This window comes from Cinclus cinclus, chromosome 12 (genome assembly GCF_963662255.1).
Source record: "Cinclus cinclus chromosome 12, bCinCin1.1, whole genome shotgun sequence".
In the NCBI taxonomy this organism is placed as follows: Eukaryota; Metazoa; Chordata; class Aves; order Passeriformes; family Cinclidae; genus Cinclus; species Cinclus cinclus.
The window spans coordinates 4,609,711-4,753,889 of NC_085057.1; the positions used below are offsets into that span (position 1 = coordinate 4,609,711).

At 43.0% G+C, this 144,179-nt stretch overlaps 1 protein-coding gene across 10 annotated transcripts; it reads right to left on the minus strand.

Moving 5' to 3' along the window:
* Nucleotides 1-2,609: 2,609 nt before the first annotated feature.
* On the minus strand, nucleotides 2,610-102,358 carry MITF (melanocyte inducing transcription factor). Of its 10 annotated transcripts, none has more exons than XM_062501070.1 (10): nucleotides 102,055-102,358; nucleotides 46,758-47,004; nucleotides 21,742-21,969; nucleotides 20,551-20,634; nucleotides 19,163-19,258; nucleotides 13,556-13,673; nucleotides 10,972-11,028; nucleotides 9,893-9,968; nucleotides 8,686-8,833; nucleotides 2,610-6,605 (listed from the first exon to the last, which is right to left on the minus strand). In XM_062501070.1, the coding sequence occupies exons 1-10, from the start codon at nucleotides 102,156-102,158 to the stop codon at nucleotides 6,204-6,206; spliced, it is 1,560 nt and encodes a 519-aa protein (XP_062357054.1). In that variant the 5' UTR covers nucleotides 102,159-102,358; the 3' UTR covers nucleotides 2,610-6,203. The 10 variants fall into 10 exon arrangements, with proteins under 10 accessions (XP_062357054.1, XP_062357053.1, XP_062357059.1 ...); XM_062501069.1 differs by having other exon boundaries at nucleotides 10,972-11,046; XM_062501075.1 differs by lacking the exon at nucleotides 102,055-102,358 and adding an exon at nucleotides 94,447-94,549 and having other exon boundaries at nucleotides 10,972-11,046.
* Between the last annotated feature and the right edge of the window lie 41,821 nt (nucleotides 102,359-144,179).

Consider the following 144,179-nt stretch of genomic DNA (forward strand, 5'->3'; position numbering starts at 1 on the left):
TTGACTAAATGTATTTGAAGTGGCTAAAGAAGCAGTGCTGAACACAAGAGCAATGCCTACTGAACACAACACAGCATCTGCTCCCCTGCTCTGTGCCTGCCTAGAGCCAATACCTCTGCTGTGAATTACACTCTGCAATCAGAGAAAATAATCTGCAAATGATTAAATGAGTAAATCCCAGCTCACCTTGCAAGAGCAGGGGGGGTTTGCTGGGCTGTGCTGGGATGGAGAGCAGGAACCCAAGTCCGGTGGGTCTGTGCTGAGAAGGACACAGCCCCACAAGAGTGTGCTGTTCCCCACTCTTTTTTAATTCAAGTCTAACTCCTGCTGCTGTCACAGGCACAGGAGGAAAGCCAGAGGGAGCAGGGAGCTCTGGAGAGGCACTGCTGAACAGCAAGAGAGCAGGCAAAGTGTTTGAGCAGGACCAGAGCCCCCAGAGCTGTGTGCCCCATCCACCAAACCCTGCTTTGGGGCAGCATCCTCAGTATGCACATCAACAACCCCATGGTGACATATATCTATATCTATATATCTATATAGATATAGATATATATGAACAATTGATATTTACATGCTTTGCACATAAATATTGCATATAAATATTTTTATGCCCTAAATACTTTTTATGCCCTTCCTGCTGACCATAGCAGCCTTCTCCTTTCCTTGTGCAGCTCTTGGACAGTGTTAACACAAAGGGTCTGGCACAGGAATCACCACTTCCCTCTGTGATGCCAAAGCACAACTCCTATTAAGAGCATCACTCCCAAAAACTGAGCTGGGAAAGGAGCAGTTTCAAGGAAGGGTGAACCTCAGGCCACAGTCAAAGACAACAGTATTGCTCAGTGCACACACATTTGACCTGTGAGGCAGCATCCTGTCAAGCCTCATTGATTTTAATAACTCAGGAATACTTTTACAAGCCATTCCCCAGCAATTTTGAACAAGTGCATTTCAAAGTAGCTGGAGCAACAGTGTAGGACACCAGTCAGTGCTAGGACCACCCCAGACTGAGAGCAAAAGGAGCAGCACTGCTGAACCCACCGAGGCAGAGCCATCACCACCTCACTCACCTGCTGGGCTCCCAGGTCTCCTGGGAAGGAAAGTACAACAAGGTGACACGGTGGCAGTGTCCTGCTGTGTCACCACACCACACAGCCAAGCCCTGCAGCATCCTCCAGCCTGGCCACAGGGATTCCCAGAGAAACAGACCACACCAGGCACAGCTGGACTTACTGTTGAAATCCACTTTCTTACCTGCACTGAATTTTTCAGGCTTGTCCAGTGCAACTGAAAAGGCTCCTAAACAGAGCTGCCAAACCTTCACTGACACAGAGCTACTGCCTACAGCCAGTACCCCCATGATGGGTGTTCTTCCTGCTCCTCCTGGGTTCTCCAACCCAGCCAAAACCTTGAGGTGCTGCTGCCCACAGCAAGAAATTCAATCCAAGCTGTCCACAAAAACACCTAATGACCACCAGAAGCAGTCAAAATACACCTAAGAGCTCAAACTTAGCAATTATGTCCTAGGCTTCTAATAAGTACATTTTCAAATGCAGTTCTACTAGATTCTAATACTATGCTTAATTTCTAAAGAAATTACATTACAAAACCTGCTGGAAACACAAGCTTTTACTCAAGTATCTTCTACAAAGAGGGATTGGGGCTGTTCAGCTATAGTCCTAGTAGAGTCAGGCCTTTGTTGTTGGGTTGGTTTTTAAATTGAGAGAGTAATTTTTAATCCCATTGAATTAGGTATTTTCTACTCTGTTAGGCACCAGCCTTTCAAGACACTGGTCAAATTCAATACTCCGGTTTATACTCAGGGCTCAAGCCACCCCCTGAGACAACACTCAGTACCCCCAATGCTGCTGCAGAAAGGTCCACAGAGAGCAGGAACTCAATGTCGTGAGCACAGGAAGCAGAAGGCTGTCAAACAAGACCAGAAGGGATGAGAGCAAGAGAGACAGGGAAAAATAATGAAGACACAACACCACCACCACAGCTGGTTCCTCACCAGCAGAAGCCAGGAGCAGCTGTTTGCATGTTGGCTGAGAGGAGGTTTGGGAGGAGTGAACAGAGGGGACAGGGATCCTACCATGCACAGGTGCACTGGAGAAGGGGGTGAGGTGCTCCTGCATAGGACTGCTGGGGCCAGGTGACCGTGCAGGAGTGACAACAGGGCAGGAGGGGCAGGTAGCCCGAGGCCTCACGGAGCCCATGACCTCACAGGGAACATGAGGAGCTGCAAAGGGCAGGGAGGGAGGGAGGCAGATGACAAGAGCCCATGGGAGGGAAGGGCAATGACATTTTCCCACACCCACCTGTTTTATTCCTTACTCTAGACCACAAGCTCTGGGTCTTTCCACTTCGGCATGAGTTTGCAAAGCCCAGGTGGGGTCTGGTCTGCAGCTTCATTCCCCTGTGTGACTGCCACACAAACACAGCTGGACAGCTCTGGTGGAAACCAAGGATGCTAACCAACACCAGGTCAGGGACATGGACACGGACACATCCATGGCCAAGTCACAGACACAGAGGCACTGCAGGGACTTCAAATGCACAGGAAAACAAGGTCCACTCACATGGAAAACGAGTGATTTACACAGATGTATGTGAAAAACCAAATGCTTTAATCCATCTATCAAGAACAACAGTTCAAATTATTTCATTGGATACATTAATATTGATCCATAATTTACAGTGCTATGGACCATACACAAATTATTGCTGCAGTCAACAGCAGATGAATATCAACATTACAGTACCAAGCATCATAGCAAGAGGCAGTAATTAATGTCACTTTTTCAAGAAATATAGGTATTTATACTATTATCAACATCAGCTTCCCCCCCAGTGCATTTTATGTCAAACAACATAAATGTAAGTGCATTATTTTGTGCTTTGTGCTTTCCTTATGTACCTTCTTTTTTGCTTTTACAAGTTTTAAGAGTTAAATATTGCTTTATAGGCCAAAAGCAGAAAGGAAGAACTTCACGGTACTTCTGCACGTCCCTGCCTGTTGCATGGCTTCGGCAAAGTGAGAATTGGTCGGTTCCCCATCCACCTGCTCAGGGAAGCCACAGCTGCCCAGCGTCACACACATCACTGTCACAAGACCAGGCAACAACTTGTGTCCATCTCACTCCACCTAGTCCATGCCAAACCCTACCTGTGACTGCTGCCTCTGTCCTCTGCCACCGATCCTGCAAAATGTCACAGCCACGCCCTCCACCATGCTCAAATGGGCAAAGGCACCTCCCATTAGCACCCACTGGGGGTCTGTGTCTCCTACAGGTGTCCCCCGGGCAGTGTCACCCTTCCAAGGGTGGGCAGGCTCAGAGGAGGGCTGTAACCTAAGGAAGCATGGGGGGAAGAGTGAGCAGGGCATGGCCAAGTTATGTGTTACCCCAGAAAACACAAGGTATAGGAGCACACAACACAGCTGCTGCAGCCACAGAATCCAGCTCTTGATGGAATGGTTGGCCTTGAATCCTAACTCACCTTCACACAGCACGTAGCCAAAAATCAGAAGTCAGGGCTGTCACCGAGTACCAGTGGTTTCACATAAGCTTGAAAACTATTCATATACCACAGTCTAGACTTGAATTTCTGAATGTCCAGGGCAGGCACCAAACCAAAAGCCTCAATTCAATACATTCAGTGGTTCTCAGTTACTACACTCCAGCATGCACACCCTGATTTCTTGTACCAATGCTCAGAGCTGTCCCATTTTCTGGGGAAGGGCAACACAGCCCTGTGTTATAACTACAAGCATTTTCTACAGCCCTGATTTTCTTACCTGTCACCCCAGCCAAACAGCAGCACCAGAAGCCTGTACCCCGTAGCTGACTCGGAGCTATGGCACAGCTGCCTTGCTGTGGGGACTGGGGGCATTTCCTGCCCCAGGATCATGGTGACCACAGCACATCCTGCAGCCTCCTGGGTCCTGCCTGGGCCAGAGATTCTCTACCCTAAGAAAGACACATTCCCAAAAACTGTCTGGGGTGAGGGGGAGAGGCATCATTACAACCCAACTCTAGCTCCTCCTTCAAAAACTATAGAACAAAGAAAAGAAGCCACAACCCTGTGGTTGCATCAATGCTAACACATTGCTGGCGGCTCAAGCGGGAAGGGAGGGCTGGACACAGCCACGGGCAGAGTGACAGGAACACAGACCCCGAGCTCCACAGCCCTGCAGAGCCTGAGCCCCCTGTGCTGGGAGCACAGCTGCCAGGCAGGGGACACCGGGAGCCCTCCCCTGGGGAAATTTCTGGGAGAGGGCTCAGTGAGCTGTGCTGTGGGAACCCCCACCACTATCCCCAGCCACCCCCGTCCTACCCAGTTCACATTTGGTTTCTGAACACCACCTGCTGAGCCCAAGGTTTCCTTGGAAAGCTGGCCAAACTGGCACTCAAGTTACTCACCGTTGCACTCATCCTATGTAATTTCCAGTGTAGCACAAAGGAGAAAGGGAAGCTCTGGTTTTCTACCTGTAGGCACCATGCTACACCTCAACGCCCTGTACACCACCACCCTAAAGCTCTGCCTATGCCACACTTCAGTCAGTGCTAGTCAAGGAAGACTACAACTAGAGTTTAAGGCACTTCATTCTGAACGAGCTACGCCTGCCAGTCAGCTGTAGGCTGCCGTGGAGAATTCCATTCCCTCCGTCTAGCTCGGAACACCACCTGTCACCTCCGTGGAACACCCAGGCTGGATATAATACAAGGAAAACTACCGTTATTGCATAGGACTACACTGGAGTAGATAATGCACCGAACTACTTTTACAACATGGTTGCATGTTAAAAATTAATAACATTGTTATCAAGTAACAGTTATTTGAAGATACAGTAATTTACTCTTTTTTTGTTTTTTTGTTGTTTTTTTTTTTTTTTTCTCTTATGTCAGCTCCAATGCTGAAATAGAACACGAATTGCTCTAACGGGTATATTAACTACAGAGTTATGTTTCCAAGCATATTACTACTTTTTTTTCTGTATCACTAAAAATAAATATGTAAGTTCAGTTTCTCTACAGAGTTGTTTTATTACCTAATCTAGATTTTTACTCTACCTTAAATGCATTTAAAAACATTTTCAAAGTGAGACTGTAATATACAAAATATTCTCAAAATCTCTCTTAAAACACAGAACCCTGCATAAAAGCTTCCTTTCAAGTGTTTACAAAGAATGCAGAAAACTTCCAATGAGTTTTAAAAATGTCAAAAAATCGCTGCAATATTAAGAGGCAAAAATCTTACAAATGAAATACAAATAAATTTAAAACAAAAAGTTGAGGATAACTAAGGAATCCATGCAAATCAAAAGAAACTGTACAATGCAATTAAAAAAAAAATAAAGCCAATTGGATATGTACAACATAATGTGCCCAGCTGATATTATGCTTTTTTTTTTTTTTTTTTTGTCCAAAGGGTGTATCCCAACTTACAGTGCTCCTGCTTGGTTTGCCATTGGCAAAGCCATCCATGTGTGTCACGAAACAAAATAAAAATTTAAGAGGAAAAACTTGAACCATGATCAAAAGGAAAACCCAAATCAGCTCAGAGTAAAATTAAACAACACTCTGAGACACTCACATCTCCCTGCAGTTTCAGCAACAGCATTTTATATCACAATCAACACAATCAGGATGTCTTAACACTTGGGTTCAGTTTCTTTTCTAAGTGAAGTCGGGTGGTTACTTTCCCTAAACACTTGTCATGTAAGAACAACATTTGAAGGACACTGTATCTTTAAGGCAGCACTATTCAATTAATACAATTACAAATTGGACTTTTTGTTGTTGTTTACATTCTTATACTTTACATTTTGTTTCCAAGTAAATAGGTTGCATTTACAATCCTACAATTGCCCCCTCCCCCCCTGCAGAAACAGACTCTTCATCTGTAATTCTATTGCTTTGAGTAGATTTGACCAGTTCAAAATTCTTGGCGAATCCAGTTCACAGATTCTGTACATATGCTGTACAATATTTTGGAGGCATTGGTAGTTTTAAAATAGAATATACAAGTTTCTTCACAAAAAATTCTAAAAAAAATCCTCTATATATAATATATACACACACGCACACACACTGATGAAGCACAAGGGGAAAAAAAATCAAAAAAATTCTACAAAAGGTAAATTATTTCATCTACTGATCAAGAACCAAAGCAGTTTATGAAAGGTGTGCCAACAGATGCTAACAAGCATGGTCAGTGTCCTCCATGCTCACACTGCTCCGCCTGCTACTTGTCTTTGATGCCCCAGGAGACACAGAGGAGAGCAGTGGGTCAGTCACTCCCACTGGGGAGAGGGTATCGTCCATCAGGATATCTTCCAGTTTGGATCCCATTTTGGCAGGAACCCCGTAAGTGCCAGCTGGTTCAGTCACGTTTCCCAGGTTGTCACTGAAGCTGATGGTGCCATCAGTGAGGTCCAGGGTGGTGGTGCAGGACAGGTCTGTGTGGTGTGGCATCATGTCCTGGCTGCAGTTGTCCAGCACAGGCTCCTGTTTGATGACCCTGTTGACCATGTCAGGGGAGCAAAGGCCTGTAGATGGGACAAGGGACAGTCCATGTGCCCGAGCTTGCATCTCGAGTTCCTGGGAAGGAGAATAAGGGGCAAATTAAAACAAAATCTGGAAGTAAAATCTGTCATCTTATGCTTGTCTTGCAGCTTCCAGTTTCCTTCTCCTGTACACATTTCCTTCCTTGCCCACAGTGACAAGTGCTTGTACCTTGCACACTCCTGCCCTGCAGATTTTCACCTGAACAGCAGAGTCTTGAAGAGGTGTGTGAACAACATCCCACACAGGTCCTTCACACTCCTCCTCAGCACCTACATCAGAGCCAAAACCCAGTACCCTGCAGCACAGACATGTTCCCCTCAGGCTTTCTTCTCAAACCAGTGCCAGGACAGGGAGGTTTGGCATCAGGTAGGGTGAGGAAAACATTTAAAAATAGGGGAAAAAAATAAAGTAGCAGCAGAAGCATGTGTTTAGTAATTTTTAAAAAGTCATATGTGAAGGCACAGCACGTCTATGTGATCATTATCAATCCCTGCTGAGACTCTGGAGGGGACATTTCTCACTCTGCAAGTCTGGCAGAACTGGAAGAGGTCAATCAAAACTGAGCAACAACACTATTCCTGTGCAGAATAATCACAAGGAAGTCACAGGAAGGTTTCAGACTTCACACAGAGCCAGGATTCTTCAAATTTCCACGGAAAATTTAGATCCCACCTTCACATTTCATCATACAGAAATGTCCTCTCACAAATATATCAGTAAAAGAGATGTTTTGCTTCTACTTCTGCATCATATTAGGCAATCACAATCTCTGTTGTGATTGTGCTGTTTGTGGATATTCCTGTCACTGAGGCTCATTATTACTCTTTTCCATTATTTCCAGGCTAAAACAAGCTTGCCATGCAACATCAGAGGAGAAGGTGGAATGAGCAAGCACTTCTTCCATCAGCTAATGTGCCAGAATCAGGAGTTCCTTACTCCATGCTCAATCAGAATCAACACAAAAAGGGAAAATACACTCTTGAGGTTATTTGCTGCCAGATGTATTGCCTGTTATTCAAGGATCTGGGTTTTATGGTATTTTGATTGAAGGAGCCAGAGCAGATGGGTAATACAAAGCAAGATGAAAGATGTTTAAAAAGTGATCTCATTTAGCTTTGAAACACCACAGCTTGATGCCGCTCTGCAAGAGCCTTGTGTGTTTTTATCATCTCATTCTAGCAGCAGATTGCTCAACCAAGTACAAAACTGCGCTGGGGTTCAACTCGGCCTGTTCTATTTTAAAGCTGTTTATTTCCACACTTGACTCTCAGGTATTTGCAGCTTCATTATCTCCCTGGTGGATTAGCTGGGCTGTTGAGGGGTCTCCTGGCAGGCCACAGCTGCATGCAGAGCTCAGCTGCTCATGCTGCAGGGGAGCAGCAACATGAGGATATCTGTGATATTGCTGTCTCCATGTTAGGTGTTCTTGCACCCAATTCTGGTACACTTCTTTAATTACCCTTCTTTTTAATCACCCCACGGAGAGGGGTGGCTGTACAGAAGAAAACCCTCTGTTGGCTTCAAGGTTAAGGCTTCCTATCCACTTGAGGTGAAGACAAAGGAATTAGTTAAGAGAAATTGAGTTCTCACCCTTAAATTTCTGCGTAGCTCAGAACACTGGGAACCTGGGTGAATCTAACAAGGCAACAACCCACAGAGAAAACATATTCATGCCACCTACTGCTTTTCAGTGCTGAGGAGAACTGTTGTACAGTCCTACAGAATTCAAGCAGCAGGGAAGACTCCCAAACAGCTGAACTTAATTTTGTGACTATCAACAACTACATGATACATGAAGTCCCAGTGCCTTAGGCCTGGCAAACAGAAGAATGTATTACCAAGTAAACCTTTTTGATGGTATGGTTTGAAACTAGCGTTGGCTGTGGCAGAACAAAAACAGACCACTCATAAGTGCTTCTACTAGAGTGCCAGGGTTCTTTTTTTTTAACTAAGATATCTTTGGCTTTTTCTGGAAAAATCTCTGCAGGCATCTGAGCACGGCCCGCTGTTAATTTAAAGGCTGGTTCCTCGTAACCCGCACCCCACAAGTCACCACTATTTGCAATCACACGCTGCAACGCCAAGAGCATTTGCAGCTCATTTCTCAGCAAACCTGTATTCTGAGCAGCAGGTGCCTGTTGGCATGTTCCAGCTTCTTCTGCCTGTTCTCCAGCTCCTTGGTGCGCTGCTGTTCCCTCTGCAGCTTGCGGATGTAATCCACCGACGCCTTCAGGATCGTCCCCTTGTTCCAGCGCATGTCACTGGGCAACAGCACAAAAGGACAAGGTAAGGCTCTGTTTCACAGCTGCTCCCCTCATACCCGTACCTGGGACTGCACCTTACCCAGACATAACACCCAGCTCCTATCTATTTCCAAGTTTGTGAATTCAGAGGGCGTTTGCGGTGCACTAGAGGGGGCTGGAGCACAGCCCTTGGGAAGCATGTTTGCTTCAGAGAGGGAGAGAGAGGGGCTGCTGCATCACCATCTCCTCACTTTCTATAAATAGGCAAAAAACATCTTACTGCAGACCGTCAGTGCCAAGATTCACCTGTCCTGCAGGTTGGTACTGTCTTGCTGGCCTTGGAAGAGGCTGCAGAGCCTCTCTGCAGAGTAGCTGAGCATCAAAATACTGGAAAATCTCCCCAAAATCATCATGGGGCACTGACTCAGATTTCAGTGGACTTTCAAGCTCCAGAGCAAGGAAGGCTCCTTGCTACTGAATCAGCATTGGGAAAGTATAAATGCAAGCCAAAAGCAGTAAAATCATTGGAGAATTATCATAAAGAACACCTGGGAAATTACAACAAACACTGACAAATTATCAGTGAACAAGCACAGAGTTACATTTTTTATTTTCCTTTTTTTTTATTGGAGGGAAGGGGAATGTGATAGCTTCCCAGATAAACTGCCCTCCATTTTCACAGAGACCAGTTCTGTCTTGTCAAGCTGTAACATCTAATTAATTAAGAGAATCGTTTAGCAAGACATGCAGCCATCTAAGCAGCCAGACCAGCATAAGGTTTCCCATCCTCTGCCTCTGGTAAGGCAGTCACTCCCAGCACCAAGCCCAGCTTTGAGACAAACATCATCAAATTAACAAAAACACAAGCAGGTTCCAACAGGGGAAAAATGAACCCTCAAAAAAATCTTCCAAAAATACAATAAAACCTTTCAAGCATTTCTGCCATCAGAGAGTGCTAAGAGCAAGTAGAAAACAGGAACCTGGGGGGAAGGGGGGGGTGGAATTTAAGTTCTTGTTCTCCCCTGGGATTATTTTACCTCCTCCCACCCACAGTCTCCCTAGGCATGTTGTACTTACGGGTCATTTGACTTGGGTATCAAGGTGCCCAGTTCTTTTATACGATCATTAATATTAAATCTTCTTCTTCGTTCAACTTTAGGAAAAACAGCATGAGTGTTACAAGTAATATTCACACCTAATTACAACTTACAGAGTGTTTTATCAAAGATTTCTTTAAGCACCACTGAAATGTTTGCCTGAAGCTTAAAATCCAGTGATGATTTATTTTTCTCTCCTACACATGGACACACTAGGACAGAAGTTCTGTCTATACCGTAAATTTTGGGACTGCTGAAGTTGCAGAGTTTAACTGAGACTAAAAAAATCAGAATGACTGACAAGCAAACATTTTTCTAGGGATAAGCATCACGGACAAATTAAGAAATGAATATTTAGATGCTCAAGGAAATCCCAAGAGAGAAAAAGGGACAAAAGACACAGTCTCTTTTTTAAAGTAGTCTTCCATGTATAACGCTTTGAGCATCCCAAAGTTCAACTTAAATATCAATTTTCCTGCATTACCTTTTCATGCTATGGAAAAGGCTTCTGAGTGGCTCAAAGCATGAAACAGTTCCTTTTTTCTACAACTATAAAGTATAAAAAGATAAATTATGGATCCTTTAAATCATAAGATGCTCATTATTTTCCAGTATTTTTTTAATCCATTCTGGAAAGATGAGTTCCTTTTGAAAATTATATTTTTAAAATTGCAATTCTGAGGACCCACACTGTTATTTAAACACACAAACTGACCACATATCTAATATTAAAAAAAAATAAAATTAAAAAAGCAAAATTGTGCAAGGCGGATTTGTTAAAAGCAGTTGGGCCACATGTTGAACCCAGCAATTCCATTGGTAACAACCACCAATTCACTTGGTTTATTGAAAATAAATAAAAGTAGATTTAAATTCAATAGTAGATTGAAGGACACATTTCACAAGAATCTGAGATATTTGATCTACGGGCATAGCACAACTATCTAGTGGTTTATACTATGTGCAGTACCTCATCCAGATTTAAAACATCAGTATTTGAACACTCAATGCCCAAAATCACCCAAGAATTGGTGCAAAATATGAGGAACCAAAACTTACTCAAGTTGTGATTGTCTTTCTTTTGCCTCTCCTTAGCCAACGCTCTCGCTTCTGACTCTGTAGGAAAAATACATGCTGTGCATGTGAATGAGGTAATTAGAATTAAAATAATTCAATCACAGCGTTTCAGCCTGTGAAATATCTGCACAGGAAGCCTGATGGCTATTTGTCACACCAATCATTACCCCATTCCAAGGAGCAAGAAGGGTTTGTGGATGCCAAAACACAATGCTGGGACTGAGCTTCACCTCTGCACCTCTGGAGCATCTCTTGCCACACTTCCCAGAGTGACTCCCATGATGGGAATGTTTCCCACGGAGGCCCTGACTCAGCAAGGTATTTGAGGACAACAAAGTGCTGAAATCCAGCACACCTTCTCCTACGTCTGCACATGTATCCCAGGGGAGCTGAACCAGAGGAACAGCATGCTTATGGCATTGCTGCCTGCTCAGGATGTGACACAGGCAGGACTCAGAGGCTCTGCTCACCCAAATTAAGGCTACATCCTTCTGTGGCACGTGCACACACATCACCAAAACACTCAAGGAACAAGTGACCTGTTAAAAACAGTGTATTTTCCAGCTATACTAACTGTTCCTATTATATTTAAAAAAAAAAAAGGTGAAAAATTTAACACCTTTCTTAGCAATGAAGATGGGAACAATGGTTCTTGCTTCAAGAAAGGCAAAAAGGAAAGTCATGGCAGCCATGCTGCACAGAACTTGTCTCCTGAACTCAGAACTGCCCTTCACCTTGCTCCACACACTTATTATCTATTTGTATTATTCTATTATTATTGCTATTACATTCTAGAATTATATCATTATTAATTTCAGCATGCAATAGTTCAGGCAACAGCATAATTAAATTTCTTCTTTTCAGTTCTCATTTGGTCCTAAGATTCTCAAGCAATTTTAAGTATTTTATCTTCACTCTATCCCTTTTCATTTTTTTGAAAGGTGAGGTCATTAATCCTTGCCCCATTGCATTCAAATCCCCAAACCAGCAAGGGCTTTGCAGTTCCACAGTAAGTCAGTGAGGTGCAATGAATGTATCATCTTGTATCACAAGCTCCATTGCAAAAACAATCCCTCACTGTAGTCAGTAAGTTTCTTTCCTGTATTACTTTATTTTGATCAAAAAATGGCTCACCTAAATTAATTCTGTTTACAGGTAAGTGTAGCATATAGGCATTAAATTTATTTCAGTTCTGTTTTGTTGTATTTGATGTACTGAGAACTTCCACAAGACCACTTCATTCACTATTTCCCCTCTCCTTCTGCCTTCTTGGCCCAAAGTCTGACACAACCACCTGCAGCAAATCCACTATTCTGCAAATCCAAGTTGGGCTGAGTTTGCAGCCTACACCCCCTGGAACTTTCTATACTTGGGGCAACAAAACTGCCTGCAACGCAGGACTGAGTAGCTCTTCTCCTTCCCACCCTCCCCTTACAAAGTTCCATCTCTGTACAAGCTTTGCTTTTTTTCTAGCAGACACAAATCATTGTATGCTCTGTGTGTCTTTTTTTGGTGCCAAGTTCAAATTCTGTGTTGTCTTATAAATGCAAATATCCGCCAGCTCAGAGAGGTGGCATTTCCTCCTGGTCTATTGAAACTGCTCTGCTTAAACTAATTCCTGCCCAGAACCTGCTTTGCAACTGAGTCAGCCTCTGAGTTTTCACAACAGAAGCCCAAAAAGACGACAGGCAAGAAAGAAACCAGGCCCCTACCCTACTGCATGGTCAGTGACTTTCTGTTGGGCTTAAGAACAGGCATTTCTGCACATTAATATGATTTTTGCCATCAGTTCTAGAGTGGATCTCCATTTGTTCAGCCTACAGACACCCATATTTTGTATATGTACCCTATGTGTGGTTATATCCATCCAAGTGAGCAAAAATAAAACATGCCTGTGAATACGAAACTTATTATTTGCTTCAATCTTGCTCCTGTACACATGTGCTTGAGAAAAAGAGGGTTTTAGTATTTCACTCTCCTGCCCCTGCCTCCCACAGCTTGCTCAGAGCATTGCTGCAGGAACTGGCATTAAAAAAAAATTAAGGAACACTTAATTTCCATCTTAATTTAGTGATGCATATTCATAGAATCATAGAATGGCTTGGGTAGGAAGGGACCTTAAAGATCATCAAATTCCAATCCCCCGAGTGCCTAATTTTACATTTTAAAGGATCTACACGTCCATACTACACATTATAAGAGGTTATTTGTTCATTACTGCCCTCCCCTACTGAAGTTAAGCCCCAGTGCGTATTATTCTTTGACATGAATCCCACAGAGACTCCAGATGTGAAGTTGTTAAAGTTTGGTGTTGAAAGAACAAACAGTAAGCCCAAACTAGAAAATAGCTCTGGGAAAGATGCAGGGAAGCTCCCTGGAACACAACAGAGTACAGGTGTGACTGTAACAATTAAGGACTTTATGAACTTGTGACAATGAACACACACGCACCCACACATGAACACAGGCTGAAAGAAACTGTTCTGTTAACAGAAATTATGTCCAGTATCACCTGAATTCAAAACAGTGATACATTACCCCAAGGTGGTATTTTAGATGTATTTACCTGTGAGCTCCCTTTTTATATTAGGAAGATTAGCTGGACACGAGTTGCTGATGTTTAGTCCTGGAGGAGGCATGCTTTGGTTGCCATAAAGGTCAATCAAATTGCCAGACACAGGCAACTGGAAAAGATAAATCAGGAAAGGGATCATTTGGTTTGCCTTTATGAATGCCTTTGTACAGAATAACAGTCAGAATGTGCTAAGTAATCCGTGCTCTTTTCCGTGTGCAAACAGAGCCTGCAAGAAGGTTAGCAAAATCCACAGATATACACGGGCATGAGGGATAAAACATCTACACTGGAAAATTCTGTTCTCTCTCCTCAAAAGTATGCAGACTTAAAATATTAAGAGCTAACAGAAGAGGTAAAATGCTGATGATATTGCTGCACTGTTTCTCCTTATTTTTCACTAAAACTAATACATCTATATCCCTTAAACTTTTCTCATATCTGAAAGAGCCTACAGAACTCTCCCAGAGAAACCCCCCCCTTTTCCCAGAGATACGTGAGTGGAAGTACTTTGCAAGTTGTCACATGCTGGAGGAAGAACACTGTATTAATTAATCACATTTTTCATGTGATTTGAAAGCTACCTACACAGAAAACATTTCAGTTTACTTTGTTTTTTGCCTTACATAACAAGAATGCACACCAGTAGGAGGGAGATTATTTTTACAGTAAGTTCCCTCAATTACTTGTTCACTCTGCTGTGTTTATTTAGGTATTTAAACAAGTAGATTTATACAGAAATAGGACAGCATTTCAGCAATATCTATCAAATCTATCCCTTTATACTGAAACATATTTAAAGAAGCTTGCAATTATCCTGAGTGGATTATTTTACCCATCTCTTATTTGGTTTTGAAAAGACAGGTATAAAACACTCTGGTATCTTATCTGAGTGGCAACACTTCTTATCATCACTGCTGCAAAGAAAACCAATCCCTCCAAGACACTGATCCTGCAGAGATTACAGCAGGTATTAACTTTACACCCATGTAAATAATGCTGGTGAATACAATGCAGTGAGTCACAGCCAGGACTATTAAACTCCTACTGATGGGCCTTGCCAGACTGGGACCTATGAAAATTTCTCTGCCATATGGAAGCAGATGAAACAGGAGTTGATATGTAAAGTATCACCAGCTAGAAGCCATGCTGACAAGTTGTTGAGAACAGATAATGGCCAAGAACAAAACCAAAGTCTCCTGACTCAAACTTTAAGAGACAGAGGAATAAATGTAACTGAATTCTCACTATGAGTCAGCCTTATTTTAAAAAAAAAAAAAAAAAATGCTGCTTGGGTCACAGCTGTGCTGGTTGTGACCTGCCCACAGTAGTGCCAGGGTGACCACTCAAACTCACTGCTCTGCAAGGCTGACCCTTGTGTCTTTGGGTCCCCCAAACACATCCCTGACACTGACACGGTGAGAGCGTCACACACCCTTCTGACTTGGATGTGCTCGTCCTATTCATGCTCCTAAACATGGGGAGAGCACAAAGACCTTGTTTGTAGCCCAGTGACTTGAAGTTCATGACCAGACATGTGAAATCTAATTAGGAACTTGAGGGAATTTTAAAAAAGAAGATTTTTTTTGTTAGAAAACTTCCAATTGGCATCTCAAAGCCTGAACAAAGCAGATTGCAAGGAAACATGGAGAACATCAAGCTGCTTTCCTTACTGCAACATGGACCCTGATTGTTACAACAGTTTGTGAATGATTTTTCTTCCCCAAAGGTGTGAAACACTGAGCCAGACTTCCAGGTCAATAAACAGCACTGGTGTGAGCAATTATCACAAAAGGGGACAGAGCAGACAGGCAGCAACTGCTGAACATGCACATGTGCATGGCTGCTAAAGGCTGCCCACAAGAATGCTTATCAGGGAAATTCACATTAGGGGCAGGAAAATGCCAACAGTCTCCACTTATATCAGTGATTCATGAGCAAAGAGACTGATCAGCTTCTTTCTTTGACCACTCTCCCCAGCATCCAAACTCCACAGGTCAAAGCTTCAGCTCTAACATTTTCTTACACATGATCCACACTCAGTATGTGAGGCCTCTTCTCCAGGATGGCTGCAGGTCACATCTTTGGGACTAACTTCCACTAATTCCTTTCAAATGAAAACAAAGTGCATGCAACACTCTGGGCTATCTCACATAAAATAACTGCAGCTAAAGAGTAGTTAAAACTGAGGCACATCCGCAGCTCACCATTTTATAACAGTTCCTGAAGGAATAAAATCAGTTGACTAACGTAAACCAAATAATCATTAGTGCAGGGCTTAGGGAACTGGGAAAGGGCAGAGGACCCCTGTGCTGAGGGCATTAGTTTGAGATGCACAAGATACCAGTGTGGTAAGCACACAAAAGCAGCCACTGGACTTAAATGGGGCAAAAAAACCAAAACCAACAAAACAACAAAAAACAAACCCAAAAGGGGTTTATTATGTGCTCATTGCAGTGACACCTGAGCATTTATTTCAAATGCTTCTCATCTGAAGAAAGTGGGGGAAAAAATACACATTGTTGGCAAACATTTCAGCTTTGAGATAGTCAAGCCTTTCACCACCATCCTCAAGTACAAGATGGGAAAATGTCAAAACTTCCACAGCCATTTCATAGGGAAGATGGAGTCTCAAACTTTGAGAAAGACATGGAATTTTCTGGAGCTAAGGAAGCTCCTTCCCTGTCTTCTCCAAATTCTAGCATGTTTCCAACCTAAAGATGGTATTCCTTACAGCTTTCTTAGCTATTTCTGGCTGAGAAGGAATTTAAATACAGCATCAGCCAGATCATCCACCTTTACTCTTCCAAAAAGTAAATGAAGGAAGAGTGGCTTATGCCAGGTTTAGCATGTCATCTTCATTAAAACAGCATGGTTGAAAATGCTTTCACTTGGAAGATTTCATCTTTCAGGGTCTTGGCATCACAAATCACACAAAAACACCAAGTAAAACAAATTTCAATCTTCCTATCACTTTGCATCTGCTTCTTCTTTCTTCTAATAATGGTTTTTATGTAACAGAAATTTGAAATATGGTAATTATGACTGCAGATTCATCATAGTGCACATTCATGGGAGTCTGAGGCTTTCATTTCTCCTCCACTACTCCAACAAAACAAGCACCCACATTCTGTCTAAAATCACTGAGCCATCAGCTGTGTGATAAACAAGGCTGTTTCTAAGGTACCAGTACACACTGGAATGGGTTCTGCACCCCATCTTGTGCAGCCCACAATGTATTGTGATGTTCCCTGACCCACAAGCACACGCTCAGCAGCAGCCCCTGTAACAAAACTCCTCTTCTGTGGATTTAAATTTCAGAAGAAAGCCACATTTAGAAGCGGAGCTGTACCTATTCACAGAGCTTTCCATGCCAGACTCTGGCTGGAGTTGATTAGCTGGACGAATTAATTGTCACCTCCACAAGAGCACTTTACACAGTACTCGGTAATTCAATTACCAGATGACACCTAGGCAGAAAACCTCTATAAACTAGTGACCATTTTGTGATACTTTTCACCACAGATATTATTCCACCAAATACCAAAGTTGACAATCACTCTCACAAGCAGTTGACTGCAATGGGCCATTTTCAATTCAAGGTACTTGGAAACTCCCTTAGCTTGCTCTACACAGAAATCTCTGATTTTGCTTATCAATTAAGTACTGTTACCAACTGTAACAAACTGGTCCTTTTATTCTTTGTTGGTTATGGAACAACAACTGCCTTTGTCACAGACTCAGCACAGCTATTTATAGGTTGTGTCTCTTTAGAGACCATTTCCTCTCTTGATTTCTCCCACCTCAACTTAGCTCAGTCTGTAGGCATTAATTTCTTATTAATAAAATGTTACAGGCTTTAAGAGCTAAGTCCTGTCCCCAGAGAAAAGTGTCTGGCTTGTTTTTTTCCCTAAACCAATTGTTGACAAACATGGTTCAATTTCCATCTCTTCAGGACTGGTACTAGACTGATTCAGAGACCGAAATACGCTTTTTTCCTCCAGTTATTTAAAAGAAGTCTTAAATTTGCCTATTTCGTATCCTTATTTTTCTGACTTCACCACAGAGAGTGGGAAAGTTCTGAAAATCCTCAGTAAATGTGGATCAGGCAGTCTTTAAAAGGTTTCTTGCCATGCAGCAAGCACAGCAAAGCACAGGAGGGATGCAGACAGTGGCTACAGGGGCTCCTTGCACCAAAAGAGTGCAGAATATCCTTCTATCCCTGTCTGGAAGCAAAGAATCACTCTGGGGTCCCTGTGAAACAAGAAAAGAAGAACAGCATAAAGATATCCAAGCCCCTTCTGAATTAATGGGTCACAATCCAATGGAACTTTAGAGAAGGGACTCCAGAAGAACCTCATCCCTCAATGAGAAAAAAATATTGAAAAACAGATTAACTTTTTGAAAGCTATCTTTTGACAGTTTCTTGAGGTTTTCTCTCAAATTCCAGGGCAGCTGCACTTTGAGAGTCAGATTAAAAAAAAATGTATTCTCTCTAGCAGGGCCGTGCAGCTATTTCCCTGAGCACTCAAAGGACACTATTTAGAAAGGGAAGCTGGTGGGCAGCTTCCTGCGTCATCCACCACGTCTCTGAGGGCTGTGGGAATCTGTGGGAGCACAGGACCAGGTTAACATGACATCAGACAACTACTGTCAGCAAATGCAAACCTATGCCACAAAATCAATGCTCTGTGGTAAGCTGTAAATCCTGGCACTAGATGAAACAGAAACAGACGCCAGCACTGGCAGACATCTACTCAGGCAGATCTAACAGCACTTAAGCCTAAGGCAAAAAATTCACTGGAGCTACCCTCCACAGAAGATCAAAATCAGATTATGCCAGAAGTATGATTATATTAATTCTCAAAGCAATGTGAACCAACCCAAAAGAGCCACTTGGAGGACACCTGCACCTTCCCTCAGTGCTTTCTGCACCTCTGTGTTCTTGGCTTTTATCACAGGCTTCCTAAGTCCTCTGCCTCGTTCAGTTTTCAACCTTCTTTATTCCTTCCCTTTTGTTTGGTTGGAAGATTGCTTTTTAAATTTTTTTTTCCACCTGCTAAATCCTGTAAGATCTCTTCTGCTGTCTAGCTGGGGACTTCACCCCCCTTGAAATCAGGCAGAGATAAAGCTGTGATGTTAGAGATAACAGAAAGTGTCTCTGGATAGGGATGCTAACACATGGCATACAATTTGTTACTTTAATATGATAACATTCAGGAACCTGGGATGCCAGAGGTTCCTTCCTTTCTGAAGCCAAATATGAAGTCCATGACAATCTTCAGTATCAGTGGGAATGAGCTACTCCCGGTAGCACAGTTTACTCCTCTGTCGCAATCCTCTCACCACTAACTTGCAAATAAGAAAAGCAAAATTGTCCTTTGTATTCTCTCAACCTGACTCCAGCATGTATTTTTAAATTCATGTTTTTTACTGCAACTGTATCACCTTAAGCTTTTCAAAGGAAAACTAATTACTCTCTGTGGAACGATGCAATAACTACTTAATTGCAGGGGAGAAAAGTCTTGCTGCAGTTTTGCTTCCTCTCAAGGAAAACCAGTTCAACTTAACAGGGAAAGCAGAAGGAAAGGACCATTGTACCGTGTTTGCCATTTGCAGGGCTGGGTCCACCAAGCCGAGGATTTCTTCACTGTAACTGGACTCCAAACTAATGATGTCATCGATCACATCATCCATCTGCAGCAGAAAGGCGGACAGAGAGAAGCAGAACAGTTATCAGAATCACTGGGACACACAGCAGAGGTGTCTGTGCAGCTGTGCAATCCCTCAGCTGTGACTCCTGCTATCCAGGCAGGACACTCGGGTCATGGCAGAGCTGAGGTTTCATGGTCCAGCCCCCTCCTCCCAGCAGCAGATACCCTGCACTACCTGCCCATGGAAACACTGCTCCTCCAGCAACAGTGGAGGAGGAAGCTGCCTCTGGAATAAGTCACTCTAAGGATACCACTCCCTCTTTCCCCACTGCAGCTCTGCTGCCTCCCCTCCATAAAATGGGACCAAAACCTGGGCACAGGCAGGAACACTGAGTCCTGGACCTGCAGGGCAGGAGAGGGAGCAAAGATTTGCTGCTGGCCCTCGAGAGAATCCATTGGATTCATGTCCCTCCCAGGAAGCACCACCCAGAAGCAGCTCAGAGCTGATCTGAGGTGGTACAAAACACCTTCTTTCAGGGGCTGGGCTGGAAGGTGCCTCCATCAGCTCCTTCACAGGCAGGAGGAAAGAGTCCTTCACAGCACCCACGCAGGTGGCTCCAAATTGTCCTGCAGGATTGACTATTTCAGGACAGGACTGACTATTTCCCTTCTGCTCATTATAAAAAAGGAGCTTAAATGACAGAGATCTACAAAATCAATGCATAACAGTGATGGTAAAAGTAGCAGTACATGGGATTTTATCAGCTCCAGAAAGTGTGATCACAACAAATTACATTGACTGGAAGTGAGGGCAAGAAAGGAACTAACAGTTACAGCCCATACCCGAAGTCTTGTTGCTGATTCTGGCAAGAAATAAAAACCCCTTGGTTTTAAGAAAAAGAATCAAAATATAAAAGGGTGATTACTGAGGATGAATTACCACTGATGGATTAAAGCCTTCTCATATAATTTTTTAAAACACAAATGTGATCTGCATAGAAATGTGGACTTGAAGATTATCAGTGCACAGCCACATCCATGCAGTCTTGGAAAACTGAGTTAGAAAAGATTTCCTGATGCAAGACCTTAAAGCATGGCTGATGTGCTCTTCTGCCATAGCATTACAGTTCTAGAACAGCATAAGCCTTTTCCAGGTATCTTCATGCACTTTTGACACTGATGCTAACAAACAACATTGCTGTATTGTACCTTAAATACATCTTATATTCAACTTCTTAAAGATACTGTGGGGTAAGTTTATTTTTCAACATATCATGAAACAAACATGCTCATTAGAAAGGGGACCTGTGCTCCACCTCCTGTGTCATCCAGTACCTGCATGCATGATGCTCGTGAGTGTGTATTCAGAGCCGGGCAATCACTCTCAACCCTGCTTTGCTCTTCAAATTTATAAAATCCCTGCAGAAATAAAAAGGAAAAAAAAAAAGAAAAGGAAAAAAAAAAAAAAAGGAGAAGAAGAAAAAGCAAAGCATGGATCTGAGTTCATGGCACACAGTCTCAGTCCCAAAAAGAGCACGAATGAAATAGTGTCATGCACACATGTTCCCGATGACACAGCAAAGTGAAGCTGTAAATATCCCCAAGGAAAAGAAAAAATGTTTGGGACAATAGGATGGAAGTATTTGATTTCTTTTGAAACTATGGAGCACAAGTATTTCCCTTGCATGTGCAAAATATACCCTGTAATAACTGCTTCTCCAAGCTGTGTAACATTTTGCTCATGGAATGCATCTGTACTAAAAATCTGGGACAAAAGCTTGAAGGGGGGAATGAGGCGACAAGAGGAACTCTACAATTGCACCCTGCTTTTCACGTTACAAAAATTCTGACATGTTTCTTATACCTGTTAATATCTTCCCAACCATTTTCCTTTAGAGCCTGAGCACACATTTAACTTCTAACTCAATTTTTGCCATTAAAGATTAAGACAAAGTTGCAAAGGACTTCTAGACACAGGCTACTGAAGTCTTATATTTGCAGCACTGGAATACCAATCAGTAACATTTTAGGGCATATTAGCTGGAATAATGTGGCCTTCCAGCTATGCAGAAGACTTGCTCAAATTTTACCATAAAAATACCTAAAATATCTCAAAATAGATTTGTGTTTTTTCAGTTATTTTTGCTATGCTCTTTGCACTCTCCAGACGAACAAGCCATAAATAACATTATTCCAGAAAGCTACAGCTTACAAAGCTGCTTTGTGTTCTCCAAAGGTCAATTATTCTCTGTGTGCATCAAGCAATAGGGTGGGGAACAAGAAAAGTAGTTTTAATAATTATAAACTAGCTAAAATAGTTCAAACAAGAGGAAGCCGGAGGGACATGGGTTTTTTGCCAAAAATATCTATTAATCAGACAGACACAGAGGCAGCAGTTACATTTTCACAATGAACAGAAAAGATAAACAGAACATCTTAACAGTGAGCAAATATGGTTTAAAACAACTTAATTAAAGCAGATTACAGCTCTGTTTTCACTGAAAACACGTACAGGAGAGTTCTTACCTCTTTCTCACAGTTGGAGTTGAGTGTGAGCATAGCCATGGGGCTATTGGGTGCGCTGCTCCCAGTTCCAGGTGGCATGACATGATCCCCAGGCTGGTTTGGACATGGCAAGCTCAGGGCTTGGTTGGCATGTTTATTTGCTAGAGTAGTAGAGAGGTACTGCTTTACCTGCTGCCTCTGGGCCTGCTGAATGTGGTACTTGGTTGGATTCTCAAGGTGAGTCTGCACCTGTACGACACAATTTAAAAAGGATAAAAGGATTTTATTGTGTTACAACATCACTGCTGGTGCTATGGATCTGAGCTATGTATTTGTGACATAAGGACCAACTATTTGAAAAACCACAAACCTGTACAGCTCCATGGAAGTCCAAAAGTGCTTCACTAACTCGCATTTGGTGGCAAGAAATCAGTTTACAATTTGGTCTTTCAACAACTGACTTACTATTAGTACACCAAGAAGCTCCAGCTATTTTTCTACAACATGAGATTCCTCACTTAAGACCAACGCTCAGGTTTTAAATTGATACAGACACTCCAGAACAGTCAGTTCTGAGTTCAGACCTTCAGCTACGTGACATTTAGTTTTCACTAAAATATGGAGAAATTACTTGTACTGCAGGACTCATTTTACTTGTTAGTAGCTAACAAAATCAAGAAGTATGGATTGCTATTCTTAATCCAGTGTCAAATAACAGAGCGATAAAAGGTCTGTTATTGGTGGTTAAGGTTTTCAATGTTTGGGGTTTTTTAACACATTGGTTAAAATAAAAGAAGAAACAAAGACACCTTTTTCTGCCTACAGATTATTTATATCTCAGATATACAGCCTAATTCATATACAAATAAGACAGCCTGTTTATAAACACATCATGCAAATAAGATGCAAGAAAAGAAGTGTTTCAGTTCAGATCAATCACTGTCGTCAGCAACAGCTATTTTTGTATTTAAGATAAGCTTCTCAGCACTTAGGAATTTTTTACATACAAAATATGAAAATCCTCATACCAAACAACTGTTGCACACTCTAAACAAGGGAGAAAAGAAAGGCCATTTATTTTTCCTTAAAAATTTTCCATCGTATTCTGGAAATTCTTTGCTACCTTTCATTGATCATTAACAAAATGATTTCTGTTGCTATCAGAAGCTAGAAATCAACCCAAAATACGGCAATACGCTGAGATGTTATTTTGCTTTAAAACAGTTCTAATAAACTGATTTTTGCTGTCACAAGCGACCACGCATGGCCCCCACTTACTGGTGTGAAAAAAAAAAAATGAAATAAAGCATCCAAGACACCAGTGAAAAAGGGTTTCCTGTATACTGTACACCTTAGCAACAGGTTTTAAAATAAGTCTCCAATAACAACTCACCTGATAATGGTTATACTCAAGCATTTCCAGCATGCTACCTAGAGGCTGCAAGAGAAGCGACTGCAATAGCCTTTGTCTATGCTACTCCAGTTTGAGGGATCCACATATGGAAGCACAACAAACCCCAGAAGAGCAGAAGAAACTTGATGGCCACTGCTCAAGACTTTTAGTAACCTATGCTAATTAGCCATGCAAGTGGACAAACAAACTGTTCACACAAGGCCTCTTCTTGGAAGTTATGCAAGTTTAAGTTAAGCTCTAAGTATTGGTATTTTTTTTTCCCCTGGCTTTGATGTCATGCTTTTTCATAAACATAAAAGGACCTTTTAAGTGATGGGCTATCAAAGTCAGATTGACAGTTCGCTCAAGGCTAATTCGCTATTCAGCTTTCGTTCCAGTCCTACTAACACACAATGGTAGTTTTCTTTAGCAGTAAGGTTAAAAGTTTTAAGTACAGAGTAAGAAATAACTGAATAAATGTCCTATGAGCCTAACACATATTCCCTGGCAGTGGGTGCTCTGGATAAACCCACAGGGCTCTGCATTTCTGTCCTCAGCTTCCCAGCACAATCCAGGACCTGCAGTGGAACGTGAAGCACTTGAAACAGCTCTACCCCATCCTCAGTTTCCCTGGTGCTTTAAAGCCATTCATTCTGTCTCAATCCAGAGTTGCAATAAGTTTTCCAATTCAGGAATGGCTGACAAAGGGGCTAATGCATGTTCCAAATGCACTTATCTGCACTTGGGCACAGTCCCTACGCCTTCCAGAACTTACCTTTTCTTTCTATCCAAGCCCTTGAAGAGGTCTGTACTCACAAACATAAAAACTGCCCAACAGGCATTATTTTCTGAAGTCTCAGCTCACAGGGAAGCACATTAAGACAGCATTTCTAGAAAGTCTCATCTGCTCTGTTGCACTGTATCAATAGACAACACTGATAAGTACAGCACTTACTCAGTCAGTCCCAAACTGCAGGATCAATTTTCATATCATCAGTGCTAAGAGCTACACTATCCAGGTAAGTCTATTTTTCGCTAAATTTTCATCTTCCAAGTAGATGAAGTTGTCAGTAAACAAGTGTTTTTTGTAACACTTATCTTTGAATATCTTATTTTAAAACCAAGTCCTACCTGCCTGACAGAATCTGCACATTCCTTTTTGTCCACAGGCATCAGGTACCTCTGCTGTTCTCCATCCCAGGATGGAGCAAAGTCTCTCCTCTTTGCACCCATCACCTGTCCACCCTCCACGCTCCCAGGAGAGAGATCAGCAAAGTTCCAAGTTCCACACTTCAACCCTGTATCATCAAATACTGTATTATTTATAATACATACCAACACATTTAACTGAATCCATTACGTGTCAACTTTTGAAACACACACTGCCTGACAGGATTTTTGTTGGCAAAATACAAACTTTTGACAAGAACATACTCTCCCTGTGATTTTGTTGTGCGGTTCTACATTAAGATATTTTATTTTGCTATTAAATTATTAATTTAATTTTTTTTAATTGCCTGCACTGCCCTCAGCTGTACCAGTCTGAACTGCTCCTGCTCTGGCTGTGTGAGGTCTGACTGGCTACACAGAAGAAACTTGAGTTTGATTCTCTGTTTTGTCACTGGCTGCTCTTCTGAGCTGCCTTACAAGTTCCATCATGGAAATATGGTGGGGACTGCCCCAATGAACTCCATGCTGTTTGTTGAGAATCTGTCTTTGGCCTAGAGCATCCTGTTCTGCAGACTCTACATCAAAGACAAGCAAAAGGTGCCTTCTTGGGCAAATGTTCCATGGTGCCCCAGAGTCACTCTGTAGATAAGCCATAAAGCATTTTTCCTTTTTGACAAAATATCTCATGAGCAAAGAGCTGCAAAAAAAAAAAAAAAAAAAAACCAAACAAAAAACCTACAATGAAATTCCACTACCCTGAACTTGAAACTGTGAATAAAAGCTTTCACTTAAGATCTAATTTTGGTTCTCAGCCCCTTCTAGCATTTTGGGTGAAGAATAGTTCTTGTTGTTCGTCCAAATTCATGAGACGCAAAGTGCAAGATGACAAATTACAAATTACTGGTTTGGATACACTTCCTGAGAAATGTGACTGAATGAGGACATGAAAGGAAAAATAAACCAACTTGAAACCAAGTCCTCTGGATCTCCAGCCCTCTATCTCCAGAAATCTCAACCAAAGTTTTGCTGCACTGTTACTCAATTGAGTAGAACATTGTTCTGGGGGCATTTTGGTATTGACAAACAAGAAGCAATGTAAGAATTATTATTATCGTCCACAGAACTTCAGAAATGAGCTAAGACAAAACAGCAAAAAAAATTTATCACAGCATAGTAACACAAGAATTTGGCTACAAGAGTAAAACGCTGCCTTAGAAGCAGAGCCCCAAAACTGGTTCAGTTCCAGAAGAGCCTTCAGTGCCAGCTCAGCAGCATCTCCACTGCCTCCATGGGCCAGCCCCAGCATCAGGCACTCCTGCACTCAGTCTCTCTGCCACCACTCAAGCTCCATCCGCTCTTGTCATGCTGACACTGAGCAGGATCTCTTTCCTTCAGATGAAGCACAGAGAAAGGTAACAGAAAAATTCCACCTGACATGTGTAACCCATCTTAGGCCTAAAAGGCTGAGTTAGGAAAGTGTTGGATGGAGCCACCCTGATTACTCAGCATTCATCCCTCACACTTTGGAATACCCTGGAGAACAAGATCATCTGAAGCAGGGGAAAGGCATTCTCATACCTTCAGTCACCCTGAAATCTGACTGCTGATTCCAGTGTGTACATCCAGTTCAAGTATCTGAGTAGCTGCCTGTTTTCTTCCACATCACAAAAGAACAGTAATAACCCATATAAATAGAGCAGATTTCCCAGCCCTTGGGTCTGGTATAAATCAAGCAAACATTTAATCAATGGCCTTCGCTAGCTGTAAGAGCACACACACCATATCAGTGGGAATTTCAGGTGTACTTCAGACGACATTCTTCAAAATCTGCATTATATCACACATCAGTGAGTAGACCCATTCACTTCCTTCAGTTTCCAAAAGTAAAAATATTTCCTGTTAAGTGGTCGGGGGCTCAGGAGTTTAAACACAAAGCATAGCTGTGTACTTAAGCACAAAGCACATGGCTAAAGTAGTTCCTCTGCATGAAGCCAACACAAACAACTGAAACAATACTGCTGATACTTGCTCCTTCTGTCGAGTCTTGCTGGGAATCACTCAGACTTAATTTACTAACGACTTGCTAATGATGGCAAGAACTTGGAACAGTGCTGGACCGAACAAATTCCTTCTGGAGAGGCACCCAGGAGAGCTCACTCTTGGGCAGGCACAGGCCAGAGCAGCCTAATGACTTGGCAAATGTGTTTTGCACAGTGTAATCCAGAAACCAAATGGCTAACAATAAAAACTAACAGGGGACTTACACCAGAATAAAAATATTTAATGAACTGTGGCATTACTACCAGTCAACTTCTAGGAAAGCTTCAAGGTCATAGAATCATAAAAATATTTAGGTTGGAAAAGATCTTTAAGATCATCAAGTTCAACCATAGTTGGAAGTCAATTAATTGCTGTAGGCTCAAGCTTTGAGTCACTGGTACATCTGGATGAAGGTAAGCAGGCTCAGTTAGTTGGTCTGGGTTACTTATACACTCCTGAATTTGTCCTTGCACAGGTTTGATTTCTCTGCAATGGGTAACCTCTGCAAGCAAGCACAAACCCAGCAGGTCTTGTGCTGAGAGTATTTCTTGAAGGTGGAACACCAAGTATTGCTTTTCCCATCACAATTACCACTTCAAACCACATCGCCTTGCTTGTCACACATCTCCAAGTACTGCTGCCTTCAAAGCAAAGCTGAAGATGCCCCAAAATCCTCTGTTGGTGCCATGCAAGTGACTGAAGGCCATTACAATGCCAGCAGCTCCACGCTGCCCCACTGTTCTGTCCCCCACAAGCTGGGAAGGAGCATATTCCTGTTCCCAAAACCACATAAAAGGTTTTTCTCACCAAAAAAATCCCTGAAGCTTCCTGTGATAGTAAAACTGAATCACTCAATGCTTTATTTAAGCAGGGACATACCAGAGATGTTCAGAGGACAGTGAACGAAGGGGGAGAAAGACTCTTCTCCCCACCCCACTCCCCCTTTTTTTTTCCTTTTTTAAATTAAAAAGACCATTTGTTTCAAGTAAATTGCCTTAGGACTTACAGTTTACAATTACAAGTAAAATACTTTTGGGTCAGTTTTCTCAGTTCAATAGAACTTTTTGTTGCCTAGACAGCTAAATGTCATGGGATTTTTAAGAAAGGTTAAAATTCTGTGTCATTTAACAATTATGGTACCCAAAGAAAAATTATATAAAACCACATCCACTGATGTGTTCTGTAAGGGCTTCAGCTGTGTCCAGTGCACAACCATGCCTGTTAACCATGCTAGTCCTGGCCTTTAAAGTTACTTCAACCCATCACTTCCAAGTACAAAAGCCCAACAACAGCAGGAACAAGTTATTTTCAAGGACTTCGAATAAAAATAGGGAGCTGTATGAATAAGTGTCTGTTCTTTGTCGCTAGGGAAAAAAAAATTAGGAGAATGACATCTGAGAAAGATAATCAATTAGTGCCACTTACAGTAAAAGTGATTTATTCCCCGGAAGTTTTCCAGTACAGGTTCAAGATTCTGTTAATCATATTCACCACAGGCTGCTCACTAAGTCTGAAAAATCCTACAGACCATAAAACCCCTTCAATTAACTTCATTAAATATTGATCATGGATTTCACTGCAACACCAGGAAGTATCCTCCTACCATGAAACTTGGAGCAATCCAAATAGCCAGCCAGACAATGGTTTAACTCATCCTCAAAGACATCTTCTCACATGCTGCACTCAAACATTAAACAACAGCATCACATTTTCCCCCCTACGAATATAGGTGGCCTGAAGTAGCTTCACATGAGAAGTTCTCTCCTCTTGCTTGCTGAGACCTTCCCAGTCCTCCCAGATGGAACAGCCACCACATTTACAATGACATCAAAATTAAGTTGATTGGGTTGTGATTCCCCATAGGGCCACTGTGAATTTAGTAATAGATAAACCTTTCCAGTAACTTCTCCAGCTGCCATTCTCCCCTTAATGCCAAATTTTCTAGAATTAATTTGCTCTCCTTTCTTTTAGCTCATTACCCAGGAAAAATGGCCAGAACAACAATGATCAGAAAGCCCAAGAGCAAGAAAAAGATGACAAGTAACTTGTACTGACTGGTGAATGACAACCATGGTGAGCTGATTGCATCATTTTACATTAGGACAGAGCAAACACAAGGAAACTACATCAGTTAGCAAACAAAGCTCTCTGGTTACCTAATTCACCCCAAACCCCTCTGTGAACTTGAAAACCAAAGCAGATAGGAGAAAGTAATTTAAGATCTGGCATCATGATTGCAGTCTAAGTAAGTGGATCCAACACTCATCTTCAAGCACAAAGTTATGAAAAAGAAAAGGCACATTGTACATAATTATCATCATTTACACAACCAGGGATTGTTTAGTCCACCACCAAAAATTCCTCTGCGCAATGTGACTTTTCATTCAAGGGAAAGCCATGAAGCAAACAAGAACAAAATCTTTCTAGATTAGTATTTTAAAACTGTGCTTTAGCTAGAGAAGCACATGACAATGATATCTAAGGAAATTAAAGAGAGTTTAGCCAAATGTACTCATGGAGACAGGAATTGATGTAATTTGCAAGTTAGTGGCCCGCTGGTTGCCATTCTACAAAGTGTGGCTTTTAGTCAGGTCCTTTGAAGTCCTGCTACTTTTCTGTTAGGAAACCAACATTTCAGCTGTTTACTTCCCAACACACATGCCATAAATTTTTATTATATACAGTTTCTGAAAAGATACCAAAAAACACCACAACATTTTAGGACAGACAAGCAGCTGACTCTGTAAAATGTCAGGCACAAATATTTTGCAATGATTTTTACCTACCCCAGGTGCTGCAGAGCGTAAATATTTTGACTTCATAGGCAACCACAGCAGTCACACAACTACATCTGACAAACAAGTTTGAGTTATGGTACTACCACAGTGAAAAGCTTAATTCAGGCACCACATATTTAGGTCCACTTCTGCCACCTTTCTCTCTCAAAAGGAAGCTGAGCAGAACTTGCATCAGCACTCGAGAGTTTGAGACTACTCACAGTAGGACACTGATGACTCCTCCTCACAGGAATAGTCAAAGATAGACATAAAGTTGCTTCCAAAATCTCTTGCAAGACTTGGCATAGAGATGTGAATTCAAGAGGGAGCATAGTCACAGGACTACAGATACTTCAGCTGCCTGAAAGCCCAAAACCAGTTCAGGCAGATGGTCTGAAGACACCTCTTCTCCCAGCTTCCCCTTGCAAAGCCTTCCACAACCCAGGCACAATCCCCCACCCTTGCTATGGCCCAAGCAGAACCAACACAAGATTTACCATTCCACTCTAACACAGATCACTGCTGGCTTGAAATAGTCACATTAGAAGGGTAAAAGAATTTGTCCAACCTTATCTTCCTTCAGGGGCTGCCAAGCACGGCGTTGGCCAGGCCAGCTCGGAGTGGCAGTCACGTACTGGCAGCCTGGGCAGGACTGTCAGTGACATTTCCCAGGGGTGACTGACCCTGGCACTGCTCCAGCCTGCAGTAACCCCTGCTAGACCTGAGGGACAGAACTGCAGCTCCCAGGTCTCCAGTGCAACGTAAGGCAGCAGCAAAAATGGGTGTTTTAATGACTTCACTGCATTTCTCATGGCAGGGAAGAGGTGCACAACGCCCATCCTCTGCCCAGAAGGCCCTTGATAGGTCAGACTGCTGCTTAAATCATATCAACCTTCACATGTGTACAGGATTTGGAGACTCTGGGTGCATTTCTGGAGCTCAAACCTGAGAGAACATGCACTCTGCTATACAAGAGGAGGAACATGAGTTTTCCCTCAGCTCCTGAGAAGCCCTGGGGATGCAGTTTCCACAAGGGAGAAGAGGCATCCTCCACACCTGGTTTTGCTCAGGTTGCTCATCCATCACTCATTTGTCAAATGAGAAGAACGCAAATGGGACAGGGTAAAAATAATGACACCTTTCATACAAAATGAATAATGGAGAAAATTGAAACCAGTTTTATAGATGATGTTGGGTAAAAAGCAACCAGAGCTAAGCTTAAAACAGTAGGAGAAACAGCACATGCTGACTTTTAAATAAAATTCCTTATTATCAACTTCATAGAGATGTAGTTATCCACATGCAGAATGGCACAGGATGTTTGCTTGTCCAGACTTTAAGAAATAGATTTCAAGTAGCTTCAAAATTTTAATGCAGTAAATTGACTTTGGCCCTGCATGACCATCTCTTATTGTGTCATGCAGTACTGATTCTCCCAGGTGAAAATTAACCTAAAATTGGCTATTTTGCCCAAATCACAAATAAAAAGTGTTACAGTGGGAAAAACACTCAGTCTGTCACTTTCATAAATCTTTAAACCTGATACCCTCAATCCTGGTTCATCTGTCAATATAAGGTTTGTGAAGGGTTGCTCAAATACATAGCACATGGACACACACCTGTGCCAAGATAACTTCCAGTGCTGAGGAGTGTAATTGTTGGCATTTTGGGGCTAAGCAAGAAAGACATCTGATTTACAAGCCTTTCATATCCACAGCATCAGCCTGTGAGAATGAATTGATGTTCAGAATATTGCCTGTGGGCTACTGAAGTATTTATTTACAAAACTTCAACATTCAGCACTGAAACACAAGAGATGTAAAGATGGCACCAGATCAAAATCTATCAAACACTCAAATGCCATACACAGAAACAGTCGTATCCTTCTCTTTCTTAAATAAAAGCCATTTGTAAACTCATATGCAACTCTTGGGTTATCACAGAAAAGAAATCTCCTCTTTTTGGGGGCACACTGTACATCAGCAGGACGTCATAGAATAGTTTGGGTTGAAGGGACCTTTAAAGGTCATCAAGCCCAACCTCTACATCTTGTTGCTTACTCATCCAAAGACATCTACACTTCTGACCTACTTGTCTGGAAAAGATCAAGTGAAAGACTGCTCCATTCACTGCTCACATAATTCCACAGGACATGCTGGGTTGCTCTCAAGGTCACTTACACAGCACATACCAGGAACATGCCACCAATCACAGCCCCAGTGTGAAAATACAAACCAAAAATACACCAAACCCAACCAGTGCTTGCTGGAACAGCTTTCAACACCAACTGGAAAGTCCTCCTACCAAAACTTCCAACGAAGCAGCCAAAAATATGAGTGAAAATAATTCTGACAGGACAATTTATTTTAACAAAGCACTTGGCAACACATTGCCTACAAGCACAAAGGACACTAGTCCTGGAACACACCTGGTTGGAAGGGATCTGCTTTACAGCAAACATACAGAGCCACCAGAAGAAGCAAGAGAATGAAGATGGTGTTGGGACCAGTTTTACACTGCTAACATGCCCTGAGCTTCTACATGTTACAGCTAATATGGAATTAAGAGGACTTAGCTGGGCTCTAAAGCACTCTGCCTACAGCTGATGATGTCTCATGTCAGCCCCAAAATGGAAGGACTGAATAAGCAGAAGAATAAAGCACTCCAGATACATCCGTTTTATTCACACCACTAATATGATCATTAGACACAGTCTAAAATAATAATAAATCGCTGACTTCACTCACATGAAGGAAATGCAAGCTGGCTTACCACTGAACTCCTTGATTTTTATCCTTCTGCTCAACGAGCTGTGCTGTTATTTATGACTGTATTAAAACCTACTGAGTTATAATAAAAAAGTTTTAGTCCCTCAGAGTGCTTGATCATCACGTTCACTAAGGTAAGATAATCCAAGTCACCTTCATGCAAACCCAACGGGCTCTGATCTGAAGCATTCTGCTAAATACCACAACAAGGATTTTTTTGAGGACTTTGGCCAAACTGCTGCCACACAGAGGATTCAGACTGCAAGTCAACACTGTCAGGGTTACTTTTGAATGATGGTGGCTCTTCCTTGGGAGTGGAGTGCTGAAGTCCAACACTTCCACTAAGGAACATCACATCTCCTCTTTCCTGATGTGCCACTCACACATCAGAGTGTGTCTGCCAGAGCAGACATTACAGCAGCCTCAAGAGATTAAAAGTAACAAGAGTAAGAAATTAAATGTGTTTATTTCACTGTTAAGTTTTAAACCCAGAAACCAGCATGGAATTTAGTGGTTTAGTTATTTCTTAGCTAAAGGCATGTCACCATAATAATTCTGTGACAGAAAGACATATTTAGGACAGCCATCAGGCTGCCTGACCTCACCTCTGCACCCCATGATCTTACTCCCACAACAGTCAGACAGTAGATATCATCTGGCTGCCAGAAAAAACAAGAGTAACATGGGCTCATTTATTAAATAAGGTTGCCAACAATTCAGCCCTTTAAGATCTCAAGCTTACATGCATGGAGTAATGGCATCACAATCTATTTTATACCTACAAAAATAAGATACATCCCCTTGGCTGATTTTGTAACCTTCCCCACACCTGCCCCTTCACGTCTTCCCGAGATGAGCTGTTGAAAACCCTCCTCCCCATGTTATTTCACATAAGGCAGGCAAATAATTATTTACCCTGTGAAATGAGAAGCTCCTGTCCATATAAATGACCCTTGATGAGGCCAGAGGACGGGGAACTGGCAGGACCATCAACTGAACAAATGAAATCCTTGACAAAACCCCAGTCAGCTGTCAGGAGCCCTGTTTATATTGCAGTTGTAATAAACAACTGCACTCAGAGGTTTATTACTTCAACACATGTTGCACAATCGTGTTCCTTATCACAAAAATTTTAGGACTGAAAAATACGTTATATAAAGAGCCTGAAATTCTGCCATGGTGTTTTTCCAACATATGCACAAACCCATCAGAGCAGCATTTGCAGCATGTGAGCAAATACAAAACGTCCAGCTCACATGGGAATACAAGCTCCTGATTCTCTACTGTGTGAAGTCCTGTAAAGGTAAGGGTTAGGGCTCTATCTGCAGGACTGGAAACACATTTTATTACATGACACTAGAAAAATTCCATCCTTTCCAAACATCTTACAGAAAACTCTTTTTAATGATTTCATCTGAACTTCAAAAAAGCACAAGCCACCGACTCACCAGGGGAGGCACATTCACAAAACACAAAGAAGAGTGTGTGTTATCATTCCAATTCTCCAAAGGTTAGCTGCAAATATGAAGCACCAAGAAATTCAGAAGTAACAGTTTGTCAGAAGATCAAAATGTCTTTTGAGAAAGAAATTCAGGGCCTCCAGGCTTGGTCTCAGAAGAATCCTATTTTAAACCGCACTTGACCCGCACTAACGTAACCCTTGAAGTGCTATTGCAGGAACAGCTTGATGCTCACAAGGGGGAACAGGCAAAGTATCTTTCACTTAAGTTGCATTTATGCAAAAAATCATGCATCTGCTTTTAACACTGAAAAATACAAACATCATGGCATGCATTTTACAACACACCTCACATCACTGATTTGACAACACACACAAAGTTATAGCTGCTCAAGAAATTGTATGGGAACATTACACTATTCAAGGCAACCAGATGCTGGAGCTAGGGATATGATTAGAGACTACATGGGGATTAAATAAATCTTAACTCAGACTTCGCCACCTCCCTTGCCCTTTTATAAACTTCAAGTATAAACCCATTTTAGTATATCACTACTTTACAGGATGGAACAAATTTTTTTAGCAATCTAATTGCTTAAAAAATACAAATAAGCTCACACTGCAGAGTTTATTTTAAATAAAGTTTGAACAGATGAAAAGAGAAAGTTTGGAATATTTAACATCTGCTGGAGCCGAGGATATGCCAGTACATCCACCACAGCCAACAATGTGGTCTGAGATGTGGGACCCACAGGTGAATGGCTCAGAATGTTATGATGCATCTCAAGCCACTGGTGTCAGACCAGCTCTAGTTTGCTCTCACAGACTGAATTCCCAGGAGTGGCTGGATAACATGAGGTCTCCTCATTTAATTTCCTCTGACAGGAATTTAATTAATACTCATCAACAGCACTGGGCAAAAACAAGCTAATATGTAATACGTGGGGGCAACTGGGAATTGACTTTAAAATCATGTTGCTGCTCCACACTAAAGGCAGTCAGCCCCAGAAGGTGCCAGGGCTGATATCCAGCTGCTTGTTCTTGCCCTGCCACAGCAGCTCCCTGGGATGCCAGTACAGATGTTTGCAGGACTACACCAACCCAGGCAATCAAAACCACTAAACTGATTTTTAAAAAGTCACTTTTCTATGGCAGTGGGGTTAGACTAGATGATGCAAATGCAAAATTCCAATGCAAATCATTCTAGGATTCCATGACTGAGTAACAGCCAAAGCTGCTTCTGATTTACCCCATCAAGTTGCCTATTGATTATGTACAGCTGGCAGCAATAGCTATCTGGGCACGTTTTCTGGAATTGCAGCTACCAGAGAAGAAAACACCAGGTTGAACTGTGTTCCTCTGACAGCTGTCACTGTTCCCTGGGCCCAGTAGCAGTCAGCACATTTCATTCTCTGCACCCAAGGAGGAGCATCCAGATTCTGTGCTCAGATCATGCAGAACCATCGAGACCCAACTCAGTTCTTGCAGCCTTCAACCAAAGCAGATAATCAGAATTAATACATATCCTTGAGGAAGGTGCAAGTTCAGAGAGAAGGGGTTTTGAAGGATAATCCTGCAGAAGCCCTGGCTGGAAGTTTTCTCCTTATGTCTTAGATCAAACACTGCAGGGAAAGGCAGAAAGCAATTTGGAACAGTGACCCATGGAGGAAGTGGCACTTTGCACAGAGTGACCACTGATTGCATAAGCAGCACTCCAGAGCAGAAGGAATCACTTTTCTTCCCTCAAAAAGGCAGTGTACAAAAAGGATAAATTCTTTTGAAAAGCCAAAGTAGTATGATTAAATACTATTTTTCCTTTTACACAGCAAACCATCCAGGGCTAAACCCTTAAGGAATATATGAACTTTCATGTGAATGGAGCCCATTAAGTGCCTTGCAATGAATGGTGCCTGTGGTCCAGAATTCATTTCCTTTTAGAAAGCAAAGAGCACGGAAGGTTTACGATTGCTACACACAAATGCTGACTCATTCAAGGTCATTTTATTCCCTCCCTAAACAAACTGTTTCTTTGACACACAGGTATTTCAGCAAAGTATGGTTTTGGTGGCAGTCAGGAAGCAGAATTGTGTAATAGACAAATTAATACTACAGAAAAAAATGCTTTCAGACAGCTCAATGCACAAGTTTTCAATCAGTAACTTTTGATAATATAGATGATTGCCACTTTTTTTAAACAGAAGTCTCACTTTTCAGAATTTTCTGTTTAACAAGACAAAAATTAACTTTAAAGCACTACTGTAATTAATTTTAAAGCAGTTTCTGAAACGTTAACATTGCTTAACAGAGAAGCCCTACTTCACATGAGGCTGTAGCAGAACTAAGAGCAGGTCTTCCCCCCAGTAAAAACAAGCTGTCTCCCCAAAAGCAGGTTTATCACTTAGGTACTGTTAGGACAGAGATGCTGGTTAAGGGCAACGGCACTTGGATCACTGATATTGGTAAAATGGAATCAGTTTTTGCTGACAATATGACTCCCAGGGGTGCCCAAATCCAGACAAAAAAAAAAAAAAAAGAAAAAAAACAAAAACAAACAAACAAAAAAACCCACCTATAGAAAAAAACAAGCAGAGGAGTCACAGACTATGGAAGCTAGAATAGTCTTAAAGACAAAGTTTAGTGTGATGCCTGCAGGGCACGAGCTTTATGAAGACCTGAGAGAGGCAGACAGGCTGCTACACCTCAGCCTTCAAATGTCTTCAAGGAAGGGAGTACTTTCCAAGAAGAGAATTTCTATTAGCTGCTTGTTGATATTTTCCTCTGACAGAACAGAAAGATTTAATTCACAGCCAACCATTACAGCCAACAAACTAAACTTTGATGGTTTCAACTAGGAACTTCTGGGTGACTTTCAGGAAGGGAGTCTGAAATACAAACTTTGATTCACCTTGCTTAACATACAAGCTTCCTGTCATATTAATGGTTTTGATTTCAGGGTGACTTCAGGAGCCTGATTGCTGCTGGAATTCTGGATCCATGGCACTGGAATGGCTCGTGATGCTCCCTGGTGAGCAGATCTGCCCCTCTCTGCACTCAGAAGGAGAGGATGGACACACAGATAAGACACAAGGAGCACATTGTTCCAAGACACAAAACCAGCTGTTTGAAACTTTGGTTTCTTTACACACACAAGACACGTTCCTGCTGATGTCAGTGTGTCTGCTGGGACACAGGACACGGATTCCAGCCAGCTCAGTAACAAAAACAGCATCAGAAGCCAGGGATCCACAGAAGTGGGGTGCCCAAAAACAGCTGATGCCTTCTGTGCTCTGCAAGCCACATACATTTGGAAACACACTATTTGTTACTGTTTCCACAATGGCATCAAATACTCCTCCAAGTGATTTTTTTCTTTCACTAGCTGACATTTTCTACAAAATCCAGGATTTGTAGCACAAAGCAGGAAGGGGGTAGAATTTAATGCAGAACAGTTGTGTCTTACATAGCTTTGAGGATTGGGAATATTCAATGGAAAACATTGTCTTTTAACCTTTTTCAATGTTCTAGTCTTACCTGCTGAAAAAGTTTATTACTTCTGCTGGACACCAGTAGCAGTTTCATTTAAAACAGGCAGTCTACTTTAGTTTTTGAATGCAGTAACTATCACATTTTACCTGGTTAATGGCTTAAAGGCACCTCTGGGAAAATAAAATACAATAACACAACCAAACAACACGATTACAATAACATGTCAAAACAGGATTAACACCTGAGTATTAGCCTTCCTCAGTGAAGGGAATAGTCTAGAATGATGAATTCCCTGGCAGCTGAGAGCTTTCCCAAGGAATACAGTCTTGGAAACCGTAATGCCATCTGCTGAGAAATTACAGAAGTGCAGCACCACGAATTACTGTTTAATTATTGTAACACTGATGTGGAAGTGCCTGCTGTTGGGGGATCAACTCAAAAACAATCTGTTTGCACTGTATAACTTACACAAGAATTTTCAAACAACTCGCTGGAACTTCCACTACTGATACTCAGTAAATCTAGGACACAAAGTCACAGAGGTCCATAATAAATAGTGTTCCAGTATGTTATAACCGTATGATGTGTAAAACCCAAACTATTAATTCAGAATGGACATTCTAACTTTACAAAAACTGCTATTAGAGCTTTGTTTGTTGGGGGTTATTTTGATGTTTCTTTAAAAGGTACTTGATTTTATGTTCCACATCTTTACAAACTGGAAAAAATAAACAAACCTAGTTTAAAATCAATTCAAATTATCACAGTTTATTAACAGGTCTCAAAATAATAAACAAGTAGGTAATTGGCAACCAGTGGCAGAACTTCCATAACAACCTGCAGGGTTGAGGTGTTAAACCAACACACCAGAGGCCTCTCTGCAGCTATTTGCAGGAGCAAGTTATTTTCATCACTGGTGACAAAACAATCACTGGCAAAGTTGTATTTCCACAGAGGCCATCACATTTCAATTTCTTTTTTAATTTACTAATCTGCCAAGCCTATAAAAGCAGACGTATTTTTGCTGGGTCACAAAAGCACCAGTGGAACACAAGATCCCCCAGAATAAGCACCACCCCAGGAGATGAAAAAGAGATGGATGGAAGATGAGCAGAAGGATGTTTTCTTATTTGCACTGAAACACTATATCCAATTCTGCTCCAAATGATACTGAGAGGTTCCCTGTTCAGAAAGTCTTACAGAGGATTCCATCAGCAGAAGCCCAGCACTGCCTGCTTTCCTCTAGCCCGCAGCACTTTCAGAAGTGTTGCAACCTAAGACTGACATTAATTATTAAACTTACTTAAAGTAAGTTCATTCTTTAATTCAGGCAGACTGACCCAACCAGACCTACTGGGCAGCAAGTGTTGCTGTAACAAACTCAAAGTGGACACTGAGATACTCTCCCAGACAGTGCAAAGGCAGCAATGTTCATCCAGTGCTAGCCTGACCCTCATTTAATTTCCAGGTAATGCTATTCCCATCTATAAAGAGAAAGAGAGCCTGGTGCATGGTTTCCTAAGCAAATACAAACTAGAGGAGTTCTGTCCTCAACTTAGGGAAAATTTTCAAGCACTAAAGAGTTTAGTTAATAAAATGGATCATTTTGCTCAAAGAACAAGGCACTCGCTGGCTGGCACTCACTTCTGAGAGATAAAGGGTTAAAACAGTTGCCCATTTCCTCAACTGGACAACTACTACTATTGTAAAGGCCTTATTCAGCTGAATTCCATCAGGCCATGCTTTCTTAACACAATCTGACATGTACCTCTTCAAGATCTCAGATTTTTTTCCCTCTTCTCTGCCTCTCAGCAGTAGACACCAGCAATAAATACACCCAAAAAGCCAAATGGTAATCCAAACAAAGTAATATTTAATTATCAAGTTGGGGAGACGGATGACCAGACAGAGCAATTTCTTTTTATAAAATACAAAACAAAATGCACTTGCCAGATCCTTTGCAGACAACACAATACTGGGTTTTGTTTCAAGTTCATAACTTGGCTCTTAAAGTAGTTGATAATGAACCAGCAGGCATTATTTTAAATCAACCAGTTTTATTAAATGAGCCAGAAAGGAAAGAGGCAGGGCTAATTACCAACATTCCTTGATGAATTACCTAGCGGTGTGTGGTAAATCTCCAGGCGTCTTTGTCTTTATCCCCAAATTTATCCCTTACTTATTTCTCAAGAGGTTAAAGGACATGGGGCTAATTAAGGAACCAATCCAATGACAGACAGAATCATTCAAGGTAAGGCTGGTTTTCACTCTTTCAAGCTTTTGCATCTCTGCCTGGTACTTCTTAATCTAATTTTTAAAAAAAAAAAAATTACTGCTGGGGAGGGGGAGGAAAAGTGCTAATCTTGTCACGGTCAGGCAGGTTGAAATTGCCATGCAGTGCTGGGCAAAATGCTACATATTTGTAATTTAGCCAATAAGAAATTCCTTAAGCCTCTCTTGAATGGCAGGAATGCCTCCAGCTTGTCACTTTGAATTCATTCACTACATAGGTTCAGCATCTCAGAGAATAATGCTGCCAAACCAGCTGAAGAACTGAAATATTTGTGAGTATACCTAATACCCAAAGATTACTTTAAGCAGATCTGAGTTTTCACATTTAAAATGTAACACCTATCAAAGGTGTCAGCAGAGGCCCCCCTGCATCTGCCCCCAGTCCCTGCATTTTCCAGCACTGTGTGTGGCTCTGGGCATTATTTTCTGCTAAATTAAGCCATGGCTTCAGCAAACACAACTACAGTGACCAGCACTCACCCTCTTCTTACAGCCTTGGCTCCAGAGTAAGGTAGTTATTAAATTCATGTTGCCTGACAAAGGGCTTGGTACAAGCTGCTAAAACCTGTTAGCTGGGGGCTGTGGAGCCTCATCAGTGCTCTTAATACCCACAACTATGGGCACCTACAAATCTTAATCTGCACAAGATTAACTCATCTTCTGTGGGTCCAAAACAGCCACTGACACGTGGTGAACCACCATTTTCTCAAGGTCTGGTAACTCAGCCAGCAGATAATATGTCTGGACCATAAAAAAAGGGGAGTGCTTTGAAGCTGTAACAGACCAAACTTAGCAAGCTCCTCTTAATTTTGTGGATGTTACCTTGCCAATGGGAAGACAGCAAATCCTCAAGACCACCAACAAGGATATATAAACTAGCAAGGATTTCCAAGGAACAATCAGAGCTTGGACCTACAGGTATCTGTACCATTTCGTCTGAGTGTATCTTGATTTCTTCTGTGCCAAGTATGTTATTTCGTACTTGCAGGTAACTACTGTAAACTTGCAATGGCAAGAGCTCTGTGACAGGTTTCTCAGCTATTTTCCCACTCTGCTCACATCATTTTCCCAATAAATCCTATCACCCCCAGCAGCACAATCCAGCAGCAGCACAGTTTATCTCACAACTTTGGGGGCTGCATTTTTGTGTCACAGTGACCACAGCTGAAGAAACAAGATGGAAAGATCAGACATCTTCATCAGCAACAACCATTTCTCTCAAGAGCCAAGCAACACACGTTTGCATGCATAGGAAAAGGACATTTGGGACCAAGGGGGAGAGCAGCGTTTTGCACTAGCAGTCAACCATCAGATACCTGTACACAGAAGTATGCTGCCCCCTCGAATTCCATGCATTTTAAACGTCTAATACCCTAGGTTAAGCAAGAGTTTATATTTTACCTCTATTACTGATGCAGACCTCAAGCACCAGTGCTCGTTTTAAAATGGCTTTCAACCCACTGAGGAAGCAAAAGATTTAAGGCATGAGAGACATTTTTACTTACATGAAGGCTGAAGAGACAAGGCAGACTTTAGTGCTTCTGTAGTTAAATGCAAGTTCTTCTTTATGAAGAATTTGCTGATGGCTTAAGGTATGTCACCAAGTGTTAAGTAACCTTAGTTTAAATGTTTTATCTGCAGCTCACCAAGACTCAGTCTGGCAAATCACTTGTCTAAGTTCTTGACTGCAAATACACACGACACTTACCTAAAACACCAGCACACACTACTATCTACCATTGTCAGGTGAGATTAAATTAACTTTCAGATAAGCATGTCCACAAACACACATTTGCTGGGGCAGGCACTACCACACATTTATCTTGCCATCCCATTGTTCCTGTTCTTCAGAACTGTGAGATAAGTCCTCTACACAATGAAGTCTTACGGTAATTATTACACTATAAAAGAACACTACTGCCAGCTGCCAAGCCTTCCCTGCCAGGCAGAGCTCCCACAGGTCACTCTCTGGAATAAGCACGCTGGAAAAAGAATAGGAGGTATTTTTTTGATATATGTCCAACCGTCATTAATATGAAATGGAAGAAATCCTTGGCATTTCAAAAATGAAGAAATACAGGTTTGTGGTGGCACATTTGAAGTCTGAATGAATAAGGACATGAGGGTGAAGGAGAGAGGCAAGCCTGGTGCCTACACTCCTGTCCACTCACAAAAAGTGGGAATGGGGAAAGATGAGCACAAACTAAAGCAATAGGATGGCACTGAGTAAAAGACAACCACACCTACTCTGGTATCAGCAGTGATCAGCCCACAGCACTGCCATGAGGTGGGCAAGGATGCTGGAATAAAAAAGCAATAATGGGAATCCAGTACACAGTATCTGGCTCTAGGCTGTGAAAAGGTTTCACCTTGCTTAGCAGAATAAAGAAAGGCCATGATGAAATTCTGGCAACAAAAGAGCAATTAACATCTACCATGAAGACACAAACCCAGGCAGTGTAGCAGGGGGAATCCAAAGCGAGGGCTTTAGTGGCAGACAAATTTTTAAATATTTAGCATATAATAAGCATTGTTGTATGAAAATAGACCATTAAAATGCCATAATAACAAACATTAAAAATGGGCTTGTGGCCTATGCTTCCATACATATGTTTTATTTACATATATATGAAACATACATGTATATATTTTGGGGTGAACTGCCCTAGCAAAGGCTGGCAGTATATGCACAAGCAGAGATTTCTGTCCAGAAAGCAGAGACCTCAACATGTAGATCCCCAAAGCAGGACCACCTTCTCCAGATCCCCCAGAGCAAGGAACTGTCTTCTTATTCTCCAAAAAACAAGCTAAAAGGGGATTGAAATGAACCTGCTACATTATCTGCTGGTGAGGAGACCTGCTTTTACCTTATTACATGCAAAACATTTATGCAGTGTTCCAAAGCTATCTGTACCACTGCAGGTTCCCACTGCAGCCCTCCAGGCTGCTCTTGGCAGTAGTATCAAAGCATCTCCCATCTATGCCAAAGAAAAGTTACATTCTTCCAACCCAAATGGAAGACAAAGGAGGAGGAAAAGGTACAAGAAGCCCAGCAGATTTCTGTCTTGGCTGTGCATTTGGTGTGACAACACTCAGAGGGAAGGGGATGTGCAGCAACCTCACCCCTGGGAGCATTTTCATCCACAGGGATGAAGCAGGGAGCCACAGCTTAGGTTCCATCAACCCGTGACCTGGTGCAGCACATCAGAAACATGACAGCAAGTGTCACATCCACACACCAAGTGAGAAATGCCAACAAGTAACACGGAGGGACAGAGGGAGGAAATGTTCACCCTTAATTTTCCACCTTCCATCTGCTTAGTGAGACATGCAGAGGGCTGGGTGTCAGCTGCCCACCAGTGATGTTTTCAATCCTGTAAGAACTGGTAATATTTTCAGTGGAACTGATTTGCAATTCTGTGGGCCGGTGCTGGCCCTGAGCCTCCTCTGCTGCCTCCTGAGGATGCTCCTGTGGTGCTTCTCCCATGGAGGACACACGCCAGGCACAGTTCCTGCAATGCCACATTGTCTTTTGGGCAGGCAGGTTCAAAGGATTTAGAGGATTGTGTCATACTTATTCTATACAGTAAGTCTGATCCAGAAATCAGGCAAAGAAATACAAGTTACACAGCACAGCTACAATTCAGTTTTGGTATGTCTCTACACAAGCAGACAGATGAGTCCTTACTCCTCTGGATTTCTGCAGTTCACCTTCAGGATTGCTGTCAATTCTGTACATGAGACAAGTGGACTTATCATAAAGAAACAAAAGAGAGAAATCCTCAAAGGAAAGCCTTAATCAACATGTTGGTTCTACTTCTTGGAGCAGAACTTCTCAAAGACTAACCCAAAAAACAAGCAGAGGATCCTGCAGTCTTTCTTGTGGGAATAAAGCCTGATGACTGGTCATTTCAGCCTGTAGAATTATTCCTTGGTTTTTTACTCCTGGATCTTTTAGATATTTTAGACAAAGGAAACCCCTTTTCCTGTTTTGTATCTTAAAAGCAAGTAGATGGTGGTGAGCTCCAAACCCAGACTGCTACAGTGCAGCTTTGGTGAAGATGCCAGAGGGATATCATGTAAAACTCTGGCCATTAAGTCAGTGTTTCTGTCTGCTGAACAATGAAATTCTAAAACCAGCTACCTGGATTGACACAGAGGACTAGAAACTATCCTATGGATGAGGCCAGGGTATCTCAAGGCATCATAAAGGCAGGGAGTTACCCTGCTGCTGCCAGAATTCTGGAGACCACTCACTCAGTAAGAGTCCCGATAATTGCTTGGTAGTAAAGGAGCAGTCACCACAAGCTGTAACAACTCTTCCATTTGCTGTTAGAGCTGAAGAGATACAGTTCCAAAAGCATCAAACCTACTCCCAGTCCATCTCTTAATTAGGCAGCGCAAAGCAAAATTTGAATTCCAGCAGGTCATCTCCTACCTTGCCAGGCTACATTACTTGGCAGAGGAGTGATGCAATGAAAAGTCATTACTCAAGAAAATGAAATCCCATTTATTCACATGGCCTTGAGCATACTATGTTATGCAATTTGGAGATGCCTATGCAACGTGACATAGATTAGTACATATTTCTCTTTCTGTATTGTTTCTAAGTGGACATCTTGAAAACAAATATAAAATCCAAGCTCATTAATACCTCTGGCTTCTTTTTAAACCAGTCACTCCGAATAACCATCCTCAGATATGCAAGTATTATTCTCCTTCTCACACTGTGAGATATGGGTGAAAGGGCAAGTCACACAACATAATTAAAACCACTAAACACTGACAAATTCAACAGGCTTAGAGTGGGATTTTTTGTTGCAAAGTACCAAAACAAACAAACAAATACAAACAAAAACAAAACCAGCTGCTAGTTTTGGTCTTGTTTGTGAGTAACACTGAAAAAGATCACTTTTAAACAAAGTTACCTTGCAGGTTAACATTTATGAAAGTGCAAAAATCCCCTTTTTGTCTATTTCATTCTTTAAGGTCACTAAATCCAGACCATCTGGATAATAAAGTTAGCAGCTTAGTTCCCTATTTATCTATTAAAACTTCTGTACAGCTCATACGGAAAATTTGTCTACAGCTAAAAAACAACTGAAGTGTAAAAAGCAGCTGCAGGAAAATGATGTCACTGCAGCCAGAGCTGGCTGTCAGCACACTGGCACCAGGAAGATCCTGAGTTATTGTTAATCTCAGCTTTTGAGCCAAATGTCCTATTTGGAAAAAGAAGAAACAAAACAAGAAAAAACTCCCAAAACACCCACCCCCCCCCCCCCCAAAAAAAAAATCACAAAGAAAATTACATTAATCTTTTGCCAAATCGTACTCTCACTGAAGCCTCAGAGGTAATTTTCAGGAAGATCATGACTTCAAACCTGGCATTTTGTACATTTTTTTTTTTTTTGACAGGACTGATCCACTAAGTTGTAAGTAAGGTTGTAAGTAAGGATAAAAGGGTGAATCTTCCACTGCTTTCCTCCACCAAAAACAAGCAGCAGAACTATGCAAAGCAGTTCTGCTGTTCATCAGTTTTTCTGTCCTCTCACAGGCAGAGACCAAACAACTGGCTGGTTTTGCTAATTTTGACTGTTACTTATGGAAATGTAGGTGATGAGAAAACAGGCATCGTTTTGGTCCAGCAGGCTGCTCCTATTTCCACAATTATCACCTTCAAAATGGAATTCCATTGTCAAAAGATACCTGCTGCCAATAAGTGCTTTTATTTTACAAGCTGCCTAAGGACATAGACTATTAATTTTTTATTCTACAGGGTCATGCACTCTTATTTGGGCTAAAAGCAAGTGGAGGAGAGGTGTCCTACCTCTTTGCAGGAGATCCTTCTCCACCAGAGGGAAATGGGGGACAAATAGCACTTTTGGAATCCTAAGGAACAAGGGTTTAGGTTCAAGTCCTTTGGGTGAAGTTTCCTAGCAAAGCTCCAGCAGGTTACAGCTTTGCACACAGATCCTGTGACAAGGTCCCAGGAACCCCACATGTAATAACTGAACATCACCTTTGGCTGCAGAGATTTCTGAAGTTCGTTTATGCTCAGAAACCAAGGGCTGCCTTCCCTCCTCTCCCATAGAAAGAGGCATTTGCAAAATGAACAATAATGACAACCTCTAATGCTTCTTCAAGATGCTGCACACCTTCCTTATCAGTAAAACATCATCAAAAAGTAAACACTTCCCTACAGGTTTTCACAGTACTTTAAAATTAAAAATACCCTAAAACTCATGTTGCAACAGATCAGGATGAAAGGACACAAAAAATGTAATATATGCTTATTTAGCTAGGTGCATTACAAAATAAAAACCTATTTCATAGCACCTACACATCTGCTGGATCTGAATTATAACTACAGCCATAACCTGGAAGCAAGTTGAAGAAATTGTTATACACAAACATTGTGAGTAATACACAAACATTAGACAAAACAATTCTTCTCAGACAATTTCAGACTCCTTACTGCAGACATATGCTCACGTGCTCAAAGAGTATTATATTTAATTTGTAATGGAAATGTGTGCGTATAGAGAGAGAGAATGCAAAATTCAACTGCTGCCTTTTTGCTCTTGGATCACATACAGGACTACGACTCTACTATCCCTTATCAGTGTTAGCTTTAGCGTTGATAACACAACACCATAATGAAGATTCAATAAATAAAATTACCCTTTATTCTCCCCATAAACCTGTCACACAGACCACCTCGAAATCCTGAGCTGGCAAGTCTATTTTAAAACTGAATTTCTGACTGCTTATCATTGCCATACAACAGCAACAAGCAAAACATGAGCACTTTGTCACCAAGCTCAACTAACTTATGTGGTAAGAATATGCTCACTGACTAAACAACAAACTGTAATAAAGAGATCCAGCAATAATGCAGAGGAAACTCTGCAGAACTGGTGAAAATCTTATTTTCATTAAATATGTCAGCAAACGTCTCCAAAACATTTGACACTGTTTTACTCACACATTTCTCCGTGCTTCAGCCTATTTGAATTTAAGCAGTGTGTGAAATTATCTCTTTTCTTATAGCTGTTCACATTTTTCCCTGAGTAATTAGCAAGCTACATCCCCTTTGACAGAGGGACACTAACAAGCTCCCACAGTTTCCAGTGGGACAAGGAATCCAGAGCTACTAATAGCAAACAAGTCATTTAAACAAAAAAAGGATTACAAAGACTCATTGCAAGTAGCTGGAAACTCACCCATATTTCAGATTAAGGCTTTCTGAGAAGCCCTTTTGTAAAGAATTTTGACTCCATCTTACGAAACTACTTCACTGTTTTCCTTTAAAAACCAAAACATTGATTTGTTTTCTACTAATAATATCTTCGCATTCAAAGTAATTAAGTACAAGAAAAATGGAGAAGCGTTTTCCAAAGGGAAACCGACGGGAAACTTACTTTTGTCACAAAACCTCCCTCTGGAGATCTCAAAGGTGAAAGAAAACAAAAGTAACACAAACTTTTTTTAAAAAAAGTTCTTCCATTCTCCGCTACCAGGCCAACGAAACAAGCTGCAAACTAAGCCAGAGCACAGCTTATTTGCAAAACCTGGCCGCCGAACATGCCTAGAACCAGGTCCCTGTTAAATAAAGCGAGTTTTGAGGCGTTCCTGAGCAGAAAGGTGCGTACCTTGAGGACCTCCATGGGCACCTGGGTGGCGGGGGGCAGGCTGGTGGGGACGCTGACGTTGATGGCAGGTGTCTGGCTCACGGGCACTCGCTGCTGCATGAACTGGGCTGCCTGCTGCTTCTGCTGCTGCTCCCGACGCTCCTGCTCCTGCATCTGCTCACGCATGAGCTGCTGTCGGAGCAGGATTCGTGAGGTCATGCTGGAGGAGCTTAAGGGAGGCTTGGAAGCGCCAGGATGCTCGGAATTGCTGTGGGAAGACCAGAGAAAAGACAGCTCAGCTTCCACGAAGCGGGATGGGGGCTCCGGTGGCCAGAGCTGGTGGAGTTACAGGGGGACGTGGGGTGCCGAGGGGAATTCGGAGCCGACCTACTTCAGGTACTTGGCGGCCACGTTAGGCTGCCTTAACTTGACTGCAGCCAAACCATGCCCCAAACGCCAACATCCAGCTGTAAAGAGCCATTTGCTCTTTCAAATTTTACAGCTACCACCCACGAGAAAAACAAACGCTTTTATAGACAGTAGTAGGCACGTATATTATTTTTTTTTTTCCAGAAAAAAAAATAATAGAGAGATGAAGCAAGTCTAAGGATTGGTATGGATAATACTCCAGTCCAGTGATCTAGCTCAAAGTAAAGTAAATCTACCTCTCCCATGAAAACACACTTCACTTATTTCCTACCTTAGTCCTTAGGGTTGGATATGCTGGCAGTGACTTTCCAGAGTTAGAAAACAGAACTCTACAAAAAACCCAACTCCCACCCCAGGCCTACCAGCATCTTCTGAGCACCATCAGACAAAACCAGGTAAAATAAACAACAGTAACAGCTTTATTCCTGTCATACCTCACAAAGAGCAACAGGTTGGCCCATGGTAGCACACAGCACAGCTTTACACCTAAGAGATATTTCTAAGCCACTGGCAAGCATAGCATGAGATAGACCACGGGATTTTGTCATGGGCTACAAGTTTTGTCATGGGCTACACTTTCTGGAGCAACTCATCATTTTCTTAGCCCACAGAACCAAAATCCATGGGCTATGCTTTGTTAAGCCAGCAGTAACCCTCCTGGCTCTAGGAGGAAGCTGCTCTTGAAACCCCCACCTCTGGCTCCAGTGTCGATACCTGTGGGATGCTGGCAGGACACTTGAGTCTGGGAGCCAGCATCCCTTCCAGGTCTTGCTCAGAAGCTGCAGGCACCAAGCACTGCCTGTGCTCAGACAGCCAGAGCCAGCACTGCTGGAAGTTTTCTGGCTTTGTTTAGGACAGATGTTGAGCACGGTTCAGGGCAGAAACAAACAAACAAAAAAAAAAAAAAAAAAAAAAAAAAAAAACCAACAAGGAGAACCCACACTTACTGCCCCAAGAGATCAAACTCTGCTCTTCCAGAGCACACATTCTGGGGGCAGGGAGGCAGGGGACCATCTTGCTATTTAAGACCTGTCAGGTTGAAACATTCACAAAGACACTGATCCTTTTAATAAAACAAGAGAAAACCTTTGTGGTGAAACTAATGCAGCTGCAGAATAATCGTACTAATTAGCTGCTCAAGACAAGTCATTGACTGTGATACTTGTAAAAAACACTCCCTTTTCAATTAAGGGTGAAGCGTTCTCACATCTAAATCCAGCAGCTTGTTTTCTGGCTGCACATCTGAACCACTTTCACATTTCCAAACTGAAGAGATGTTTTATTTCCATGACCAGGACAGCTATAGATCAGTGGTCTCCCAATTGTTTTGACTATACATTCCTACCAGGAATGTCTGAACATGCACTCCCAAAATGTTTACTTATTTACTTATGAACTATATAGTACTTCATGTATTACTGAAGTACTCATATTTTCCTTCTGCTCATCAATAACACTGTGCATCCCACCTTGGAGACCACTGGAACACATTAGGAAAAAAAAAGGCACCCAAATGCTGCTTTCAGGGAAGGATTCATTCTCCTCATGCTGGAAAAAGGCCAATTTTGTACCACACTTGTCAGCATTCTCATTTGTGTGCCACGGGCAATTTTTACAGATAACCAATATTGCAAAACTGGTAACCCAGCAGTTCCTCCCACCTTCTTTCATTTTGAATTGTTTCTCCGCCTACCAAAACCAAGTGTGCTGGAAACCATCTCAGAAGAAGCTTCCCATATACAAAAATGTCGGGGGAAGAGAGGGAGCAGGAAGGAGAAATTATTACCACAGCGTTTCAAACGGCTCCTGCCAGGAACCTCATCTCGCTCACAATTATTTTGCCTACTTGCTCCAAGTGTCCTTCCAGCTTCCTGCAGGTGATTCATGTCTCTACTGTTGATCAAAAATTGTAAACAAAAGCTTGTGTCTTTTAATGAGAGGACAGTCCCAGAAAATGCTGTTCTGCCAAATTCTTCCCCAAAGGGCAAAGATGCTCCCAGGCTTTATTTCTTCTGCAATTCTGCTCAGTATTTTACATGGCAAAGAAGCAGATGAGCCCTGAATGCAGAGAACATGGACAGCCACGTGCTGCCAGACTGCAGCTACTGCCACAGAAGCACAGAATTGTTCAGGTTGGAAGAGATCTCCAGGATCATCAGGTAACCCAGCACTGCCAAGCCCACCACTAGACCATGTCCCCATGTGCCACATCTACGTGTCTTTTAAATGCCTCCAGCAATGGTGACTCAGCCATCTCCCTGACAGGCTGTTCCAGTGCTTGACAGCTCTTTCAGTGAAGAAATCCTTCCTCATGTTCAATCTAAACTTCCTCTGGCACAACTTGAGGCCATCTCCTCTTATCCTACCCATTGTTAACTGGGAAATGGAGATGGGCACCCAACCATCACACCATCAGTGAAGGTGAGTTCAAATAAAGCTTATTCTGGTATAAAAGCTACTGCACAACACCTGCCTGCCTACCCAGATGCTTCTGTCACAAGCACTGGGAGGGAACATGGACAGATTTCCTGTTATTTATTCCCAGCTGAGATAAAGCTCCTCCTGTGTGCATGATGGTCTCCCCACGCCAGCATTCCTTCCACCTGCCATGAGTGGCACTGATCAAACATGGAAAATACTTTGAAACTTTGGTGTCTTGTCCTCTAAGTCCCATGCATCACACAGGTCATTCTCCCATCCAGCTTCCCTTCTACATCATGTCTGCTCATCTCCTCAAGCACAGGATAGAAGAAACAGAAGATGGTTTGGGTTTCATGACCATGTACCTCCGCAGAGCAAACAGGAGGGTTGCCAGAAACTCATTTTTCCAACTAAAGAAGCAATTAAAAACTTGTTATTTCAAAAGCTTAATCCAGAGAGTTTTGAAAAATCGTTATTTTTAAAGCTTCTTGACCTTTACATGCTGGTGCACAGGCAGATCTCCTGTGATCAAGCGTGGTGCCATGTACCACAGAACAATCCAGAGTGGACACGTGGATCCAAAACTCCCCTACACGCACTGATTCACCCCCAGATTATGTGGAGCCAGGAGCAGAGCCCACACACAGCTAATACACAATGCAATTCAGATACTTCCTGCAAACAGTTTATGGAAACCATCTAATTGCAATAAATGAAACCGACTCATCCTTTTAATTGACACATGATTAAACCAGTTATCCATTAGCACTCTAATAAGCACAGTGTAATATAGATTGAGAGTTATTAGTTATGTGTCATGTGTCAATCCAATTAATCACGGAGTGATAAAGCTTTATTAAATAAGTTTAAATTACATATCCTTTGCACAGATGCCTGGGAAATGTTAGTTACTGCACACATGAGTTATTATGCAGGTGGCCATTGCATAATAAAAGGCAACTGATCACATTAAAATCAAGTTCAATTTTGTTGCCATCAACCCACGGAGACCACAACCTTCCAGATATTTACTGATTATTTTATCTGTCTCCTTAGGCAAAAAGACAAACTCATCTTTTGTTGCACAGTTTTGTTTTCAGATTCTATAAATTGATCACACAAATGCTCTGGTTCACATGCATTAGTTATGAGTTATCTGATGTACAAGCATTATTTTGCACTACCTGTGCATTAATTAAGAAACTTCTCTGGTGACTTTGAACTGAAAAAAAAATAACTAACTGAACTTGGCTTTTTAACTACTTTAGCAACTTCAACTATTTTTTAATATTTTTTTTTAAAGTCTCCAATGTAATGTTTCTTAGACAAATTAAACAAAAAGCCTTCAAAGCCACTTGTTCTGGCCAGGATGGACTACCCAGCTCTCAACTGAGAAATGGCACATATGAGGGAGGCTGCTGCTCTCCTCCCTCCATTCATGCCAACTGTTTCTTAAGGGGGTTAGTCCACAGAGAAATCAGCCAAGAAAAGCAGATTTAGCACCTCAAGAAATCCACTGAGCTGCACCAGATCTCAGAGGTAAGAAATAACATCAGATTTAAAAGCTTCTGTTTGTCTTATCCTTATCCTATTCATAATTATTCACAGAGAAAATAAAGGCATCCACATTTGAGTTGTAATATTGGCAATCTCTCACCTCCTTGCTTTCAAGATTAAGATTGTTCTACGCTATAAGGGTGGATACTTAAATACTTGACCTCCAGAAGACATTTTCAGAGGAGACCACCACTCAGCTCCCAACACCACTTGTGGAAAATCACTGGACTTTCTTCAAAATTAAAGTTGATTTGTACAAATTCTGTTTTCAATCTCTCTACCAAGCAGAAAATCCTCGAGAAACATTTTGTTCCCTGTACTGTATATGTGGCTGAAGGAACAATGTCCGTTGTAGCTTCTGACCTGCCAGCCAGCAACGCTGCTTGCCTCAGAAAGGTGTGACAGAAAAGCAAAGAACAGCAAAAGGAAAAAGTAAATGCAAGGAGAAGCCAGATTGCACAGACCACCACCACCCCCAAAAAACGTCTAATACAAAATGCAAAAAGTCCACAAAAAAAAAAAAAAAACCAAAAAAAAAAAAACAAAACAAAACAAAAAAAACCTACACAATCCCTCTTCCCCTTCAGCCAAGGTAAGAGATTCCAACTACTACAGCATTTTCCCTGGAGCACTTTGTACTTCATTCCTAACATTTAATAATTGATTGTGGGTTACAGCGACGCTCTGCTCACTGCGCCAACTGCCTGGTGCTGCTTGAAGTATCAATGCAAAAAAAAAACAAACCCAGGATTTGGCACCCTCCTACGTCCTGACTTGCCAAGGACAAAGCAGTTACAAAAACGGTGTGGAGACCTCTATCAGCCTTTATAATAACGCCAGGACTATGTTTCAGGATCCTACATGAAAGGTTTCCGCATTTGAAGGCTACATGTTAAAAGAGACAGGCTGCCTGCCCCTGCCCCATCATCAAGGTAAATGTTTTCTGTGCTTCCTAAATGCTTTTCTATCCTGACCTGCACTGCTTACCCTGCAACCTCAGAACAGCCCACAGCCCAAAAGGCACCCACCCATCTGCCTGCATGCACTGAGTGCACCTGGTTGGGCAGGGAAAGCAAAACCCTGCGACATCCATCCACCACACACACCTACTACACCAAGGAGCTAAGGGCTGAATTTCAAATCTAATTTGGTGGATCAATCCGCTTTGGAAAAAAAACCAAAAACAAAAAACCTCCCCCCTCCCCCAAACTTCTCCAACAAAAGCCAGTTCCACAAACAAAAATATTCAATCCTCATCTAAGAATTTTTTTCAAGTTGTTGTACACCATGTAGTAGTTTTCCATTTTTCTTCCTGTCTTTAAAACACACCTTCACAAGTGGCTGAACATAATGCTTTCTGAACTTAATGAAAACCTCTCTCATGACCCAGGAGCACTCAGTAAATAATTATTAAGCTCTGGAGGTGGCTTTTGCATGAGTGTTGACTTAATAAAATGCCGTAAGTTGATCTGCTTGAATGCCCATTTACTCGGGGACACAGCTTGTAGTATAGCTAGGAAAGCTCGATCTTGTCCAGATTAAAGAACAAGGTAAAATTAAGAGATTCAATCCAGAAGCTGCAAAGACTACATTTTACAATCCTTTACTATGACTGCTGATAAAAGGGAGATGAAAAATTGCAAAGACTTCCATGTTAAGACTCAAAGACTTCCATATTACAACAGCGATAACACACCAAGTATTTTTATAGCAAATCATTTGGCCCAAATCTGTGTTTTTGCCATGAACAAGAGACATATAACATGTCTATACATTTAAACACGGAGTCTTCCCCTCCCGAAAGTCACCATCAGTACGTGAGCCGGCCAGCCCAGCTGCTGTGGCTCTGCAGAGCACAGTGGTCAGTCCCAAGCCCAGCACTGTCACTTCCCAGAGCACAACCTCCACCGCACCAAACCGACCCCGCAATAATCCGCCCGCGGTGCCCTGGCAAAGCATCACTCACAGACAGAGGCTGTCAAAGGAGCAGGGCATCAACATCTCAACAGCTTCCATCTTCCCCCCCCCCAAATTTTGTGTCCAAGGGTTTTTGAGCACCCCCGCGTGAAAGCCAAGCAGCCTCCGGGACCGGCTGAGTTTCCAGGGGAGGCTCCAGATAAGGACCTGGCAACTCCAATCCCCACGGAGCAGCAAGGCTGGCAGCGGCTCCCGGCACTGCAGACCTGTGCAATCCAGCACCTACCGAGGAGAAAACAACGGGCTGGAGGCAGCAAGGCCGAGGGGAATCACGAAAGGACTCCAAAAGAAGCCCAGGAGTTTGGAGTCAGCATCCTGCTGCATCCCCGCCTCACCTGCATGGGAGCGGCGCGCAGCCTCCTGGTGGGCATGGACCCGCGGGATGCTGGATCCGCAGGATTTGGGGTAAACTCCTGGATCCGTAGGACTGGGGGTAAACTCCCGGTACCGCCTTGGGCTGAGGGGATCCCAGGGGCTGCACCACCCTCACCGCCCCGCAAGGAATGGGAGAAACCGAAGACACGGGCTGGCATTGAAAGCACTTCTCCCATTCATTAATTAAAAGGGGTGTGATCAGGCCATTAACACCATCAGTGGATAAGGGCTGTCTGTAACAGCACTGTTTTTCTCACGATCTTTATCGCCGAAAAGATGAAGGGAAAGGGTGGGTGCGAGACAAATTTGTTTTCTGGGATGCAACTTCTTTTCATTCAAGGCTCACCTAGGCGAACCTCCACCTAGGAACCACTGGACATGCAGATCGCGAGAACTGAAACTATATCTGCAAAGGTACAGAGTCGATGTGAGAGTGCACACACTATTTGCCCAGCTCCACCTCTGCTCAAACAGGCTGAAACCCTCAGAAAAGCAGGTACACAAATATCTCGAGCTCCCAAAACTGTCCCTTGAAGGGTTAAAGGAACTTAAAATGTAGCTGACTGCGTTACCCAATATTGGTTTGATACTTTTCCTCAAACTTTTGAAGTTTCCATCACAAACTTAGGGAAAATATTACCAAAAATAAAAGAGAAAAAAAAAAAAAGGCATGAAGCAGATTTGCCTTTCACTTAAAAGTCTGACCTTGTTAAAGGCTTTTTGAACCATTTTTCAGACACCACATCTATGTGCACTTCCCTCTCTAAAGGGCTCTACACAAATTTGCAAAACAAAAAGCCAGATTGCTAAAACAATCAAGAGGTGATAAAAGAAAAAGCGATGAGATAACGCTCCACTAGCAATCTCTCTAGCTTTTGATTTTGTAATGCAGAATTTACCTTTTTTTTATCTGGGTAAACAGAGACGATAACACTGTCGCTGAGAGGGAAGATGACGTATGACCACAACACTTTTTGATACTTTACAACTACACAGTGCCCAGGTCTGGCTTCACAACACCTTTCCATCATATCTTGGTTTAGAAATTACCACTTCCACAGCTGGACAGCAAGTTTATTTACAGAGGCAGTTTTCAGCAGAAGACAAGGCTCAACCATGCTGTGTCCACAGCTTGTATCCATAATTCATGTGCCCAGACTCTTTTCCAGCTAAAGTCATGCTGCCCCTCAAGGCTTACCAGGACCAGCAATTCCCAGCCTAAACCTTTCCATTCATCCAAGGTTTTCTGCTCATTGACTCCAGTGTTACAGCATCATTCAGTGCTTTCCAAAGAGGATGAGGCAGCTGGAAGCCTCATCTCCTGCAGATGACATCCTTGCTCTGGCATGCTGAGCAAACAGGATCTTGAGGAGGAAAAGGGAAAGTGTTTATGGAAGATTTGCTTTGAATGATTAAGAATCCCAAACAGTCATGATGAAAACCACACAGTGAATTCTGTGCTCGGTATGTCAGCATTATCAGCACTAGGACTTGCTCACAACACTAAATACAACATGCAAGGGAACAAACAGCCCCTAACACATCACTGCAATAATTTTTACATTAAACCAGTCTTGGACCGATATTATGCAAACTCTCACTTCAGTCTCCAGCCACAGCACTAGCTGTTCATTACAGGACCTGAACAGATCAGCAAATGTCTTTAGCAATTCTTCTTTCTAAGAAAGCAACTCTCCAGGCTGCAAAAACCAATTCCTCAGCGTCTCCACGCTTGGAACAAACTTCAGTTTTAGAGTCCCTTAAGCACTGCTCATATTTCTTCTACCTTTTCATGTATTTGTGGAAAAGTTGTTGGGGCAAAGAGGACTGTGTGACTGTGCAAGCTGAACTACTTGGGTGGGGGTAAAAAAAAAAGCCCTTATTCAGCAACAAGGTACTTTACCAACCATTTGTGTATTTACACTGCAATTACAATTTGCAGTTGTAGGACAGATGTGCCAGACTTGCTGCCTTGGGTTTTCACAGCAGAGACAGGAAGGTGGGATAAGCTCCAGCTGTCCATGTAAGGAAGCATTAGAGATGTTTACAAACTTGCTAATTGAGGTGAAACAAAATGAAGGAATTGCCCAACTGCAAACTGCTAAAGGCAGGTGGCCTTCCATTCCCTTTCTTAGGCTATTGGATGCCCCCACAACACTCCTGACAAGGGTGAATCACAAACCAAGGCTCCTGGAGGAAGCAAACCTCCTCAGACCATCAAGCACCATTGATCTGCTGTCAGCAGCATGCTCAGTACAGGCACACCCAGTGAACAGCCCTTCTGTCACCAGGCACCTCTCCCAAACCCTGGATTCAGGGATTCCCCAATTTGGGCACAGTTTCTGTGTGCTTACAACCTCCAAGTGTGCACTGTGGGGCAGGATGGCTGGGGCAGCACAGTGCAAATGTTATAGATATGTTATTTAAAAAAGGAGGGACCTTTTCACCTGCCATCCAACAGCTGTAAATTCTGTTTTAAATCTGCAGGAACTGCAGTATTTCACAGAAATATTTAGCAGTGATTTAAATACTTCAGCACTGGGGAATTGCACCTTCAAGGACTATTACAGTAATTCCTCCTCTCCCTTCATCAAAATAATTCTGCATCTTGTTTCAAACCAGAAACTGCTCATGAACATCAGAGAGGGAATAAGGAAAATAATTTCTTAAGCATGGGGTCACATGTAAATAAAAGAAGTATTAAATGAAAACCATAGTACACAATGAGCATAAGTACACAATGAAGTCGCATTCAAAATAAAAACATGCAAGCAACATTTAGATTTAATTTCACAAAATCAAAAAGATATACAAAAAGATCCATCCTAATCTATTTATAGGCCTTTTAACACCTCAAATACAGCCTTGCTAATACACAGACAATTTAATTTTGCAGTCACCCTTCTGCTCTTCATGTCTTATGTTGCACCTAAAATGTACAAGCACATCTTCAAGAGGGGACATCAGAAAAGATCTTCAGAAATAACTTTATGCAACCAAATACAATCTCAAAAATTAACACAGCTGCTGAGTTTCTAGAAAATGGGATTTTTCTCAAGTAAAACTGTTCAGCACAGCCCATGTTTTGCACACTTTAGTGACAACTGAGCAACACTGTCCACATCACCTGCAGCAGGAACACCACTTCTTACTTTTCAAAATACATTACAGCCCTTGACTGACTTTTGAAAAAAAAGCAGTGAACTCAAAACTATTCACAAGCCTTGATGTTAGACCCTTCTAATCTGTTCTGCACTGCCAGAAGCACAGCACTTGAATGGCTATTTCTGTTCAAAGCTATATTTGTTGTGGAACTACTGCAAACTCCTGAATCATGTAAACAGAGGCAAGAGCCAAAAAATGTTTCACTGGACTTGAAGTTCACATCTTCCTTAGTTACTAGGACAAAAAAATAAAGGCAGGGTTTAGGTTATAACTAATAAATCCTGCAAATACTATGGTTAATCATGCATTCCTGCAACCGGGTTTTGTTTAATCTGGCTTACTTAGCATTTGTGACCTTGGCAAAATACCTCCAGGAGCACCCACCACTGTTGTGGAGCAGCATTTCACACCTTTTGTTATTTTAGGCTTCAGCAGGCAACTGTACCGTGCTACATCAGTCAGCCAGGTTCATAAACATGCAGCAAAGTCACCTGGAAATGATGTGCAGCTCCAGACTTGCTGGAGCCCAGCAGCCAACTGTACTGCCGTCCCTAAAAAGCAGCATTGGAGCAGCTCTCAGTCAGGACCTGCAGCTTCACCTCCGGGTGAAACAAATGCTTGGCAAACGTGCTGCTGGAGCACAGTGACCCTGCCATTTCTTCAGCTCCTTGGCTCGGAAAAGGCAGTGCTACAAACCATGTCTTCACCTCAGCCCACCAGTGTGAAAGAAAACCTCACCTTCTCTGCACTCACCACCTTCTGTTCCTCATGATCCTCCTCCAGCAGGAACAATCCCCAATATTCCCAACAAGCTGGAAACCCTGACAACCCCCAAAACAACAACGACGACCCCCAGAGATGTTTGATCCCATCTTCCCACAGATTACATAGATCTAACCCTTCAGGCAGGGACCAATTCTGCTCAGTGCTCTTTGGCACTGAACTGCAGCAGGGCTACTGCAGGCAGGAGGACAAGCAGCATGTTTGGGTAAGAATGGGACATCACAGGTGGATGAAGGAAAACAAACAAACAAAAAAAAGTTTCCTTCATAATCCACGTAGGAAATCTGGATTAAACTGTAGTAGCTTTTCTTTTTTCCACACAACCATTGCTGAATTCAGAAATTTAGTTGGCAATATGTATCTAATACACTGAATATATCTTTGCCTTCCTTTTAGAGAAGCTGATGCAAAGCCACATTCAGGAAACTACAATTGGCTTTTGAAGTATTCAGGGAGGAAAAAAGACAATCTTCTTTTATAAACTTCAGAATAAACAAGATGATTTTCTATTTTTTCTTGTTCTAAAAGCAGATAGTGCAAATATAAATGGCTTATAAATTTTATCATCTATCTTATTGTAGTTTATTTTTGTACAAATCTTAACCTTCATCTTAAACCAAGATATTCTACCTTAAAAGTGTTACACTTCTGTGCCACTTCACACAGCTACAACCTGGCTACAGAATTCTAAATCTTACTAGAGGGATATATATTTAATTTTCCCTTGAATTAACACTACAGACTACTTAATGTTGCATTAAAGCCAGCATTATCCTGCACACACTTCCAGAGCACCAAAAATGAACACTGGCTGTCAATGCCAGACTTATTCATTAACACTTGCACAGCCAAAGCACTTTGCAATCCTATACACAAAAAAATTTAATATCCTATAAAAAAAAATAGCCAAAAAAGCAACTCCCATGCCTGGGCTAGGGGAAAGCAGCTTCTGTAGGATTACTTATTTGGCCAGCTCCCAGACATCTCCCTTTCCACACTAGATGGAGCTTTTTTCCCCTCTTCCCCAGGCATCCGGCAGTGCCCTGAGCTGGATAAAAAGGGTAAAGGGGCAAAGGGTGAAACAGCAGTGCCACCCCAAATAAACAGCCTGCAGCAGTGGCTTCAGGAGCAGCAAGATACCAGCGAGGACCTGGGTTCTCACCCTGCCCTCCTGGCTCTCTGATTTTAACACAGCCCTGTTTTGCCATTTTCAAAGAATGGAAGATTTTAAGAATTCCAAGTCCCAGTCCATGCTGAGCTCCCACCAGCCTTTACCATGGCTGCAAGGCACTGTCTGAGCTCACACCACAGTCAAATTACACTTCTTTTCCTCCCCTTACAAAGGACAGCATTTAAGCTTATTACCAGATTACACACCTGAATTGCTCACTGGCTTTCCTGTATCCCTCTTCATATTCCCAGGTAATTCCTCTCAAAATAAGCTCTTCAGTCTCTTCTCTATTAACCTGAAACATCTGTTCCAAATGCCTCTGCTCAAGCTCCAGCCTTGGATTCACTGACACTTCGGGGAAGCAAGTCACAGATAAAATTCCCCTTGATTTGTATCTGTTGGATTTGGCCTGTGTTGTTTCAGATCACAGGTCAAGAGAAACAGCTCATCCTTCTGGTGAGCTGCCACAACTCCATTAGGATCTTTCAAAGCACAACAGGATATGGTACATCATCAGTATTTCTCTGATGAATTTAAACTCAATGGGACTAAGAGGAGCCCAGGGGAATGAGTCACTCCCGATGTCACAAGTGGCCAGAGCTGCAAAGCACAAAAAGCAGCAGCCTCAGGCTGTATCTGACAGGGCAATGTCAGAGAGGATGGAGAAGCACCAGTGCTCCAAGTGCAAAACCTGTGTGTGCCTTGTGGGCAAGGGCTCCTGCTTGGGAACCGTGCTCGAAAACAAGGAGCTAAAATTGAGGAGACAAGGGAAACAAGCCCACGTTATAGTGGGAAGCTAAAGAAAAGTTTGGAGGTTGACAGGAGTGAGTGTTGGTGTCTATAAATACAGCAGAGAAACAAACACCCAGGAGAGAACAACCCTGGCACGTCACCAAGTGATATAAACCAGCCATGAACAAGATTAAATTGGTATCAACAGTTTCATTCTGAGAAGTTCAGACCTGAAACAATTTCCAGCTGGAGGACTGCTGAAGGAACAACATGCTCCTTTGCAAATAAAGACTGGTTGCCTAATCAAAGTAGGTCACTGTGGAATAAAGCAGTCACTAACAAATTGCAGGACACAATCACAGAATCCATAATGCTGGAGAAGACCTTTAAGATCATCAAATCCAACCTTTGACCAACCACCACCTTCTGAACCAGAGCAGAGCACGACTGCTATGTCCAGCCATTTCCTGAACAGAGAAGATGCCCTGCAGCCAGAGGCTCCAAAAGGACAGATGCAGAGCAAAACAATCTCTTAGGCAGAGCAGATGGATCTGAAGCAGTGCTGGAATATTGCACCCAACAGGAGCTCTTGCCTTCACATACACTGTGCTGAATTAAAGCAGTAAATAATACCTCAAAAATGCAACCCCTCCTTTCTAAATTAAAGATTAGAGGTTCCCCTAAAACAAAAACTCAAGAAATATCTACTACAATAAGAGACATCCTGAAGTAGACAGAAGGCATGCAGAGCAAGAGCTTTCATCCAGAACAGATTTAAGAGGTATACCTTTTGAAGACAAGACAGCATCTGGAGTGTCTAACAGCCACACATCACCTGGCCAAGATACCATCACCTATAATGACTTCCAACACAAGGCTTTAGAGCAGAGCCCCTTGGGGACACACAGCCTGGGAAGTACAAACAGGAGCAGAAACCACATCTCTAAATCCCAGAATGCTCCATCCTCTGTAGCCAACAGCCATGTCCTCTTACCCTACTCAGCACTGACAAACACATGACATAAGTGAAGCTGAACCTACCAGACTCACAGGCTTAGCAGAGAAGAACCTTTGTTTGTTACAGCAGCATGAAAACCCAAACCTCTGACAGCCTGTAACTGTTCAACATCCTGAACATGCCATCCCAAATTTCCACTGAAGTTCAAGAGTGAAGGATAATGAAAACACCTTCACTGACCATGTTATTTACAGCCTGGGAACAAAGAACTCCAGCCTCCAGTGCACTTTTAATAGAGGCTAATTTATTCTGAAAAAAGCAATAATTAAATACACAAAACCAAAGTATGGAACCTGAAAAACACCTTCCTGTCTGGCAGAGCAAGTGCTTTCTAAGGACACTTACACTAGCTCCTGCTGCTAAAATCATTCATTAAAAGTAACTGGGTTTCAAAAAGCAAAGATGGTAAAAATACAAAACAATGCTAAGCTGAAAAAGTTACACTGAAAAAACCCCAAAGCAGATCAAATGTATTCATATATTCTTGTGATTAAATTGTCCAAGTTGTTTGAAGACATTAATATTTGAGCGATTATGTATGTTTTTTAAAATCTTACAAGTGTTTAGTACTACTAAAAAAACAGCACATTAAATCTTTACAGACTGGGATTGAGAAACTCCCTGAAACAAGAGGAAAAAAGCCCTAGGCAGAAAACCACAATAATCAATTTTCTCCACCCATCCCACCACATGCCTCTACAGAACCAGCATCAGGTAAACTGGGGATTGCAGAGTCAGCCAGAATAAAGCAGTTCCCAGGCCAAAGGGCTTTCAAACAGGTCCAAGACCTTGGTACTGTAGTGGCCCAGGACAAAAAATGTGGATGAAGCATTAGCAAGTGCCAGGAGGGAGGTGCTGACACCAAAACTAGCCTGAAAGTTACTTCTTCAGGTAAACTGTACCATTCCTTAGTTAAGGAAAACCTCAATACACTGCCATTAAAAATAAAAAGGCAATAAAAGTCTACTGTGATTCCAGTGAATTTAAAAGGTGATTGTTTGAGAGGGTGAAAAGCCCTTTCTGTGTCCCCATGCAAATAACAGCTGGAGATGGCAGGGGTGGGCCGAATCGCCTTAGCGTGGTGAAAAAAAATGTTTTAAACACAAAAAACTCCCCGATTTATCATTTTCTCATTGCATTATTCAACAGCAGCATCATTTTATCAACCTCTCAAATACTGCCCTCCAAGAAGCAATATACGAGGGGTTTCCTATAAGGTTTTCCATAATCACTAGAGTACCAAAATAAAAAAAATTATATTGGCAGAAAACTGATATGTTTTCTACAGCAAAGTCCCTCTTTATATTTTTTCATTTAAGATTAAATGTAATAAAGTTCCTTACAACTATAAAACCAAATATGCAAATCTAAGGTGGTTCCCAACCTGCAGGCATTTTTGTATCAGTTAACATTTCACATGCAAAAAAAATGTAAACAGTGAAATTCAAGCTAGAGCAAAGTTCTTTCCTCATTTCAATCGAAAACATGAATATAACTATTTATCTTAAAATAGTTTGAGCAATCTGGTCTAGTGGAAGATACCCCTGCCCATGGCAGGGGGGTTGGAATTGGATGGTTGTTAAGATCCCTACCAACCCAAACCAATCTATTATTCTATGATTCCCAGTGGTATTGGGAAGCTGTAGATACATGGGAAGAAGACAAGGAAATGAAAAACAAAACAAAGTGCCTACAGAAAACAGATTTAAAACTGTATTTCCACATGGCAACAAAGAAACACGCTGCTTGGAAACACCCTTCTATTTCTGTTTAACAAAATGGTGGTGGGAATTCCTGCCAAAATAAACTTCAAAAATTTGTTTGCCATGGAGGAAAACCAAGCAAACTGGAGTTCTATGTGCAGAATCCTGTTTCAAGAGGGTGATGGTTTCTTTGTTCCCTTTATTGCCAGGTCATTTCAAACTTTTGCGCCTACATACTTCATTATGCTTGCAAAGCAATAAAAACACAGAAAACTAGAAGATGAGAAATTTTAATAACACACTCCTAAAAACCAAAAACGCCTTCCAACATGCCATGTGTAAAAATACCACCAAGTTTGACATCCTTCTTATTCTATCAGTCTACTTCCAAAAGTTTGGCATCTTTGAAAGCAAAATATTATTCCACACAGTGCAGAGAGAAGGTTTGATTTTTTTTTTTTTTGTTTTTTTGTTTAATGGTTGCATAAAATCCAGGAAAAAATATGCTTTCACAACATTAGTGAAAATTATATAATCTGTCCTCTTAGGTGGCAGTTTCTGACCATTAACAACCGTAACTACAGATAAGGCCTTCTATTCAATTATCATGCTAAATTTCATGTTTCTGTAAGCAGCACGATAAAGCAGCTCAATCACTCCTCCCTTGCTTATCTGTTATCTCAGTGTCATTTCTGATCCTAGAAAAATAATTGCAATTTTCTAGGTTGTGGCTCAGCTGCCCCAACAGATCCCTGGTACTAACAAGAGGTTTCCTTCTGCATCTCTCCTTTCCACTTAGGTCTTCTGCAATCCCATGGTTTTAAGTTTGTATCTTCAGCATGCAGAGGTGGGCAGACAGTAATTCCTGAAATCTGTTACTTATTCATGATATTTCTCATGGTACTTGTCATAGCAGCCTCGGTATGTAAACTCAAATTGCAAATAACACTTTTAACTCCTGCAGGACTGGGCAGAAAGAGGCTGATTGAGATTATCAGACAGCAACTCTCATGGAGCATTTAATTCCAGCATTAAATTCAGGCACATATTCAGCACATCATAACCAAACTTAGGTGGGACATGGTCCCAAACCCAAGGAAATCAATAGGAATATTTCATTCTGTTCCCATAGAATCTTTGTGCACGCTACAGCATTTTGAGCAAAAAACCTGCCTGCCCTTGCTGCACCTGAGGAAACTGTCCTTGAAGGGAGCGTGGATCCCACCACGTACAGAGTCAGCTCTGCAGTCCACGGCATCTGCCACGGAGCAAACCCTGACCCAGCTGGCTGCACATGAAAGCACATGCAAAAGGTCTTGTGCACGCTTGTTCAGCTGGTTTGAAAAAGAAAAGAGCAAGGAAACATCTGAGTTTTTTGTGGTTCCAAGTCAGGTAATTTGTCTATTTTATTCCTACCTGGGCCAGGAGGAGAGAGGGAAAACTAAAACAAAATGATCATATACCACTAAATGAAATTAAAACTAAAACTAAAACAAAATGATCATATACCACTGCTTCTTCTCCATCTCTGCCAGCCAGCTGCAGGAGCTGACGTGCAGGCACAACCCCAGGCTGGCACCAGGAGGGACAACTGCTCCATGGAGCTCTGCTGCAGCTCAGAGAAGAAAAAGGACCAAGGACTTACCCAGGGGATTCATCCTTTCACCTTTCAATCCAAGGCAAGGCAAGAGGACCTGGGCTCCTGATGGCCACAGAACCAAGACTAAACAGAAAGGTCTCAGTAAGCACTGGCTTCCAGAAACTGCACTTCCACTCCTACCATCCACCTCCTAACCCTGCTGCTGCATTTGTGGCTGCCTTTGTTAGAACACTTCTGCAAATGAAAACAGATGAGTAACTATTGCTGCTTTAGCAAACTCCCAAGCCCATGGTCACTAATAATAGCTTTGTTCCTTTTATTACTAAACAAAAAAAAAAAAGTTTAAATGCTTGTATAAAATGCGCATTGCTGAATGTTTTCTTTCATTGATCCAGGGCCGTTTCCCCATACAAGCTTAGGCCCAGGACTCTCAAACAATTTCTCTGACCAACACAATGTGGAGCAACCTCAGGCTGTTTGAAGGGGCTTCCCTCACAAAAAAAAAAATAAACTAAAATAATGTTTTGTGCTCCTTCATTTGAGACACTGAGAGTTCAGTTAAAAAAATAAATCTGAAAAGAGACATTCCTGCACAAAGTGGAAGGTAGAGGCAGGTCTGAGCTCCCTGGCAAGAGAGCTGATGGATTGAGGGAGGCAGAGGTGCTCGGGCAGCTCCCGGATCCTGCCCAGCCCCGACTGTGCCAGCAGCAAAAGGTGGCACACAGGGAAAGGGCAGAGTGTGGGGAAGAAAAAGTGGAGTAGGGCAAGAAGAGAGGAAGAAAACAGAGAGAGGATGAAGCCATTGCTGTGAAGTGACAGTGGGAGAATGACAGCAAGAAAACCTTCCCTAGTATGAGAAAAAAGAAACAAGAGGCACAAGAACTACTTTTGGTAAAATACTCTGCTTTTCCTCTCTGCAATCAGATCAATTACAGGAATTTTTGAAAGCAATAAAAACAACAGGGTCCCAAATTACCCCAAATATGCCACGCTTCATTTGATGAAGCCTCCCACCACACACCCCCTTTGGCCTGGGCTCTGCTCTTCCTCCCATGCTCATGCCCATGGCCATGGCCAAGCAGAGGCCATGCCTCTCCCCTCCCTTGTTTTGGGGTGCAGGTTTTACACCAATTGTGGACTGAACTCCAGCAGAACCAAATGCAAGGCCTCTGTTATCCTACAAATGGTGCTGGAAAATGACTCGGAGCCACTAGGCTTTGGCTGTCCAGACTGAAAGGTGAGTACATCACAAAAAAAAAAAAAAAAAAAAAAAAAAAAAAAAACCACAAAAAAACCTGCTGAATATTCAAGTCAGGCCACAGCATTTTTACATCCTAAAGCTTGTAGGGGGGGTTTAGCTTATTAATTTATGTTATTGGGCTGACTGCTGCTGAATGATCCCAAGCATTGCATGGCAAATGTGGTTTTTTTCACAGGAAGTAACCAAGCCAACAGCAGCGAAAGCATCCTCTTGTTCTTGTGTGAGCCCCTTTTTATTATTTTTTTTTCCTTAGTTTACTTGAACAATAGCACCATGAAACAGCCTACAATAATGACTGTTACAAAATAGGAAGCTGAATTATTAGGCAAGCTCTGTCTGCGTAACTCAATCAGCCCAGGGAGGATATGACAGGCACAACCAAGACAAAGGACTGGACTCTGTGACCCCAGGCATCCTTCAGGATTCTGTTTCTGAGTTATTAAGAGCTGAAGTTTGCTTTTGCTCCTTGATTAGAGGCACCATTCCTGTAACTGCAGCAGCAGAGCACTGACGTTTCCCAAGAAAGTGGATCACCAAGTGTGCACACAGAAAACAAACACTTTGGAGAGGCTGGGATGAGAGCTTTACCTGAAAATGAGGTTCAAAATGGAAATTCCAAGTTTAGTATTTAACCTTTTGAGCACAGAGGGGACATACACAGCAGGAGAGGTAAATCATGAAGTAGCCTTTAAGCAAACACCCAGCAACAGTTTTTGCAAACAAAAAACTGGTAGAAGTGATCTTTAAGTAGTTGAAAGGTACAAGAGAAGAGTTCTACAATCCTGCCAGGAGCATCATCAGGACCAGCTCTGGAGGGATATATTTTGGACCAGACGACCAGTAACCAAGGTCAGCCACCCACCACCCTGTCATTACAACAACCCTACTGAAACTATGAAAATCAGGTCTAAGTGCTCGCCTGAGCAAGGCTTTGGAGCCAACAGCAACACCAGGGACTGAGCAAGAGCAATACAGGAACCTGCAAGTGAATCATTAACGAGCAATGATTTCTCCATTACTCACTCTGGATACAGAGTTACTGCGGGTAAGATTTGTTTCTAAAAAAAAAAGGAACAGCCACCAACATGAGCACTAACATATTCATCAAAGACCAGCAGGACGTGGGAAGGAAAGAGGAAGGCACAGCTATGGAAGAGGCTTTGTCCAAAAGAGCTGCTCACAGAGGAGCAGAGCAGCATCTCACACCATCCCCTTCCACAGGGTCATAATCAGGGGCTCGGGTTAATTGGGTGTTGATTTTTTCATCACACCAAGAAATTATTAACTCATTCTACAAAAGCCATACAACTGTCAGGCTGCTGATTGAGATCAATAACCAACTACCAAAACGTCAACAGTTTGACCTCTAGGCAAGTGTTTCCATAGCCCTTCACCCTCGTTCTACAGTAAATGCTCCCAGTACATTTTCCCCAAGCATTTGCAGTCTTCGCTACTGAGAATAAGCAACAGGAGAACTCAGCCGACATTCTCAGCCAATCTTTAGGCAAGATTAGCAAGCAATTAAAGCTGTTGTATGAGGAATTTTAAGTGCTCTACAACTTCATGCCAAACAAGAGCTAGTCAAGCACTGGAATTTATTTTTTGCAATTCTGTTCTACACAGAAACAGAGACGAATTTAAAGAAAAGATTTTTTGAAGCAAGGATTCAACCAATTACCAAAACATCTATTACAGTTTAAATACTAAAATAGTTGAAATACTAATATATCTGAAAGAAAATCTGCATCAAAAAGGGACATTATGATTGCTTCCTACCAGAACATTTCAATTTCAACCAAAGTGGGGCGTTTCAATCACTTTTTGTCCTTCTGTCGTTAAAACATAATTAATGGTAATGCTAATTTGCACCCTAGCCACTTTGGGCACAGCACATCCTGGGAACACTTTTTGAAGGCCAGAACTGAATCTGAGCCCCAAAAGCAAACAAGAACTTTGCTATCCCTTACCTACAACCAGCTCCACCAGGACACACAGCAGAGAATACAGCTTTTGTCCCAGGACTGGATCATTTAGTCCCAGCTAAAAAGTCTTCATTAAGTTGCCAGGAAAAGAAGATGGAGTAACAGAGAAAGCCACACATTTCATCAGGGTAAGAGTTACAAGATGTTAAAGAGGAAAAGCTTGGTTTTAACAACAACAGAAAATAAGGGAGATTTGGGGAACTGTCACCTCCAGCAACAGTTGCACGGCTTGCATGGGTCTAACAATAAGGATTGAAAATAATGATTTTCTTAAACACATTCACTGGAGCAGAAAAAAATGACACAATGAACAAAGCAAGTAAGCAAAGTTAAATAAGGTAAGTGAAGCCTGAGGTACAGTTCCAGATTGATCTGCTGTTCACATAAAGAATGCTCCAGTTGAAGATTAGGGGTGAGAAATAAGAAGTCATTAGCTCTTCTTCAAGGTTCATGATTCAAATCTGACAAAACACACACTTCAGTGTTTCCAAGCTTAAAGAAAATTCCAGCAGGGTCACAGAAGTTGCTATTTTTAGCTGGCTTAATCTCTGTGCACTCAAACACAGCTTTTGTACATGCACATATTTTGTTGGCACTTAAAAAAAAAATTAAAAAAACACCTCTGCTACCAAAAACTTAATCATCCACAAGTTCTGAAAATGCAAATGAACCTTCCTCTTAATATTAGCAGCTTTTGGGTGAACAGCACTGAAAAACAGCCTATAGCTTTTCCAGCCAAAACTGCTACTGGAAAAAGAAAAAAAAAAAAACCCTGCTCCTGGAAAATATTCAGTGACAAAACCGAGAAGAATGTGGGAAGCTAACAGTAATTAATTTCTTCAATAGGAAACAAACTCTTCCCACCCACAATGTACCTATCAGTACAGCTGGCAATGTTCTGAAACCTGGAACATCCAGGCCATGAAATGCATTGGGAAGTGCCTGGCACTGGAAGCCAGGAGGAAAAGGCAGCAGTCCCACAGCCCTGGCACTGCTGAACCTCTGATAAAAAGGAAACATCAGAAACCAGTGGGCCTGTCTTGGTTCCTTGGCTGGCTGCTCACTGCCAAGATGGTTTAAAGCTAGGGCTGTGACAAGGGCAAGGCAAAGGGGTCAGATAAAGGAGGTTGGTCCAGAAGACTTTTGGGGGTCCCTTCCTACCCAAATAATTTCTGGTGCAGAAACGGTGACATTCAATCCTTGTCTCTTAATCTATTCATCATATACTTAAAAATATTTTGTTCATCCACATTAGAAAGGTTGCAGCCACAGGATCAAGAATGATGTGGCCCAGGCACTGCATCACCCACTGGAAAGATTAATAAGAACATTTATAGTCACAACTAGACTCTTGATACTCTTCAGTAACTCCTCTGTGCATATAGAGCTACACAGGCTCTACACTAGCCACTTACTCTCAGGGCCATTGTTGTTAAATTCTTTATTAATCCCTGTAAGTTTGTCTGTTGACCTACTGTAATTTTAAGAGATTCAGAGACTGAATGTTCATACAGCCAAACTCTTTTAATAGAATTAACTAGAGATATCATGTAAGCTTTTAATAATGTTGACAATTACGAAAATTCAGTTAGCTAAGCCAACAAGAAACCACTGAAACCTTACACGTATTCTCCTCCCCTCATCAAGCACAGAACCACATGTGGAGGCAGAAAATTTCCTGACTGCCTTCTTTAACACTAAAGGATCAAATCTGACTGCACTGCGTGGCTGAATTCCCCTTCTTCTCCTGAAAAAAGGGTCAGCCTTCAGCATTTTTCCTGCTCAAACCCAACATATGCACACACACACACAGGTTGTTCAGCATATTGCTATTCCACAGCAGTGCCAGTGTCCCAGAACACTTTTTATCACCTTTGAGCAAGTTCAGGAAAAGATTATGGCTTGGAGAAGCACCTTATTTATTGAACATCAGTTTCAGTGACAAATCCACAATACTGAATTAATAGCTATTCAGAACTGAAAACAGAAGTACTTGACCAGTGTATATGCACTGTGAAAAATGAATCAGAATCAGTCAGAATCTCTCCTTGTTAGTTTTCTGTAAGTGACAGAAATCTTCTAGTAGTCATAATTCATAACCAGCCATCGTTTCTCTTAAGGTACGCCCCAAGGAAACTTGATGTACATCCAAACTTCTGCAAGCTTGCTCCTTTCTGTTGGATGCATCTTTCATTCTCCCTAAGAGTGCAAATCATGTTCTGGAAAGGCTACAGCATGCCAGGCATTCTTAAAATAGAAAGGCTGTAGCTAGTGATACTGCAAATATAAATACAGCTATTGGTATAACAGTGGGAGTAATAGCAGTGACATGGACCCAAAGCAGCCCAGTGGCCAAACTCTGCTGGCAAGCAGCCCACGGCTTCCCAAAACACAAGCAGGAGAAAGGGAACTGCCATTTAACTGTCTGAATGGGCTTAATGCACACCAAATGAGTTGTGTCAAATTCACAGCACAATCTAACCCTTGGGCTTCAATGATTCTAAATTTAGGTGTTTCAGTGCAGGAAGGGAGGTAAGAGAGCTACAAAAATGCTTTAGTAAGGTAGCAGAGTGAGCTGATTGCAGGTCTGTGGAATTTTGACCTTGCTGTACCAGAAAAAAGCATTTGCAGTTGGCAGCTAGGGCATCATGTCCAAGTGCCTCTTTGGAATGAGCAGGGAAAAAGCACAACCCTGGCATTCTGGGATTGCAGCCTAAAGAGAAGGCTACAAACACCAAAACTGGAACATCAAAGAAAAAAATGACTGAGAAAGGCTTATCCACCAAACTAGCAAAGCCTGTGAACCTTAAAGTCTGCTTAAAAATATTAGATGTCAAAATTATCAAAGCGCACCACCAGTCAGAACTGTGGCCAAGTCTAATATAATAATGTCATGTTTATTTCTGTCCCTGACTCCAGACTAGGTGCTCCAGCTATATTTGTGCTTCTTCTAGCACTGTTAAGGAAACACACACACTGAGCAGAGCAGTAGAGGGTGTATTAGATGATCTATTCCAGACAACAGCCTAGCTGCACCACAAAGTTAATAAGCAATTTCAGTCAACAGAAATACCAGAGCATGTCTTGAGAAACACTTTCTCCAAACATCTTAAAATCACTGTTTCTACTGGACTAAAGACAAACAATATGCCATAGGTTTTAGAATAATTTAGTAAGCCTTGCTTGAGAAACTAAAATAAAAATATTTCAGAAACTTCATCTAATAGGTGACTAAGCCTTCAGACATGCAAAGATCTGGCCAGTGGAGCACAAAGTCCATCTGGCAGTGTCACTCAAGCCACCAGACATCTTGACACAGCAAGCCTTCCCAAAAGTTCTGAAGAAAACACCCATGAATGTCTCCAGATTCTACAGAGCACTGGTGGGGAGAGGGGAGACCCCGGTGCCCCAGCACTTGCCTCTGATTTCAGCTGCGTTGTCACTGACTAGAACACAAGTATTCATTTCTGTGTAGAACACAGACGAGCCAGCAAATCCTACAGAAGCCCTCACTTCTCACATCACCTCCCTAAGGCAGGCTTTGAGCTTCAAGACAGAAAGTTGCCTGCCTGTCTCCATCCGCTTTTCCTCCTTCCAGCCTGGTCTTTTTTACCCCTCATCCCACATTTAGGATGGCAGGCTGCAGATACCATGAGCTGGGCTCAGGCACCCACACACAAGCCATTGTTTAAAGATCCTGGGCCAGAACTCCAAGACTCAAAGGAGACAGACCAGACCACCCTTGGTCAATCTGGACAGTATTCAGTACAGCTCCTTTGCCTTGCCTAAATATAAAGAAAAGCAGGGCAGATGACTGCAGGATGCATCCACAAAGTACTTGTTAAGAGCAGCTGATGAACAAACACGTTGGGCCGAGACACCAAAAGTTATGTTCTTACAATAACAAAAAGTGATGTGCTGGCAGCCAGGATGAACTCAGGGCACAAGCAATTCACGAGTTCGCAGAGTCTGCTTCTTTAGATCAACAGCAACCTTTGGAGGGGAAAAACACAGTTCTTCATTAGGCTTCCTGGTGCTCACAGCACTCACACCACCACCAGGTGCCAAAACACACCTTTTTGGTTTTGGTATTTGTCACACAAGACAGAAGCAGGGCACTGGACAAAGCCATTTCTCTCCTGTGAGCTCTGCATGGTTATATTCCAGTTCCAGCATCTACAATGTCACATAATTAAGGAAAACACTTTGCTTGATGGCCAGCCAAATCTAAAACACCATAAAGTGCATTGCTGTTCCAATAGCGTGTCAACATATGGATCATCTTTAGCTACAGTTTTTTCACATGCTACTGGTTGCATAAACCAAGAAAAATGCTGCTTTGTGGAAGAACTGAGATGTTTCTATGGTAAAGTTCTTAAGGCATTAATTGATTCATTTCCACTGCATTTTTCAGGAGCCCAGTTCTTAGATGCAAAGCCAACTCTGCTTAAATTCAATTAGTCTTGGGAAGGGACGGGGTGGGTGGACAGGAAATAATAGTTTATGAACAGAATAGGAAAATGCAACCAAGCCTCAGCTTCCAATTCAGTTTTCCTTTGCTGTAATGATGGGAACACGCAAATTCAAGGCTGAATTTCTCCTCTTCTATAACAGAAGCACAGCAAAGCTTTAACATCACTGGCATCATGCTGTACAGACCTCATGCTAAATCCTGGTTATCCCATTTCTACTACACAAGCAAACAGTTCTGAGCAAACAGGCAAAAATAAATCACTGTGAGATGACAGCTACAGAGCACACATTATGTTTAGTTTGGGTCATGGACATAAGGATTAATGGATAGCAAACAAAGGATAAAAGAAAAAAAGTGACAGAAAGGTCAGAATCACTTGTCACCCTATTCTGAACACAAAACAAACTCATGTCCTGCCACAAGTGCTTTCTCTCCATCCTAGCCTGGTCTCAAAAGTGGACAGTTAGCAAAATGCCTATAATTTCCACTTGTTAACAAAAAGTTCTCAATACGGAGAGCAGCCTCTCCTTGTCCTGCAAGCTAACACTGTAACCACTACTACCATTCTTTGTTTCTGTATCACTTCCCTGTCATTTGCATCCCAAATTAATTAAGTTCACAAAACAAGAGTTGTGGGGATCACCCCTGGGTTTGTGCTGCACAAAGCACTATACAGTAGAGAGGTATAGCTGGGATTCCTTTATACTGTGTAAACACAAAGAACCAAGATCTGGCTATTAGGCACAAAGCTACAGAAATTTAATTTCTTCAACAGTACAAGGAGAGGGCTGAGAATAAAGTGAAAAGAATAAAATATAATACAAAAGGAAAAATGTAGCCCAAGAGGCCTTCTCCTTCAGGAGAAAAGGGCACAGGAAAATTCAAGGAAAAAAGATGCAGAGAAGAAGCTGTCAGGACAGAGTCAGTGTATGAGGAACAATCCCAAGGGATGTGGCACTGGAGTCTGAAGCAACAGCTGCATGAAAAAGGTAGGAGATAGGGCAGGTGAGGTAAGAGGCAAAAAAAGACAGGGCCAGGAAAGTGTGGAGAGACAACTGATGGAAGAGAACTTGTCAGGGTGTAGGTAGAGATGGATAGATGGGACAGGAGATGAGTATTTACAGGCCCAAGAAGTACTTAACCATCACATATTAAAAAAGGAGAAGTAATGTAGAAAAAAACCAAAACATTGAAGAATTGAGAAAATAAGGATGAGAAACCCCAAAGGCTTTTGGTTTTGTTCTGTTTAAGGAAAGGACAAGTGTTGTGTAACAAAATCTAAAGAGCAGCTTTACCAAGTGAGCTAGTCAGAGTTCACTCTCTGTGCATGGGACCATGAGAATAGCACTTCCCAGCCCCAGCCATGAGCAGACAGTACAGAAACTTCCCTTCTCAGGAACCTGAAGGATGAGAAGCAGCCTGCTGTTTCTGTTATTGTTTCCAGGTCTTTCCTGCTCAAAGCTCCAGCACTGACTATTGAGCTATCCCTACCTGTCAAAGAGTATCACTGCCAGTAGCTTAAGGCCATGATTACCAGTAATTGCAACTAATCCAGCTCTGGCTGCATGGAGGGAAAGGTTATTCATGTTCTGAAATATTTTGCAACAAACTCTTTTTTTACAAGCTCACAGGAGAGTTTTACTTGATGGCACTAACATCAGATGAAATAACTACAGGACTTGGCAAGGACAAGGATGCTGTTCCTCACTGCTGCACATCTCCATCACCTGAGGGTAAGCTGCTCCCTTCTCTATTTCCCAAATTGAAAAGCAGGAATGATGATAAAGATCCCTTCTATAAGGCATTTTTTGAATTATAAAACACAGCCACCCTTGTCCAAGCGCAAACAATGGTGCCTGCTCTACAGGAAATGGAGAGGGGCCAAATGCTTGGATGTATAATCCAAGCAGAGCTGCACCAAGGGAGTGCAGTCTGGCAGAAGGTACATGGCAGCCCAGAGATGCTCAGCAGGACTGGCATTAAGGGGAGGAAACACAACCCCCCCTCCCTGACTGCTCTCTCCCTTCCTCCCTGCACCACCCACAACACTCCAGGCACAGAACGCTGCACTGCTCAAGCAGCTCAGCACTGGACGTGTTTAAGCTCCAGACACATATATAAAAGTAATTACAAAAATGCTGGGATGCTGGGAAATTTGCTTTCATATTCACAGCATGTTCCTTTTGCTTCTGTCCAGATGTGAACCGAAACTGGTTAAGTAACAGTGCAGTTCACCCTTGATGATGCAGAGTTTCTAATGAGGGACTTCCCAAGAAAATAATACTCAGACTTTGAGTAATAATTATTCATACATGTTATAAATAAACACAGCTCCTAATACTTTTAATTAGATGGTTTCCACTGACAAGTTATGTTCCCTTTAAATATTTTGTTGTGAGAAGAAACCATACAGCATTTATCCAGTGATGGAGGCGTTGAAGAGTGGACTTATATCAAAATGGACTTACTGGAAACCCTATTACAGCTTTCTCTTTCCAACTAGTAAAAAACTAATGAGGTCTAAAAGCATTAATACACTCTATTACAGACATATGAACAAAATTAATTGTTTAAATGGGTAAAGATTTGCCCATCTGCATTAAAAGCTGCAATAACATTTAAAAGAATTAAACGAAACAGCTGCTGAATTACTTATATCTGCAATTCCTGACAGCTTCCTGTACTCAGAGGCTTCTACTCTGCCACGTTCCCTTGAGCACATTGGGTATTTTATCCACTGTTCCACTACCTGAAAACAGTTTATTTACCAAAGTCACAAAACCTAAAGCTCTGTACTTCCCCCTCCATATTAGCATATCAGGGGGTTATGCATATTCACTCATACATACACTAAATCTCTATCTGCTACTTAATTATTTGTTTGCACTGCCACAGAGCACAGGAGCAGTCAACATCAATCAGCATCATGTACAAACAGCACCACACAAATAGCAAACATGACCACTCGTGTCCTGAAAAACTTTAATTATAGAAGACAGACAACATATGAAACATGAGGGGAGACAGAAGAGTGCCAGGAGACACTAGCAGTCCTTGCAATAGATGCTAGCCAAAGGGTTTGTTTGTCTTTTTTAATAATGACAAAAAAGCCCAATCCACTTCCTACTGTGGATCTAATTCTTCCATTTGAAGGAAGGAGAAATATCTTTTCCATATGAAATGGTCAACTCATTTTGATGCAACAATGCCAGCACAAAGTTTTATTTGAAACAGCATTGTAGCTGGGAGTCCTCTCTCTCCTTCCTCCCCCAGTGCTGCTCTGCTGACCCTTCCCCTTTGCTTTCTTTGAATGAAGCTGCCACAGAAGTGTTGCAGAAGAAAGTATTTCAAGATCATCTTCACCTGCCAGTTCATCCCCTGCACTGCAAGCTGAAGATCTCGAGGGAAATAATGGAAGACAGATGGCAAAAAATAAGCTATTAAATCTCTTTCTATTAAGAGCACCTTGTTAAACAACAACTCAAAGAAACGGGAGCGATGGGGCAAAAAAAGACCATGAGGAAAGAAAGGCAGGTAAGCAGATTGAGCCAGCCAGACACCTGCTGCAAAAGCTTTGTGAGATGACTCACCCGTGTTCTGCTCCCCTCTGCAGCTTAGCTCAACACTGGATCAGAGGGATGTGCTACACATCAGGAAAAAAAAGGGTGGAGTTGACACAACATTTCCTGGGCAATCACAGGAGCAATAAGCAGCCTGTTTGTCCACCCAGTGCAATTACAGGAACATCAACACTGCTCAAACACACTCAGCACAGAGAGCCCTGAGAACTGCCCCATCAGCCTCAGCTGCCCGACAGAACCTGTGCCTGGGATAGCAAGCTCCGGAGGACATGGCATCCACTGGGAACAGTGCAGAAGCTCCTGTGTGCCACCAAGAGCTCTAAAAACATGACACCCACTCTCTGCCATCTCTTAACTTACAGCACAGCTCCCTAATAAAATCATTTTAAACGGCTCACAAAGATAATGATTATGGAACACCATCTTTTGGGTACAGCAAAAGCTTCAGGAAGGGGAAGCAGATGTGCTGTAACACAAGACAAATCTTCAATAGTGACTTCCAAGGGAAGGGAGGAGGTGAAGAACCTGTAGGAAATTATGGCAGCCAGTTCCCTTTGCTAACAGATAAAACCACCTCCACTCTGAAAGAGCGAGTATGAGAAGAAAGGGATGGGGAGCATCCTGGGGACTGAAGATGGACATGGAAAGATAAGGAAAGTTCTCACAGCTAAAGATACATCTGACATACTTAATTTCAAGCCAGAAAGAATGGGCAAGAGACAGATTCTAAAGTCTTTGAGTTCCTCTTTGTGCTGCATAAAAGACCTAAGGATCTTGTAGGGGTGCAGTGGTGCAGTCCCACTTATTCCATCAGAAGAGCCAAAGACACATACACAACAAAGAGAGGAACTGAAGCCAGAGCGAGGAGATTAAGCAGAAACTCACCTTGACATCAGCTCCCAGCCAGCTGCTGACGCCTGCCCTAGAAACCCTTCTGAAAAAGCCTCACACTCCCCTGCTGTCTTGTTCCCCGTGGAACAAGACTCCCAATACCCCATCAGCTCCCCTCACACATCCAGCCAAAACCTGCACATCCTGTGCTATTCATCTTTCTCATCTTCTCTTCATCCTCATAGCAGAGCTATTACCTACAACACTCCTAATCACAGTTAATTGGGTGTCTGCTATATGGAAGAGATCCATAATCTTCAAAGCATCTCCCAAACAAACTGGAGCAGGAGAGATTTCCCCCTCTGCTCAAGGCATTTGGCAAGAGCACAGCAGCAGACATTACACCAAGTGGCCTTTTTGTTTCCACTCCCTGAGTCACAACCCTATGCATCAAAGATTGATTTCACACCTATCTAGGATGAATGAGCTTTCCTAAACGTTTATGACACGCTCAAGGGAAAAAAAAAAGCAGCAGCAAGGGGAAGGTATGACTCACCAAGTATTTGCTAATCTATAGCTGATCTGCAAAAGTTATTACATTTGTATGGTGTTTCAGAAATAAACATACAGATTTCAACACTTATCTCAGACCTACAGCACAGCACTTTAGGGTTATCACAGCTGCTGGATGGACAAACCACACATAGTAGCCTTCCCCAGAAGACATAAAAATACCAAGGTACACAGATCAGTCAAAAATAAAAGGCTTCTTTAAAATATATACTCATAGATTCAAGGCTTTTAACTCTGCTGTAATCACTACTCTCTTCTATTAGGTGTAAATGGCAGCACGTATTCAGCAGCTTCAAGTTTATTTTATTTCTTTTTAACCACCAAAATTCTTCTCAGATTTCCAGAAGGACCATGTTGTTTCTTCCCATCCTCAAAGGTATTTGGCACAAGAAGAGGCAACGCCTGTACCAGAGCTGAACAGATAAACTGCCTCCCTTGGCTGGCTGAATCACTGTCTTAAATTAAGCACTAGAATATGGAAAATCCCAAGCTTTTCTTTGCCTCCCCATATTCCTACTCCCTGTTTCAAGGGGGAAGTCCTACACAACTTCAGGAATCAGTTTTGCCCCCAGGTACAGACAAGCAAAGTACACAACAGCAAGCTCCAGATTCCTTGGCCCAGCCATGTTTTCTTCTCCCAACAGCAGATCCTAAAGTTAGTTTTAAGAGATGAATCCATGCAGAATCCAACCACGCAGGAGGTCTTTATGCAAGGAAAGGGACAGTAACACCTAAAGCCAGACTTGGAGCAGTAGTTCCTTGTTTAGGGAATCCTGCAAATACCCCAGGCACAGATTTTTTTGCACCGCAAATGCTGAAGCCTGAAAAAGCTGAGCTGAAAGAAATGGCACCTGCAGGAAAAGTTATAAATTGCTGAAAAATCTATTTTTCACTGCAACCACCAGGGTGGGGAAGGGACAATTCCTAGGCAGGCTGGACCAACCCCAGCCAGTGGTGCCAACAAACTGAACTCTAAATTAGGAAAAAGATAATTGACACTACAGACCACACTACCAATCCCAGCAACCTTCACAACAGCTATTATCAAGTTCAATAAAAGAAAGTACAAAACCCAGTTATTAGAGCAGCTTATCCCCTGCTATTCCCAAAGCACAGAGCTGTGTCCACTCTAGCAGATGCTCACTTGCCTCAGAGTAACCCGAGCACATCCAATTGCCAATTCTTCAGCAACAATCCAACAGCAGTGTTGTTCACAGGACCCAAGCAAAGGGCTCCCTCTCCCAAGCAAAGCCACACACATTATTCCATACACTTTCACAGAAAATCTTTTTTCCTTCATCATCCAAAGATTTAGGACTGTGCTGTCCCACATAAAAGAAACAATGCAATTTTAACAATAAAACATGCACAAAAATAGAGATGTAAAACCTCAGCACCAATGTTTCTCTAAAATTATATCCATTGATGAGTTACGGGACATCAAAGCAGACAGAAGACAAGTAATTCTGCAGTGTTCACACCTGATGCAGATCGTCCATGATCCACTGCCACCTGTCAGATGTGATGGGACACAAAGTACATTATGGCAAATCAAGTTGTATCCCTTGACCTCCACCAAAAAACGGTGGCTCTTCTCTCTGGATGGGGGTTTTCTTGTTTGTTTTGGTTCATTAGTTTTAGGGGGTTTTGATATTTCCCCCATTTTTCCCCTCTTTACTTCAGCAGACCCAAAGCCTTTTTTGCTAGTTTTGATGCTTTCTTTTCCCCAGTCCTATTTTTACTGCGTGTGGGCACTTGAATTCTCTTTGATTACAAAAGAATGAAGCACTCAACTACCTTAAAAACCGTGCTTCTTTTCAATATGTTGTTCCTATTGTATTTCTTTTATGTTTCCCTTCAATGCTTACTAACATACCAACCCAGGTCTTTGTTTTTTTTTTAAATGAAGCAGATCTCCTGACAGCACTGGCAACAGAGGCATTGCCTGAACAGAGGAACCAACATTTACTCTTAACAGTGCATGGTAATGAATGAGACAATCCCCATTAACCCTGGCTAATAATCACCGTTTGGCACCCTACAAAAGTCCTGCTGCTTGGCAAAAGAGGAACAGGCAACCTTCAATTAACTCTTTCTTTCTTGTTTAAATATAGTTTCCTGAGCTTAGTGGTGACCAAATCCCGTTTGCCTAACTCATGAGAGCATTTTGTTTTGGTGGGAAAACTCCAAGAATTCGGCTTTCATTCAAATCAATCTGAAACTGACTTCAGGTTCTCTTATGGGCTTAACGTCAATGAGGGAGGAGTCTGATCTTTAGCCAAGACATTAAATCTTCCTCCCCACGAGGTAAATTCTCACTGGGTAGCAGCTGGAAAAGAGCTGGGTGAATGACACACACGAATTTGACAACTGAAAATAAGCAGATTGATCTGTTATTCCCATTCTTGCCAGCAAGTGTTGCTGTTTACCAAGGGAAAGCAAGAATTGGAGGGGGGGGGGGGGAGAACACACGGGAAAAAAAAGTATTGCTACATTTTCTTATTGTGTTTGTACCCAAATCTTTCCATGCAGAATTCTGATTCATCAGTTGAAACTCAATGTGGCTTCAAAAGAACGTGCTTTCAATAGCTTCTGAAAGCAGAAAGCTTGCAGACTATTTTCTGAAAAAAAGAACATGCATATGATCTTCTGCAGTGTTGATAAGCACATAGCAAATGTCCAGGGATAAAATTTGTGTGGGGAGATAACTGCAGAAACTATTCTTAGTAACAGAGTTCTGCATCTGTTAAACTAACTCTGTTGGCACTGCGCTGAAAATTTATATTCACCAACACGTGTTCTAAATGTTGTGAAAAAGATACTATTTTAAATCCTGGTTTATGTAACCTGAAACATCTCTGAGAGCTCATGGAGGTATTTTCATTGCATACCAAGGAGGAGCAGAGCCTGGTGGTGCCCAGCACAGGGATTCAAACAAGAGCCAGTGGTGTGAGAGCAGCAGAACCCTCAAGTTAAAACCACAGCAAAAAGCAGAGCAAAGCCCCACCACCCACAGAAAGGTTATACAATCACAAGCCTAAACATGGATGAAAATTAAGGCTTGAAAACTGGGGTTTTGCTATTTAAACCTCTGTCACCCAGCACAGGGAACTGATCTTTAGCAAAACATTTAAGCAAATCCTCGAAGTTCAGTACACCATGATGTTCTGTTTTCTGATCGTGCAGCAACATAGGATTCCCAGGCAAGCAATAAAGCACTTAAGAGGCCTGCAGATGAAAATAACATAGTGAAAGCCTCATGTGTGACATGAGTAAGATAGGAACTTCACGTGAAGTCAATGAAGTATTAGATCCCCAGTCTTATAGACAATTACATTGATCAAACTTCAGTACTTGTTTTAGCCACCTTATTTCACTCTGCAAACTATTTCTGGAATGGGAAATGTTCACTACAGACTTTTTATTCCCTTCTATCATCAGCCACTTTTTAAAGTCATCCCATTTTCTTTTTGGACACTCTGAGAAGCTAGGTAGAAGGTTCCTCTCTCACCAGCACATTGACAGTGCCTCCAAAAGTAGACCAGGCAGAAACCATGGAAAACTACCCATTTTTGGTAACTCCTTTGTGGTTATGCCTCTAAGTGCCAAACAGAACTGGACCCCTGGATGCAGCTGTAAATAACTGCTGTCAAATGGAATAAGACCATTCACCTCTACACCCATAGCTGAAATCTCATCAAACAGCTGAGAATGGTCTCTGAAGAACACTGTGACACCTTCCTGCGTGAGCATACGAGAGACTCAAAGTTTGAAAGATTTTGAAGAAAGAGGGAAAAAAAATAAAGCCTGAAAGTTGCAGGAACTCCAGAAAAACTGTTTTTTACTCAGTTAAACAGCCAAAAGCAGTATTAGACTGTACCACCCACACCAGATTTGCTCACAACCCCTTCCTCCTGGCTCTCAGGGGCCATATTCTGGTACCCATTTTGAAAAGCAGCCTCCCCCTTTAACCACCTTCCATTAAAATATTTTTCCTAAAAGCTGATGGTACAGACAGGCCCTACAGTAGTTGAAGAGAAGGTATTTTTTCTTGTTAAGCCATCCTCATGGCAACAGCCAGAAATACCCTTCAGTAACCCCTACGTGTCAACAAGCTCCATTCCAGCCCAGGCTGTTTGGTATAGCAGTTCTTTCACAAGTCTCTGGTGGGACTGTAAATTCTGGCAGTGTCAAATACATTTCCTTTTATTACAAAACCATTTTGAAGCCATCAGAAAGATTTCTCATTTGTAAACTAGCACATCTATATTTAGGATGTTACTTGGATTACAGATTTATTTTTTCTTCCTGACACTGCAGAAATGGAGGAAAATAAAAGGCAGGAACACTAGCAGAGGCGAGCAGGCAACTTTTCAAATACTGGAAAAGGGTTTAAGTTCTTGGAGAAGGGGACTGTTCCTCTGGATTTGAAGGAAAGGCCCAATTCCCAACCTCCAGATGAAACACTATTCCTGATTTCATCCCTCTGTAAAATGGAAACTCTTCCTCTGGGCCAGGCCCACCTGCAATGTAACTTGTGGTTTGCTTTAGAAAGCAAAGGGTCAGGGTGTTGCAGGGATGTGGGGTAAAAAACCAAAGATTCATTCAGTATCCAGTTAGGAGAGGACCATTCACTTCCATAACCCCCTATTTCTTCTCTGCTGAAAGCACAAATACAACCTACTGACTCCACAGCCAAGCCAAGGGAAGCAGGTGCCCCTCACAAGGCAGCTGCCCAGAGACAGGAGTCTTTTAGAAACACTGGGCTAAGTCGTTTTAGCATGCACACTGAAGTGCATCATGATATGGACTTTGTGAGTCAAATAAAATATGACAAGCAGTTGACAACAGTACAGATTCCAGTTTTTCAACTCAACTAAGACACCAGGAGAACAAACAAGTCTCCTGTACATGCAAAGATGAACACAGCTTGGCGTGAGACACTTCTACATAAATTCTAAATCAAACTAACAGACATGACTGACAGGATAATGACTAATACCCCATGTAAAGCAAAACTCTTTCTTATGGACTTGGGAGATTTTGGTGTCTTGGACTGGATTCTCCCAACTCATATGAATCTGTTTTCACCAGTTCTGGAATAACTGGCTCAATTACCTTCTCAGGATAAAGTACATCCAAGATTTTGATTCCTTGACTAGAACCTGCTCTGCTGCTAAAACTAACACCAAGGCCTACCCAAACAGCTCGGCACAAATAAACTGGGGGAGGGCTGCATACATTACTTCCCAGATCTCTGGATAGACTTTTTGGGGGGGAGGAGGGCACTGTTCCAATAGTTTCTTAAAATTACAGCAGTGGAACAGAGTGCGAAGCTGGGTGGCAAGGAGCTGCCAACACATCAAGCACTTGAAATGATTCATTAGTCCACACTTTGACGAGTTGTTCCTGGGTTTGAAACAAGGAGAGAAAGAAGGAAGAAGACATCCAACCTGCCAGAGCCTGGCTGAGTGGTACCCAGACCCCAGGTGCTGGGCAAGTGCATGGCAGAGGCAGTCACATTCTGTCCTGTCTCCAGTGGCAATGGACAAAAGCACAGCTATCCTCTGTGTTCTGCTCCCCTCCAGCATCCACAGTCATTAACTGAGGGATAGAGCAGCCCCAGTCCAGCTGCCTTCATTGTCTGGTTTGTCCATGAAACTGCCCAATCTTTCTGAGCCTTCCAGTACAAACTACCTCCACAGCCTCATAAACAACCAAAACAATATTTTTTTAACTACTGGCTTAAGCTTATTACTTTCCCTACAAGCCTGTATTATTTCATTTAATGTGTTTTACTTTTATTTTAATTCAGGTAGGTATCTCATGAAATGATGGAAAAGTGGTTTGCATCTTGAAGTCCTATACATCAGCTGGCAGAAGAAAGAATAAACCAAGAGAACAGCCATTGGCAAAGGACCACCTTGATGGTTCAGCACCTGTATTCAACCATCCTGTAGTATCTCTGCCTGCATATTTTCTTTAAATGAAAACACTGACTTAATTTCCTATTTACTGAACCCTAATCTCTGTTTTTCCTATTAAAGCTTTTTCCAGGCTTCCACCCTCCCTTTCCCCACAGAAAGGGTCTTTGAAAAGGTTTTATCAAATGTAATGTGTAATTCAGCCTGCTCCAGCTATTCCCAGATGCCCTCCAGTGTGTTGAAGTTATGCACTCAATTTTCCAATGGAGAAGAAATAAAGGGAAGCAAGACAAATTGCCAAAGCAAGAACCTTGCAAGTACCTCAGGAACTGCAGTACTTCACTTCTTCTAATAAAATCATACAGAATTGGATCCAGTTTAGAGATAGCAAACTCCCAATGACTTCACCCTTGTCTCCAACCCAAACAGCTTTTTCATGGAAAGAGGGCCACAGCACATGCAGGTATTCAGACTGCTGGCACACCTTACTGGAATCGCTTGCCTGAAAATCCAGCCATTAACATATGGAAGAACTGGAGCAAGTGCTTCTATTTTTATCATACACCATCTTTTCTGAGTGATAATGTTCTCAGCATTAAAGGTATTTGGCAAAAGAAAAAAAGACAGAAAATTGTGAATTAGGATCAAGAATTACAGCATGGAGTTTAGTCTGGCCATCAGTAGTATGATGATACTGTTTTCTGTATAGAATCTTCATTCAAGTTTTGTGCTGCACAGTATAAATATTCCCACAAGAGGAACTCCTGAATAGCATTATCAGACAATTCTTATAGGAGGACAGCCTATTAAAAAAAAAAAATAAAAATCAGGAGACAAGTGTGTCTCCATGTTTCTCTATATATCTAATACCAGAAGCATCAGTAAAGAAAATATTCTGCTTTCATTACAACAGGTTTTGTCACTTCACCACAGGCATTACTTCCTTGGCATATCACACCTTACCTGAGACCCTACACCTGTCCAAGGCCCTGCTGCCATCAATCTCTGGGCTATAATAAGCCACCACAAATACCCAAGGGGACAGGGATGCAGACCCCCAGGTTCCTGATTCTCAAGAAGGAAAGCTGGTCACCAACATTGCCACATTTCTCCAACAACATCTGCTCAGTGCTTTGTCCCATTTGCAAAGAAGATCCTCAGAGGTACCTCCAAGTGTACCCGCCCCAACCAAGTCCATCAAGAGTTCTCTCCTGGACAGGACACGGAGCAGGGTTCTGCCAACACAGAGGCAGTGGGTGTGCTAGGACTCCATCCCATCACGCTGACAGCTCTGCCTCATTGTTTCCCCGTGCAGCCATCTGCTTCTTGTGTCTTATTCTCAGATGGCAGAGCTGCTGTGAAGCAGCCCACCACCTCCCCTCATGCTCACACAGCACCTACCAGCAGCACGGGATGCTGTGTCCCGAGCAGGGACCCGACGTGTTACAGTAGAATAAGTCACAACACACGGAACTAAAGCTGTTTACAGAAGATGGTGTTGTTGGAGCTTCCCAGATATACTGCTGACAAAATAATATCACATTTCAACACCATTTCCCTGATGTGTGTCAACAGCAGAGAAGCCCTCTTCACTCAGCACAGCTGAAAGCACCATGTATCAAAGTTGTAGGTCTATATTCAAAGCTGCTGAAGAGAAAAAAGGTTTCTATTCTGATTAATTGTTCAGTATGAAAATATGGGCTCTGACATAATGTAATAGCTATTTTGGCACAACTTTTGAGAAGCATGAGTAAGCAGCCTCTCCTAATTGATGTGCAGATCCTGGAGTGGGTAGTAACCGCATAATAGCTTCATGTTGTCTTCTGAAAGTTAACACAGATGTGAACCCTGTCAAACTAGTCCACAGTTACCAGCAGCAGCTACTCACTGGAAGAATTTAACTCCATTTCATCCTTTATCTACATTTTCTCTCTTCCGTGGAAAATGGATTAACACAGAACAACTTGGTCATCACAGCCTCAACCAACACAAATGCTTCCAGGCCTCCAGCAGTCCATCAAAATCCCTTGGCTAAATAAGTTACCATCCAGCAGTAGAGCAGACAGAGCAGCCACATGTGTGGTTAGACAACAGCCAGCGTGTTCTAAAACAGTTTAGCTCAGTCTGTAGTCAGAGGGGTTAGTGTTAACCTGCATTACCTGGTATTTACTATGAACCAGGACTTTGCACACAGATAACTCCTGCTGTTAGAGCTGACAGTAGTAAATTATTATACAGAATTAACCCAACTATGCTTGAGCTGTAAGATGATTAGCTCGTGAGCCTGTATTTTTGGGTCATGGTTCCTATGGAGTAAGCATAAAGCTCAAGAAGAGAGCACTGGCAGGTTAACAGATCACTGGTATACACTTCTTGGTCATTTCAGAAATTCAGTATGCCAAGAATCAGGCACAAAGCCCTCAATTTGGATTCATTGGTAAAGGTGTCACTGGCTGTAAGTGTGGAACTTATCACAACTTTCTACTGGAATGCTGGTTTTAAGACAGCAAAATTCAACCGCATACAAAGAAACAACCACAGGCAACCATGGAACTCACACATGACTCCTACCTTGTTTTTATAAAGTCAGCAACACGATTTTAAGTTCCATCCAACCCAGCATAACGACAAGCTGCCACAGCAGGAGGAATCTGGCCCACAGTCTTGCTCTCAACCCTCTTTTGGGTTGGTCTTGTAACTGTGTGGCCATAGCACAAGTCAGTTGTGTCCGCAGATGGAAAACCTTCTATTCTTGAGCATGTGTGGTCCCTTCCCATCGAATCAGTGAGATAAACCAGCTCTCCTTACAGTCATTTAGCAGCCCAGATCCTTCTCAGGACTGGGCACAGCCATACCTTGCAGAGATGAGCTGTAGCACAAAACCACACCCGCACAGTGCAGAGTCCTTCTGACACGCGTGAGGTGAACTTTTACCCCACGTTACTGCCTTGGAAATCAAGTAGCTAAGTAAGCGATAAGAAGCTATTTTTTACCTTAAATCACTCAAATGCTTGCAAAGACAAAGCCTTTGATTTCGCATACCTAAGTTAGGGAGGAAATGGCTGGAAAAACATTGAACCTTCTGCATCTTCACCTCCAACACTTCCTGAAGTAGACAATGACAAAGAATTGGTAGAAGTGCACTTGCACATGAAAATGCACATTACAAGGCAAAAGCATGATAGCATTGCTCTGCAAATGTTCATGTTCTGAACGGGATCTACTACACAGTCTCTGGTTCCCAAACCAAAAAGAGATGTGTAATCAGCATTTTGTGCGCGCAACGTCCAGTAAAAGGGGAAACCTGTGCTTTATCCTTGCAGTCACCCAAAACTCTTGGGCAGCAGAAACTGGTGCAGTTTTCCAGGCTGTTTGAAGGCCTGCACCTCATATCCAAAGGCAAGTCAGCCTGTATGAACTGGTGTGATGCCAGCAGTCCAGCCCTGAAAAGCTCAGGACTTACCAGCTGGTACATATTCCACACATCATACATGCAATAAACTGACACCTTCTGAGGAAAATTAAACACATCTGTACTCAGTGCTGGGAGTAGCTAAACAGTCTCCTCGTCAAAGTAGATGGGGACTTCTCTTCATAACATTAATGGCTGTGGTAGGACATAAAACACAGGCACAGCAGCATGAAGAGCTCTACCAACTAAATCACAAGGACCAGGCCAATTTTTGTGGAGTAACTCTGCTGCCTGCAGGTGTAATTCTCCTTTATGTACCACCTTCTGCACCTCTTACCAACAATAAACTCTGCAGAATGTGCTGGAATAGGGGTTCAGACTTCCATTAGAACAGAAAAGGGGATCATCTTTATACACCTCTCCCAGCCCCTACAAATGCCTCACACCTTCTGGTAGTTGTACAGCCACAGCCATCCCATGTCCACATCGCAGAAAAAGCTGCAAAATAAAATCTCAGTGCAACAAAAACTCAGTGTGCAACATTACAAACACCAGCTCCACTACCAACTCCCAGTTTAATTCAGAACATCCCTTAACCTTGCAAGTGAAGAGGCAGGACTGTGCCTTTAACACACTCTTCATTAAGAGCTCAGCTCCCTGTAAACTGCACATAATCAAATTTCTGCACTAGCCTGTTTCGGTTTCTCATTACTGCATATCTTTCATGTTTTAATTCACATGACATTAGATTTGCTGCACTAAATGAGCACCTTCTGAACTCCAGAATAAAATGGAGGTTAATTACTAAACCAGATTTTTAAGTGAGAGTAAAACTCTATTAATGCCTAAAGCAATGCTAAACTTGACAACTTAATTGAAGTTAAGGATTGCAGAGTTAAACTGTCCCAACAGCTTTACTCAATGTGCAGCTCACACATTAAGACCTCCCAGGACCCTGCATTTACGCAGATGTCGGGGACAGGACCCTGATCCAGTATCTTGCATTTGCAATGAGCCACTGAAGTGGCATTTTGTGAGGACCTTGTCAGCAGATGACCAGACCTCCCCCCCACCTGCTTCTCACCTGCCTTGTCCACAGCACTGAGCCTTGGGACAAACATGGGGCAACAATGAAAAGCAGTGGGTAAAAAAAGCTCTCATTTCATGAATTACAGATACAGGCAAAAACTACTATCAAGATCTGCCAACATTCAGCATTCACATGGTGTGAATTCTGTCACCAGAGCACTGAACAGCTAACCATGCCATCAGTACCCTGAGAACAGAACACAGCTATTGCTGCTCACTGTTACCCATCCAAAGTCACTTTAACCTACATAAGAAAAGTTCAAAAGGATTGCATAAATGCTAGTATCATCCTCATCTAAAATCATTAAGTAAGAAGGACCACTAAATCTACAGGGTCTTGGGTTCCTTCTGTATGGCATTAAGGAATCTTATGTCTTCCCCCAAAAAATGCTGCTTTGGGAAACCACCTGCAACTTTCTGCTTATTTCTCAACAGTTATTGGAAATGCCAAAGGAACAAAATCTGCAACAGTAAACATAGCTTATTTTCTGTACTTGATGTTTTGCTTTTGCCAGTCAACTGCAATTATCCAAACATGTCAGTGCTGGAGAATATACAGAAATAAAGGCAGCCTCAGAAAACACAGACTAGAGACTGAACATGGTCACCTTGATGGCTGATACCAAATAAATCATCAAGTGAGATAGCTATGGTAGGGCATAGCACTGTACTCTTGCTTGTTATTCACAGTGTCATTGAAGAATTTTATTCAACTGCTACACTTCATTTTACCCTGGAAGATGTCCCAGAAATAAACTTTTCCAATAATTCCAATAAAATTTTCTTTATGCTAAAGAACATATTCTTTAAAATCTCCACTTTGTTGGCCCTTGAGTCTGCCAAAAACAACCTGCACAAAACTGAAGCATAATCCTACAGAGTCAAGACAAGATCAGTCCCAGCTAAAGATTAGATGCTCAATTCCATGTGATATGTATTTAATATAGCTTGGCCAAAGTGCATTGTATGTTGTCCTGATGAACAGAAACAGCTATAGCTTACAGAAAGCCACTTTGTGCACAGCTCACCAAGGAACTGATTCTAGAATTATCCCAGAGCAAGAAATGGCCAAAGTTCATGTTTACTATTTTGGAAGTAATTTCAACTTCAGTGTATGAATTCATAGCAGACAAGTTAGTGCTGGTGCATCAAAGAACAGGAATATTTTAGTCAACAGCCTGGTGGAATTATTATACATGTTAAACAGTCCAGATAACATCACAAGGGATGAGCATCTGTCAAATGCTCTGCACAAACACCATCAAGGCACAGTTCTGCAGCACTGGACAACCTCTGCTCTGAGGCTGAACTGCTCATTAAATGCAAGGTTATATTGTAGGGTGCTTTGCATCCATCCACCATGGGCAACAGCAGAGCTAAAAACTAATCTGTATCAAACAAGGATGAACAAAAAGGAGGAAGAAAACTTGTCAGCCCTTGAGTCATGACTGAAGGATGCAGGAGTTTTGCCCACCAGATCTTAAGCTTGACCTGTACAGTCCACTACTTTTAGGGCAAAACCCAATAGTTTAGATAAGAAATGCAGCCCCTTGTTTTACTTCAAAGTAAAGCTGAGGGAGTGCGTCTTGGGGAGGAGATGTGCAGCCTCCTGCATAGCCCATCTCACGTGCACCGTAACACAGAAACAGTTTACGTGTAACACAAAAAATAACCCAAAACACAAAAAAAATCTCCACACTTTTTTCACTGTGAGGGTCATCAATACTGGAAGAAGTCATGCAGAGAAGCTGTGAAGTCTCTGTCTTTGGAGATACTCAAAGCCCAGCGTGACATGGCTCCAAGCAGTGGAGCTGGACAAGATGATCTGCAGAGGTGTCACCTCAGTGTGTATGAGTCTGTCAAGCCACTGGGAAAAGCTTCAAACTGTTGGAAATAACCATATTCCAAACTTTCAGATCCTGTCCATGTGACACCCAGCTTCATACTTGACAACATTGTGGTTGGCTTTGAGAACAACCCAGTTTCGGATCCAGAAAGCTGTGGTCATATCCAGCTCCTTTTCCAGGGAAGCCATGCGAGTACTCACTATCACAGCAGGCAAACACACATGTGGGGACTGAAGGAACTGTTCTGTGATATAAGCATGTGCAGATCTAAATACTCATCTCAAACATTATCATCAGGACATCAGAAACTAAATGGGCAGTTAAGCCTTTGGGGGAAAAAAAGAAAAACCAGCTGATAGTGCTAAACAGATTATACCAAAATTCAGTTAATTCTGCATCTCATGTTGAAAAGATTATGAATTTATCTTCTTCTAGTGGGATTTTCCACTTTTATAAGTAGTATTTCGATGAAAGTGGAACATATTAAAATCACAGAGTCAGGCTCAGAAGTACATCAGATTTAGGATCTTGCCATATGCTGAACACTCTTTTTCCAATCCAACAACACAGATCTGAGCTCAAACCATGAGCTGAAACTGAAGCACAAATAGTCCTAAACAGCACAGCTCACATGCTTAAGGCTTGGTGGATCCCTCGTGTGTCTGTTACAGGCCTGGGGCTGCAACAAGATGAAACCTACGAGTACAAAACCAATTGAATTATTTAGGATTCTGAAATAAAGACTACACAGAGGTGTTGTGTTGAACAAAGGGCCGATTGAGGCACATCTTTAAACATATGCTTAACTTCAGCTGGCATTTAAGTCTGATCTCTTTCAAAGAAGCCTCATCCTGAACACTGGATGCTTTCTTAGCTCGCAGTTCCCTACGCCAAGGATTTAAAGTACATTTAGGGGGAGGACAGTCTATGCAGGCATTTGCTCAGAAAGAATGTTTTTGGGAGACACTATATATTATTTCAACATTTCAATTACTTCTACAACCTCAAACAAGCCCAAATTGTTTCTAAAATTCCAGCACATCAGACAACTCCGTGAATTTTAACCCAAATTCTCATCTTCTTCTAACAAGATGCCAGGAAACAGAAAAGCGCCTGTTCCCAAAAACTTTGATAAAATTCAGTTAAATTATCCAGATGGTTTTCATTCCACAGAAAATACTAAACCAGCAGTCTGCAAAGCATAGCATTTTCTAAATACACAAAATAAAGAGAAAACAACACACAAGTGCAAAGTGCAAATGCTGAGCCCATTATATTTTTGTTCCAGCAGAAATGCAGTGCAATCAGTACAATCTTGCAGTTCTAGAGGACCCATCTTTCTGCTGCCAGGGATGCTCTGCAGCTGTAAGTGCCACTAAATAAATGGCACACAGTTCAACCACTTAATTTTTCCTGTGCTACACGCAGAAAGGAGGAACTGCATTCCCACCCACTTAACCTCTAAAACCCAGCATTCCCTGCAGCACAAGAAGCCAAAGAGCACCTGCTGAACAACCTATGTACTTTGAATGACTCTGCAAGCAGCCAAATTTAGCAAATTTGCTATTTTCTCCAAAGCACAGCCTGATTCTGCAGCTCTTAAATACAGGGAAAACTGTCTTAGATTAAATAGTGATTACAGATTTAGAATTTCAAGAGCTGTGAAAGTCCTTGCCACTGAAAATAAACCCACTGAGAAGAGATGAGGACAGATACTGCAATTTTCTGTGCTGAGCTATTTAATAAATCTCAAAGCAAAGGAATTAAACTACAGATAGGGAAACAAGCATCTATATAATTACATGACAACACCTGAAATCATTCAAATCCACCACCAGCTGGATCAGAAAACTGATCAGCAAAAGACAAGCCACAAAAAAAAAAAAAAAAAAAATCTCTGCAGTTAGAGATGGATATCCATCCCTTTTACATGGCATCTCACTAAAATGTTTCATAGTAATGGGGCAGGAGCTATCCCACAGCAGGGGATGGGACTGGCTATCTCACAAACCAGCACCACCCTGCTGAGTACACCCTAAAAATGAGAGAACAGGCCACTGAGAAAACTCAGTACTTAAACTGAGTTTCTCAAAGGGGAAGAAATCCCTGAAGTATTTCTTCTTTAGATCATGAGTAGGTTTTCTCCTGCAGAGCTGCCGGTCGTGCTCATCCCCAGCCCAGCTGAGCGCTGCAGCACAGCGATAGCTCAGTGATGTTCTCAGGGAGAGCAGGACCCTTCCTGAAACAGGGTCTGCCCAGGAAAAGCTCTGAGGATGGAAATGGTGGGATCACCAGCTGGTAAAGCCACCAGCAGGTGCCCTGGGCCAAAGCTCACTGCAAGAGCCTTCTTTCACAGAGCTGGTGCCCAGGACGAGCCTCAGCAGAGCAGCACTCAGTAACACAAGATCACTGGACCTGTTCCTCTGTAGGTCTCTTTACAGTCTCAAGTGGTGCTGCAAGGCAAAAAGCCAAATGGTCCCCAGTTTCAAAGAGCAAGACCCTGAAGATCCCACCTGAGAACCAAGAACACACACAACAGACTGGGGCAAGAGACCACTGCAGGCACAGACAGGGAAATTTCGCCTTGTGGACATCTTTGCACTCCAGCACAACTCTTCATTAGAAAGGTTAAGTGAGGCATAATTATGACTCCTCCACAAAGGAGGACTGCTTTGGAAAGACAGCAATTTCTGCCTGCTTGGAGGGATCTCTCCCAGAAAGCAGGAGGCTGCTGTACAGGTAGGGTGGCCAATTCCGTGGGAAATACCAAAAAGGCTGCAAGGAAGACCCCCTCCCCCGCTCTGAAAATGTCCAGCAGAAGCACCAGGCCCCTTCCAGCCAATCCTGGTTTTGTTGTAGGGGCAGCTCCAGCACCTTTGAGATCCTCCTAACAGGCACACACCTTTCACACTTTTCTACATTATCAGACACACCTGAAAAACACAAAGTTCTTGCTTGCCCACAGCATCTTCAGGGCTAACAGCCCCTACAGCACAGCTCTGTACAGTATCAAAAGTTGCATTAGCTGGGAACCAAATTATCACTTGCACAGTAGTTTTGCAATTAGATGGGAACTGTAAACTGTGCAACAAGCTAAATTAAAAAACAAGTTTGTGATACAGACAATTTTAATTCAGCTCCTGCCTTACCTTACTTCTTTGTAACTTGTTTCTACACAGATTCAAGCTCCTTTTGCTGTACCACAAATGACTTCACATTCCTAGAAAATGAAGCACTCTTAAGACCTAACGTATGTTTGTCGTCACTTTTAATATCCACCTTTGCCTGAAGCCTCTTCACCAACACACACCACTCTGAGAGTCCTTTTGGGCATCAGAGTCCATACCTCCAGCTTCCTTGCCTTCCTGCAACAACAGGAAGGACTCCTTCCCTTCATCCAACTCTCTCTGCCCCAAATATCACCACTCTTACTTTGAGCAGACTCATACGTCATGCTGTGGCCTCAACTACAGAGATCTGGACAACTACTTTTCAGATGGAGCTGAAAACTATCTATTTTCTGAGCACATCTTCCTTGCTTCCTGGTGGAGCTGTTCCACTTTGTACAAGTAACTATTTTCTGGAGCAAAGTCAGAACAATCCCATGCAAATATTCTCTCCTTTGTTACATCAAGTCACTCCTGCCCCTACCAGGTTCCAACAACATTATACAAGGCAAACTAGAGTAGCTCCTGCAAAAAAAGACACCTTACAAAGCCCACGGTTTATTGGTTTGGGTACTCCCAAGGACAGTGGGCACTTTCAATCCTGTGTCTTGAGTCACAGTCAGGACTGGAACTCAAAACTTCTATGTGCTGAGTGGACAAAGCTGGAGCAGGGGGATGTCATACTACCTGCTCTTCCTCATTTCTGTAAGAGCACACCTGCCCTGGGCACGTCACTCTGAGGAGGATTTAGCAACAGCTCCCCTGGACCCGACACCCAACTCTTGGTGGGACAGTGTTCAGCACCACCAGCAGCCTCTCGAGCCTTCCCTGGCCAACTCACGCATTCCCAAACTCCAGGCCAATGTTCACTAGTCTGCCTTGAAGCCATCCCTGAGTTCTTTAAGGAACCCAGACATCCACCTCATGGGTTTTTTTTAAATTCCACTAGGCAACAGAACACATAAAAATGAGATGACGCAAGGCTAACCCAAAGTTCCCCTAATGAACATAGCCCCGAGTGTCCAACAGGATGTGACAAGTGGAGGGGCAGGTGAGCCCAGCCGAGGATGAGGTCACAAAATGAGCAGTTTGCACAACACACTATTAATTTTAAATTCCAAACTCATTATGCACAAGCCTAACAAACAAAGGAGCAGCTTAGCAGATTTACAACGTACCTTTTCCAAGGGTGGAATAATTATTTATCTGATAGCAACCTTTGTGATACAACAGCAATAAATAAATAAACGATCCCAGCAACTCTTGTGAACCATGCCTGTGGCTTCACTAGACAGACTGACAGCTGGAACGTGCCTTTAGCTGTCTGAGCTTGGGTAGAGCTGTAAATGTTTTCTACAAATAAAATAAAGCTTGTTAGACTGAGCAGAAACCCAAACACAGCAGTTAATGGCATCCAGGGGACACAGTGCAAGAGACCCTGAACTCCTTCCAGCTTCCAATGAACAGCCCTTAGTTTTTTTTCCCCTTTGCTTTTCTCTAAGATCATTCCCTTCTGCATGTGCACACATGTCAAGACCTCAGGTTGCAACTTTTATCCAGGCCGAAGTTCACAAACATGATAGAAAGGGTTTGTATTCCTAATTTGGCTTTACAGCTGCATATTACCATGCAGCTACACATCCAGAAAAAGCATTTTCGAAGTCATACTTTATACAAGCTCTCGCCTTTATTTAGCTAAAAACCCAAAGAATCCTGAAAGGAAATAGTACATGTGCACGGAACATGCTCAGCGAGGCTCTCCCACTCAGATCTCTCAGATCCTTTTCCACTTCTATGGCATTATTCCGACCTCCCAGTCTGAAGCTCCAGAACCACATGTTCCCCTTGCCCATATTCCCAATTTCTCACCATCTGACAGCTTCCAAAGTCTGCTCCCATCTTCTCAGCCTGAAACAGTACATCCAGCCCAAGTTTTCTAGCTGGCAGCTTCTCCTCCAGAAAGGATCCCAGTAGTTTCTGTTTTATGTGTTTATATGTTACAACAGGATGGCTGGCAGTGAGATTAGCAACAATTATTGACTGCTTCAGACTCCATCCTACAAAGCATCCTTCATTTGGGACATTCTGGTTGTTCCCACTTCTTGTTACTTTTCCCCTACCTCCAGACCCCAATTCCCCTGCCCTACTTGCTTTTTGCATTCTTCCAGGGTTTGTGTCGTCACATATTTGCAAAGGGAAGAGACAGCATTTCAGCATCTGGGTTACAGGGAAGCTTTAACAATATATGTTAGCATCCTGTTGCTTCAAACACATTAAAACTGGCAAGATTCCAGCACCTAAATATCTCAGATTATCAACATCTTTCCAGGAACCCAAAATACCAATATTCATCTGGATTTTCTCAGAATTCAGTCCAAATAAATTCTGTAATGTAACACTAGGCCAAACCAGGCACATAATCCTTGCACACAAAAGACTGCTTTTGTAGATTTGAATAGACAGAGACATCGTTCCAACTCTCCAAAACTTCAGTGCTCTCTTCAGAAGCAGCCTCACAGGGCAGTCTGAGACCAGACCCCCAACGTACTCTCCCCAGCTACACCAGCCCAAACAGCAGGTTCAGGTGGATTTGCCCATTTTGTGCCAGAAGAGTAGCACAAAGGAAGGTGCAACGTACCTGTGAATCTAGATCAGTGTTTTCTGGGGAGCAGTTGAGGAGGATGAATCCAAGTCTTCCCAGAGGTGGCAGCTGCAGCATCGTCTCCAATGCAACTGTTTCCCTGAGCTGTAATATCCCTACGAAATACCAACTGCAGGATTGGGCTCCAGCCACCTGACACCGCACCTGAGGTGCTCTAGAGTAAGAGAAAAAGGGTCTGAAAAAAAGGCACTTGTTTGTTCTTGATGCTCATATCTGCAAGGAACACAGAATTCATAAACCCCACATCTGCAAATGTATGTCCGCCTGCATTGTAAAGGAATAATCTTCATGGGAACGGATCTAAAAAAAAAACTTGTTTACGGTTAGAGGCTGCTAATTACAACATTAAAACACTAGCCCGAACCCCACATTACACTTACATTCTGTTTTACATAGCAGTATACGTAACAATCATCACAGCAAGCTGTTCTGTTGGCTCATGCTGGAAGAAGTAATTATATATCACAGCAACACAATTTTGCCCTTCAACCTGCCAGTCCAGTCCATGCAGCAGCTGCAAGCAGCAGGTCAGGGGTGGGGGGAGCCTACAGAGCATTTCTACATAACTGCTTACCACTGAAGAAAAAAAAGCTAAAAACCACCAGCCCCTGGCTTGCATGCTTGGCAGAAAGCTGCTAACACAAACATCACAGCAGCCCTTGCAGCAGGGATGGTACCAGAAAAAATGAGCTCAATCCAAAGGCACTAATAGTGTTGAAGTATTAGCTGTGAGTTATAGTGCAAGCCTTCCTTAGTAATTGTCACCATTTTCGTGCTTGTACCAGTGATACTCACACTATCCTGTTTCACTTGGACACTACCATGACCCCTCTGAAATACTCTCTGGTGAAGCCCACAGGTAACAGTGACTAAGGCTTGTGTAAGTCACAAGCTGAACTTCTGGGCAAAGATACTGAGACAGAGCCTTTCAAAAGGCACCCCAAAACTGCCAGTGCCCACCCACAGCAAGCAGAGCCATGGGGTGCCTAACACTGAAAACTGCATTTAACTCCTGCCTCAGATGGACTGGAGTCCATCATCCAAGACTTTGGCTCCAGTGAACCTGAACTTTTCAATCCTGACACTCAAAGCAGCATCACATTTTACACAGCTGTTGCAGACAAAGCAGTGGCATAGTTATTTTGTGAATATGCAATAAAATTCATTTTCCAGTGCTGTTTTTTTTCTCCAGTATGAAATGAAGTGTAAAACTACACACAACCCACTAGTTGTGTTGTTACTGCTTTAACTAGAGATTATTAAAAATAAATCATCACAGTTCTTGTATAATACGATAGTGATGCAACGGTTAACTGTCCAGCAAAATCTCCTATGCCAGGCTGCTTAATCATGTTGTCTTAGTTCAAACCAAAAAAAAAATTGTATTAAAAGACAGTGAATTTTTCCAAACAAAAACATTACAGCCTGGGCATTTTAAAAACTTTTTGAATCCAAAATAGAACAAGACAGACAATAATGGCCAAGAGCCTGACCAGCTTAATGGAAGTTGGACTCTCATTTTGTTCCCAACACTGAAACAGCAGATTGTTCACAGAAGACAATTAACAGCCAACACAAAATTTCAAATTTTTTTTAGCAGAAAAGTAAACGGACAATTACTCCTTCTGTTTCATTTTCAAAGTCTTAAAGCACGTTGCTTTTAAAAGCACACATAAACAGGAGGACAGCATCGTTAGGTGTCAGAACAGGTTTCTCCTGTACCCTCATTTTTAAGCACCTGTACTGATTTCTTCCCAATCAACTTTTATCAGAGAACATGGCTAAGAGGCTGAATTAGCTTGTAAAATAGCACATCTGCAAATCTCTTCTGCTTTTGCTTCCCAGTTTTCTTCTAGATCCTGACCAGGCTGTACAGCAGGAATTAGTCATGCTGCCTACCACGGCGCTGGAAAGGACCTCTGATATACTGCCCTAAGTGTCAAATAAAAACACACACAGTGCACAAGAGGCTCTGCAATGACTTGTTAATGACAGTGGCTAGGTTCACAGCAAATTCCAGACCAGAAGCTTGTGAAATGACCTCCACTCTATGTCAGGAAATGAGCAGCACCAGGGCAGCCCAGCTCTCCATCCGAAGGGCTGCACAGGCTTATTTTCAGCCTTTTAAGAGACAGAATATATTGATTCAAATTATCACCTGGAATTTGTAAACCAACAGCAGCCAGCTAGGGAAGCTCCCTGCTCACCAGAAAAGTATGGATTTATTTCAAGCAGAATGCATGTGTACTTACACACAACTAACGCAGACAGCAGTCTGATAAATAAAAAGCAAACACATGTGCTTGCTAAAAGATGCACAGTCAGTGCAGCCAGCTCAGCCTCAAAATATCTGTGCCCTCTCTGATCAGCTTGGCAGCCACACAAAACCCTCGCGAGGAAAGCAGGCCAGGGAAGCAAAAAGGTGACGCTCAATAGTTCATATCAAAGCAAATGCTGAACTGAATTTCATGGGCTATTTCTGTTTCCTTGCTAAATAGCAAAGGCCTACTGCAAATAACAGAGAGAGAGTTTTGCAGGAGAGAAAAGGTCACCCAGGATCTCTCACCATGGAAAATGCTGTGTTACAGACAGGGAGCAGCACCAGCTCCCTGTGTAAAGAAAAATATGGAAATACCACTTATTGTATCCACATGTTTATACAATAGACACTCCAACAGCAGCCTTCCCTTTTAAGAGTGTTTTCAAAAATAAAAAAGTACAAAAAGATGTGGTGAGGGTTTCCTTCCCAGTGCAGTGAATTTGAGGTGCAGAATAAACATGGAATTATTGACTCACTCACAAAAATGTTACCGGAGAGATTTCAGAGACATACTTCTGGCTGAGCTCTACTCCCACTGACGTCGGTTCAGACTTTTACCACTGATTTCAGGCAGTGCTGGCCTACGTAGCACTTCCAGCTCAGCTATTATTACCTTTTAGTTTAAAATATGTAATGTTCTTCTGTAACAGACGGAAAAATATTTCAGGAACTTTTTAAATCTGTTCTTCCAAGATACATTTTTTTAAAATTTTTTTTTTAATCACACTGAGACACGGTTCCTGGATGCAAGAACATGTGACCTGTTCTAAATAAAGGATATTTTCCACTTCTTGCACAACTGGAACAGATATAAGCAGTAGCTTGAACAAACTGCATTGCAGAACCCAACCAGAATATAAAACACTTGAATAAGATCCATAAATAGCAGTAATATGAAAAGACTACCTCCAATAAGGCACAAACTCAATGTTAAGCCTAATGTAATCAAGTTCAAATTCAATCACGCTGCAAAGTTCATTTACAAAATTAAATTTGATCATCTGCAGGCTAAGGCACTAGAGCACTTTAGAAGAAAGAGTCCTCTTTGGCTCCAGAGTAAGCACACATTTCAAAAAATGTGTGTCTATTTGGCAAAATTAATATTTCCTCAAGAATCACTGTGTATTAAAAGGGAAACTTTAATTAAATCAAGACTTCAGTGTTGAGCACCAGATAAGAAGGAGAAAAACAAAAAGCAATGCTTTACAGAGGGTCCTAACTGGAGAGAGATGAAGCACCAGCTGATATAAGTAAAATACTGAAAGTTTGCACAAAGGAAAAGGTCTTTGGACAGCAGGAGTGATGAGAATTTTATAAAGACATCACTGCTTTAATAATGACAAACTCTACATTTCAATGTTATTGCTCATAAAACAAAAAATAAGCTTCCTAAGAAACTACCATGCAAATTAAATACATTTCCTAATATTTTTTCCACTAAAAATACCTCAGTAACTGCATCATTCAGGTGCTTTTTAACCAGTCTGAAAATATAGGCAACAGAAAAGGGCATAAACAACAGTAATTCATCTGCAGGTTTTATTAAGAGCATGGCAGTAAATTACAACAGCTGACAATAATTTGCTGGTGCTTGCGATGTCGCACAGACCATCCAAATGAACACACACTGCAGACAACAAAAAATATGGAGAAAATCAATTTAATACAGAAAATTTTGCTGTATTTGCCACACCTGGGTTGGCTCAGGGAGCCCTGTGCAATAGCAGGCTGTAGAGCCCTTACCTCCAGATACCAGTCTGACATCCAAAACATTGCCAAATGATTTAAAGAATCCACAGTAGAGATGTAATTCAAGCCTCCACTGCCCTGCTGACTGCATGCAGACATGTCAGGATCTGTGTTTACTTTTGGTAATAAAACTCCATCAATTTCATTGTACACTGCTTGTACCAGGAAACAAATCTTATTTGCTTGTTCATTACATAAACACATACATATTTAACTGTATGTACTTGCAGATGAAAACTATTATCATTTGTGAATATGGCAGGAGAGGAATAAAATATGAGGGGGGGGCGTAACAGATCTCATTGTCTTACTGGGTAGCCTGCAAGCCCATTTTCCTCCCACAGAGAAAAGTGACTCTGGAGAAACCAAAGCAACTCAAACATCATCTCAGTTTTCAAAGACATTCAACCATGGCAAATTCCAGAAATCCCATGAATGTAGGTATTACTTTGCCCAAGGATCTAACTTCTCATGAGTCGGGAGGATTTGGGAAGTATGGGTTTGACTGATCTATCTCAGCCCCATGTATCCTCTCCACCCCCTGTGATTAAAGCTTTTGCTGGGCTTACATTTTAACTTGGCCTCTAGCATTCAATTGTGGCTTGGCCTAAGTTAGTACAGTATTTACTGCAAAAAGCTTTTATTATTGGACCCCTTGCGGCTTTGGATTGCAGACTTGAATTATGAAACAGGGATGGAGTAACTGCGAGGGCACACTGGAGAGGAGAAATCTTTAACTGGATGTCACATACTGGAAAACAAGCAATCTGGGAGGAAGCAAATAGGGTTTCTCAGAGAAGGACAACAGTATCAGCAGGGCTGAGTTAAACTGGTCAATAAAACTGTTCCTTCTTGGTTCAGAGCGCTGACATTCTTACCTATTTCTGAGCAGGATGAAATTTTCTCTGTACTCACAATTTCAGCTGCTAGAGTAAGCCAAGGATGCTTCTCAACTCTTATGGTTAAAAAGATCAGAGAGAGCCCTGAATGTTGCTAGGAAATCAGCAGTTCTCACCAGGGAAAAGAGCAGATTGCTGTGTAGACTCAGCTCCTCACATCAGCTTTGGTTTGCCTGCTCCCCAGGCACCCTTCCAGAGCCAGGCTGTGGAGAGGGTAAGAAAGCAATTCCCATGGCCACAGTCCCACAACTACACCACACTGACCTGCTGCTATTCCACTCACTGCTATGCAATTACTCCTGATTTACATCCACAAGAGAAAGCAGCAGGGTGATGCTGATACCCTCGATAATCATCAGTCAGACTGGTTCCAGGCCTGAGCAAAGCTGAAGGACTACAGAAGTCCTCTGAGATATGATCATGAAACAAACAGGTTTGTGAGCAACTTCTGCCTCCTGTTATCGTCAAGTTTTATCAGCCTGGCTCCAGGGACAGGTTTATATGGACCTGGCAGGGCCCCTGACTCTTTTGCATCTTCATCTCCCACATTACCAGGAAGACAGATGAGACTCTGCCTTGAGGTACGAGCTGTACGTGAGCTGGGCAGGCTCCACACTGAGGTTAACATGTCAGTTCACTATCTGCCAGAAAAACCATGGATTGCTATTCCACCCTCGGGGTTCCCTCTTCTCATACACACAGGTACATGTGGAAGGACATGAGGCAGATTGGGACGAGCTGGTCACTCCTCCAAAAAGCTGTCCTGGAAACTTCAGGGCAGATGTTCGTCTGAGGCACCACCAGGATGTCAGGATGACAGATCCCTTTAAACCCAATGGGTGGGCAGTGCTGTCTCTGCAGGAGTATCAGGTAAGGATGAACTCAGGAATTTCACTCCAGAGAAGTTTGAAGTGACAACATTTACAAGACAGTAAAATACTCCAGTGCTTCATTAGAGAGTTTATTCACTTCTCCCTGAGAGAAGTGAACAACACAAAGCTGCATTTGGGTCCCAAAACATCAAGTCACAGGAATCAAAAGCACTTGCAGCATCTGTGCAGTGTCAAATGCAGACCTGCCACCTAAGCTCCAGTGCAGGCCTGCTATCCGTGCTCACATCAGGAAAGCACAGCAAACTGCTGACTCTAGAGAGGACAACCACAAAAGGACAACTCCTGCACACCAGTTAGGACACGCAGCTGGTACAAACAGGGCTACTGGGCCACAGCACAGTAGTCATGACTGCTGCACTCCACTGGCAACACGAGCACTAAACCCAAAGCCCTGAGTGTCTCTCAGCTGCCTCCATCACAGCTGGAACCCAGCAGTGCTGGTGAACCCCATCTGCTCCGCACATTAGCCTGGCTCTCAGACAATTAGCTGGGTAATGGCAATTTCCCTGCGTAACCTTAGGGAGCAAAGGAGTTCTGGCAAGTTCAGTTTGGCTGGATGGCCTGTCAGGCTGTACATCACTGCCACTACCTGCACCATTTCTGAGCTGTACTAGGGGCTCAGTGTGAGGCAGGGCTGCCCTGAAGACAGGCCACAGGAGGCGGCCCCACATCTGTCAGCCCTTACCCTTGTGACAGCAACAGAATTTTTAACACCTTTTACTACAAACCTTCAGTGTTTCTGAAACATTCAGAAAATGATCAAAAAGTCCTTTCTTTACTTTGAAGTCTGTCTGACAGGCTGTACAATCCAAACTCATTCTAGCACATTTTTCTTTTCAATATTTACATTCTTATTCATTTTTCCATTATATGCAGACGTATGAAGAGCAGCGTTCAAAACTAAAATGTGAATACAGAGACAGGCTAGCAAGAGACCTGATTACAAACATGATACACTTGCAGCAGTGACCTTATATTCAGCAGAGTGCTTGCTAAGGAGAGCGCCGAGGTGAAACGGAGGGTTCCTTGAATGAAAAAACAGAGGGAGAAACGTGCCACAGCTGACAAGGTGGATGCTCAAGGCGCGGGAGAGCACTGACTTTCTTTTTGCAGCAGTAGGACGAACAACGGGTCGCTAACAGCCCACAGGGGAGGGAAACACACACAGACCGCCTTATTTCCCTTTACACAGCGTATCTACGCGATGCAGCCGCTCCAGATAAGCAAACAGAGTCTATTTCAGGGAAAAACCACTCTTAGAAGAAAGTGACCTACCTAGCAAAAGTTTCCAGTGCCCAAGCAACTGCCAGTAACTCCCAGGCTCAAAAAAATCACGCTAAATAAAGAAAGAAATTAACTAATCTCCCCCACCAAAAAAAAACCAAACAAACTCAACCAAAAGCCAAACAACCAAGAACAATCCTAGATGCTACAAGACCTTGCAGCTACAAGGATGGGGGGGGGGCGTCTCGGCCGCGGCTCTCACCGGGGCAGGCGCGGCCCCGGCCTCGGCCCCGCTCCCGGCGGGGCTGCCCCGGGTGAAAACCGGGCCCGGCCGTACGGCCAACAATGCCCTTTACATAACGCGGGCCCGGCCCGCCCTCCGCCAACAACGCCGCTGTTATTACGGCGCGGAGCGCTCGGCGGCCGCTCCGCTGCGCGGCTCCGGCCGCGGGGATGCTCCGCGCCCGCCCCCGCGGGGACCCGCGCCCCGCGCCCCCACCTGCTCTTCAGGGGCTGGCTCTTCAGCTCGTAGTACGTCTTGGGCTCTTCGTGGAACTCCTCGCCCACCTCGAAGTCCGGCACGATCCCCGACTCCGCCTGCATCGTCGCCGCGGCCGCTGCGAGAGGGAGAGACGGGAGGTTACGGCTGCGGCGCCGAGCGAGCCCCGCCGCGCCGCCCGCCGCGCTGCGCTCCGCCGGCCGGGCTCCCACACAGCGCCGCCCGCCCCGTCTGGGACTTGTAGTCCGCCCCGGGCCCGGCCCGGCCGCCTCCGCCCGCCGCGCACTACAAGTCCCGTCCCGCCGCGCCGCGCCGGGAGGGCCGGGCCGGGCCGGGCCGGGCCGGCGCTGTCAGCCGGAGCGCGGGGCCGCCCCGTCCGTCCCGCCCCATTCCCGGCCCATTCCCATTCCCGGCCCGGCCGTGCGCGCCACCTGCCGCCCCTCCCTGCGCCGCCCTGCCCCCGCCGTGACGTCACGCGGTTCTGACGGCACAGGTGTCGCGAGTGACGTCACGCCGCCCGCAGCCCCCTCCGCAGAGCTCAGAAATCACGGGATGGTTTGGGTGGAAGGGGACATTTAAAACCCATCTCGTTCATCCCCTGCCATGGGCACGGACACCTCCCACTATCCCAGGTTGCTCCAAGCCCCGTCCGACCTGGCCTGGGACACTGCCAGGGATCCCGGGGCAGCCACAGCTGCTCTGTGCCAATGCCTCGCCAGTCTCACGGCACAGAATTTCTTCCCCATATACAATCTAAACCCACTCTTAGTGTCAATCCATTCTCCCCTGTGCTGTCACTACAGGCTCTTGTAAGAAGTCCCTCTGTCTTTCTTGCAGGCTCCCTTCAGGTACCGGAAGGGTCCAGCACAAAGGGCTCTTCATCTCCCCTTGGGAACATCTGGCACAGGCAGCAGGTGTCCAGCTGGGGAGGGTGTGCTCGGTTTGAATGTCCACAGCAGAGAGCAAGTGGTGACAGAGCGTGGCACATTTATTGGAACTTACTTTGACGGCTACAAAAGCAATGAGCGTTTGCATCCCAGGTCTTTGCACTTCTCCAGTTAAGTTCCCAGCACAAGAATTGACAGCTTTAAGTGGCTTCCTTTGAACTTTATCTGCCTTTATAAAGAGTCCAAAGCTCATAAAAATGGCAAAGTGGAATGGAGCACTTGAAGCCAGCTGGGCTTCAGTTATTTCCAGCAGAAATGTTTTAATGCCACCTCGTCTTCCAGTTTGGCTCCTGAAATGTTTGGGACACTAAGAGCAGATAATCTCAGAACATGAAGGTGAGAACAGCCTCTGCCACACACCATTGTACCCACACAGGTGCCAGCCCCAGGGAGAGCCAAAGAGGGAGGGATGGGTGGGAGGGTGGCAAGGAGGGCTGGGCACGAGAGGATTTGGATGGTGTCAGGGATCAGACATGTTCTGTGCCTGCTCAGCCCCTGGGAGTGATGGTGTTGGTCCTTCCTTGGGTTCAAAGACCCTGGAGGTGGAGGGTTCCAGTCAGAACTTGTTAAATGATCCTGTTTTGGCCTCTGTTATTTTCTTCAGTTTAGGGGTTGGTGCTGGAGGAAGATGGATTTCAGGAATGGGGCTCTGTCCCTGTGCTCACGAGGGGCCTTCTATCAGCACTGACTGTGACTCAGGACATCTCTAATCTCTCTTTACAACACAGAGGGCAAGAAACCTTCCTCAGCTCTGTCCTGTCCCCTTACCTGCTGTGACACTAGGGTAAGAGGGACCCCCCTCAGAACAGAAATTCCATAGAGAGTTTCATTCACAGCATTTTCCCAGAGCTTTGACCTCGCTTAATGAAGTCCTAGCACAACTCAGAGGCCTGGGACATTTGAGGATGCTGTTGATAACTAATGCCTAATAATTCTGGTGCCATCATATCCCAGCAAAAATCACGTCACTGGTGTTATGCCAGTGGAACTCCAGTAACTCTAACACACGAGATAAACCAGGAAAAGTGTCTTTTCCATACATCCTTTTCCTCCATCACAACTGCCAGAGCTGCTCAGTGCTGCACCAGGCACTGCTCACACCTGGGCAGCCAGGCCTCCTGCTCTTTTCAGGCAGTGTGAGGTTTGATAAAATAAATCCAAGAATTTTAGCTTGCTTCAGAAATTTAAGTCTCAGATTATTATGCAGCTGCCAACTCTAAGCAATTCCTTAATAGCAAGAATAATTACTTTAATGAATCAGATAAAACAAATTGAATAATGCCCTGAAGAATGTTCTTTTGAGCCTACATTGGCAGATGGCTGGGATGGCTCAACAGAGGAGTAGGCTTGCTAACGGTGCTTTGGGAAAAGAAAAAAAAAAAGGCAACCAACAAACAATTAAAAACAACTTAGAATAAACTCACTGCTAAGCTACATTTACAGCCTGAGTCTCTGTGGGTTAGGGGGTGTTGCTGAGGAACTGTGTTTTCACAAGTGAGGAATCACTCCATGATTTGATGAAGACAGTAAACAGCAGGACTCATCTTTTTGCAATGATTTTTGCTTCTATTTTTCCAGGTGTAAAAATGAGATATTAATTTCTGCTGTTCAAGATACACAGCTTATGAGCCTTCAGCTCTGTTTTAATTATAGCACTAGTTCTAAAGAGCAAAGATCTTTTATGCAAATACATATCCCAGGCAATGCTGCTTCACTTGAATTACCACAGCTTCAGCAGGAGCTCCGTGTGCAGTTCCCAGGGAGAAAGGAATCTGGATTACTTCTCATCAGACCATGAATCTTCTGTTTCTGTCTTGCAACTTCTGTGCAATGCAAAGTTTTATCTGGTGTTCAGATCAAGGCAATTTCTCATTGCACCTGGGCTGACTGGGACCTTGACACTGCTTTGCTGAGTCATACAAAGTGTTCTATTCATAATAGATGTCATCCATGTTTATATTATCATTTTAGAGTCATCTTTCAGGGTGAAAGAACAATACTTCCACTGTGCCTAAGCAGGATACTAATCCATAAGCATGCCCCGAAACAAAAATGGTGCTTAAAAATAAATCTTATTATGCCAATATTGAAATTAAATTTCTATAAAGAAAATTAAATTAACCCCAAAATACATATCAAGTAAAATTTAAGAGGAAATTACTATTTTGTTGCAGCAGGGTTCAGATTTCTGATAACGTTACTCTGGATAGCTGGAATTCTGTACAGCTCTGTTGATTGTGTTCCAGTTATTAATGTCAAACTGCTTCAGGGAGGTGAGCAAGAACAATTATCCAGTTTAGCAGAGTGAAAAACAAAACAAGGAAGGGTCATTTGTCAACTATCAAATGAATGGCAGAACACGACCTTCAATCTAGTGTTCACATCATGAGCATAACCCTACTAAGACTGTTACTAGGAAGTATTTCTGTAGAATTGTCACTCCAAAAAGGACAATGGCCTAGAAGCAAGTCCCAAATACTTTCCAGGAGATAAAGTCAGATTTCATAAGGGATAGCCTTGTATTCAGATTTAGGGCTCACTGGGACTGCTCAGTTTGGTTTTCTATTGCTTGAAAGCAAGTCCTTGCTAAGTCCTTTCCAGAGCTGGAAATTAGCCCAGCATTAAAGGCAGTCTCAGTGTTTATGTGACAATTCTGTTTCATTTTTCACCCAAACTAACCTCCTCAAAAGCCAAGAGCAGTTGTGTCTGGGCTCGCCAGTGCTGTGTAGACAATGGGTCAGAATTGTTCAGTTATTTTTCAAATGATGGGTCTGATTTTGCTAAAGCCATTAAAATGTGTTCAGCTTATTGAGCAAAGTCTCCTTTTAAGAGTGGATTCTTATCAAGACTGAGAAAGCAGCATGAAGGTTCAGGAGACTGAAGGACTTTGGTTGTGCAGCTCCTGAGAAAGGTTTATCAGGAGACACAGCTCCTCCTCGTTCTGAACCAATATTTCCTGTGATTTCAGCAATGATTTTCTGATACCATGGGGTACAAAATTTAATGTGTAGCAAGCACATTGAGTAGAGCTGCTACTTTTTCCCCCATTATTCTTTGCAATTCCCTTATTTGTAATATCCTCACTTATAATTCTCATAATTTGTATTTTTCTTCTTCTTGCCTACAAATACCATTTAAAATTATTCTCCCATCAGTAATGTTACTCCAGCCACAGTCTGGGGATCTCTAGTTGACAGCAAGGACCAACAACATAGATTGATATCTCTATAAGCTGGCAAAAAAATTGACACACAACTCAGCAGAGTTCCCAGTTTGCAGGAATTCCCCCGCATCAACTATTTGTGCATTCATGTGAAGAGGAAAGGAAGCAGTCAATGCTGCTATTCAAAATAAAAAATAAACAGACATGTGATTTAATTTTGAGGAAAGTTCCCAGACTTTTGCATTCATATTCTTCATTGTACACTGTGAAATTCATTAAGAGAATGCAATTTACCCCTGCAGACTAAAAGACAAGTTGTTATCGGTCTTTATCTCCCTATGAGGCAGAAGATTTGGTAAAAGCTTTCAGTATTGAGTATGAAAGAAAGGGGGTATTTAAGTGAGAGCTTCCAGTAGCCATGGAGAGATTTTGTAGAATCTCACAGGAACATCCCTGTCCCATTTCCTTGCTCCACCAAACACACATAATGCCAGTTAAAATCTCCCATCTCCAGTATCTAATTTCTTATCCCAGTTCCTTTTTCTCCAGCCACACTGGAGAGCCCTAGCATGTCACCCATCTCTTTCCTTCCCCAGCTGCTATTCCATCTCTTTGCCCAGGCAAGACACAATTTCCCTCTTTTGGACTTCACCTCCCTCCATCTCTCAGTGATACCCACACACTTTAATTTAATCACAGTTTCTCCCTACCCTGAGTGCTGTTTGAGCTTTTCCTCCAGTAAGGTGCAGTTCTCACCTTTTCTGCTTTCAAATAAAGGCTTTCCTTTTCCCCACTCAGGAAAAGAAACCAAACAATCTCTTCTCAGCTTCCTACAGACAAGACCTCAGAAGTGTAACAGACGGGAAATCCTGCTTCCATTTCAGGTGGAAAATGCCTGAGAGGGATGAAACTCATGGAAATTTAACTGCTGCTTTGCTGTGCATATACCAGGTACAGTTTTGAGAAGAGTTATCTTTTAGCCTGATTGTCACAAGAGCAGCACATGATGTATCTCTGACATACATGAAAACCAGCAGCCACATACAGCAGGATAACTTTGTTAGACAGCCAGAAACAACCAGATGTTTTGAGAAGGAATCCAAAAAATCATTTTATGAGGGAGAACAGGCCAGCTACCCCGCATCTCAGCAGGACAGCCTTGCTCTCCACAGCTTGCCCCACGCAAGATGCTATTGCCAAGTCTAACAATTTCCCTGCAAAGTTTGCATTTACTTCTCTTAGAAAAAAGTTTGGAGCTCTCAGATTGAAAATGGAGCCCCTTGTTACATGAATACACCAGGAGAAATAAGGAGAATTCGTATTTTAAAATATAGTTTCTAAGAATGTGTCATCAGTTTGGAACAAAGTCTGAAACCCTGTCAGTCCCAGGGTGGTTTAATCAGCAGAACTGAAGTAGATTAATTCTGCAGCTGGGGCTCCCAAATGAATTATGTTACTCTAATGAATCATTCACTAATTCCTAGTCCTCCCTTTCCTCATCTCTGCTGTGTTTGGATAGGTAACAGAAGAACTCAAGGGGGAACTGGACAATCTCTCTTGTTCAATATCCTTGTTTTGATTTTCACGTGTTCCTCTTTCCAGATGCTAGCTCATGACACTGGTTAGCAACAGCAGTGGTGGCGCAAACAGAAGCTGGAAGAGCAATGTCATTCTGACTTGGCTTTAGGGAGGGAGAAAAAAAAAAGCCTAGACTGAGATTAAGTCATTGCCTTTGGTTCTTCATCAAAAGAATTGTCTTCATGATTTCCATGCCAGAGACTGAGCCTGGTGCTCAAGGCAGATGTTCCTGGGTTCAAACAGAGGGTGTGTGGGGGGGGGGGTCACAGCTGCCTCTGCAGGGACAACTGGTCAGTCCTCCCTGGTTTGGGGAGGTATTCAGGGACAGGACTTGCAGGATGGAGAGGAGAGTCTGGGGACTCCTGCCTTCAGTCCCTGGCCTGGAGAGCAGGATCTGACAGGCTCTGAACTGGGCTCCCAGCCAGGAACACCCAGTCACCTCGGAAGTGGTGACGGTGCATTTGCAAGGGGAGAAGTAGGGAGTTGACCTTTCCTTGGAGTGAAAGCTGAGGTTCTCCTGAGCTACAACAGCTTTAAGAACTACTGCCTTGAGAATGACAAATCCCAGGCCAAGAATAAGGTCAGAAGAGCTGGCAGCAGGCTGTGTGTCATTGGCTACTCCTGGGGACCAGAGTGGTTTTCCTCCAGTGGGAAATCCTTTGGGTCTTGCCTCTCGAGGAAGGCAGGCTCATCCTGCTGAGCTCTCTGTTGGCAGGGGAGGCAGGGGCAGAAACAGCCAGAGCTGGACCCCAGCAGGTATCACTGACTGGCACTGGGACACAGCCGTGGGCACGCTGGGAACAACGGCTGGAAACTCGGCAAAGCTCTGTGGAATAAAGTTTGTGAGGCCAAACCTCATCTGGCCAACACAGCATTGCAAATCCAGTTAATTAAACTGGTGCAAAGGCCAGAGCAGGCGTAGTTAAACCAGGTTAAACTCTCACTTATGCTGATTTAATGTAATTCAGTACAGCATCAGTGGTAGTTAAACTGATTAGAGAGTTAACTGGTTTAAATACATTTGCCCTAAGTACTGGCACTGGTTTAACTGGACCGCTTTAAAGTGAAAAGCAAACTGTAGACCTCTGCCAAACTTCCCCTGTTGTATTTAAACCAGTACAACCTGTAGAGACATGTAAGAAACTGCTGTTAACCAGGAGCAAAGAGCACTGAGAGCAGGGGACTTGGCCCAGCAGCCCTGATCTCTGGTTTCTTATTCTCCTCAGCTTTCCTGAGAAACAGAGCCATCTTCATGTCAACAATACTCAGGTCTAAATTTGCTTCCCAAAAATCCTATTATAACAGCTGAGACTAAAATCACAGCCTGTTTTTAAAATACAAAGTCTCATCAGTTTGGGGGGAAGGTGTTTGTTTCGTTTCCCACTGTCTAATAATAGTTTTGAATGGAAAAATCAAAGATTTTTTAGTGAAAACTTTCTCAGGCTTTCTATTTCTATACAATCCCAGGAATGATTCCTGTGCTTTATGTGTCTTTTGAGATATTTCATTACAAGCACTATCTGAAGAGAGCAAGATTTTTTAACATTAGAAATATGAATATTAGTAGTCACAGTGAGTTCAAATACCAAGACTTTCATATTTCTGCTTTTCAACAGACTTTTACACACACATCATGAAATACAAACCCTCCACAAATGTCTTTAATTACTCACTCATCTGAAATCAGAATATCAAATATTATTCTAATAAATACTAAAATATTCTCTATCTGAAGTCAGAATCCCTTTTCCCCCTCATCTACTGTATTTCTGCTTTTCTATGTCACCACCTAAAGAGTTTGTCTTCAAACAAAAACTAAGCAGTGAGAGCATCACAAATCCAAAGCAAAATAAAAAAAAGTCTTTAGTACATAAAGCCTGCTGAGACTTGTGGGATTTTGAAGCAAAGGATTTAAAGGATAAAGGCCAATTTGCTGAATTTTTTGTGTTACCTTTCACACTCTTGGATGTACAAAAAGGATTCCTTCAGCTAGCAAGACTGTGGCAAGTATTTTAAATCTATATTATACAGAGGTAATTGGCAGCATCAAGGGCCAAAACTATGTATAGTTGAGATCAAAACTGCCCATATGAAAAAATAAAAAAAAGCTTCCCAAAACTCTTCTTGATTGATCATTAAATGCTTTACTCAGAATGTGTGCCTACTTCAGATACCCACAGGGATGTAATGCTTTTTTTTTTTCCCTTATTGTCTCAGCAGGCTGTCATTTGATCTGAGCAGGCTTTGTAAGGCCATGTCATTGCCTCCATCTACCTGGAAAAAAATAATTTGCCAGAGGATTCTTTTTTCTTTAACAAGGCTTCATTAAGAAAAGGGCAATTAAAGGCCTGATAGCCCAACCCAACATGCTGAATGTGAATCCATTGGGTCCATGCCCTGCTTGTGAAAAACGGCCACTCAGCCATGAAGAAGGGATATCCCTTCCCTTAGTGCAAATCCAGGGAGGAGTTTAAATGTTTAATTCAAATATGTGTGTACAAGAAGCAAAAAATGAGGTAGCTTACCCTGTAAAATACCTTTGTGGTTTTGCCCCTCTGTTTGCATCTCTCCATCAACTGTTCCCCCACACTTCCCTGAGTTCTGTGCTCATCCAGCACTCATTCCCATCAGTGCCAGCCTGTGAGGAGGCTGGGAAAATGCTCTGGGAGGAGCATCAGTGTCCCCAAACACACAGCCCAGCCATGTGCAGTGCACGGCCCCAGCAGTACAGCTTCAACCAGCCACTGCTTCTTTTCATTTTGTCAGTCCTTTGGGAAGCACCAATGCCCCTTTCTGTATTGGGAGAGCTGATATAGAATAGCACAGCCTGGACCAAACTGTACAGAGCTCAGTGACTGGAATACATGAACAGACACATGGCTTAGCCTTCCACACCCTGCCCAATGACGTAGTGGATGAGAACAGGGTACTCAAACTGCTTCAGATGGCCTCAATTATTTGGCAGAGCAGCTTTCATGGATATGAAGTGATCTGATTCCTCTCCAAGGAGCTCGTCAGTCAGAAATCCAGACCTGGAACTCGTGCTGTCTGCTTTCCCAGCAGCTAATGCCATTACTGGGGTAAGATGAAATAACAAGTACACTCTGTACAGCTGTGGCAGAATGGAGGAAACACTCTCTAGTGATATCCATGGAAAGTCATGGCACAGCAGGCCTTGAGGTGAAGTTATTTGCAGCACAAAGGCACAAAGGCTCAGCAGCCAGTCAAGCCTTCTCAAAGGGTTGAGTCTAGAGCAACCAAAGTTACCAGAAATCCAGTGCTCACCTGTTTGCCTGTGGCATCCAAGTGGTGCGGAGCAGCCTGGAGTATCAAGGAACCCAGCAGTTGCCTCACACCCCTGTCTGCATCCAGCTAATTAGTCTCCTTGTTGTCAGAACCTCCGGAAATCTTTTAAATTTCAATACAGGCAAAGAGGAGGCTACATGTTGTGGCTCACAGATGCTCTAATACACACCAGTGGGAGTTCCTGTATCAGTTAGACCTGATCCTTATCAGGGGAGAGGTTCTTCTGAAGTAGATTGTTCTGTCTGGAGCTGATAAAGCCTATCTCACTTAATTTTCCCCAACAGTGGCTGGATTTACTGGAACCAGGAGCATATTGGGGGCTACAAATACAGTAGGATCAGAGCTCAAGATATGTGGAAAGCCTGGAGAAGGTTCTATCCAAACCGAGAAACTCAAGTCCTGCTTCTTATAAAGAGTTAAATTTTGTCCTGTTCATGCCAGGTGTTTACAAGGCACTTCAATACCTGTCTATCCTTTCATGGAAAATCAGCTTCCTCCTTATGAAGGAGGGTTTTTAACCAGCTACATTTCTCATCCACTGTAGTTGCAAGAAGCAATACTCAAACCACTGTGATGTCCTTGCTGAGGACAACCTTGATGTACCTTGCTGAGATAGAATCAAATTTGTGGTTGAGACCGACTCTCATAACCCCCTACAGAGCAAAGCACATGAGGTCAGTTATCACCTCTGCAATAAGGGTTTCTTTGGGAAAGGACATTTCCGTTTGAGGAATGAAAACCCTCAGAAACTGGCTCTTGCCAAAGCATGGAACAAGAAGCACCCTGTCCCTGCCTTGGTGTGAGCATCAGAGAGGTCAGGGCTGCTGAATGCTTTTTCTGAAAGGCCAAGGAAAGGCCATCCATTGGTGACACTAACTTGTCTCAGGCAGAAAATAAAAATACGTTATTTATAATTTCTACACATTATTAGCAGAAGCAGCACAAGGTGCAGTCACTGGCACTTACTTCCCTGTATCCTAAGTGTTCATCAACCTTTCCTTGATGTTAGCAAGTCTATTAATAAAGTGTTGCAAGCAATCAGAAGTGCTCCACCAGCCTGGGAGAGGGAGTGTTGGTGACACACCGTGTTCCAGCTGAAAGTCATGTAAAATCCTCTACACCTTTTTCTGAAAGACACCGTCATCAGCAGCAGCAGAAAATGTAAATGTGCAATCACAGCGCCTTGTAATTAATGGCAAGTCACAGGCCCCGTTAGCACTGCAGTTCCTCTTCCACTGGTGGGGAGTGAACAGGATTCTTGCCCAGCTTGGGCATCACCAGTAAAATTCAGCACATCCAAATGTAAGGAAAAAGGATGTCACCCTGTGCTGACCTTCCCATGTCTTCTGTGTTCCCTTCCCAGGCTAGCTGTGTGCCACCCTGTCCCTTGGCTCCCTGGGTGATGGAAGGGCTCTGCCCTGGACCTCAGCACCAGGGACATGCCTTTGCTGACTGCAGACACATCTGAAACCCCACATCAGCACTCTGGGGAGATGCTGTCTGAGCTCATTGCAGCGTTAATACTGGAAAGATCATGTAGGCCTCGTTAAGAAATAGTTTTGTTCTTGAGTCTGTCTTATTTTTTAAAGCACCCAGGAGACAACAGAACCACCACATTTCCTCTTACACTCAATTTTCTGATCGGGGGCCTGAAGTGCTTACTGCCAGATGTTGCCCTGTTCTCATACAATGCATGTGACACAGGCACCAATGCCAGCAGCTACGTTTGCTTGTGATGTCAGTGCACACAGCAGCCAGGAGAATGTTCCAGGGGCAGCTAACAGGGGCATATGTGCAAGATCATATATTTTAGATACAGTGTTTTGGTCCTAAACATGCCTTGCCTAAACCACCAAACATCAAGCTGCCTCTGCTCAGCATCATACCACCCCCATGTTTTTTCTTTGTCATCATTCTTGTCCATGCATCATACTATCGGTGACACTTAGGTGTATTATTTTAAGTGAAAAAAAATCAGTGTGGGAAAAACAAATATCTATGCCATTTATCCAGATTCTGGCCTGGATTTCTGTAAGATTATCTAGAAAATTGTATTATTATTGTGGAAAGAGAAGTGTTAATGCTGTGTCGTTGCATATATTTACGGTCTCTCCTACACTCAGCGTGAAGAAATAATTCACCACAAAAAATGACATTCTTTTCCCATTCCAACTTTGCCCACATCCTCAGATCTCTATGCAGCTGCAGCACAAGAGATCAGAAACAAGAGACACCCAGACAAGAGGAGGGCAAGGAGTGCTTGCTGACAGGTCTGGGTGTGCACTCACAGCTTCCCATGCTCCTTACTTGTTTGATTGTCCCTTCCTTTGCTATGTCAATAAAGCCAAGGAAAAACCCACCTGAAAAACACTTCAGCAGCACAACCAGCTGCTGTCAGGTTTTAGACCCATCAAGAGCTTGCAGGGAGCCTTCCAGTACCAAACCAGAATAGACCAGCTAACAAAATAGGAGGAGTCTTCAAAGACTCTCATCTGGGAGACAAAAGGGCCTCCTGGTGTGATGTCAACGGATTGAAGATGCTAAACAAGGAGCTGGGTTCCAGGACCTCACTGTGTTCCCTTGGTCAGAGAAAACCCTGTATCTCTACTCTGCTAGAAAGGGGACATGAAAAATGAGAAGGAAGCAGAGGGGAATTCCAGAGAACTGAGTTGGGGAGCAGAGGAAAAACTGGTTCATGTCTGGCATGCACCTGACTGACATTTCACTCTTAAAAATGCTCCCAGTAGATAAATTCAGATAAAGGGGCAGAAGTCTTATGATTCAGACACGTGTTGAATAAGAAACCACATAAATGAAAATATCAAGGATTCACTGACTGATGAAGCAATGAGCTCTATTCTGTAAACATATTTTCAAAGGAAAATCATGTGCCTCGTGTAAAAAAAAGTTACTTTCTTTTGCCAAAGCTCTATGAAAGTTCAGTGAGCCACATCCAGTTACTCTCAGTGGGATCTGAAGCTTGCTTTAGGCTGCTTTAATATCTCAAGGATCTTTTTATTCTAGCAACATTGTCACATTCTGTCCATTGAGTGTCACCTTGCAGGACACCAGAGGCAAGGGGGTTCCCAGGCAGAGTCAGGGGATGGCTGGACCCTGTGCCACCAGGCAAGCTCTGAACCTGGGCTCCTGTCCCTGCTGGCTCTGAGCTGCACTCAGAAAGTCAGGCAGGAAAGTCCTTCCAAACAGTTGCTCATTCACCAAAATTAGGTCACTAAGGGGGAAGAAATGTCCCTGAAGACTGTAACAGTGAGAAACTTCCTACGTGAATTACGTGGGACTGGCAGCCTCTACGAATGCCACTCAAAGCACCCTCCCACCTCCAGGAGTCTATGGAGAGGGCATAGGCAATGGGATTTTTCCATTCTCTTCACGAAGTTTTTGCTTTCACCCATTTCCAGCACCTATGAAACACTTCATAGTGGGATTTATTGAAATACCTCGGGATTTAGTGCCAGAAGACCCCAAAATCTGTGGTGTTGGGATGTGCTTGCAGTTGAGAGTTGCCACACTTGGCTGCCCAACATCTCTGCCCTGGAGGCCATGGAGGTGCATGGACCAAGCAGCTCTTTTGTGATGGCTTTTCTACAGTCAACTCAGGAAGCCACAAATATACTCCTTGCAATCATCTCCAAAGTGGCAAAACTAAGCATTGCAATGTCCTTGACAACTTTTCCAGTCCTCAAGCTGGTTGCCATGCTCCGAGCTGCCAGTATAGGCACTTCCAAGCAGGAATTCAGGTACCATGAGGTCTATAAACACTGGTTTTTGCACACATTACTTCTCCTAGCTTCTAAGTTCAGTCAACAAAACCCAGAAAATGACAGGAAGGAAATCAGTTCAGAATAGAGGACACGAAACCTTCCCAACTCAAATCACTGAAACACCCTGCCCTTGGTTTTTGGCTCCACAGAAATGCCAACACAACCTTGAGAGCGTTTATCTGGAATTTTGCATTAGTGTGCATGTATTCCTGGACTTGCAAACCAGAGGACTCTGAACAATTGTGTACACTCCATCACACACGTACAGCTGTTTACTCATGTTGAGTATTGGTGCCTGCCATGAGTAGTCCTGTTGTAACCAGTGACTGCTTCCTCAGAGAGGTACTGCTCAGCATGAATAAGAACATCATGGCTTGGGAGAGCATGAAGGTGTACAATGAAATCTGGTTGACATCACTGGCAACCAATTTGCTCTCACTTTGGAGCTAATTAAAATGTCCCAGTCACTCTGAGGACACCATTTTATTCTTTTCCAAGGACACCACTCTCCTTGAAGGGTCTTAAAACTCATGGAAGACTTCCTGCAGCAAGGTACCATCACTCCACAGTCTGCATTCACAGACATTTTAAGCCTCTTTTCCTTACAGGTGTAATCCCAAACAGTCCAAAACACAGAGCACATCAGCTGACTAAAATCAAAAGTGCTGTATCTCAACCATCTGTTAAAAAATGTGGGACCATTGACTCATTAGTTTCATCTAACTCTACCAGCACAATAAAAAAACCACATGCCTTCTGGAGAACAATATCAACATGTGTGGGAGGACATCATCTCTGCAACACAGGGTGGGATGTTGTAGTTAAGAACAACTCTCTGAACTCTGTCAGGTCAGAGCTGCAGTAGATTGGCAGCATTGCCATGGCTTTACTGGGGTCTGGGTTGGTCTCTTCCTTGGAAATGGCATTTGGGTCCTCTCTTTGACTGGGGATCTGGTGGTACAAAGCCAGACGGGAGTTTGTCTACTTTTACCACTCTATTTTAGAGCCATTTTTAAGCAATTCATTTTTGATCTGAAATTACTCAAAATTAGAAAAAGAAGATGTAAGCAGCAACCTCTCCCACCCCCCTGTTGGGCTGTCCCTGTCTCATCTGGCAAGTCCCGATTATCTGGGATTGCAGTAATTCTGGGGGATTACTCACAGGCCGACCACAGCCACTTGCAACAACTTTTCCAGACAAGGAGGAGTGAAAGCTGGTGAATATGAGTTTAGCAGAGCATGCCTCAGTTCAGGGGAGCTGCTGAAGAAAACATAAATAATGAGGGAAATCAGCCCTTGGCCGAGTTCAGCCTTTGAAAGTTGAAGTCTCCTGCTCATGAGCTCACCATGCTCTGTTGAGCAAGTGGAAGGGAAACATTTTCTCTCTCCAGCGTGACCTGAAGAAAGGAAGTTGTGTGGGCAGAAGCACTGAGGTGACTCTAAACACAGTGATGTCTCCTTCCCTGCCACTCAGAACACTTGCTTTCTTCCAGTTGGGGAAATTTCAGTAGCAATATGTATGGAGGAAAATATTCAATGCCTCCTGCACTGGAGACATTTATTTCTACAGCCAGTTATGACTCCAGCCATGAAGTTTTTACTGCTACTTCTCATGCAGATTATTTATTGTAACTTCCTTTTTTGAGTAGGCTGTTTATTTTTAAGCAAGTGCTGTTACATTTTTCACTAGATTACTAATAGCCACGTGCTCTGACTGCTGAAGCTGAATAAGCTCATCTAACTGTAGGTCAGGATCTTGGCTCCTTCCTTAGCCTGTCCTCAAAATAAATATAAAGGATGAATTTGGGCTTTCTCTAAGAGGCCTGTGTACCTTCCACTTGGAAGATAAGGTAGAGCACTGCTTGCAGCACAGCCATCAGGGGTGGCATGTGATGGGTGGGACTGTCTACCTACCATCAACACTGCTTTGCAAAGTGCATGGTTAGGGCAGAACTTTGCATCTAAAATTAATTTTTCAATTACTTATTTATGCCCTTTACTTCTGATGCGGCTCTTCAAGATAACCATAATTTAGGAAATTCTCATCCCAGGTTTGGACACTGCTTTCCAAAGCCCCAGCAGAAGGCTGACTGTGCTCTCTGGCTCAGCTAGAGGCATGATATTGTAGTGGGCATCCAAGCATTCTCCTGGTATTGGGGTGCTTTGGGGGCTCCTTGGCTCATGTCACACAGGCAAATGCTTGCTGAACCATCTCAAAGCCCCTCCTCACCAGTGTCCTTCACCCACCAGGTTTTTTTTCCTGCTGGGAGTTTCTGACAGCATTTTTGGGTTTTGCTGGGTTGCTTGGTTTTGGTGTGTGTTTTTTTGTTTGTTTGGTTGTTTTTTGTTTTTTGTTTTTTTTTGTTTTTTTTTTTTTTTTTTTTTTTTGTGTGTGTGTGTGTGTGTGTGTCTAGAAATGAGGAAATAAAATTGCTCTGGGTTTCCTGAACATGTTTTCCTCTCATGAGAGGAGCTTACTGGAAACACACATTCCTGGATAGGCCAAACAGCCCTGGGCTGCCCTGGCTGGGTGCAGAACAAGCTTTGTTATAAAACAGATGCAACAGCCAGGCTGTTTGGGGTGTCTCCTTACACTCCTCTGTGCTTTGCTCTTGGGCATTGAGCAAGATGGAGCAGGGCCAAGGGCCCCAGACCATCACCAGCTTCAGTCAGACCATCCTGCCATGCCCAGGGGAGCTCCCTCAAAACTCTTCATCTGCTCATCAGTCTGCCAAGGACCTGGTATTGGACACCTCCACTCCTCCCCGACAAAAGATTTCAAATACACAATATAGACTTACAAGCAATTTATTCATGTTTACAGATCCCTGAGGTTAAATGCCCCTGTTCAACACCATTCCCACAGTATTTCCAGTTGCTGAGATCAGTTCAAGGTGTGGTACCCAAATTTTCAGGTGATCTGTCCAGCACCTCCTATATGTTTATTGAAAAATAGATTTGTTCTCTACTGTTCCAAGTGAAGATTTACTGGGATGAGTACACTCTGAATTCCCCTGATGCTGAAGTTTTGGGATGGGCTTCGAAACCAGTATGCTTTGAATCAAGCCTTCAGCACATTGCTCAATTTTCCATTCTTTGCAGGAAAACAGTATACCAATTACAGGGTGGAAAAGGGCAGCAGAGAGGTTTCCAAAGAGCTCTCACAGCAGTGTCAGTCCTCTCATTTGATGACCTCACCGAGTACCACTACTGTCCCAAAACTGCTGTGTCCTATAGCTCTCAGATACAGAGGTCACAGCTGGACTTCCTCCTTTTCTGGGATTCAATCCGATGTTTTGACCAACTTCTATAATTAGGGAGGACTTACTTCCCCTGACTCCGTTCCATTTGAAATGCCTCAAAAGGCTCTGTGGAAACTTGACATTTCTTATTTCAGCAAGGCAGATTTACATTGGAGTTTGTGTTTCTCTTGGAGCACCAGCTGAGCCCATTGCTGTTCCCTGGGGAGCACGGGAGCTGTTGCACTGAACAACTTTAACCTCATGGTTGTGTGATTTACAGCGCGGTCTGCAGTCAGCATCTAAGCCCCGAAATCCACATTTAATTCCCAAACCTGCCGTTCTGGGCCGTCTGCAGCAGATGGTGCTGCTGACTCGCCCGGAGATCCAGGCACCCACTGGGAGCCAGTCATGCTGGGGAAAGGGCTCTGGGAACACCTCCCACCCTTCCTTGTGTTTGTCACCTTTCCGAGGGCTGTCCAGCTACACCCTTGCAAGTCTCCAGCTAGAAAACAGGCTGGGCCCAGGTAGGTTTTGGGATAGGTCAATGAAAACATGCTCAACGTTTTATTTGCTAATGTGTAGGATACATTTTGGGAGTGAAAAAAACTTCTTAGAGATGTAAGTACACCTAGGATCTCACCCTAAAAAAAAATAATTACTTTTGTCCTAATTCCAATTCCCAGTCAGAGATTTTGCCCTGTGCTTATTTCTAAATTCATCAGGGCACCCCCTTTCTCCCCAGTGAAAGCAGGGACTGAGGTCTTTCAGAAGTGCTACAAGAGAAGCTCATTTTCTGTCTGAGCAGAATCTCTGCCCCTTGGGAGGGGATGGGCTGGGCATCCATAATGTCCTGATTTTGGCTGGGATAGAGTTAATGTTCTTCCAGGTAGTTGGTACGCTGATGTATTTTGGATTTAGGATGAGAACAACATTGGTAACATGCTGGTGGTTTAGTTGTTGCTGGGCAGGGCTGACACAGAGTCAGGGACTTTTCAGCTTCCCATGCTTTTCCAGTGAGCAGGAACACAAAGCAGGGGCAGCTGACCCAGACAGGCCAAAGGGATGCTCCAAACCAGAGAATGTCCCACTCAATACACAAACTGGGATCACTGATCACTGCTGAGGAATGGGCTGGTTAGAGCGGGTGGTGAGCAATTGTAGTTTGAGTGATAGAGTTTTATTCCTCTCTCTCCTTTTCATTACTGTTATTAGAAATATTTTTAATATTATTGGCCTGCTCCATCAGCCTCAGATCAGACCATGTTCTGGGGCAGCTGCAGCCTCCATACAGTTGACAGTAACTTATTTTTCCAAGTTCAAATAGAAATACCCAAAGTGGCTCTATGATTTTTCACCAAATCAATATCTGAACGCATAAATTCCTCACCACATAAAGTAACACATCAGCTCTAAATAATAAATGAGATAGAAGTGTACAGCTGGTTTAGAAAGACCAATGAGACCAAGCATTACATCATTTACTATCTACTGCTAAATTCATAAAAAACCTTACCTTACAACCAATCAGCAAATCCCACTTTTCTGTGGTGCAGCTCCAAACTCAGGATGGCTGTCTCATGTCCTCAGAGATCTGCAGCAAATGTATGAAATATGCTGTTTTAAATTACCCAGTTTCAGTACTCCAGCAACCAAGTCTCACCCCAGGCCGGTCCCCTCCACCCAACTGTCTGGCACAAGGTTAATTTGGGCAAGTCTCTGAATGTAATTATATGTGTGTATATATATGTATATTCACCATCACACATGGCATCATCTGGTAACATAACGCAGTTATCTGAGGTATCTCTGCCACCACACTACATCTTCCATTTCTAGGAGGAAAGGATGGCTTAAGGATGGTTTTGGGGAATATCTTCCTTCCCCCCAACTTCCAGGACAGCAGCTTGGGGCCACTGAATTATTTTGCCCTCGTTTTCCCATCAGGCTACTGGGAAGCCCTACAGATCTGGCCAAGCTTCCATCAGCTGGACCAGGCACAGTATTCCTCCATCCACTGCCCATTCCCTGCTCTTTTGGGGCAGCATGCCCCAAGCAGAGAGGCAGGATCTTAGAAACAAGGTTCCTAAGTTATCTAGATTTCCAGGGAGCAGACATAGCCTGTAGCATGCAGTTTGAAGTTCCCAGAGAGTGAATGCACACTATGGAGCAGTGACTGAATATGCCTCCTGCAGCTTAGTCTTTCCAAGCAGATGATTTCTGCATCACTTTCCGGATGGCTTTAAAGCCATCAGGTGCAGTGTCAATGGTGTTCAGTCTTATAAGCCCCTTTCCCTACCATGGGCTCCAAATCAGACCTCCAAAACAGTCTGCATTCCCAGAACAATGATGGTATACACAGAGCATGAAAATTCTCATTTGGGGTGAAAATTTGCTGGGTTTCTTTCCAGCCCAGCAAACCCATCTGTGTTCTGATCCATGCACTGAATAAGGGTTTCACTGAAGTGCAGTGAGACTTTTTGCCTGTGCAAAGCACCTTCAGCACAGCAGATTCAGTCAGCACTGACTGATGAACAGGTAGTTGCTCTGATACAGCAGGATGTAGAAGTATTTTCTATGCCTGGTATTATTTTGATCTATGTTGGTTAATCACATTCTCCTCTCACTGATCAGATGATGGCAAATCCCAGCAAGACAGCAAGGGGCACAAGAGTAGAAGACTTGGTAGTGCTGCTCATACCTATAACATTCCTTCTGCAGATAAGTGACTCTGGATCTACAGCCTAAACCAGAAGAAAGGATTTGCTACTTCATCAAAATACGGCCATAGGATGGGTTTGTATTTGAAAGGACCTTGAAGATCATCTTGTTCTACCAATCTTGCTGTGGGCAGGGGCACTTTCCACTGTCGCAGGCTGCTCCAAGCCCCATCCAGCCTGGCCTTGGACACTTCCAGGGATGGGGCAGCTACAGCTTCTCTGGGTAACCTGTGCAAGGGCCTCAGCACCCTCATGGCAAAGAATTTCTTCTCAATATCTCATCTAACCCTTCCCTCTGCCAGTATAAAGCCATTCCCCCTTGCCCTTTCACCCCTCCTCTACATCTCTCTTGGTGGCCTGAGTTCTCCTGCATGATTCTTTGTGCCTGAGCAGGTTAGGGATAATTGATTATCCCATTTTCCACTGCTCTGTCATTGATCATCCCATTTTAGCACAGTCTTTATCTGGAAGCAGGAAGGTCTGAGCTCCCATCTTGAACCAGGATGTTGGATTTGGGGTCTGGGAAGATAAAACCAGCACCAATGCCAAGGATCTCAGCTGTGCCAGCCTGGCAAGGACAGTCAGGCATGGCAGGACAGTCTTTGGCTCCCCAGCACAGATGCTGTTTTCACATATCCACTCTGAAATATGGAGGAGCTACACTCAGGGAAAGTAAATGTGAGCCCTCTGTGAGTGTTACTTGAGAGCAGGGACTTCAATATTTAAAGCACCCCTGGCTGCAGGTGCAGAACACTGAAGTTATCAACATTTCCCATGTTAGACAGCGAGCTGGTGCTGACCCCAAGGCTTAAATTAGTAACAAGATTACTCAGAGAAAAGTAATGTTCTGAAAACCTTTATGGGACAAGGAAATATGCCAAAAGTAAGCTTGGCCAGTGTACTTAATAGATAGAAAACCATTTGTTTCTTTTTGAGAACTTAATTAAATTTCCCATGAATTCATTTGTAAAAACAGTAATAAGCACCATATATGGAAATCTTCAATGATCCCATAGCAAGGTAATTTCCTGAATTTAGCTTATATCTTTGTAATGTTCAAAGCCAGCTAGGCTCTAAAGTACAGCTGGTGTGCATTATTCCATTCTGAGTAGGAGGGTGTGGATGGACTGGGTAAAATAAATTACTTTGGTGCTTTGACACTGAGTTTTATTGCCTGCATCAAGAATGATGCTTGATCATATTCAGAGAGGCATCCAGTAGAGAGTTAACATGATTTCTTCTGTTTAACAAAGAAGCTTTTGGGAGGGCAGTGCACATGCCTTACACACTCCACTCTCCTTCAGTGCTCCTTGCCCTTCAGTCAGTAACCAGGAGGGGACCAAGCCACCTGAAATCAAATGGGACAAGCTGGAAGCTCTCCTGTGCTCTGCAGCCTTCCTGCTAAGTCACAAGAGAAGGAAGTCAGAGGGGGAAGAGCCTTCTTCTCATTAAAGGATCCACACACCCAATTTGCAGGCCTACCTGCTTCTCAGGCCTTTCTCTGTGCTTTGCATGCACAAATAGTAAAAAATCATAAGCTAAGTGTCAAAGAAGAAATGGTCATTACTGACTAAGGCTGAGAGCAAGTCTCCTTCCTTTATACAGAGGATAGAAGGAGCTTTCACCACTAGTTCCATGTGTGTGCACTAAGAGCCCAAGTGCTAATTTCAGTAGCTGTAATTAAAACTTGGCCAAGATTTCCAATACCTTACCCTCCCTACCATTGATTTTGGATGGCATTTGGTAAATATTCCAGTCCTAACAGAGGTAGGGTAAGTCACAGTACAAACAGACATCAGGGCGTATCTTGGGACATGAAGCTGAAATCTAGTGGGTGACAACAGCCATGGCATATCAGGTATGCAGCTGCTCTTTGGAAGTACCACAGGAATGCTGGGGTAGAGCAAGAAGGGAGTCCAGAGAAGAAAATCCCAGAATGGACATATGCTGGGGAGGGTGCTGGTGTTCCCCCTCCCAGCCCAGGCAGGGCAGGGCACTGAACTAACACAGAAACAGAGCTCCTGCTCAGAGCCCACAGCAGCCCAGGGATAAATTAAAACACATTTAAGTCATTGGACTCATGCTCATAGATTTCAGTGAGCTCCAAGTGGAAAGGTTGTCAAGAAATCCTCTCAGGGTCTAATCCTGTGCTCAACAATGCCAGCTTCCAGAGTTCCCGCAGCTGAGAAGAAAGTGGTGTTATATTTTCCATCACTAATATATGATAACAAACCCTCTGCTCGCTGGGAAGCTTCCTAAACTCCTACAGTGACTCGGCTCAAAAGCTAAAGGCATGGCAGCACAGCCACTTCATCCATAATCTCCTTTTTACAGTTAAGCCAACACTCCTCGTGTGGTCACACAGCTGCCTCAGGGGTGTCTTACAGGTCAATACCTCCTGAGAAGTGGGGATCCCAGTTGGATCTTCTCTCTTCCTCCTGACTTATCTGCTCCTCCTGAGGAGCAATGCAGGATGCTGGGACTTCCAGGGGTGTTTATGCTACAGGAAACTGCAGCCCTGCACTGAACCCCTCCCAGGCTCTGCCCCCCTCCTGCCTGCCTAAATACCCTGCCCTCAGCACCAGCCAGGGAGAACACACTGCTTCTTCTCATTAGCTATATAATCATTCCATTAGATTTGATATGTTCCAGCTTTCCAGAGATACCATGGCCTTGCTCATCCCACCTTCTCCAGCAGTATTATTCTGCTCTGAGAAGCCCAGGGACAGCCCTGTGATGCTGAGTGTGGATCTGCTACACGCCGACATCCTCCTCACTTCACTGAGAGTTTTGCTCTTAGCGTGAGTTTCGTTATAGTTTTAGAAGTTTTATTGCTGCCTAACTCTTTCATGGACATTTACTTAAGAGTTTTTAAAGTTTTCTTTACCTAGAGGCAAAGTGCCCACCGTGATCACCCCTGGTTTTGCTGTGACATCTGTACTGAGGTCAGAGAAACCAAGAGTCTCACCAGGGACAGGTTCAGAGCAGAGTGGGACCCCTGGGATGCACTGAGGTTTATCACCAAATGTAAATGACTGGCAAACTCAGTATTCCTGATGGAACAAGACCCTTGAGCCCTGTCCTTGCTGTCAGGGAAAAGCACCATTGGTCCTTGCTCCATCCTCCTCATCCTCCACAGCTCCCTGCCCATCCCTGTCCCACTGTGCCGGTGGGAGTGTGCACAGCTTGGAAGTCCTGTGTCTCCTCTGGGTGATCTCCTGACTTTCAGGGGTCAGGGGGAGCTGAGATGGTGCAGGGCCACTTCCAGTCTCAAATTCCTCTGACTCATCCAAGCCCCACATCCATCAGACCCCCCAGACACCTTTGGCAAGCCCTTCTCGAACACAAACCTCATCTCAAGGCCTCCTTGCTGAAGGATTGCCATGTATTTCTTATTTCCTAGATCATCCAGGTGAAACTGGGGGAGATCTTCCACACTGGGAAGCTCTGCTCTGGACTGGTTTCTTTCATCCAACCCTCCTTGCACATTCCCAAGGAGTGGCAGCTGAAAAGAGCTGGCCTTGAGAGAGCTGCCCTTGCTCCAGTGACAATATTCTGTTACACTGAGCACATCCAGGCTCCGAAGAGAAATAATTCACGGGTTATTGCTTTGCTTTTATAAGGAAGAAAGAGCCAATAAACACATGACGTTTAATGGTCAAGAAAATGACCTAAACAAAATTGCTGTAGGATATTGAGGAAGCCCGACCTCCTCCCGTCCATTTGTTCTTAGAAAGCAGCACACGGAACTGAGCAACCACAAAGTGAACAGGAGCTTAGCAAAGACTTTGTGCAAAAGGGACCCTTTGCATTTGACATGCTCTGTCAGATTGAATTTCAATTACAGCTCCCCTCTGGAGCTGGCACGGGAGGGGAATGCTAATGAGAGGGAAGGGAGCAGCGATGGCAATCACCAGCCCTGCACTTCATAAAGTACCTGATGGCAAGGAGAGCTAGCCTGGATGGAGGCAAGTATAAGTCTTGATGGTTTGGTTTCCCATTTAGGTCCTACTATTTTGCCCCAGGTGTGGGCTACTGATTGGAGTAAAACACATTTAGGTGGATTTAATGTATTAAACCATTGCAAAGTGCAGCCTGTTTGGGACAAGACCGGGGCAAAGGAGGTTTAGTTGAACAAATATGACCTCAGATCACTCTGCCAACGATGACTAAGCCATCACTTATGAACTGTTGTAATCTAGTGACACTGCTTGCTGAGTGCTATGTCTCTCAGGATCCTGGTTTTTGAGTTTTATAAAAACACCTTTGTCACATATCACTTGAAAAATCTCTCACCATTGTGGATCTGTAGCTTCAGTAATTCTGGCCATGGTCATGTGCAGGCTCCTTCCACGACATAAGCATTATACCCACACTCAATGCTCTAAAGCAATCACAGGCAGCATCAGCAATATCCCTCCTGTTCTCTGCCTAGAGAGAGAAAACATCTCAATCAGATGGTGATCACTGAATGTATGACAAGTATTAGTGCAGCGAATATTTGGGATGCTGATACATATCTCAGCAAAAACTAATCAGAACATGTAAAGATTCAACTACGGACAGAGTGGATTTGGAGCACAAAACCCACTACCAAAAGTTTTATAGAGATATTTAGAGACTACTCAGGATATTACACCTCCTTGAGGTCTAGCTGCAGTCAGTCAGAGAAACTCACTATCCAGCTGGGCATTTCAGACCTCTTCTTGCTTATTCCTTAAAATAAAACCCCAAAATTCATATTACTCAAAATGTTCAAAGCACCTCTTTATTTTATTTTATTTTATTTCATTATTTTTTTTTTCTGCTATTCAAACAGCAGCCAGCTATCACAAAAATGCCAAGTCTGCTTATCAGAGTGAATGGCTGATCTACACAGATTGTGTGACAATCATAAAATCCTTAGGGATCAGAACAAAGGATTTCACAAGCTTTTGTTGTAAGAGCTCAATCTATTCCTGCGGGGAAATTCTGTGTTCTGTTGCTGTCTGCTTGCACAATAGAAAGATGTTTTCCCTGCATTATTGGGGTTAGTAATGCAATGTTTGCTATTCCATAGCTGGATACTCCTGCCAAAAGGATTTGTATTACCTCACATGCTATTGATAACATGGAGTTGCTTGGGAAAAACTGTTTCCCCCAGAGGAATAAGTCAGGCAGGAGTTTCATAAAATTACAATACCAACTAAAGCTATAAATTACCTGGACCTGCAGCATGGGTTGCTGTGGTCTATTCTTGGTTTCTACAGTTTATTTTCTATAGTTTTTCTTATTTATTCTCACCTAATTTTTCTGTCTTTCCATTGTCCTATTCTGTAAGTAATAATTAATTCATTTAAAATTTCTCCGTGGATAAAAATGGCTGGTTTATGCCATCTAGCAGTGATACATGATAAGGTAAGAATTATGCCTTCTACATTGCAGCAACACTTTTTACCACAGCCAGAGCTTCCTTCACTTGGGCATCAAAGGTACAAAATAATTTTCTTCAGTAACATTTCTTTCTGCCTTTTGCCAGAACAGGATGATCTCAACAAAGCAGCGACAGAAGAATGAGCAGTCTTATTCTTGAAGCATCTAGAAAGTCAAGATGAACAACTAAATTACTTATTCACCCTAAAATTTTACAATTTCTACATTTCTTTCATAAAAATGTTCAGTCATAATGTATTGTAAGATTAGGGGGTTATGATTTGTCTGAGAAAGTCTTATACAATCTGAGGGGTTGATAAAGCCCTTAAATACATTAGCAGACAGGTTTCACAGAGCAAGAAGGAGATAAAATTAAAAGGGGAAAAAAATTAATAAATAACTTATTTCTCCTTCATTTAAAGTTTTGAGGATGGTTTTCAACACTCTGATACGAAAGTAGAAGAGCTCCTGGTGTAGTTCAAAGTGTGGCTGCCTTGATGTAAAAGTCTTTGGGCCAGCTGGGAATGTCTCTGCATTACAGAAGTAATTTTCTAAGAGATTTTAAGCAAAGAATAGTCACGTATATATATGTGTGTGTGTATATATATATATGCCATATTAATGTCTATTTACTTTCCCCAAGCTGCACATTCAGCAGCGTGGCCCCAGGCCAGCCCGTGGCTCCAGGCAGGCTGAGATACTCTGGCTCACACCAGGGTTTCACGTGAACTCTGCTGCTCCAGGTTACACAGGGAGGGAGGAAGCTGAGCCCCAATGGATGGAACCACTTCTCCTCAAAATGGCAAAGTCAGAAAAGTGTAATTCTCCAGCTGGATTTGATGCTATTTTCTCCTCCAGTATTTTAAGTATATCTGAGCAGGATGGGGGGCTGAGCATCCACCAGCCACCAGTGGAAGAGGGAAAATCAGCCTTGAAGTCAGCACAATTCCCACCAGGCAAACTCCTAATTCTCCCCTAATTAAGCCTGGCAGCTGAAGCTGGATGAAAACCATGCTGTATTCCATCCAGCCTTTCAAGGGGTCTCTGCTAAACCAGAAAGAAGTACTTTAATCTGTGTTAGGAGAGATTTTTAAGCACAAAACTGTGTCTGGAAAGTCAAATCCTTTATGCATCCCTCAGGCACGTGAAAAGATCTGCCCCAGCAGAGCAGGGGAGAGCTGAAATCTCCTATAGCAACTGGCCACTAGCAACAGGAACAAACAGTCTCTTGTCCCATTATTTCAACTTTCTGAATTACCCTGTGAGAGGCAGAGAGGGTGGGAGGCTGATGGTGCACGAGGTTCAGATTCTGCACCCTGAAGGATTCAAGCCAGAGACAGAGATCATGGACTTGGTACCTTCATGCCTCAGTTTCCCTTCCCCCAAGGAGGAATAGTTTTGTTTCCTTTCTCACTCCCACATGGGATGCTAAAGTCCAGGCAAGTGGATAAGCCAGAGGCCCCCACATGAGTCAGAATTATTGCTTGTACATATTTGTGCTGCATTTGCAAGAAATCCTCTTGGCTTAAGTAGGAATAAAAAGTTGGATGGATATTTCCTGGCATCTTGAGCAAACGGGCTTAATATTCCAGTTGTTTTTTACGTTTTGAATTTTTTTTAAGAGGTTGTTTCCACTAAAAGGGGCTGACAAAGCCAGGCAGCTTCCCAAGATGAGGATTTTTTGAGCATTATGTTAGAGATAACAGAGGTTCTGCTGTGCTGGAACACCCGTTGGTGCTGGAGACCTGTGTGAACACAGAGCAGATAAGCATTTCTGCAGCCAGGAATGGCCAATTCCTCTCAGTCCACACCTTTCTGAGGATTTTCAGTGTGGAAAAATATCATTTAGAGTTCACATATTAAATCAAAAAACCTCCTACCGTCCTCAAACCCTTCCCCTTTTCCTGCATTTTCTTCCTACTTTCATTCTGTGCTTGGGTTTTTCCCCCTGGTGCTGCTTAGAGCAGAGAGGATCCATATCCTTTGTGCTCCTGGTGCTCCCACCCTCCCTCTGGCCAAGGAGGAGGCTTGAAAATCCTCACAAAGTGCTCAGAAAGGTGCTTTTGTGCAACAAAAAGATTACAGTAAGAACAGATAACCTTTTTCCTTGGTGCACATCACATACCACCTCTGGCAATATCATGAGCTGCTGCTTGCAGTGGAGGTTTCCTCCACAAAAAATAATGGAATTCTGCCACTCAGATGCCTGGAGGGGGATGGACTGTCCTCTTTAATAGAAATTAGATCTGTGCAGACCTTGGAACACCTGGCTTGGTTTGCGCTCAAATGCCACCAAAATATTCACATTTAATTGGGTAACTGTCAACACAACAGTCAAAATGGCTTACTATGAGAAACAAGGGCAATTTACTTAAAAATTAGCTACTCAATTAGTTTTCATTTAAAAAGCAATGCTCTGACTCCAGTGACAAGCTTGCTCATTTTTCATCAGTATTTTCTGCAGGATCCCACCACGTTACCATTTTCTCTCCCCACAGCAAAGACCAAAATGCTCTTCTATGCCAGCCTTTTTACAAGTCAGACTTGTGCAAAAGACAGAAAGCCAGAATAATGTAGATGTGATAAATAATACATGGCCAAAGTGGTCATACATAATCCGTGGGGTTGGGAGCTGTGCAGTTCTTCATTGTGCTTCTTTCAGTATTGTTGCTTTCCTCTGACAAGGTAAAAAATCATCTTGTAGTCCCAAAATACACATTTTCTTCCCATCAGTTCCTCCTTCTGCGCTCTCTGTGGGTGCTGAGGGTTTGCTGTGAGTGGGGATCCGTTTACTCTGCTCTCAGGAGAAAAGCAGGATGCTGACAGCCCCAGTCCTGCTGAGAGCCATGGGATGCACAGCTGGGCCACTGGCATTTGCTGCTCCCTCAAAGCCATGTGATGGCTTTGATCTTGCATCCAACACACTCAGCTACCTTCATGCAGCTCGTGATCTGACCCAAGGATGGGCCTTGCGCACCAGGGAATAAAATATCCTACTAAAGTCCTGCTTTTGGGGCTGAAGGGTGAGGGGTGCAATGTTTGGATATCTGGATAATGGCAATCCTATTGTCAAGAAAGAGCAAGCATGGGGAAGGAGCCCACAGGCTTTCCTTGGAGGAAGCAGAGGGAATGAAAAATAGTATTTTGAAATGAAAAGTGAAAATGGTTTCAACAAAAACAATTCAGAGCTGATTTGAAAATCCAGCTGCAGAAAACCTAGTGAAAAATCCCAGTTCACAGGAGAGTGAAGAACCAGGTGGTGTTCAGGCTGTATCAGGCTTATCACAATGTTTTAGAATCTAACACTTTGATTTTTATTTTTTTTTTTTGCATAAATATTGTGGAAAAATGTCTGTGGGGTTATTTTTTTTTCTGTACCATCTGGTGCAGCCCAAGAGGATTGTCTGTGGTGAAGGACCCAAAGACAACAGGCTTTTTCCTATAGTGCTGTCAAAAGCAGAGCCCTAAATACACCAACCTCCTTGCCCCAGCAGCCTTATTGTTCCCAAAAAACAGTTTAAGCACATTATAGCCACTTCGCTGCCTTCTGAGACAGGCCCCATCTTTCTCTGTGTAATATATCAGAGCAGAAAACAATTATAATATATAATCTAACACATGCTGTCACAGCTGGAGACCAACCTGTGCCTCACACGCAAGGTCTATTGCTAAGCTTTCTTAGGATGCATAATTTGATATGCAAAAAAAGACTTTAACATATTGGGGGGAAAGAAGAAAAAAAAGAAGTCAGTGTTCTTCCTCAAGGATGAAAGGAAAAATGGAAAAATTAACAGAGTGCAGAAAAAAATTACTTCAAGCAAGCGACCTGATCTCAAAAGAATTCAGGTACTTGTGTTCTGCATCACCTTTGAAAACACAGGAGGAAATCAGATCAAAAGAAGAATGGGATTATTGTAATTTGATGGTAACTTGACTGCTGGCCCCAGCCCATCTCTCTTTGAAGTCAGTGGAGAGATGGCAATTTCATTAAGCCAGTGACAGTTTCATGAAGTCCCAGTGAAAGACTGATACCCATGGCTGGTTTGCCCCGGCTTTAAGCTGAGGAGCAATCACGGGTCTGAGTGATTGCCAGAGTGTGGAAGGTGCTCCTGGGACATGTACAGAGGCACCACAGCACTGCCTGCACCAGCTTTGCCTGTCTGTCCCCTCTCAGTGACTTGATCAGAACAGGGCTCCCACTCCCAGGCATGGACAATCCAAAGGAGCCACCCTCCCAGCCAGGGGTGCTGTGGGAAGCGAGGGAATCTTCCTGCTGGCTGCCTCATGGAATTGTCCTCAGTGCTCTTCAGCTCACCAGGAAAATTGCACCAGGCTTATTTTACCACAAATCTAATTCAGGGTTAAATGCTCCGCTGACTGTATTTACATGTGCATCTCCCCATATTTTCATCTGGAGGGATGCTGGACCAAAGAACCTGCCACCTGAAAACCCCTCAGTGCAGGCTGTGACTGGCTCTTCTCCATTCCTGTGTGAAGTTTTTCTCAGTGGCTTCTCAATAAAGCTACAAGGAGATCATACCAGGACATCACACTGTTCTGTTATAAAGGAGAATAATGAATACAAGAAAAAAATAACCCCTTCATCACAAATAACTATTTTCCACTACTGCTTACATTCATTTTGAGCCTTACATAAAATAGGGCTCCTAACCTATACATTGTGCTTAAAAGAAAGGGATAATCAGGGGAAAAAAAGTGAAGAAAACAGCAAAACTAATATTTTGAGTATGATGAAATCAGGATTTGAGAAAATATCCCTGAAGAGTGCTGGGAGAAGAACACAATATTGCTTTGATACAAAAGGAAAAAGTATTCTGGAGTCCAGGACCATTTACAACTTAGTGTTGGAACTCAGACAAGTTTTTAATGACACCTTTTTCAAAGCAGCCTGCTGATTTATGGTTTTGAATAAGCTAAGAGCTAAGACCTGAATTTCAGGTAAGATTTTACAGTCCTGAGATAGCAAAACCAATAAAGCAGTGACCAGACCACTCTCCCTGCTCTGATTACCTGCTCTGAGACATATCTGTAGCACTTAACTGGACTGCAGTGATGCCTTCAGAATAAATGTGTGGAAAGGATTTGAAGGATTATTTGGAGTTCAGTGTTATGTACAAACTGAGGCCAGGAAACACAGATAAATCATAAAGAAAACAATGAAGTCCTTCAGGAGTGTTTCTATTGCTTGTTCTTTAATTTAATTATTTGCCTGATTCCAGAACACAACCCAGAAACCACTTCTGATGTAAGCTGCTCCCTAAGCAGCAGGAATTGTGCATGATTTTGATGTATTGATTAAACTGCCACTGAATGATTTGAGATGAAGACTGAATACACTGAAAGTAATAAGGTATGATTGAAGCTGAGCCCTTCCATGGATTAGAATGGACGGATTTTTCTGCCACACTGCTTTCATTTATCAGAACACTAATAAAGTTTATTACTCTAAGAGTTACAGCTTGCTGGTTGGCTTTAGACAAAACTAAAGCTGCATGGGCTCAGCAAACCCATTGACTCTGAGACACTTAAAGCTGCTAGGCAAGGCAAAGTGTATGAAGAATGAAAGAAAGAAAATCAGCTACTAAGATAACTCTGAAAGGTCCTTTCTGGACCAGCTAATCCCAAACTAGGGTACATGTCCTTCAGACCCACCTGCCAGTCCATCTGCCACCTTTGCACCCATGCACAGGGAGCATCTTCACAGCATTGGACAGAGAAGTTCCAGTTCCCTCAAAATTTGTATTTCCAATAGACGGCCAGAGAGTGATGGAGGTTTGTGTCTCTAAAGCATCTGACAGCTCAAATTCACAGAAAGAGTCGTGAGATGCAACCAAGGCTCATTTTTTTTTTTTTTTCTGAAAATGCTGGAGGAGTTATCTGAAAATATGCCGGGTTTAAATTTCCTGTGCTCTTTTTCTTCCTCCTGTGAAGTCTTCCTGACAACCTTCCCTCTCTGATTTCAGAAGATCCCCACAACCCCAATTCTGAGCACTCTTTCAACTACTTACACAGCTCCTCTCTCAATAATGTAATCTCCGTTAATAATTTATGAAATATGTTTGAGTCATCAGACCAAAGAGGTCATACAAAGATAGTGACTGTGAAATGGAAAATGTGTTGCTCAGTTGCTTAATGAAATGCAGATGCACGCTCATAACTTGGAAAAACTGAAGCACATCACATTTTGAGGGACAATAAAGCCTTGAAGTACATTATGGATTTATGACCACAAGTAAAGATACAGCATAAAAAATATTGTCATTACCTAAATATGCAAATATTCCAAGTATTCAGTATGCAAGAAGAAATATCTGCTCTTACAAGCTATTGGCAAACTAAATGAAAATGAACTTTTCTGCATTATATGATCATGTAGCATGTAAAGAGCAATTTGTGCTTCAATGGGGATACTGTGGATTTCTGATTTCAGGGTCTGTTTTATCAGCCCTGCTGACTGTGCCAGGGCTCATCAGCCCTGGATGATTTGCAGAGTGCATGCTTAGTCCCACCCTGAGCTGAGCTGCCCCTGGCAAAGAGATAAATTAATATATGAAGATTTCTGGAGGGAGGCTGCATTTTTAGTCAGTCCCAAGGGAATTTTAAAGGTAGCATTCCCTTCCGTAGCTGAACTGTCTACATTGATGAGCTGTCCCTATTTTGTATTTAGTGCTAGACTGCAGGGCAGAGCTGTGGGTTTGGAGTCTGTCTGTCTCTGAGGATGCTGAACACACACCTTGTGTGTCTCTGCTGTCCAGCACGGGCAGCCAAGGACAGGGATGTGAACCAACAGGCTCCCAGCTTGTTCAGCTCTGGGCGAATTGCTCCCCCCACACACCCTTGTTAGTCATGCCAGGTGATCAGGCAGCAAATGTGGCTTTATAACAGTCCTGTTCTGCTTATTGGAGAGTGAAGGGAAAAGTATGGCCCTCACTCTGGGATTTGAGGATGAGCAGTTTCAAGGAGTGCTGAACCTGCTGGGTGCCCTCCCAGGGACAGAGCTTCCATCCATCTGGATGAATAAAGCTTTAAGGACACAACTTCATGTTATGTAGCATCAAAACTAAACATCCTCTGTGTTATAGGGCTATAATTTATTTAAATCCATCACCAAAGCATTACACCATAAAAATCATAAATTCTGAAGGCCCCATCTGCTGAGGCACTTGGGTGTGAGGAAGGGACATAGCTACCAATGTGCTCAGGTGGTATCTGATAAACCATGCCTGGCTTTTGGGGAGAAATCTTTGCCATGAGCAAAACCCTCTCCCTGTTTGCATCAGTGAATTTCTGAATGTACATCCTGTACAAGGACCTCGTAGAAAAAAACATGAGAAGGGCAGCACAGATTTGTGCCAACTCTAACAGCTTTGGTGTCTACATAAACCATGCTGGCATTTGCTGGTGGTGCCCATCACGAGCATCCTGGTAGGAACAGCTCTGCCCTCGAAGACAGAGGTTTGATCATTTGGGATGAGCATTTGTCACATACCCACAGACCCCACTGCTCCCAGGCTTTGCCTCTTACAGGTCCTCAGGCAATGCTGTCTGGCTTCACTGTTAATTAGTCTCCTGTTAATTAGCTGTCTGCAGTTGGTCATGCCAGAGCAGTGACAGCCTGGGAGCCTCTCCCCACGGGCTTTGTTCCCCTCCCGTCCCCCTTCCCCAGCTCCCAGCCAGAACATTTCATTTTAGTCACAGTGCCAGAGGCCAGGCCCCGCAGGACCTTTGAAATTAAACACTGTATGAAGTACAGTGGGGAGAAGAGGAAGGAGAAAGGGGCAATTTCAGCTCCTCAAGCATGCAAGTCGAGAGCTTTTGTGGTGCCTCTCAATGTATTTTTTTTCCAGCCAGCCACAAATCATGTCCTTGGCTGTGCAAGGGAACCTGTCTCTACAATGGAAATTTCCACACTTGCCTTGCTTTCTTTCTTGCTATTTATTGTGGCTCTGCTGCCTTCAAGACATTGTAAATAATTGACTTTTTACAGAAAGAAAGGGGTTTCTTTAGTTGCAGAAAAAGAAATTCATCCCTGATTTGCTAAGTTTAGAAACACAACATCCAGAGTAAATTCTCCTCTTGATATTTTCAGTTATTGGGAAGCAAAAGTTCTTCATTCAATGACTCTGTGATTGAAGACAAATCACATGATTTTCAGCAAAAAAGGTTCACCACAGGACAATTTCCTAGAGGCATTAAGTCTGAATTATACTTCTTTTGTTAGAATATTAAACAAAAATAAGTGGTTTGGAATTTCAGCTAACAGCTGTGAAATAGCCTGATTTAAAAAAAAAAAAAAAAATCACCGGAAATAATTTATTCATCCCTTTCCACCTGCAAATTGCCTGACAGCAGGTTAAGTTCTTACCCAAATGTTATGGTGATTGTTAAAACATTACAAAATTATTTTCGCAAGTGTTTCTTGCTAGGTAATTTCCTGGTGACCCAGTCACTGCAGACATTTGACATTTGAAATTCAAATTTCAAGCCCTTCTGAGGGGATGTGCAGATTGCAGGAGCAGACCTGTGCTCTGCAGGCTGAGCACACCTCGGGTCTCTGCTGCAGCTATCCTGATGGAACCCTCACCATCCCAAAGGAATCCAGGTGATGCTGTAGGCATGTACACTCCTGTCCCTCTCCAAATTATGGTCCTAAATGATTCTATGTTTTTTGAATAAGACTTCTGTTCCTATGAGGCCTAAATTAACTCCTTTTACAACAGTTTTTGCCCTCTCCCAGATTTTCCATCATTGCTTCTTAAAGCAAAGCAGGTCCACAGTGTTTCTTGTGCTCTGCACACCCCAGAGTTCCTTGTCCTCTGTCACTTAATGTATCTGCCTTCTCATGTGCTGGAGTGTTGAGGTGCCATTTACAGGCTGCGTGAGGTTCAGAAACTCAGTGATGCAAATGTGTGGAGTTTGGAGGGCTGGGAATTGCAGGGGCAATCCCTGTTCCGTGAGAAACAGCACAGATAGCATTTTTAGGGCTCCTTGGGATGAGAAACCACAGCATACCCCAACATCCTCCTTCCCTCTGCAGTGTAGAAGTTCTTTTAGTCAGCTCCTAAGTCACCACTTCTGAGACAGCCCAAATGCTGTTCTACCAGCCACAGCCTCTCAGGAGCTGGTCCAGGAGCAGCCTGCAGCAGGGTGACACCGGGGGGCTGCAGAGGTGACCTGGCAATGAATCAGAGACATTCCCTGGTGACCAACATGAGGATGTAAAACACCTTTACTATCTGCAGAGCCAAGTGAGAGGGGAGAGCAGGGACTCATATCTCCGCAGCTGTGTGCTAAATGAATTACAGGAGAGAGTGAGGGAATAACACTGGAATTAAAAGGCTTTAAGATAAGATGGAAAGTGGCAGCTGAGCCAGGGAGGCAGGATGGAAGTGGAAGGGTGTTTACATGATCCAGCAAAGCTTGGGGGATGCTGAGAGCAGGAGGGCTCCTCAATGCCATGAAAAACTGCTCTGCGGAGGAAAGACAGCAGCACAGCAGAGGCCATACTGGGGATTCCTGCAGGAATGCTTTCCAAGGAGGTTTGAGAGAAACACAGAGATGCTCCTCTGCTGTAAGATAACCTAACTCCGATGTTTTTAGTGGAGCTGTGCCATAAGATTCAGCCTGCTGCCCCTGGGCTGGTGTCAGTGCTGGTGCAGGAGGAGGGAGATGCTGCAGCTCAGTAACAGCACATTCAAGGACATCAGCAGCTTTGGTCTGACTAGTTTGGCTCAAAACGTTGGAAGGTATGGAAATACCAGCCTGCTTCAACCTGAAAAACAAATCTTGGCACAGCTGGGTGGCACAACTCTCCTGGCTGTTGTCTCAGCAGGTATTGAGGGTGCCTGGCCTCCCTGACATCTGCTCCAGAGACGATTTAAATAAGTTAATGGATTGAAGTGGATTGTGCTGATCTCTTTATATTGGCATTGTGGACCATCAGCTGTCAACAAAGGAAAATCTTAACAACATATTTAAGGTGCTTTGATTTTGTGGCTAAAGCTGTCAACAGCACTAAAAAAAAAAAAAAAAAAAAAACACCTTCTGTCACAAAATTAGAAAATTTTGCCCCAGGAAACAAAATGCTTAAAGGCCATAACAATCATACCAAACTTTCCAGTTTGAGCTTAGCACTTATTTATTTCAGGAGGGAGGGGAGAGATAAGAGGGCAAAACTAATGAGAAAATGGTGCTGCATGGGTTAATCTTGTATGGAGGGGCAAGGGGATGGTAGAGGAGATGCCCAGACCTGGAAGGAATCAAGAGTGGACATCCCCTGGGACCCAAGGGGTTAAGGCAGGAGCGGGTGCAGGGACCTGCATTGACACCTGAACATAACATGAAAAATCACCTCGTGCAGAACCTGGCAAGTGGCTGGGGAAGATCAGCTGTGCGAGCCAATTTGAGCTCAATCAGTCTGTAAGAAATGGAGAGATAAATCAACACAATAAAACACCGTGCAGAAAACCTGGGGGCTGTTGTGGCATTGGATCATTTGGCATATTGGGCTCTGCTGGCCCTCCTGGAGCCTCTGAGGGTGTGCAGTACAAGGAGCTGTGCAGAGTGGCTCCCAGGAATGGTAAATACTGAATGACCAGATGAATGTATCCTACATTAAACCTTTCTATGTTGCCTTAAATGAGGCGAATTTTCCCTGCATGGAATTATTTACAGCACTGCTGTGCCATTTGACAGCATTGTTTCCACTCTGGTGGTCCCTGTCAGATTGCCCCAGGAGCACCTGAAACACAAAAACAAGGAGCAATCTCATCTCCCAGAAAATACAGAGCTGGCCTGTGGTAGGACAGGAAATGAAAATATTCACTTTGTCATCTTCCAAGTGTCACATGACCTCTGCATCATGGGAAGAAATCTACCCCATAAGGTTAAATCACTGCTTATCTACTTAATGTCAATCAGACATTAAGCAGATTGACTGGGAGAGTCGATTTATTTATTTTTAAATGAGAACCCAAACAACTTAATACTCCTTCTTGACTTAATCTGCTGGCGGGCTGGGTATCCACTTTATTGTGTGTGTTTGTTTATGCCTCTTTTGGCCTGTTGGTTCCTGTGGGAGTGGATGTTCTGTAACTGGGCTGTCGTGGCAATGGATGGAACCCACCCAGAGATTGCCCTAGCTCTGTAGCCCTCTGCATTGGCTGCCCTGACTTTAGCAGCTGTTTTCAAACACAGGCTCCTGTGGATTATCCACTTGCTCTGATGAATACAAATCAAGTTGCAGTTAAGATCAAGATACAACAATTTCTATATCTGGAGAGTGAACGATTAGTGGGGAAAAAAAAGTAGCAAAGTGGCACACAGGTGGCAAGGCTAGTCAGCAATTTGAATAAATGGCTGTGAGTGAAGAACACTGGATTTGGGAACCTTTTATAGTGTAAAAAGGAAGGAAATGTAGATCTAAGATGGCATTCACTAGACACAACCCAAACTGTTCTAATGCTTTCACCTGAAATTTTAATTTTCTAAACTGTAACACGTTAAGTATGCCTAAGAATTAAAGCTGATTTAATACAACTGTACCTCTGAAATGAAGGAGAGCGAGCCACCACCTCACTTTTAGTCCTTTGATCCAAGGTCCTTCCACGATGGGTGCAGATAAAGGAGGTTAAAGAGGAGTTAGCAAAGAACAGATGACAATTTAATCACCGTGGTGATTACCAGGAGGTAATTAAAAGCTTGCTGCTGTGAGATCCCGTGTACTTTCTGTACGTTCCCAGACAAATTTTATACTCGTCGTAGATAAAGTTTTCTGAATTTGCAGGGTGGGATTTACAAAATTTGTAATTTACAGGTGTAGGAGCCAAGGTAACTCATGTTTTAATGAGGCAGATGCTTGTGGATAATTTCTGGATGCCCTGACTAATCACAGATTTTGTTTGTTTGTTTATACTGTGTAAGGTGTACAGATGCAAATGCAGCTCCTCTCCTAGACATAAAAATCTATCAAACCCAGCCTTCTGCGTTAACTAGCACAAGACAGAAAACAACAAAACCTTTCCTCTGGCTTTAAGCACTGTTCTCAATTGCAAGAAGAGAAGAAGGCTGACTGTCTCAAGTGGTCTCACTGCGATGCCTCCCAGCTCTGTGAAGCACTTACAGTGCCCTAGAGTCAGAGGTTAAGAATCAGAGCTGGCTTTAAGGCTTTTGCCTGATGCAGCCTCCTGTCCCCCTGCCCTTCCCATACACAGAAACCTTCTGTATTATCCAAATCCTCCCTGCCAAGCACTTTTCTGATCTTTCCTGTCAACCTGCTGGACATAGGGAATGCCTGTGCTGTCATGAAGTGAAGATGAATATTTGCAGAAAGTACAGACTTTATTCCCACTGTGGAACAAACTTTAAAATCCCTATAGGAAATTGTATAGAACTGATTTAAAGGGTCTCTGGCAGGGCCCCTGATTAGCCTTAACCACCCTAAGCAGCTCCACCCAGTGACCCACCCATTCCCATGGACCAGGAGCCCATTTAAACTCTGCCAGGGGTATTTAGCCTCTCTTCAGTCGTGTTGGAGAGGCATAGCTGTGCCTGGAGTCTGCCACAGGGAACCAGCTCCCTGTTTGACCATGGTTCCATATCCTCTGTGAATTTGCTTCCTGAGCTCCAGCTGAGGCCCTGCCTTGCTCAGGAACCTGAGGGCAGGACCTTGGCTGGTAGGATCCCTGGTCCTGTGGTGTGGCGTGATGCTCTGCACCATCCTTAGGGACCTGCTGGCCCTCTCTGCTCCCTGATGGTCTCTTTGTCAAAGGTAAGTTTAAATATACTATGTTCTTCCATGGCAAACACTTTCCTAATTTGTTTTTTAACCTCTGTGGAGAGTTTTTGCCACTGCAGCAGTGCAGAAATGAAATTCTGACTATGTCTTCCTGATGCAATGTCTGGAGACATCAAGGAGCTCAGCTTCTTTGGTGAGCCTTGTTTTTCTTTTTCTGTTGAGGTTTATGTGGGTTATGTGGGTGGGATTTGCATCAGAGGATAAACACGCTGTTGAAGTGGTTTATGGGAGCTTTGCCATAGTAATTTTTACTGGGTGTTTTTTTTGGGGGGAAACACTTAATGTATGGCTTTATCTTTATGGAGCTACACGACAGAGTCGTAGAATCACTCCCCTTTGAGTCACAGCTGAGCTGCATGATGGACATGTCTGCAGGCTCTGTCCCTTGGTATGTGGAGGGGCCAAAATTCTGTGTGAGTGTAATTGCACGGTTCACTCATTCACCAGAAGTCATTTCAGAATACCCCTGAAGAGCACTCTGGAGGCTGGGAGAGCTGATGGAAGGTCAGCAAGTTCATTTTCAATGGGTCACAGTCTGAGCTAGGTTGCATTACTGAAGAGACAGAGCAGATCTCATGGGCTCAATGTCATTACTTCTCCTTGACACCACCATAACAAAACCCTTTGGAGCAGTTTCAGTTCTTATGATCAAATAAACAGGATCCAACAAGCAGGACTCTGTTTGTCAGAATTATGTCCATTGACCTCTGGTAATATATTTAGCTGGTTAAATGCCTCTAGTGTTATGCTGTTTTCTATCTTATTGTGTCTTCTTAGACTGGCGGGTAGAAAGGCAAAACAAAAGCCCTCACATAAGCCCTCCATGTAGCCACCAAAATGTGTCTGGCACCCAGCAGAGTGGCTGTGCTTCTGGTTTATGGCTGGCAAATGTCCCTTCTATAGAAGCCTTAAGCTCTGTCTCTGATACATAAAAGCCAAAATAAGGGCAAAACAATTATTTTCTTGAAGCATCAGGAAAGAGCCTTCCCTAGTGATCAGACAAAATCACAGGACAATAAAGTGGTGGAGAACAGGCCTGGGCACATCTTAAAATATTCTGTAGGAAGAGAAATGAAGAGGTGAAGTGCTAAGGGCATAAACAGCGTTTTGCAAACAGCCTTTCTGCCCTGCATCCCAGAACCACCTCTGGGCCTGTGTATAGTGGCTGTCCTTGCATCTTGCCCTGCCCATCCATGAGAGCTGAACCTCCAGCAAACCAGAGTTTCAGGACTGATGAAAGAGCCCTCCAGACTCATTTTTATGAGCCTCCTCTAATGCTGTAGTTCATGGTGAGGGCGATTGATGTTTGGGTCTCAGGTGATGTCCACAATATGAAACTTAGCAAGGACTGAAAAGGAAAGTAAGTGAAGTCCTGGAGGTATTTTGGGCTTGAGACACACAGAGGGGATCTGTGTGGGAGGATGAATTTGAGGAGTGGCACTCAGGAGTGTTGCTTTTTGGCTCATCAGACTGTTCCCTTTTTTACCCTTAGCTATTTCCATTTAGGAAAAATAAGGGAAGATGCTAATACTAATGTATAATGTTAGTAATGTGCTTCTGGATCTCCTGAGGAGACAATGAATAGTGATTTTTTTTTTTTTAAAGTACGTGGTGATGTCTCTAGATCCCATTGGCACTAGAAGTCGAGATTTTAAACTGTTTGGGTATGGAACAATTTGGGAATTGGGTTTTAAGTGTGTATTTTAAAAAAACTAATGACTACTTCAAATAATTCTGAATGTGCAGGTTTATCAGGAGTGTCAGTGTAAAATCTTTCTACTATTTAGACATAAATACACAGAGATGCAGAGGAATGCTCAGAAGCAGAATCTCTTCTGGCATCACTGGTGCTGCAGATGTAGGACTGGGTCTCTCTCTAGAAAGACACATTCCTGCTCAGCAGTGCCCAGGAGACCTTCAGAAACTGCTGAGTGCAGTGCAGGGTGGCTGGACTGCAGGGCTGTAATGAGCTTCTTTGTGTTTCTTTCCCTTTCATAATCTGCCTTTAAAAGTATGGAAACAGGAATGAGATTGCTAAATAATGAAGTGGAAGAAATGCAAGAAAAGCCCAGCAGATTGTGCTGTTAGCCATTAGAATAAGCATAATTTCTGTGAGAACAGTTTTAGTCATAACAGGAGCAACAACCACGCCTCCAATGAGCTTTCTCTTCTTACTATTGAACATGGGGTAAAGGTGCCTGAGAGCATGTGTAGGACCTGTCTGTGTTTCTGGTCACCTTTTCTCCTGCTGAACTGCTTCTTGTTGAGGAAACACTGGAAAAATTAGGAGCCTAGAAACCAAAACTTTGGAAAATTCTTTGTTTCCCTCTGCAAAGTTTATCTGCAGTCCCTGAGCTCAGCTGTTCTCAATTCTGTGTATAGGAGACAGGATCTCTTTTGCAATATGAACAGACAAAATGGTGAGATGGAATAGGTTATGGGAAGCTCAAAGAATAGAGGTGCAGGGTGATGACATGGGTGAAGCTCAGGTTCACTTAGCTAATTTTCATAGAATCAAAGAAAGCTTTGGTTGGAAGGGAGCTGAAAGATCAGCTCATTCCCCCCCTCTGCCGTGGGCAGGGACACCTTTCTCTAGAACAGGATGCTCAGAGCTCCATCCAGCCTGGTCTTGAAATTTCAGGTCCTGGCTGGGTGAAGGCCAGAAAAGAGCATCACAAGTCTCTTTGTAACATGGAGACTAAAACTGGCAGTGGGACCTCGGGTGTGTCAGACTTGTAAGGAGCAAATTACCAGGACTAATGGTGTTTACAGTCATTACCAATTGTAATTGCCTTTATACCATTTGAGAAGAGTATCTGTGAAGGGAGCCACATTTAAATGAAAAATAAAGATTGTGTGGCAATATTGAAGAGGTTTTCTGTTGGGCATAATTAGCTACCCTATTTTTTTCCCATGCTTAATTAATGTATTTATGTAGTTTAACACCTTAGAATGACATAAATGTAGCTAAATTTAAGGCAAAGGATAACTCAAAAATGATTTAATATCAGGCAAGTCTGACCAATGAGTTTTTTAAAGCACCAAAAGGAAACAATCAGGAAAATGTAGTTAATTATTGTGGACAATACACAAAAACCTGTGCCTGAGCAGGAGTTGTATAATGGAGCAGATGTAGAGGAAGACACTTCAGCTGTGCCAGGCTTTGTAAACCTGGCTGGTACAAATATCAGGAGTATACTGAGGCCCCAGCAGCCCCAGTGAATGCTGAGATTAAGCATCTAACAAATTTGTTTGCTGAATTTGGACCTTCGACTTCAATCATGACATCTAAAGTTGGCATTACAAAGAGCTTCTCTGGATTGGAGCTGCTGGTGCATTTTTATAACAACACTTTGTATGCTTTGGCAGTTAAGGTAAATGACATCATTTACTCTTTCTGCATTTTATTTACCTCATTTCCTTTTCTAAAAATACACAAATTTGACTACTCAGTGATATGAATCTGAAAACAGAGAAAAACCAGCAACCCTTTGTCTTCTACAATGTTCACTTAAACCATATCACACCCCACAAATAGAATCTGCTTGCAAAAAGGTCTTGATGAAGAACAGACCCAAAGAATTTTGGAGAAGCAGAGGAAAACCCCTCCCATCCTTCCTCCTTTCCTTTAATCTCCGTTTGTTACGGAGGAGGGTTGTGCTCAGGAGTGACCAGCTGTTCTCACTGAGCTCTGTACAGACACCTGAAGCTCCTAGTTGTCCTGCAGGCTCCAGTCCTCTGGGGCAGAAAAATGGGAAATCAGTTTGCACAAGTGAAATGTGTGGAGCTAAAACTTCGCTGACCAGCTCAGCAGACCTGTTCTGAAAGGAGAGGGGGGAAACCTTATAACTGAAAAAACATCTTAGATGAGAGCATCCAAAATTTTTATTAGGATTGAGCAGCTATTGGAATCTTCATATTCTAGTTTAGATTTGTAATACAACAGGTGGCTTGTGGCATTCCTGGAGCTCCTGTGAGGTGGCTGTGGGAATTTGGAGCTTAACACAGTCTACCTTGAATTGTTTCTAACATATTTTGTGCCCATGTTGTAAAGGTTTGTGAACCTATTAGAAATGCCATCACTTGGCTCCCATATCCCATCCAAGATGCATTCTCTTATTCTCTTCTGGAGGTTTGTGCTCCACCTCAGATGTGCAGCTCCAGCCTGTGAGTGCTCCTCTTGGTGTTAGGATAAAATCAGCCAACTTAGCTGAAATCAGCAATAAAAGCATTTGGAGTTAAGCAGGATGGTTTTGTCTGAGAATATATTCTGGTTTTTCAGTTGGGCTGCAAAGAGGGGCCTCCAGTCATGAAAAGTGATTTATTGCTGGAGTGATTATCTTTTTGCAGCTCCAGAGAAACCTGAAAGATGATTTTTGGTGTCAGCCAAACTGCAATTCTTCCCCCTACATCCCCCCAAAACTGGGTACCTGCTGCTAGCACCTGCTGGCTGAATGTTGGCTGTGCAGAGGCCATGAAATACAGCAAGTCTGTGCCTGAGCATTCCTCAAGTGAGTCCTCACTTTAGGATCTGTGTATGTCAGTGCCAAGCTACATAAACAGCTTGTCTTTACTGGGGTCTCCCAGAAGAATGCTGTGATGGGTTTGACTAGCTGTTCATTTAGCCTGGCATTGCATCCTAAATGATAAATGATACCCACTCTGGTAGTTTGTACAGATTAGCAGCAGTGGAAGATCTCAGCAGAAAGGCAAAGTACCTTTTTAAACATTAATATTCCTTCCTTGCTGTAAAGGGGTTTTGGACAGTGGTATGGTCAGAGCTGGGTCTGTCTTTTACATAAGGAAGGTAGCATAAATTCAGCCATTTTTCCAATCTGACTCATGTCCATAGCCTTTAGAGATTTACTTAGGGAGTTGATATCCAAAATAATGTTTCAGGGCTAGGAATGCAGGGATTCTGTTTCAGACTGCAAACCCTCAGGAAATGGATGCATGTGTTGACTAATTGTGCTGCAAAGCATTTAATCTCCAGAGTTTTGATCTGTATAAACAGCTGTTGGACAAGGAAGGTGAAGGGACTTTGTTGAGTCTTACTTTGAGTTCTGCTCCTCATGATGGATCAGAAGTGGAATTTCTCACCAAACCTGAGGCACCTGCTGTGAGCTGTAGTCTGGGCTAGCTTGGTTGAAAGTGGCAGAAA

Coding starts and splice junctions, on each gene's coding strand:
- MITF (XM_062501069.1), bottom strand. CDS start 102,158: ATGCAGGCGGAGTCGGGGATCGTGCCGGACTTCGAGGTGGGCGAGGAG. Junction 47,005..102,054: donor AGCCAGCCCCTGAAGAGCAG/GTGGGGGCGCGG, acceptor GTCTTCCCACAG/CAATTCCGAGCATCCTGGCG. Junction 20,635..21,741: donor ACTCCAACTGTGAGAAAGAG/GTAAGAACTCTC, acceptor TTATTTCTGCAG/GGATTTTATAAATTTGAAGA.